The 144,179-nt window shown below is 43.9% G+C and overlaps 6 protein-coding genes across 8 annotated transcripts; 2 read left to right on the plus strand and 4 right to left on the minus strand.

Moving 5' to 3' along the window:
* Nucleotides 1-203: 203 nt before the first annotated feature.
* ttc17 (tetratricopeptide repeat domain 17) lies at nt 204-10,284 on the minus strand. The gene is made up of 19 exons (XM_068724371.1): nt 10,088-10,284; nt 9,419-9,508; nt 8,916-9,085; nt 8,698-8,809; nt 7,659-7,790; nt 7,430-7,539; nt 7,155-7,302; nt 5,708-5,847; nt 5,245-5,405; nt 5,009-5,121; nt 4,435-4,587; nt 4,210-4,325; nt 3,896-4,049; nt 3,555-3,626; nt 3,075-3,299; nt 2,059-2,278; nt 986-1,105; nt 600-898; nt 204-505 (listed from the first exon to the last, which is right to left on the minus strand). The coding sequence occupies exons 1-19, from the start codon at nt 10,256-10,258 to the stop codon at nt 281-283; spliced, it is 2,931 nt and encodes a 976-aa protein (XP_068580472.1). The 5' UTR covers nt 10,259-10,284; the 3' UTR covers nt 204-280.
* Nucleotides 10,285-10,464: 180 nt separating this feature from the next.
* Nucleotides 10,465-16,097, plus strand: traf6 (TNF receptor-associated factor 6). 3 transcript variants are annotated; one of them, XM_068724359.1, is made up of 9 exons: nt 10,465-10,544; nt 11,426-11,751; nt 11,849-11,999; nt 12,191-12,349; nt 12,447-12,518; nt 12,764-12,841; nt 12,949-13,293; nt 13,849-14,036; nt 14,070-16,097. In XM_068724359.1, the coding sequence occupies exons 2-9, from the start codon at nt 11,426-11,428 to the stop codon at nt 14,485-14,487; spliced, it is 1,737 nt and encodes a 578-aa protein (XP_068580460.1). In that variant the 5' UTR covers nt 10,465-10,544; the 3' UTR covers nt 14,488-16,097. The 3 variants fall into 3 exon arrangements, with proteins under 3 accessions (XP_068580460.1, XP_068580458.1, XP_068580459.1); XM_068724357.1 differs by having other exon boundaries at nt 13,849-16,097; XM_068724358.1 differs by lacking the exon at nt 10,465-10,544 and adding an exon at nt 10,553-10,648 and having other exon boundaries at nt 13,849-16,097.
* Nucleotides 16,098-16,503: 406 nt separating this feature from the next.
* trpm5 (transient receptor potential cation channel, subfamily M, member 5) lies at nt 16,504-38,436 on the minus strand. Its single transcript, XM_068724377.1, has 26 exons — nt 38,396-38,436; nt 36,193-36,260; nt 35,209-35,365; nt 34,922-35,102; nt 34,349-34,521; nt 34,067-34,244; nt 32,644-32,708; nt 32,025-32,210; nt 31,578-31,677; nt 31,183-31,301; nt 30,247-30,594; nt 29,237-29,380; nt 25,560-25,683; nt 25,238-25,383; nt 24,055-24,167; nt 23,816-23,917; nt 23,058-23,316; nt 20,061-20,179; nt 19,749-19,881; nt 18,864-19,038; nt 18,515-18,683; nt 18,231-18,409; nt 17,873-18,005; nt 17,074-17,146; nt 16,887-16,977; nt 16,504-16,763 (listed from the first exon to the last, which is right to left on the minus strand). Exons 1-26 carry the CDS (start codon nt 38,420-38,422, stop codon nt 16,633-16,635), a joined length of 3,693 nt encoding a protein of 1,230 aa, XP_068580478.1. The 5' UTR covers nt 38,423-38,436; the 3' UTR covers nt 16,504-16,632.
* A 1,339-nt stretch (nt 38,437-39,775) lies between these two features.
* Nucleotides 39,776-40,960, plus strand: cdkn1ca (cyclin dependent kinase inhibitor 1Ca). Its single transcript, XM_068724342.1, has 2 exons — nt 39,776-40,323; nt 40,434-40,960. The coding sequence occupies exons 1-2, from the start codon at nt 39,888-39,890 to the stop codon at nt 40,532-40,534; spliced, it is 537 nt and encodes a 178-aa protein (XP_068580443.1). The 5' UTR covers nt 39,776-39,887; the 3' UTR covers nt 40,535-40,960.
* Nucleotides 40,961-43,914: 2,954 nt separating this feature from the next.
* kcnq1.1 (potassium voltage-gated channel, KQT-like subfamily, member 1.1) lies at nt 43,915-83,667 on the minus strand. Its single transcript, XM_068724289.1, has 18 exons — nt 83,092-83,667; nt 76,740-76,830; nt 69,383-69,509; nt 68,779-68,857; nt 67,878-67,974; nt 62,828-62,968; nt 60,121-60,231; nt 59,354-59,449; nt 59,055-59,171; nt 57,173-57,311; nt 52,968-53,003; nt 52,595-52,651; nt 50,053-50,185; nt 48,220-48,295; nt 47,698-47,792; nt 46,896-46,942; nt 46,728-46,789; nt 43,915-45,913 (listed from the first exon to the last, which is right to left on the minus strand). The coding sequence occupies exons 1-18, from the start codon at nt 83,427-83,429 to the stop codon at nt 45,842-45,844; spliced, it is 1,914 nt and encodes a 637-aa protein (XP_068580390.1). The 5' UTR covers nt 83,430-83,667; the 3' UTR covers nt 43,915-45,841.
* A 40,046-nt stretch (nt 83,668-123,713) lies between these two features.
* Nucleotides 123,714-141,285, minus strand: lingo1b (leucine rich repeat and Ig domain containing 1b). The gene is made up of 2 exons (XM_068724391.1): nt 140,999-141,285; nt 123,714-127,244 (listed from the first exon to the last, which is right to left on the minus strand). The coding sequence occupies exons 1-2, from the start codon at nt 141,008-141,010 to the stop codon at nt 125,385-125,387; spliced, it is 1,872 nt and encodes a 623-aa protein (XP_068580492.1). The 5' UTR covers nt 141,011-141,285; the 3' UTR covers nt 123,714-125,384.
* Nucleotides 141,286-144,179: the final 2,894 nt, after the last annotated feature.

A 144,179-nucleotide genomic window follows, 5' to 3' on the forward strand; every position in this document is an offset into this window, starting at 1 on the left:
CAGGTGCTCGCCACGGTGGTGAGGTCCACCCTCCGCGTCCGCTGGCACTCCTCCGGTCCCGGCCAGCCCAAGACTCGAGTAGTCCCTCCAGCGGCCTGCACACACACACACACACACACACACACACACACACACACACACACACACACACACACACACACACACACACACACACACACACACACACACACACACACACACACACACACACACACACACACACACACACACACACACACACACACACACACACACACGCACGCACACACACACATCTCTCTCAGCGGTCCAGGGTGTTTCTGCGTTCATGCTGTTGTAAAAAGGACAAACAAACGCAGGTGTGTTTGGTACCTGCAGGGCCAGGCGATGGGATCGTCGGCCCGCTTATCTCCAACACAGAGTGTCCTCCGGGCAGCGACTCCCCGCTCTGGCCGTCGTCACCGATCGCGACGCTCTCCGTCCCGTCCACCTTCGTCTTCCTCACCCGCTTTACCTGGAAGGTGATCTGGGGGGGGAACGAAAGCCACTGGAGTTCAGCAGACCTCGCATGCTTCGGTGGTTCCACACTGTATATATAAAGGAGGGTCGTGCACACGCACCCACTCGGCTCCCTCGTCGTCCTCGCAGTTTCCGAAGCAGGGCCCGCCGCCGGCCCGGGCGCCCATGACGCGGTCGTTCTTTAGCACCCGGATGCCCCGCAGGTCGCCGCGCTTGCCCCCGACATCCAGCGCTCCCTCGAAAGCCCCCATCAGGTCCTCCTTCAGCTGCCACTCCTCCTCCCCTTCCGCTCCGCCGCTGCCGCCAAACGGCGTGGGCATCTGAGCCGCTCCGGAGGCAGAGGGAGAAGCCCGCTGCTGTCCGGCCGCTTCGCCCGACCCGTTGCTGTCCAAGACGACCTCTGAAGAGGGAACAACAAGGAGGTGTTATTCTCAGTGACAGCTAGTCGGTCGACTCAGGATGAGGATCCCGTTAACGGACGTCTTACTCTCAAAGAGCAGGGAGTCCTCCACGGCGGAAACGGCCGGTGCGTCCTGCTTCTCTTCGCTGGCCTCCCATTCCTCCAGCTGTATCCCGAGGTCCTTCTCGGCCGCGCAGCCGGCGCCCTCTGATCAACAGAAGTCCGGTTTAGACACAACTTGTTACATCCGAACAACGAGCGCGGTGGTAGGGCGCTCAAATCGCTGGGCAATGAAACCGATTAAGAAAGACGCGTGAAACAAAACAATGTGTTCTCGAACGCTGCTTCTATAGATCGGTTCTAGGAGAGGAATCGGTCCCAAATGATGAGAGTCGACACGTTTATGATACTGGAGCTAGCAGGTTAGCTCATCATCGAACTAATTGTTTAGCGAATGTATATTTTTAAAGATTTTTGTTATTGCTGCTCATCTGTTTCCACACAAGAATAATAAACTGATGGGTGTGTGTATGGGTGTGTGTGTGTGTGTGTGTGTGTGTGTGTGTGTGTGTTTGCGCTTATGTCGACCTCGTGTAGCCGCCGTGCTTTATGGGAGCAATATTTAGCTTTGTGGAGTAAAATATAGACCCTTCTAAATTTGGCATCGGCTATTTTCTGCGGTCTAAATTATTGAGTGGCAAAAAAAAAAAAAAAAAAAAAAAGTCTCCACTTCAAAGCACTTTTTCTCTTCACTCCCACTGATGTGAATAAAGAAGAAGAAGAAGAAGAGGGCGCGGCCTCTATTCACATTAGAAGTGCAACATACTACTTGCTACTCTTGCAGCTTCAAGGGACAGGTGTGTGTGTGTGTGTGTGTGTGTGTGTGTGTGTGTGTGTGTCCCACATGTTGAGCTCCTGGCTAATTCACAGCTCACTGTAGAGCTGGACACACAGCTAGTACTGCTCTGTCCCTGCATGTTTGTTGCAAAGAAGTCAGTGTTGAGAAACTCTCACAGTCTAATGATGCAATCGTTAGGCCTTTGGTTTAGCTCCCAAGAGCGTCTCCAAATCCCTAAATCTCAGCCAACGCTTTAGCTGCGATGCCCCCCCCCCCCCGGTAAGTAGTAAAGTTAAGGAAGTAGCATTGCGAGGGAACTTACGTGAGCAGGGCTGCCTCTGTGACAGATTGTAGAGGAAGGGGTAGAACTGCAGACAGCGCAGCAGAGGGAGGCCGCTGCGACACTGATCGCAGCCCGCGAACGAGGAGAAGGAGGCGGAGGAGGAGAGCGCCGTGGCCAGGGTGCGGCGGAACAAAGCCAGGGCGCCGGTGACGTTGCCCTGGGCCAAATGCACGCTCACCATGCTGAGCAGGGAGTGGGGCTGAGTGGGCGAAACAACAAACAAAAAACAAAAAAAACGTCAGCTGCTGGAGGGAACACACGTGAAAAGTCACATTCAGCTCGAGCGGATCGATGCATCTCCTATAACAGATGTAGGGGCAAAAGAAACGGACGCGCATGAAGGATTGTGCACTTCAGCAGCTCTGGTTCTCACATACATTCCACCTGCTGTCCCTGGACACTCGATCTACCGCTGCAAGTCCCTGTTCGGAAACGTTCTCCGTCGATGTTAGTTAACGCTGACTCAACGTTTCAGGCCGAACGGTTTAAATCTTCTTTTTTTTTTCTTGGGGGGGTTGAAACATGGAGATGTTCCTGGAACCGCCTTGTGGAAATGATGAGTGATTTGTGAAGTGACACAAAAAACTGTGAAAGTTTGGGCGTGACGTGGCAATAAAATGTTGCTCAACTGGTATTCAAGGCAGGGAATCTTCTGAGTACTGGTGTTGCTGCTGACGACTTTGGATTAAGTCCACTTTGTCTGATGATTGGAACATTTGAATAAAGACCTACGCGGCTTTACAGGAACAGCGTTTCTTAAGTTGCATCGTCTTCTCTCTCGATCACCAGCTGATGTGATCTTTCTAACCCGTTTCCACAGTTTGACATCCTGGACATATCCTTCAAACACATCCTGTAGACCCTTCTGTTTTTGTCAACACACACACGTGGACCTCATACGGTGACCAAAAGTGTAAATCAGATGTAACACAGTGCACGTGCGCGACTCTCAAGAGGCTCGGACCCAGCAGGCGGTGTAGCCGATGTGCCTTTACCTCCGTCGCGTTGACGGCCAGCGCCCGCTCCAGCAGCGTTTGCGCGTGGGTGGTCAAGCCGTGGTGCAGCAGCAGGTTGGCGGCGTTGGTGAGGGACAAGAGGCGGTGCGGGGGCGCGGCCGAGCTCAGCGCGCGGCGCAGGCACTGCAGGGCGCGGCTGGCGTTGCCTTTGGCCCGCCAGAACAGAGCCGCCTCGTTGTGGAGCAGCCAGCGGGGCACGGCGGCCTGCACAAAGGAAAAACGTCCGTTAAAGACGGTTCAGAGCGACTCGTGATCAAAGTCTCAGACGTGAGATTTAAAGGGTTCTTTTTCCTCAACGTGTAGCGTTGTCTCACGACCGGGCACAGATGTCCCGGGACGATCCTGAACACCGGTGTCGGGGCTGATCCCAGCATATATTAATAGACCGGTTGTGGGCTAAAATGAAGCGGATTAGAATCCTTTCTGCAGCCCGGCATTTTGAAAACTTGGCCCTCTTACTTGTTTAATAGCTTGAGCTATTCTGGAGCCGACCTGCTCCAACGTCCATCCTCCACTACGTATCTGCAGTACCTGTGATCACACACACACACACACACACACACACACACACACACACACACACACACACACACACAGTAATACCAATGATTGGATATTCTTCTGCACAGTCCCACATACGGAGGCCAGGCATAGTACTTCTGTTAACATTCTGCACATGATCTGACACTGACACACACACACACACACACACACACACACACACACACACACACACACACACACACACACACACACACACACACACACACACACACACACATAATGAGGCAGACAGAGACCTGGGAGGCAGAGGGATCTGGAAGCGTCTTTTCTTCCAGAGGCCAGTCCAGGGAGGCGGGCAGGAGGGCTGGATAAGGTTGGGGGACGGGACCGCAGTCTGGCAGAGCTGCCGTCAGAGGACTGCTGCTCCCGTAGAGGAGAGTCGCCACAGGGCTGAAGACACACGATTAGACAACTTGTTTAAGTTTAACTCCAGACGCACAAGCGGACTCTTTTCTCACTTGAATTCAACCTCAAGTGAAACGGAGCTATGCTGCTACTATGTACCCCCCCCCCCCCCCCCACCTCCCCCAATCCAGGACAGTGTACTGACCCAAGGCCCTGTGTCTCAGGGGGAAGGTAGTAGGTTGGCAGCAGGTGAGCAGGGGGGACACTCGGGTACTCGTGGGCACAGTCGGTCCTCTGAGGCCACAACCTCTTCTGCGTGTCCTAAAGTGAACGCACAGAAGTAACATCACACACACATGTAAAAATGTCCCCGCATGCCCTTCTGATCGGACATTGTGAAAAGCAAATCGCCGGAGTTCTCGGTCTTGACCTGCGTGTAATCCTGCTGGCGGCCCCAGAGAGCAGCAGCCGGGTCCTGGTCTCCGGACACGGAGGGGTGCAGCCGGGGGCCGGCCGCCGTCTGGTTCGGGTTGCGCTCCGACACGAGCGCCACGCTGGACGCCACCGACACCTCCTCCCCGAACTGAGGACAACGAGGGAGACACGGAGCTGAGCTGAGACGCGGACGCCGAGGTAATAGTCACGTTCGTTTGCTTTAAATTGATCTGTCAATTGGGGTGACCGTGGCTAAGTGGAGAGCAGGGTCGCCTTTCAATCAGAGGGTCGGCGGTTCGATTCCCAGCTCCTGCTCTACTTGTCTCACGTCAATGTGTCCTTGTGCAAGACACTTAACCCCAAAATGTCTCCCGTAGCTGCGTCTACGGTGTGTAGATAGATACTGAACTGTAAGTCGCTTTGGATAAAAGCGTCTGCTAAATGACTGTACTGTACTGTAATCAAATATCTGCTGAAACTGCTCTTTTAAGAAACGGAGCGGGATCTCAGGACAATAACGTGGGCTGACCATCCCTCAAAGCGCCACCGCGACACCTCAAGAGGCTCACCTGGACGTAGTGGACGTGCTCGAACAGATCTCCTCGGTGGTAGCGCACGGGCAGGTCGAAGGGGCAGTAGAGGCTGCGCTGCTGCTGACCCAGCCGACACATCTGGTGGTTCCCTGGAGCACACATATAGATATACATACATATACATATATATATATATATATATCCTTTCTTTTTTCATGTTAAATCACAGCCAATAATAAGACGCCTGTGAGTGTCCTCAGATGGCGTCTTACCGAGCTGGGCTTCCTTGGCCATCTGGGTCTCGTGGATAATGTTGCGCAGGATCTGCTCTTCCTGCAGCAGCTTGTGTTTGTCCAGCGCCTCCTGCTGGCGAAGGTAGTGGTCGTGCTGCTTCTGGTACTCCTTCAGTTCGTTCAGCGTCCGCTGCAGGGATCTGGAAATATCGGGAGAGAGAGAGAGAGAGAGACGATGAGGGGGGAGGCAAATACGGGACAGTACGGGACAATAATGTTATCATTTAAAAATCTCCTAAACTGACTGATGCTCTTACAATTTCATGAAATCCTAGACCAAAATATGCTTTAAAAAAAATGCTTCAAAGCCCATATTTATAAAGGATCCTTCTGGTGTGGAACACTGGGAGACAGAGCGTTTGTCCTCGTATCACCGCGAGTGTCTTTATCCGACACCGGAGCGCTTCAGAGAGAGAGACCGTACGAGCGGCTGCCTGCCTACCTGTGCTGGGCTTCCAGGCGCTGCTCCAGCTTTTGCTGACACAGCACCGAGTGCTTCCTCCTCAGGGCCTGCTCGAAGCCCGGCTGGGCCTGCAGCGCCTGCTCGTAACACAGCACCGAGTGGTTGTACTCCCCGAGCATCTGCTCACACGGCGGTGGAAGAGGGAGGGGAGACACGGACGTGGACACAGCAGAGGTCAAACACTTGTTTCATGGAGAAATCCCACTGTACTAAAACTAACACCAGACTAAATATATGAACACAAATATGAACATGTATATATGAACAAATCTTTAACAACACTTTAAACAAATCAGGTGCTTTTTAACTGCAGTATTCCTTTACACAGTAGTTATAATAGTTATAATGATTCTGATCATAGATATTCAGCCGGTGTTCACATCTTTATCTTCATGTGTGTAAAAGATGCAATTTGAAATATACACCTTGAAGACTGCAAACCTATCTACGTCATGTTATGCTTATTTTACATATTACAAACAAAAACAACTTTAAAAACTCTAAAAAAAAAAAAAAACTATAAATGAACCCTTTCTTTTTTGCTTTTTTTGGTATTTTGGTCAGACGCGTATGCAACGCTGATTACCGTAATACGTGTGGTATTTGTTCTAAATGAACGTTGGCACATGGAGGGTGATAAGAAGCTGTACATGGAGGGACTTAGGACCCAGGGGAATGTAGGTGAAGGACACAGGAAGAGAGTTAAAAATGAAAAGAGTTAAAAATGTCTATTGGTCTGACAATAACAAGCCTCTGGAGGTCTATGTTTATATGTTGGAGGGTTCTCTGGGCCAAGACTTCCTTTTCTGTCTCTGCTCATCGTTTACAGCCCCATCAGTCAGTTGGCAGTTTGGAGACGATGTGTGCGACATGATTACAAGATCATTTTAAACCAATCAAAAGCTAAATCGTCTTCACGCGTTCTGCCTCTTTTTCTCCACACCAACCGTTGACCTGCATTCAACCAAAGCCTGCTCCGACGTGATTGGTCGACACTCCTCAGACGACTAAAAATAAATAAATAAATAAGCGGAGACCAGAACGCTTTCCAATACCGAGATCTTGTCCCGTTGCCTCTAGATTCCACATATGAATGCAGAGTCTGTTTATAGAGGTTAATAAAGTATAAAAGTGTTGTTATTGATGGCAGTACGCTGTATCTTCTATATATACACTGACCAGGGAGAAAAGAATATGCTAACAGCAGAATTCTGTCTCATCGGTGTTATGGGATCCCTGGAACTCAACTACAGATGGTGAGATATCAAAAATCATTACCAATAAATTTGCCACCGTCTTCTTTCAAGGAACAGGAACGAAAGCTTCCCACAGTTTCACTGAGCCGAGCGTCAGTGACCTGCGGTGAACGCCGCAACCGAAACGGAGGACCGGACGCGCGTCACAGTGTCGTGTTTCTTTGACTCACGGCGTAAACGTTGCCCAAGGTGTAGTGGCTGGTGAACAGGTCCGACGTGAGGTCCAGGGCGGCGTGGGCGAGGATCGCGGCGTCTGCCGAGAAATGGGCGCGGTGCAGGATGTTGGCCATGTTGACCAGGGCTACGTCCTTGTGCTGCCTGCAAGAAGAACGCACAAGCATACACACACACACACGCACACACACACACACACACACACACACGGTGTGAGAACGTGAACACCTATGAGCAAGTCTCGCACCGTGAACAGGATGCTACTGCGTACCTCGGGGAGAAATGCAGAGCGCGCACCACGCAGTCCACCGCCCTCTGAGGCTCGTTCTTCATGCGCCAGTAAAACGACGCCATGTTGTACAGCACCCAGGACGATGAATTCTGCAACGCACGATCAGAGAGCACGCTATCTTAACCACTCGGGAAGGACTAGCGTAGAACAGTGGACCGTGGTCTTTTAATGTGGTGTGTGGTGAGGTAGCTGCACAGGCAGACCTTACCCTCAGTAGCTCTTGATGGATGCGATGGCCCACCTCGTCGACGCTGTGGCCCAGCTTGTGAGACAGCGAGCTGAAAATGGGATCCTCCTTAGAGAGCAGGGGGGAGGTCAGGTTGGCCCTCTCCTGCACACCCTGCGACACAACGGACGGTCAGATTTAAGGTGGAGTTTCAGCGCTTGGATCGATCGGTCGGTCGCATGAAAGGCTACATCCGTGTCGCGTGCAGAGCGTCGGTGACCTCGCCCGGCTAGGCGGGGCGAAACGGGAACCTCAAGTACTTTTTGCAAGTACATAAACAAAGAGTGAGGAGCTGTGTTCTGAATGACGGTTTGGGTTTTACCCAAAAGACTTGAACGCAACCTTCAGATACAGTCAACTTATGAATGCTAAAATGAAAGTCCCGATGAGAGATTCATATTTAAATATGACCACAAACAACCTTGTCGATAAACTGTAACACAAGCTTTGCTCACTGAAGCCAAACCAGCTTCCCCCTCTGAGCTCTTCTTCTTCTTCTTCTTCTTCTTCTTCTTCTTCAGCTCTGGATTGTTGGGATGTAACATATCAAAATGCAGCCGCCTCAGGCCTTTACAGCGTCACGCCGGACGCCCGAAAGAGTTGCGACACGCGGCGCTATGTCAACAGTTGCGCAAACAGTAACCCGGGCTGCTCGCACGCACGCACACACACACACACACACACACACACACACACACACACACACACACACACACACACACACACACACACACACACACACACACTTCTCCACACAGGTAAACAAGTGATTCTGCTGCTTTCTACAGAGCTAATCTCTGTCCGTCTGCTTGCTTGCGTGTGTGTGTGTGTGTGTGTGTGTGTGTGTGTGTGTGTGTGTGTGTGTGTGTGTTTGTGTGTGTGTGTGTGTGTGTGTGTGTATCTACCCGTCGCACGTACGATTCTCTCCTGTATGCGTCTTGTTCTTACGCGATTTAAATAATTGCCCAGCGAAACCGTAAGATGTCAGACCCACCGAGCTCACAGTTGAGCCCCGACTCACCCTGAGGTGCTGGAAAGCGTGGATGCTGTACGGCAGTTCAAACACTTTTGCACAGTCAGGCTTTTCTAGATCCGGGGGCAGAGCTGACCGGGAATCGACATAGTCTTCAGGGCTACGGGAGGAGAGACAATTTTCATCAGAAGCATACAAATTGCTCTTAAAAGCAAGCTTAACGATGCCGTAACCGCTTTACAAAAACATTGTCGAGGACGGCTTACCTGATGTCTTTGCTTTCCAGGGATATATAAGTGCCGTCATACAGGTCCAGGTCTCCCAGGGGGACCTTGGCCATGACGCAGTCTGCATCCTCTTTGTAGTGCCTCTGCTCCAGCCCCGTGTCTCGGTCCTCATTCTCCTCGATGTGGATCTTCTGCGCCACCAGCTGCTTCTGCTCAACAAACCACAGCCAATCAGTGAAGACCAAGAAACGGACAGTCGACAAAGAGTCGGTGTTCAATGGATGAAGTAGCGATTAAAAAAAGTGTATTTATGCTTCAAATGATGCTAGAGAGAACACTCTTCGCCCCCCCCCCCCCCCCCCCCCCCCCTCCCCAAACCACGGTATTGACAAACTGTTATCTCTTTTCTGCACAAATTAAACTGAAGGAAAGAAACTCATTAGCCAGAATGAGATCCCTAAGAGAAACACACTTTGACAACATCTTTGCTAAAGACACTGATTCAATTAAACACAGACACACACACACACACACACACACACCTCCAGCTTCTTGAGGTAGTTAACGCGAGTCTCTTGCCTCATGAAAATCACAACATCATGTGGATGCTTCAGATTCAAGGGCGAGTCAACCTGGGGGAAAAAAAAGACAAAAATATTCACGTCAATCCCAGAGAATGCGAATCAACCAGCTGAGTAATCTAAGTACATGACAATAGATTCAAATGATATATAGCTAGTCACGTTGGAGCCTATTACAACTATCACAACTTAACCTATTAGAGCCCCAAAGCATGTCACGTTAACGTTAACACCGTCTTTGTCTCTAGTAGTTTGATGGCAGCTGTCACCAACCGACACGTAACGTTCTCTCTAACGTTAGCGGACGTTAACATGGGCCTGTGACATAACGGTCATCTTGACCCTAAACACACCTTACCTATAACGTCAGATTTGGGGTGATGTTAGCATAGTGGAAGCTAACCGACTTAGCCAAAACAACAAATGACATTTTAACGCCACTTTCTCTCGCTGCGTGTGACGTCACCTAAAGCTGGCAGAAAGCAGTCTTGTTGAGATCCGAGTTAACGGCTACAGTTAACGTCGGCAAACCACATTAGACGTTACCGCTAACGAATATAGCTTCGCAAGCTTTAGCCACCTAACGTATACGCGTTAGCAGGTCAATGAGCTAGCGATAAACTGTCATACTTGTTGTTGGATTTTCCCGTCCTCTGTGACAACCCAGTGGGTCGTAGCTCCTCCGGAGTCCACTATAAGCACGCAGAGAAGGATGAAAAGCTTCCCCTGGAATGACGTTTTTCGCGAATAGTTGACGCGACAGGGCAAAGACTCAGGACAGATATTCCTGAGATCCGCCATTTTTTTCCTGTCTCATTTTTGCTCTCTGTGGCAACGAGTAAGCGCGGCCTCCGACCACACGGGGGCGCTAACCGTCCGCAAGTGGCCCCCCCAAGAAAAAAAACCTCTACAGGTTGCCGTTTTTTGCTCTGTGGCAACGGTTAAGTGCGGCCTCCGGCCACACGGGGGCGCTAACCGTTCGCAAGTGGCAAACTCTACAGGTTGCCGTTGATGACGTCTGGAAAAGAAAAACAGGAAATTCTGTAGAAACGAAGAAAAGCTTCCAGACATTTTCAAAGGCTAAAAGGTGGGTATTATATACGAATAGTATCTACTTTCACAGCTTATAGTCAGCACTTGAACGCCGTTGTTTGCTGAAGAGGATGCGTGTTTGCCGTCCCTGCTGTTTCGGTCAGTATCTTCTCCTCTTAATCGTTCTTTAGCAAACACCTAAAGTTAAGGTTCAAAGTTGCAGTTCCGCATCCAGGGGCATGACTGAACTCCTTAGATCAAGTGACAACACCGCCGACGCTATTCATTGTGTGTCATAAAGTAGCGTCTGCTAATGGAAACTACTGTCCCCAGTATGAGGCTGGGTGCCACTTTAGTTTTAGGACCTTTTTTTTTTTTTTTGTTTGAGTCATGCGTACTTGTGAAAAAGAATGACTTTACACGTTACTTCCTATTCTGGGCGTAACGTTATAGAGAGAGTAACGTTAGCTCATGAGTAGCAGCATGAGTGATGGATGATGGTTTCGATGTGACGTCACGTGGCCTCACCTCACTGAAACAAAAAATAGTCGATTATTCAGACTAAAATCTCGTTTGCTGGCAGCCGTGAAGCATTTTCACAATACGATTTTAAAGCAACCACGGTGCGTACGGTCTATCTCATGGTAGAGGATGGTGAAATAACACCTCTGCTGTTTTATAATTGAAGGGTAAAATTAGCTTTTGGTGTTGCTTAAATGGTGTTAATTTCAGCAACCCGATAACAGAGCAAACCTGTGATTGTTGATGCAGTTCTAAGCAACTTTGTCCAGCTGTTTTCTTGAGGCGTTGCCGTTCCTCACAGTTCTTGCGACGCTCTCGATGTCATCGCCACAGTCGCGTCAACACACCGACCTTTCCATCTGTCTTGAATAGAAAAAGTCTTTGCTGAGCTTTTGTTTGTCTTGCTCTCCACAGATGGCTTCCTTTGAAAGCAATAAGGGGAGTTTGCAGGAGGACAGCTATGAAGGAGCCGTCGGCGGCGAGCTGTCCGGCTGCCAGTTGGCGATGCTGGAAAAGGAACGGGAGTTCCTCCTCAGCCCGTTGGAGAGCCCCGGCGCCTTCGGCGGCGGCGCCTCCGCCGGCCTCCCGGCCCCCGCCCCGCTCCAGGGCTACGACGTGGAGTTTGACCCCCCCCTGGAGAGCAAATACGAGTGCCCCATCTGCCTCATGGCTTTGAGGAATGCCATTCAAACGCCCTGCGGTCACCGTTTCTGCAAGAACTGCATTGAGAAGTCCATCAGGTATGCTGCTTTGCGTGTCGAAACGAGATGCGACGTTTCGCTAACTTTCCTTCCCGCATTAACTTACCGCTTTGCTTACCTCCTCTTGCACAAACAGCAACACGGGACAGAGGTGCCCCGTGGACAACAAAAGGCTGTTAGAAGACCAGCTGTTTCCCGATAACTTTGCCAAGCGGGAGATTCTGTCGCTGACCGTTCGCTGTCCGAACTCCGGCTGCGCTGACAAAATGGAGCTGCGGCATTTAGAGGTACGGTCGATCCATCGTCGACGCAGACTCTCTTTCTCTTTTGATTCCGACACGTCCTGCCGCTCTGGGTCCTCGTTTTGGCGGTAAAAGAAACGGCAATCGTCCTCTGGCGCGGGCGATGAAACTGGACTGCTGCTGAATAATATTAACTGGCATTGTTTCGATTTGTCTCACTCCGCCCCCCCTTCCAGAATCATGTGACCCGGTGTCAGTTCGCCACCGAGCCTTGCTCACAGTGCCAGCAGTCGGTGAGGAAGAGCCACCTCAAGGAGCACAAAACCGTCGAGTGCCAACGGAGGCCCATGACCTGTCCGGATTGCGTGGCACCCTTTTGCTACGAGGAGAGAGAGGTAACGTGGACTCGCTTCTGAATACTTCTCACGGGGGGGGGGATCGGAGGGGGGGGGGTTAGTCTCCTGATACGGTCTGTTTCGGTTGCTCCTTCAGCTTCACGAGCAGCAGTGTCCCTTCGCCAGCGTGACGTGCCAGTACTGCGAGATGGATCTCATCAGAGACCAGGTGAGCTATAACAATGTCCGCCGTTATAGGTGTGTGTTGGAAATCATTTATGGTAACTTCTGTTAACAGGAATGGGGAACATGTTCATCCGCACGTTTCTGCAGCAAGTGTAAATTTTAAATAGCTTCCTAGCGTGAGACAGGAAGTTAGCTGTTTCCGACAGAGTTCCCTCTTTACATCCGTTTACGTCCTGATTTGACTTCCTCCATGTGATTGAAGCTAAGCTGATGATGTTTTTGTTTCAGATTGAATCTCATTGTGACACCGATTGCCCAAAAGCACCCATCGCCTGTAACTTCAGCACCTTCGGGTGTAAGGAAAGGGTAGGTGATCGGATCCAAATCCCCCGGCGCGGCGTCGGGGCAATAGACCGATCGTTGAGCGCTCCGTCTGTTTTGCACGCCCGTTAAAGCGCTTCGCCTCTTTGCAGATGCAGCGCCACAACCTGGCTCAGCACATGCAGGAGTTCACGCAGATGCACATGCGCTACATGGCCGAGTTCCTGCGCGGCCTCAGCCTCAACGGCGCCGCGCACAAGTCCCCGTGGACGCCGGGCGCTTCCGTTTCCCCCGAGGATCAGGGGGCGGCTGCGGCATCGGCATCGGCATCGGCATCGGCGGCGTCCTGTAGCGGGTCCAGAGGAGCCACGAGCGGCAACAGCAGCTGTGCGCCGAGTCAGCCCGCCGAGGAGAGCCAGAGGCTCCGGGAGATGGATGGACGGCTGGTGAGGCAGGACCACCAGCTGCGTGAGCTCATCATCCTAAAGGAAACGCAGGTAAAGGACGTCGTCACGGAGTCTGGGAGCACAGTTTGTGACGCAGCTTTCCCCGGCTGTCATGTCTTGGATCTCTCGTGTGTATTTGCAGAATATGAATATGAAGTCATAACGGATCGATGACTCTTAACTTCCCGTTCTTAGTCTGCTAATATCTGATTAGATTAATAGAATAGATCATTTGTAGTTTTTGGAAGGTAAAGACAAACCAAAGCCCGTTTCTCTCATGACGTACCCTGGTGACGAGGGCCGTTTTTAAATAGTCCTCTTATCGATTCTGCTTACCGGTTTGGTATCGATACTCTTATCGGTTCTTTTTGATTATTTAGCGAGATGAAAAAAAAGACTGAAAGAATCACACGGGTTTATTATTTTTGGATGTGAACAAATAGTCTTTGTTGAGCAGCGATACAAAAAGTTCCAACGTCTATAAAATACATTCGCAGCTAAGCTCCACAACACAGGTGGCCTACACTCAGTCCTGTGCCTGAACGCATCCTGTGTGGACACAGGCCTTTTTGGTCACGTTAACCTACCGTCCCGTCTCCTCTGCAGGCCGGCCAGCTGGCGGAGCTCAGGCGGCGGGTGTCGATGCTGGAGGAGACCGTGAAGGACCTGGAGTCGCAGCAGTATCACGGCATCTTCGTCTGGCGCCTCAGAGGTTTCTCCGCCCACCTGCGGAACCAGGAAGCGGGCCAGCCGGTGGTGGAGCACAGCCCCGGCTTCTACACGGGCCGCCCGGGCTACAAGCTGTGCCTGCGCTTGCACTTGCAGACCCACAAGCTGTGCCTGCGCTTGCACTTGCAGACCCCCAACGCCCTGCGCTGCTCCAACTTCATCTCCCTGTTTGTCCACACCATGCAAGGGGCGTTCGACGGGCAGGTGAGCTGGCCGTTCCAGGGCACCATCCGCCTCGCCATCCTGGACCAGGGCCTCGAGGCTCAGCACCACGTCGAGGTGATGGAGACCAAACCGGACCTGCAGGCCTTCCAGAAGCCCGTCGGCCAGCGCAACCCCAAAGGATTCGGCTACGTCACCTTTCTGCACCTGCACCAGCTGAGTCAGAGAGCCTTTGTTAAAGATGACACTCTGCTGATCCGCTGCGAGGTGACGCCGCGCTTCAACAACGTGCTTCACCGCGACGGACCCACTGTGCAGCCCAGAGGACCCGAGGCCTCGGTTTCGAGGGACTAAAGTCAAACTCGTATCTATAGCGTCACCATCGCCTCCCGGTGTTTAAATGCTGCTCAGTTCATTCTGACCGATGGACACCCGGAGGAGAGAAATTGATGTTCACACACATTTAAAAAAATGTGGACGCTGCAGGTATGTCAGTATTTATTTGTCCACGGACATTTTAATCTCTGTGATGTTTGTTTTAATAAATATAAACAGTACGATCCCTTTTTAAAAAAAATATATCTGACATGTACACAGTCACGCACATGGTACCGACATTTAGCGAGCCGCATAAATTCACTGTTTGTATGTCGCTATGTTTAATCAGCTCGACGTCGCCAGTTTAAGATGTGCACTTGCTTGCCTGAAGGCTGAAGATCTGGTTGTTGGTTTAGAACCAAAGGTGCTAAATCTGAAATTCAGCGCGTTTAATATAGCAACAGTCATATATTTATTATGGAAAGATGAAATGAAGCGAGTGAAGTCGCTCTCTCCCTCTCTGTGTGTGTGTTGTAATCTGAGCATGAGCACCGCTGTTAGCACCGCTACCTGCTAGCACCGCTACCTGCTAGCACCGCTTTCTGCTAGCACCGCTACCTGCTAACACCGCTACCTGCTATCACCGCTACCTGCTAGCATCGCGACCTGTTATCACTGCTACCTGCCAGCATCGCTACCTGTTAGCACCGCTACATGCTAGCACCGCTTCCTGCTATCACCGCTACCTGCTACATCGCTACCTGTTAGCACCGCTACCTGCTAGCCGCTGACTCAGCCGGCAGCATGTTGAGACCCACGCGGAGGCAAACCCTCCAATCATAGAAATGCACTGAATTTAAAATGTTGTCATGGCCGTAAAAGAACGAAGAGATGCCACAAACACAAATGACTTCGAAACGGTCCAACACAAATAACACATCTGGAAGAGCTCTAACATCTTTTTTTTCATGCCTGTTTTTTTCTGAGCAACTTTTTATTAGAATGGATATCGGGCGCTGTCTTAGAAGTCGGTATCCATTTGTTTTAATATTTCTATGGGGGACACAAGACGCCGAGAGGCGTTCCGTGAAGTCTGGTCACGTTCATCAAACGGGAGGAGGGCGACATGACGTCCCTCGGGTTTCGTGGCGTCACACTGGATGTTCTGCAGCGGTAACGTGGCGAGAAGCTCGGTAACGTTCAAGCGGAGGAGGAAGAACAAGACTACTGGTTGGCGTATTTGGAAACGATGCAAAATATTCAAAAGTCTGCTCCGCAAATGTATCATTTGTTACACCTCAGTGTATTTTTTTTATGCGTTTATGCAAAAAAAAAAATATCCACAGTGAACTTTTAAGCACGGTCATTTTAAGGAATATTCATGTGCATCATTGTGACATCATCAGTACAGATTTATGTTACCTGCAGATTTATACACATTACATTGCTGCCGTGCGTGTTGGTCACTAAAGTTTGCTTTGGACAGAATTCACGACGCCTTTCACACAACGTGACCTCGAACCGCAGCCGACATGAATCTGGCATCGTGGGCCGGTGTCTTCATTTTAAGCTGATATGCTGCCAGTTAAGCCTCTACATGATGTAATAAATGTTAAAAAAATAAAACGTTGTTTCTCCATCTGTAACGTTGCATTATGATGACATTCAAAGTGATATGACTGTGTAAAATGATTACTGTTAATGTTAATTAAATGAGATGTTTTATTATACAATCTAACATTAGATGTGTTCTACTGACTTGAACCGTAAATTAATTTCTTCATTTTTATTTTCCATTCCAAGGAACCAGAATGTTATACTTTCTCCTGTCTTAAAAAGGAACTTATTTCCTATAAGAAAGATACATTAATATAAGTCAATAATGATGCTGTATAACCATTAATAATGTGCCTTGAAAGCAAAATATATTTTCAAATAATATTTAGTAAGTCTTTTTAAAATCAAAATCTTAACTTGCAAAAGAAAAGAATGAGAGGGATTCAGTGAATTTGTTTATTAAGATGTATAACAAACGTCCCCACAACACCTGAGAAAACATTTTATTAATTTAAAGTCTATTAAAATCAATTTCCCCTCCCCCTATCATTATAGCTCAAAATATTCAAAAAAATCGTACATATAGTGTCATAAATAGCTGTCTGCGTGCTACCAGTTACCGTTTTATTCATCAATGTACGGGAATTTTTTGTTAGCTCCGTATCCCGAGTGACCTGGTCTGGCTTCATCCTCTTCTGGTTTGACGTCTCTCTCTAGTGGACTTTGAGGTGCGTCCCTGGTGCAGCTTAGAGACGCTGAAATGTCACATTGACGTTTAGTGAGGCCAAAATACACACGGCAGTGCAAGAGTATTAATCACAGTATATTACCGTTAGAAGAGAACAGTATTTATGTGATTATCAGATTGTCTGACTCACCTGGAGCTCTCGGAGCTTCTTTCCCGCACTTGAGTGTGCTTTGAGCAAAGCACTCCGCCATCCAGGACAACACCTCTCCGCAATATCGGACCTAGACACCGGCAGAAATGACCCGAGGGTTTATGAAATAGCAATAGGCATCTTCATTATGGCTCACACGGGGCTGTCACACTTTTCTCAGATTTACCTGAGCCTCCATGGATACCAGTCGCTTCTCTTGGTCCTTGAAGCCACCGACAATCCTCAGCAAGCTCTGAACCCTTGGTCACAAACGAGACATATTCAATGCTGCAATCATCTTCTTTTTCTTCTTTACAACTTAGGGGCAGAAGTTACATGCATGTGTTCAGGGGGAGGGGAGGGAAACCTCTGGATCTGAAAAGTGAAGCCAATGCTGAAGTGCCTTAAACCTGCATTCTCTCTACTGACCAGCAGGGGGCGACTCCGGATCGTCTGATCGTATAGAATGAGGAACATGACCCTACCTGTCACCTCAGTAAACATTGTGAACATGAGTTTATGGTCTCAATCTCTAGTTTCAAGTCTTCTTCAATACAGCATGATGTTCATTTAGTACATTATGGTCCATTTAGAGTCAAACAGACCATAAAGCAGGGGACGCTTTAGGGGCGGGGCTTACTGTGATTGACAGGTCACTAACACGGCATTGTCTGTTCTGGGAGTTGTCTGTGTTTTTGTTTTTGGAATCTAACCCTTTCATTGTGTGTGTTTTGTTGTCATTAAAGTTCATTTTTAAAGTTTGGGTTTTTAAATCTTTATTCAACAACCGGTCGTACTTTGCTCCAAGTAAGACGACGACGGCCCAAAAAAACTGGTCAAACCGATTGGGTGACGTCACGGTGACTACCTCCGCTCTTCACATACAGTCTGGTACAGTGTCCAGCGGTGTTATCAGAGCCCGTTTGCTAAGAGGAGCATCTCCTACCATATGAGAGTTTACAGATTTTTACAAAAACAACCGTTACTTCGAGGAGGTGCTCTTGAGTCTCTCTTCACTGCTCTCCCAATGCTGGCGCTCCAGTTTGGCCAGGTAGTTCTCTTTCTGCACCGTCTCCCATGTTATCAGCCTCTGGTCTAGCCCCGCCGGCAGCTCCCTCTCTAGCAAAACACACACACACACACACACACACACAGGCCGTCTAATAACCAATTAAGCAACAGGCAATATGCCCATGCATGGAGAATAGATAAACACACAGCTTGTTTTCCAGTATTTCTTTTCAGTTTTAATTTAGCCCGATAAGCCACAGTGAACCGGTTCTAAATCTCCTTGTAATGAAGTAGAATGGCTTCCTAATGGAAGTATAGATAGAACCTTCATACCGAGATGCTCCTGCTTGGACGCGGGCTGTTTGACCAGGCTGAGGAGGAGCTGGGAGAGGTGGCTGATGATGATGAAGGGCGGGGCCAGCGCCGGGCGGCTGTGGTACTCCACGATCAGGTTGTACCTCTGGAACTTCCAGAAGATGTCCGTGTTGCCCTGCACGACCTGGAATGTGTAGCTGCAAATGGCAAATGGCAATTTTACTTACAAAGAAGCAGCTAGCATGTGTCAACGCGTGTCGTCAAAACACGTGGAGGGTTTTTCTGGATTTCCCGCCTCTGACCTGAACATGGCAATGAGCAGGTTCAGCAGCAGGACGTTGGTGACGAGAAGGAAGATGACCAGCAGCAGGATGACCAGCCAGTTGGCGTAGATGTTGGGACACGGCGGACGCAGGCCCATGATGATCTCCTCCGAGTCATCGGTGCAGTTGATTTCAGGCATGCGAGCAGCTGTACTCCGTTAAATGAAGAAAATTAGATCAGAAGACAAAAATTGGGCCGACGGTAAGCATCGGCTGATCGCATAGATGATTACGAAAACACGAGAGTCACGCTGCGCATTCGTGGATGAACACCCGTTTAAAAAAAAGAAAGAAAAGTTGCAGAAATGAACGTCTGCTGTAAATTTACCGTCTATTTCCTCCAGGGGGATCTGGCCAAAAATGTGCAGGTAAGGGCGGTACAAGGCCCGGCGGAACACCCAGTCGATCCTCGGGTCGTTGGGGTGGAGAAGAGCCTGGGTGGCGACGCCGTACGCGATCATCCACACACTCAGGAAAAAAAGGAAGAAGAAAACGTCCTTCATCTGTTAAAAGAGAGAAAAACATGTTCTCAATGCACTACACAAGGTCTGCATTGACTACGTTTACATGTACATCCCGCCTTTTGTACTCTAATTAACGTGTTTGGTTGTGCGAACGCAGCCTTCGTCTTTCATTCCTTCACCCACCTTCTTGAAAAGGACGGCGTTGAGATATGCGAGCGTGTCTGAAAAACCTGTTTATATCCGAGTCCTTTACGACCAGAAATGTGGGCTTTTCTTTTGGACGTGCGTCTCAGCAAACTGTTGGTGTTGTTGGATAACTGTAAAAACGCACGGAGCTGACCGTAATGTCCAAATAATGTGGAAAAAAAATGATTATAAGCATATTCCACATGTCTTAATCGGAAAAGATTATTGCCATATAATAGTGGAATACAAGTGTACATGTAAACGTAGTCATTGTCTTCATCTATATACCCATGAGCAACACTTAAAAGGCCTCAGTTTTTGGGAAGGGGAATTTAAAGAGACAGGCGCTAAAACAGAGCGTTTCAGACGGAGGGTGAATGCAGACATGTTCAGACGAACAGTATGAGAAAAACTAAGTGTTTTTTTTAAACATTAAAGCGTGTAAACATGTCCTAGTAGAAATCCAAAATCCAAACATGAACCTGGAAACGAGCACGGCATGTCCCCTTTAAAATGTTCATAATTACAATGTTTGGGTGATACTGCTTTTGTTTTCCGCTCACCATTCTTTCCACAATGATGATCTTGGGGCCCAGCTGCTTATGAATAGCAAAGATGTGAATCAGACGGAGAGTGAACACCATGAAGTCGATCGCCAGCACCGTCCTTCCCGCCTCATACGTCTCCTTAACCATCCTGCGAAATGAGAACAAAAGATAACCGTTTGCTTTATTCCTTCTTCCCATTCAGTAATTCGTTCATGCAAGCGCTCCTTTGTTTCAACGCTCCGTTCTAAATCCATCACAACAACAAACCTAGAGTCGTGTCAGGTTGTATTTCTGCAGTGTCATCGTTGACACTTTAACGCCAGTTACCTGCATGAAACCCCGACGACGAAGAGCAAGATGGCGACCATGTCACACTTGTTCCAGTTGTCCTCTACGTACAGTTTGAACTTCTTCAAGATGCTCATCTCTTCGTCCGTGAAGAAGCTCTGTGTCAGAGAACGTACGATTACGATAATCATCGGTACATTTTTGAAAAATAAAAAGTCATTTTCCAGCAACTTTATATTTGGGAAAAGTGTGATGTGACATTTTTTTTTTTTTCCCCGTTGCAAGATTAAGTCTGGCTTTCATTTCTATGTTCTATTTCTTTCATCCAACATTCTGTGCAATATCCAATAAGTGTAATATCACTTTCTACCATAAGTCATTTGGTAGAAAGTGATATTATATTATCCATGATTTTTTTTTTTTTTAAATATTGGGACGGTAGTATAATATTTTGTGCCATGGGACTGAAATATAAATATAACTTAACAAAGATGTGTCTAAATGTAGGTTCTGTGGTCCTGTACATTTTCCCCTTCATATGCAAATATTTATTAATTCTTCTTTAAAGCACCAATATTTTTATTGGCGCTGGAGTCCTATTCAGACACGCCCTGCGGGGCCAAACAGGAGTTAGCAGGTACACCCGGTCCCGCTTCTTCAGAAGCACCTGCATGTGTCCCAAAATTGTCACTCCTGTAAAATGTCTCTTGCACTTAAGAGCGCGAGGTTGAGTCGTCTCCTGTGGTTTGAACAGGGGGGGGGGGGAACCTTGATGCACTTACAGGGGGGAACCTGTAAGTGCATCTAGAGCGGCTGCTCGGTCCCTCGATGGGGGCAGTTGTTCGGAGAACAAGCTGAAGGGAAGTACGCCGTGTTCATAAAGTGGTAGACTGCCGCGTAAGCCCCCGGCAGTACTACAATAAAGCCCGACACCATGATGACCGAACACTCAAAAGCACTGAGCGAGACACAGTCGTCCTAATCAGCGGCACGATCGCAACGGCTACACGGTTGCCGTGTAAAAGTGTTTACCCTCTTTGGTGTTTTTCCTATTTTGTTGCATCACAACCTGGACTTTAAATAGATTTGTATGTCGCTGTCATGTGACGGAGCGACACAAAATGGTCAAAACTGGTGAAGTGAAATTCAAAGAATTACTTTAAAATTGTAAAAGATAAAAAGAAACTGAAAAAGTGGTTTTGTTCTGAAGCCCCTAAATAAGATCTGATGCTACCAACCACCTTTATACAATTAGTTAAAGTCCACTGATCTAAGTGTGTACATGACCCCAGTCTATGCACACACACACACACACACACACACACACACACACACACACACACACACACACACACACACACACACACACACACACACACACACACACACACACACACACACACAGATATATCTGTATATACACACATACACAGATATATATATCTTATGTCTGGAGTTCACTCAAAGGCATGAGGGAGACTTCAAACATGTTTTATCGTTTCAATATTTAAGCGATGGCTTTCCTCTCATGGACAGATAGTCCAATGTCCTCCAGCTCCTTCAGGGTTATCTTCGGTCTTCTTTGTTGCCTCTCTGATTAATGTTCTCCTCGCCCGCCGAGAGTATTGCTCCTCCTTTGACAGGTTTTGTTACGGCGCAAAAAAAAGTCGGTCTATTTTGTAATAATGGATTTAGAGATGCTCTGTGGGAAGTTTCAGATACTTCTTTTTAATAATAAGCCCAACCCTTCACCAGAACTTTTGTCCCTGGCCTGTTTGGAGCGCTCCTTTTGTCTTTTAATAAGAACAGGTGTGTATATATAGACTGAGACCATGTGACACTCACACACAGCTGGACTTTATTTAACTAATTATGTGACTTCTGAAGGTAATTGGCAGCATTTAAGGACTAATTTCTATAAGTACAATGCATAACATCATTTAAATTCCAGGTTGTAATGCAACAAAATAGGACAAACACCACAAGGGGGTGAAAACTAGCTCTTTTCTGTTTCAGCGTGTTTAAGAGAAAAGAATTCCCCTCCAAGAATATTTTAATAAAAGCCGCAGGGGTGGGGTGGGGTGGGGTGGGGGGGGGGGGGGGGGGTCTGGACTCATTATTTGCTGATGATATCTGACCTTTTCACGGCATTAAATCATTTGCAAATAGAGCTGGAATGCTTCTTTGGCGTAGAGGTGCAGAGCTGGAGACTGAGGGCAAACTAATCAAATGTCATCAGATGAATTGGTGTTGGTTTAACATAAGGCAGTGATAAATCATGTGTGAATAACTATGAATCAGCCCTGATTATCTAAAATACCTCCCAGACCGACATTATACAAATCGTCTGGAACAATGCGCCTCAACCGGCACGTGATGTCTCCATACCTGCTATATATTTATCAACTGCTGCAACAACATATCGGTTTTTTTTTTACTACTTTGTGAGAGCGAGCCTTACAACCAGCCCATCTGTCACATTTAAAAAAAAACCTTAAAACATACAGTCTGTCACCTTCATGACAAGCATGGCGGGAAACAGAGGCCCCCTGTGCTATTGTCGTTCTTTGGGGAGAACCGTGCACCCCTTGGGCTCGGTAGCACGACAGGGCCCCCCCCGCGGCACCGCGGTTCTTTATTTTGGAAACCTGTGCCGTGGTTCTGTTCGGAAGGGAGCAGAGAGAACAAGGCCTGTCCCATCTGGGGCCTTTGAGCCACAAGGGAGGGAGAGAGGAAGGGAGGGAGGGAGGGAGGGAGGGCTCACAGGGAAGGGAGTCAGAGCGGAAAGGTGAAAGCCTCATGAATCCTTAAAACCCCCAGAGAGAATGAGCTTATTGTAGCGATTCACACTGACGTTCCAGGCCTGAATGCTGTCATGCAAGCAAATCTTCAAAAGCCGCAGTGGATAGATATCCTCAACAACAACAAAAATCCATCACAAAACAATGATCTGAGGACTCAAAATGTGTTCGAAAACCGGATTTTTTTTTTTTTTTTAAATTCGCCAGCGAGAATCGGTGGCTACGGCCCGGTCACCTGTCGGATTTCCTCCAGCACCAGCGTGAAGACCCAGAAGTAGAGCATTATCTCTTGGGGTCCGGGGCCGAGGGGCGGCGGCGGCCGGAAGTCCAGCAGGAGCACGTAGGTGAAGAGGAAGAGGAAGGCGAAGTACATGATGACGTTGCCGAGGAACACGGTGACGGCGGCGCTCCAGAAGCGGCGCCAGCGGCGGAGCAGGAAGCGCCACCACACCGAGGCACAGCTCTGGGCCGCCGGACCTCCGGGCGACGAGTCCCTTTTGGAAAACCGAGAGAGCAGAAGAAGACACAACAAATGTAACTTACAAGATATTGATTTAAACGTTGGACCATGGGAAGAGTTTTGATGGTGTTTTAACCATTGATGGAAGGAATCCCTCCGCTGCTCCCTAAGGTTCCTTCTCCCAGTTAAAGGTTTTTTTTGGGGGGTTTTTTGGGGGAGTTTTTCCTGTACAGATGTGAGGGTCCCGGGACAGAGAATGTTGAGCATGTGTACAGATTGTAAAGCCCTCTGAGGCAAATTTGTGATTTGTGATTTTGGGCTATACAAAAATAAATCAAACTGAATTGAATGATTGGGTTTGTTGAGTTTTTTTTTTACTCATTTCTATTAAATGTTTTACGTGTTTTATCATGTCTGTGTGTGTCTAAACTTGGCTTTCACTTGGGGACAATAAAGTTGAGCTTCACCATCAGTATACAATGCAGAAAGGAAGAAAAATGAGAAACTAGAGTGTTATTTAAGCGCGAACTCACAAAGGGTCATCGTCGTCGGTCAACAGCAAAGCCTTTTCCGTGTCCAGACTGTCCAGCTCCACGAACTGCTCGCGGCTGTTGCGGTTATCGAGTTCCTCGTCGCTGAGGAGCGCGTGACAGAGCGAGTCAGTGCGCGCGACGACGACGACAACAACAACAACAACAACAACAACAACAACAACAACAGAAAGATGCATTCCTACACGGCTGAGAAGAAGAATCACTTCAAAATGGATCACCTGAACTTAATGAGGTTGGTCCAGATGAGCGGCGGACAGAAGAAAGACGCCACGAGTTTGGAGATGGCCGTGTCCGTCGTCATCGCCCCCCACCAAATCTTCGTGAGGAGGGCCTGCCGTTAAAAAGTTCAGCTCCCAATCATTAAACATCAGACATGGGGGGGGGGGGGGGGGGGATAACTTAACATCTGAATGAAATTCACCACAAGAGGGAGTCAGCTGCCTTTGAGTATTTCTGCCTTTCAGTCTTGTGACTAAATCCATGGCAGCCTCAAACAGGGAGTTATCCCAGCTGGTTATCAGATGAAAAATGCTAATCCCCCCCCCCCCCCCCCCCCTCCTCCTCTATGAACCATCTCATAAGACGTGTGAACCGTTTCCATCTCTGCAGTTGTCTGGTTGCCGTCTGATGAGTCGCTTTCATGAAAAAGGGGACACCTGATGCTCAGTCTTTGTCCACCACCAGTAAAGATACACCTTCTCTTAAAACACTACGCTGCTTCCAAGTTTTTTTCTTTTTTACCAAATGTGAGCTTTACATAATAGTTGCCCGCACAGCGTCCTTTCCCTGCTGACATTGAATACCGATTAACTCTCAATGTTGACTTTGTAACGTCAAGGGCGTCTGTCTTTCTATAATTGTATAGATAATGGAGTCCAGCGACAGGACTGTGAAATAAGTATCTAATGTGATCTGAAGTGCGCGGCAACAAGGTGTTTCGATACATAAGGCGGCAAAAATGAAGGACGTAGTGAAATGCTCCGGGTGAAAGTTAAAGGGGACGTGTCGTTGTCAGTGCGTGCGCATAAAACTTTTAAACAAGACAATCCAGTCAGCTTTTTATGGGCTAGATCAGAAAACATGTTGTCAACAAGCCATGCAGATTTGGCTCCTCCCCCCCCCTTTACCTTAAACTACCTGCACCATGTTCTTTTCTTAAAGAGACAGGCACTAAACGGAGCGTTTCAGACAAAGAGTGAACACAGGTATATTCAGACAGACGGTATAAGAAAAATAAAGTGTTTTTTTTTAACATTAAAGCATGTAAACATGTTCAAGTAGAAACCCAGAATGCAGGTATGAACCTGAAAACGAACGCGACGCGTGTCCCCCTTTAAAATGCGTCACAATAATTAGTTCAATCGGAGCCAAATGAGCGTATTGGACGTGCGTCCTCGTTACCTGGACTCCATCGTGGGCGAAGAAGGCTTTGGCATCTGCCTCAGTGGCCAAGTTGAGGACCGTAGATTTGCTCCAGCAGTGTGTTCTTCTCACTAACAAAGCGTACGCCCTGTCTTCACTGTTGGAGTAGCACTCTCCAAAGACGTCTGCCGCAATTAGAACGGTAGACACACGGTGAGTGTCAAACCGCTTCCGGGCAACATTTGAAGAATTTGCAGATTCATGTTTCATTGCCTTCCTCTTTTTGTGTTGTTTGAGGTCAGGGAGTGTACCTTTCTTTTTTTTTTTTATCACACTGTCATGGAAAGGTTTATATACTCACCAAGGGCGAACTGCTCATACTTCGCCTCCTTCATACTGCGTGCAGACTCTGCCTCAGATTCCAGTCGTGCCATCTCTTTCAGAATCTTACAACCCGCCAGCGCTGCCGCAACCGCCTCAGGGCCCTGAAGGATTAAAAGAGAGCTGGATCCAAGAAATGGGTCTGAGAGCGGGATCTGAGGAACCTAGTCGAGAATTTTAGAAAAAGCTGCGCGTACCGGGCTGCAGTACTTGTACACACATATGGTGTATAATTCACGACTTGCATAAAATGTACGCATTCATTCCTGTGTCGCTCAAGTGGCCGTATTTGAAATTGTAGACCTCTTTTCACTGCATTTCAGCACTGATGTGAACAAACCTTTAACAGCAGTAGAGAACATTCTAAGCCTGTCTTCACCTGTCAATCAGCTTGAGTGTGAGAGCGGGTTCAAACCGTGTGCTTTGAAGTTTGTTCGTGGACTCGTCTCACCTTGGACAGGACTAAAGTGGTGTTGAGGTGAAGAAAAACTACGGCGACTAAAGGACTTTGCCAGTGTTTTCTTTCTCCCGTTTACTCTGATTCAAGCATACTTTACTTTTTCGACTCACTATTTCTCAAAGCAAACCATGGGTTTTTATGAGTTTTTTAATGTGTTTTATGCATCCTTCTTATTGCTCCCCTGTTTCTCTTTTCTGCTGACAGACAAACAGAGAAAAAGGCAAACCGTGCTGCAAACATAACTGTTGTTTGTGTTGACCTAAATGTTAGCAGATGTCATTTTGTTGTTGTTGTTGAAATATGATGACGACGGGTTGTTGGCAGGCTGTCCCCTCCCGGTGTTATGTTGAATACCGTCTCCCTCCAAAGGGAGCACTATCATTTCAACCAGGCGGCAACCTCCGGTTCTGCCGTAGTGAAGCCGACGCGGAAGTGTCTTAAAAAAAACATGCACGCTCTCTAATGGCCAGCAGGGGGCGACTCCTCTGGTTGTAAAAAAGAAGTCAGATTGTATAGAAGTCTATGAGAAAAATGACTTCTCACTTGATTCATTCCCTCAGTAAACATTGTAAACTTGAGTTTATGGTCAACCTCACATTCAATCTTTTCATGTGTGATGTAGAAAAAGAAATAGCAAATGATTCCTTTAAATGGTGGAAATGCCAAATAAGTCCCCCCCCCCCCCCCCCCCCCCCCCCCACAGCACTCGATATCAGACAGTCAGCTGCAGCAGAAGTTGAGGTTTGCCAGCAGAAAAACAGTTTTGGGAAAAGGCAGCGCGCGGTTCCCTCCAGCAAGGATTAAAAAACCCGCAGGTCTGTGCCGGGCACAAACACACTGACACTGGAGGAATTTGGAAGCAATTTCATAAGAAAAACTAGAGCGAAGACAATGGTGCATTCGCGTGCTCCTCGGATTGGTCCCGTTTCCCAAGCTGGGAAGTAATTCCTCCGAAATGGGTGGGTGCTACAACTAAGATGTGTTGTATTGTATTGCTCAGAGCGTTTAAACAACAGGTTAGCTGTTTTGCGAATTGTTGTTCTGACTTGAGGGGGCATCTCCTAGTTGGGAACAAATTCTGATTATTCCGACACCACATGAGTGCAGCACAAATGCCCTCGAAAGTTCTCTACACGACATTCAGAGCATTGCTATAGCACTGAAGCACTATATATATATATATATATATATATATATATATATGTAAAGATATAGTGAAGTAATGTTTAGAGAACGAGGTGAGCTTCAATAGCTAGCTCATGGCTGCCACTCTGCGTTAGCACCTTTAATGAAAGTGTTAATGTGTTTCAACGATGTCGGATCAATACTTTTTTCCCTTTTCTGCTGACAGACAAACTAAGGCTAACCGAGCTGCAAACATAACTGTTGTTTGTGTTGACCTAAATGTTCTGCCGTAGTGAAGCCGACGCGGAAGTGTCTTAAAAAATGTGCATGCTCTCTAATGGCCAGCAGAGGGCGACTCCTCTGGTTGCAAAAAAGAAGTCAGATTGTATAGAAGTCTATGAGAAAAATGACTTCAGTAAACATTGTAAACTTGAGTTTATGGTCTCGGTTGCTAGTTTCGAGTCTTCATTCAATACAGCATGATGTTCATTTAGTAAGCTAGCTGTCTCCTAGGTCCTAGGGTAACGCCAGGTTGGTTTCCAGGTCAGTCAAAAATGTGCATGAGGATAGAAAGAAGAGGGTGATAATCACTGTATTCTTTATCAGAATCAGTTCTTTCTGGTAACAATTGGCATTCTAGTAGATTATGTTTGTTGTATTGTGATTTTCAACAGGTGATACAAACCTTTAAATGGGACATATATAGAACAACTTACTTTTTCACTGCTTGTGCACATATATTTTGGTGTCTTGAGTTCCTACCAACCCACAAACTGTTGTGCTCATTTGAATGTACCAACCACAGTTTGAAAACTACCCTTCACATAAGGTGCCCCATATTTATCTCACAAACCAATCAGAGCAAACTGGGCTTTTTCAGGAAGCAGGGTTTTAAAGAGACAGGAGCTAAAACGGAGCGTTTCAGACAGAGAGTGAGATACAGGTATATTCAGACAGACGGTAAGAGATAAATAAAGTGTTTTTTTATACATTAAAGCATGTAAACATGTTCTAGTAGAAACCCAAATGACAAGTATGAATGTGAAAATGAGCATGATATGTCCCCTTTAATGGCCATATACCTTGAAGAAGAAACCTTTTTAGAGGACTAACGTGACATATAAATGAAGAGCAACATACTAAAACGGAGGGCTCTCCATTTGAAGCTACACTTAGCGGGGTGGACCTCAACCCTCTTTATTCAAATGATCAATATTCCTATGCATCGCGCCGTCAATGTTCCTCTTGGGTTCATTTATAAATGGGGGTATTTCGCTAGCATAAGCCAGCCTGCAAGGATACTTGTGATGTGGCTTTCACCACGAGAGATACTTCAAACAATGAAATTATGAATGCAAATGATGCAGTGTGAGTGTGTGTGTGTGTGTGGGGGGGATCTGCAGTGGGGGTTGTACACACACACACACACTCAATGCAATTACCATAATTTCAGATAATGTTTGAAATAAGACGCAGGAAAGGAGCACATGAGGGTGACCGCTTGTGAGATTACAATAATTGGTTCCCTCAGTTCGGGGAAGGGCAATAAGGAAATGAAAGGTGCCTTGAAGAGACGTTTAAAAACAAAGAGCAATTATCATTGATTGGTGTCTTTTAAACCACTCATAGTGCATCAATCCAATGTCAGGATATATTTCGCATTCGTCAGGACTTTAGATAGGCCGGCGCTGCCTCACAGCCCGTTGAATACGCTGCCTCATGAAGCAGCATGACCTTCATTTGACTAATGTTCCTGGAGATAAGATAGCTTTTTAGTTCACCTGGGTTCTTCATAAATATGCCGTTTGTAGTGCTCTTTTATCTGGGGTGGCATTTTCATACGGCAGGACTGACCTGCACCTGTGCTGCGTTGGCCCACATCACTCTTGCCCCCCCCCCCCCTGAATCTAGAATACAAACTAGCACAGCATCATTTAACTCGCTTCAATTTGGTTTGAAGAGTGTTTGCCAATGCCAGGCACATTTGGGGGCTTTCATCGATCGAACCACACAGAGCTGAGATTTGCATTAGCCGGGAGCTGAAGCGAATAAAGAAGCAAGACAAGACTGACCATAGCCCAAAAGTAGTTGGCCATCTGCTGTCGGTTCTGAAGGACGGCCCAGAGGAAGAGGTCTCTCCAAGGATGTTCGCAGCGCTCCTCGAACTCCGCCAGGTTCTTCTGGGTGTGGAACAGTCGGCCCTTCGCCGGCTTCTCCTAGAGCGAGCGCACACACTTTATTAAATATGTATAGCAAAACCGAGTAGCTGCACGCTGTTTACAGGAGCGTGCAGTTATTACATGAGTCATAAAATCTATTGCACATATCACGTCTATGGTCATTATTGCAAAACAAATGACTTCATCTGCCTGTCTACAAGAGATGTAGGTATTTAAAAAAAAATGAAACAGGCTGAGCGGACGGACCCTCTGCCAAGAAGCAATTTTATTTTAAGTCATGATCTGAGCTATAATTTCTTTTTAACAGCTTGATACAGTGCTAACAACATCCAGAGATGGGTAATTAACTGCGCATCCAGAGGGTAAATTTAGATGAGATTTCCTAGGGTGTGAAAGCAGGTTTGGTGTGCGATGATCCATTTCTTCCCGTTCTGCAATTACAGGACAGGAAACACAAAATCGTTCGGACATCATCTTCTAGTTTTTACTAGAATTACCTATGAATTGCGACAACTTTGTTGGTTAGACTATATGTCGTAACCCTACAGGATGAGGACAACATTAAAGATTTCCAGAAAGTCAAGTCCGTAGACTGTCGTGCATCTTTCAGGCATTTAACGGTTTCAAATGAAAACGTCTGAGAGGGTTCGAAGGGACAATCACTGTCCGCTCACAACTCATAGACGATCGCAAACTGTGACAAGATAGCAGAAATACCGTAGACATTGCTTCATTTTAAGATATCACAAGCCAAAAAAGGATACAATAAATACAAAGTGGACCTTCATCCATCAGTTGAAAGGATCTCTTATTCAGTGCAGTGTATATATATATATATATATATATATATATATATATATATATGATTTACTGGAACTTTCGAGACAGAGCGAATCACTCACTGTGGGAATCTTTTGGTAAAAGCCTTTGCAGGAGTCGTGGAGGAAGTCTTTCAGCACTTTGGCGACCTCGTAGAGGGTGAAGCGGGGTTTCCGCTCCCCTTGCTCGGGCGGATGGTGCCCAGGTGGACCGGGCGCCCTTCCAGCTCCGAGCAGAAGCTGCTTCTCCTCGTACTTTTTGAGGAGCAGGTTGTGGAAGAGGCTCTTCTCCGACACGGACCAGTAGAGCTCCTGCAGACGACCGTAGGTAAGGAACTCGCCCAGGTTCACGCCGTTGTCCACGAAGAGGCGCACAAAGTCGGGTTTGTCATTGATCAGCGCGTCCATCATCACCTCTTCAAGGTCGCATGCCTGTAAAGATCGAGCGTCTTTGTTACAAAGACTCGTGAAGCAACAGTCCTCTTTACTTCATGTGGAAAGGCCTTCATAATAGTGAGGCTGTTTTCTCCTTTACTGTAATGGACACTGGCTTACCACACATATTTGTGCACCATCTAATGAGTCACTGGTCAATAAGTCCCTACCATATTGATTGAATACAAATGTAAGCACGCCAGCTGCAAAGCTCAAGAGATGGAAATTAGTCAGTAGGTTGATCAGATTATCTGTTGATTGGTCCAGACAGAGCTATCTCAGAAACTATCGGGTGGGTTGTTCAGTTTTGTACAGGCATCCATGGTCCCCAGAGGATGAACCCGACTGAAATTTGATGATTGATTTGACTGAAATTTGATGATCTCCTGATTCTCTTGGGCCACCATCACGGTTGACATTTGTGTTCATCAAGCGGCAACCTACGTTGCTGCAAAATGAAGGCCAACATTAATGCCCACAACTGCAGTTCCTCAAATGGCCTCTTGAGGCTGGCTCCAAAAGCGAGTCAATCCCACTGAATATAAGACGAAGTTTGATTGCAAACCTCCTCTCAAAACGTCTCACCTTCCACTCCACATCCCCATTAAAGATGTCACTCTTGGCGATGTCCACGCGGTTCCAGGCCACAGCCAGCTTCAGCTCGTCAAGGAAGTCTTGGGCTTCCTGGCTTTGGCTCTTACAGGCTGATACACACACACACACACACACACACACACACACACACACACACACACACACACACACACACACACACACACATACACACACAGACACACAACATACATGATGTCAACAATCTATAAAGTGCTCGAAATGTCAAAGCTCTCTCTCTCTCTCTCTCTCTCTCTCTCTCTCTCTCTCTCCATGCAGCTTTTAAGTTAAGACACCTTTGGAGTAATTGTACAGCCCGAAAGAAATTGCAAGTTTCTCGACAACATATCTCTCACAAGGTACTTTACCCTTGACTAGAGCTTTGAGGATGACCGTGTCCAGCTCGGCGCTCTCCTGTTCAGGGTCGTGGACGGTTAGGAGATGCCCGTGATCAAGGATCTTCTGGATCTGATCGGCAGGTTGACAGAGTCGGTTATCACTAATACCTCGTTTGATAATGCATTGTTTATTCACAATTACAATCCCTTCATTGTCTACGTCAGCTTGAAAAAACAAACATCAATTATTATCCCCCCCCCCCCCCTCCCCCTCACCCCACCACCATCACATCCTAAATTAGGTCATCACAAACACATTTTGAAGATAAGGATGAAAATCCCACACCAGCTTCCCTCACAATCTTCCCCAGTGTGCCCCATTTTTCTGGCAACGCGAACGTGATGCATGTGTGTGTGTGTGTGTGTGTGTGTGTGTGTGTGCCTGCCTCCACGCTGCGCACTGCACATCGCTCTCACCAGCTTGACCCAGTTACTGATGTCTGTGCCGTGGTGGGCATTCGGAAAGGTGTCCAGCAGCAGCTCGTGAACACTGTCCACATCCCAGCAGCCCCTATTCATCAGCGTGACGAGCATGTCGGCCACGCCTCCCGAGCCTGCCAGGATCAGCCACGGTGTCGAATTGCCAATGCCTTTGTGCATCCTCTGCCGACAGAAACACAGTGTTCTGACTCTCGCTGGGTAAACTCGCAAAACACACCTCGTTTTTTTTTTTTTTGTTGCACCGAACAGCTTCTCCACCGAACACAAACAAAGAGTTGTATCGATCAGCTGCATTGCCGTAATCGTCGTTTGTGGCTCTGTTTATGCAAATTCGGTGGCGATGACAGGCTTTTCTAGCCCGAGAGATTAGTTTTGTGAAAACAGAATTGATTCCTCAGTCTGGCTTTGGCCCGCGACTTCAGGAGGTGGCACAACCAACCATTTGATTCAGTGCTTAATTCTCGAAGCCTAAGCCACTGTTTGATTGTGCACATTCACGTGACAAAGATGCTCTCAAAAAAAGGTCTCTTTTGTGGTCCCATCTTTGAAAGTTCTTGAGTAACTAACTAGTGGCATAATGAAATAAGAAACTCACCTTCAGGATCCTGGGCTCCCCGTGGACCAAGAGACACAGAACAGGGATCTCGAAACTGCCTGCGCCTGAACGCACCAAAGTAAAACACATCTATAATAACATCCTGTGCATCTCGAGAGTGTCTCAAAATTATCACCACATCCCGCTGTTGTGCAAATGGTTCATATAGGCAATCTGCTGTCAACCGCAAAGCAAGCTCAGTCAGGAACACCATCTTCCCCCTCAGCTGTCACTTTCCTAAACTCTGCAGCGCGGTGATGGCCCCCATTCGCGGTTCCCTCCCATATGGTGACAAATATCTTATTCACAGTTTCTCTTTGTCTCCTTGTTGTGAGCAGACTGATTATTCCTAATTGTTACATTTGAACCATTTGAAACTGTAGTTGGTTTTTTTGGGGGGTTTCTCACAGCTCCTCATATTTATCTTGAGGGGTCCCGACTCATTGGTTGGGAACTAATATATCAATATGTGCATGTGCTAAGACAGGGTTTCCCAGAAAAACAAACTTTATAACGCACTGGGTAGCCCAGCGCACAAGTGAACACGCGGTTAACGATGTGAATTCAACACAGCCGCTTCATTGGGTTCATGAAAAACAACATGGTTGGGCTTAAAATAAGTACATAAACTAAGTACAATTTACATTCCTGATGCTACTCCACTGACTCCAGTAGCAAAGGCAGAGAAGCCGAAGAAGAGCACACATTTATTTTACGTTTAAAAACTACATTATTCAAAAGAATGGCTTTACAAATGTTCGCTGACCTCAAGCGAACACGCAGTGTGTTTTAATGAGCGCAAACACAACTTTTCGTTTGCTTACAAGTAAAAAAAATCCACCTCGGATTACTGCTTAAATCTTGCAAAGCAGCACCAGTTATCTACCTGAGCTAATTTTGTGGTTGAAAGACAAAAAAAAAGATAAAAAAAAAAAAAAAGAAAGGAAAAAAAGAGTGGGAGTGCCGATGTTGGGGATTCTGCTCACGCGCTGTTCTTTGGGAGACAGTTTGTTTTTCGATCTTATGTATTTACTCCCTTTGGGCGGTAAAGAGTGCATACCCAACACACAGAATGTCAATTGCAGACGTATTGCAAAAAGTCAGCAGACGTGCCTTTACTGAACTTTATGATGTATTTCGAGGCTTATGATTTTACAGCGAGCCATATGAAAAAAGGTCATAAAATATGAAGCGGGCTTTATTTAACGGTATATGAAGCAGCCGCCTGTACTACGAACAGCTCGACGGAGAAATAATACTTAACGCATCTATAAATAAAATGAGTACTCCCACTTTTAATATTTGAGTGAATTTTACTGTTTGTATTGTTTATTTATAAAAGTAAATGCAGGACCTCAACATTCAATATTTTTAAATTCTGGTATTGTTATTGAGGATTCTCACGACTGAAAAAGGGCTTTACCTCCATAACCGGTGCGCTGAAGAGAGATGTGTTTGAGCAGCTTCACCCTCATCTCACTGGTGGCTCCTGGTCTGTTGGGATCCTCCTCCACCAGCACAAAGTGGGAATGGTGGCTGTCCAGGGAATACACCGACCCATGAGGCAAATCCTGCGGCTTGTACTCGGCAGGCTCGTCCGCCTTGACGGCGGGAACAAGCAGAAAGACGAGAGGACAGCATGAGCTCACTGCTGTGAGAGGTGTAAATATTTGTGTTTATGTATCGCCCGTGTACGAACAGAAACCTTGGGGTAGTTGCTGGTGAGCGCCTCTCGGTTGTGGATCATGTTCCAGGGTGCGATGCCAATGGCCACCACGCGGACTTTAGAGGAGGTGCTGGCCAACGAATGATCTCTCACCGCCTGGCCCAAGTGCTTGGTGATGCCAAAGCGAAGGCCATTAGTCAGAATCCACGCCCCTGAAGAACACATTAGCGGTTGTATTTTGTGTGTGCATGTGGTCAATTTTTGTGTGCACTTTGTAGTAGGAAGTAGAAGCGAGTTTCTTCAATGTAACCAGAGAGCTGTGTTCTGGATTCCTTATAAAGAGCTGGCCTATTAATTCTGCAGATTAGGTTACTGCCTAAATGGTTATAAATCAGTCTGTGCTAGTCCTGAAAGTCATTACAATATTTTACTCATCATGCAATTAAGAAACACATTGAAAAAATGTATTACGACTTCCCACATCTCAATAACAGATAGGATTTCCTCTTGGTGATTCTTCCACCAGCCAACAGAGGGCGACAGAGAGCACATTCGCCGTCATTGGCTGCCGATTTCAAAAGCCGAGGCCATGTTCGGCCCGCTGATGATCACCTGTGCTCTGCGCAGCCTTCACAAGTCCTTTTCTTAAAATGTCCCTGAGCCAGGGCTTCATCTGAGTCAGCTCATCGCCGCCCACCAGCGCCACCACCAGGTGCGGGGGAGCGAGGCCCCACTCCTCCGTCAACATCTGGTAGATCAGCACTGGGTCGGTGTCGCTGCGCACCCTCACGAACTGGAAATAGAGAGACGATTCGAAAGGTCAATATTCTCGTAAAAAGATCTATTCTGCAAACTCTCCCAATGCGGTTGTAGAACCTTCAGCTTTTGTTGGTTTTCACCTTTCCTCTCGTCTTTGTAGAGCCAACGAAGTCGATGTCGCCCACTCTTCCCGATGCCCAGTGGCTCTTCTCCTTCTTCATTCTGCTGGCAAGGCCTCTGGCTACGTTCTCCAGCGTCTCATCCACCGTGGAGCAGCAGGAACAGCCCAACAGGACACTGGGAGAAACACGCATTCAGTGGATGTGTGTATTGCACCACACAGTCCTTTCTACCAACACACAATAGCTGTAGCATGATCTCTGTGTGTGGTTTAATGCGAGCTTCTCTGGGCTTTGCTCACATCGCCGGGCCGGACACAAGAGCCTTTTAGTGCACTGGTCGCAGCCGATAACGACGTCCCGCGGAAACGTAGCGCGTCGTTTGTATAGTTAGCGCTGTTAGCACCGTTAGCTGCGAGCCGCCGGCTATTGGAGAGAATAGAAATGCTCTGGATTTTGTATTTACAGCTTCACGATAGAATATTAACGCAGATCCAGACGCAGAGGTGGATTAATATTCTACACACACAATCAGCCCGTTCGCGTCAAATACCGACGCTTTGTCCCGGCGTTTGATACCGAAGCGCCCTCTAGCGTCCGCATCAGGAGCGCCGGTGTCCTTCACGGTTCGGCTGCTTTGTCCGTAATCTGCTGTATCAAGAATGCAGCGCTTTGCTTCTTTTTTTTTCACGCTTAGTGTTCAACAGAAAGCATTTTATTCTACTCGTTAATAATTTAAACTGAAAACTATACTTGGAATTAGTTAAGGCTTCTTAGTCCGCCGCAAACGTTTGCTTCCTCGTAGCACCTCTTACATTTATGGCCTGATAGCTGCAAGTCTGATCTGATTGCTTGCAAATGATCTGATGGTGATGTCTTTATCTCGAACACTTAACAGCGCCGTAATTAATTCTGAGATAAGAGCTTCTGCCGGTTGTCAGGAATGTAATGGAACAGACTACTGCATCTGTTCGCGTTGTCTTCGACTTCCACGCCACCACACACCTGTGCTCCTCCGACCACTCCAGCGGGTCCCCACATCGCAGACATCGCGTCTGCGGCTGCAGCGTCCCCTGTAAACAAACAAATTCACAGACAGACTTTTCCCCTCTGAATCCATTATGACTCGCTCGCCACTCTTTTCACGGAGGGGAAAGGCTCTTAGAAATACTTGTGGTCAATGCAAAGTTGGCAGAATTTTCATCCTCGCTTCGTATGCAAAGCGCTTCCTGCGCGACGCTTGAACTAGAAATTCACAAAACACTGTCAGTCATAGACATGAAAACAAGAAAACTGGGCCACAATACTGTGGGCTTCTCACCAGAATCTCTAAATGGAAAGCGCCTCGGGTGTTTTGTCTAAATGACAATAACGTATTTAGGTTTTTATTTAGCACTCTGGAATCTGCTTTTGACATTATGACCTGGTTCGTATGTAGTTATTGTTTCACAATGAAAACAGCAACAGTCTGTTTATCTCTGAATGCGTATATTCGTATAATAACTGACACTGAGTTCAGAAAGGAAACTCATTCATTATTGATAAGATAATACGTTTGCCTGAGTGAACACAGACTTTTATCAGCCAGCCTTATTTGCGTGGGCTGTTTGTGGAAGATGATGAGAACAACAAAAAAAAAAAAAAATGCAGCACAAGCGCACATTTCTTTGACAAAGAGCCTCTCTGGGCAAGAACAGTGTCGAATTGCGGTGCAACGATTAACACGCACACACACACACACACCCACACACACACACACACACACACACACACACACGCACGCACGCACACACCGAGAGTCAATTTGTGTTGAGCCATCTGTTCTAATGTAAGTGAGCAGCTTGTTGCAGAGGCCTTTATTTGACTATAGGTCTGGATCTGGGAGGGAAAAGACTATTGGGTATGCAAACAGGACGATTTGCATGCAAAGGTACGGCCATAGACACCCTCACACACACACACATACATTCCTACATGACCAACAGTGGACCGTCAAACCACTACAGCCTGTGGACTTCAGTTTCTGGTCACTTCACCTTTTAAGGTCTTTTGACAGAGTATATCTGCAAATGTGTTTTCTTTTTTTTTTTTTTTTAAAAAAGAGATTGCCAAGAGGGGACTTGCATCCTAGTGACGTCTACCTATCAAAGAGGGGACCTCCACATACTGCAGTGGAACTGAAGGCACCCATTCTTTCACCTACTGGCCGTTCGTTTACCTCAAATACTCTTTTTTGTTTCTTTCGAAAATGGATAATTCTTACTTTAACGTTATAAATATGTAAACATTTTGCCGCGATACAAACGGAAATAATTATGGTCCCTTTAAATGAGAATGAACAACGTTTTACCCGCAAATCTGAAGTAACTTGGCTGCATGCACTAATATCACGGACACACACACACACACACACACACACACACACACACACACACTTTACATCTTGCTTGAAGTCGGACATAATGAACTTGTCTTTTCTGGAGCAGACAAGATGATGATCTGGGATGTCCTAATCGATTTACTGCAGTCACACAGCTACCGTGTGTGTGAGAGTATTTGTGTAGCTGTTGGGCCCAGCAAACCCCCTTCAGACTCATGTCGAAACCTCTATTAAATTTAATGTGTTCATGAGAGAAAAAGCAATACTCTGTTTCAAAATCAATATTTTGTTTTTGAATGTCAACATTTTACATCACTTGAAGTAATAGTATCGCGGGTAGAACAATGCATCTTTCACTTTAATAAACCAAAATAGAGCAGATATTGCACACAGAATGATGAGTGAAATAAGGATAGCTTAGGGGAGAAATATAACAAATACATTTTTTTTTTTTTATAATACTGTGGGTGCATAGCTGCATCTGTAGGTTGTTATGGCTCAGAAAACGATGCAACCCACAACTTCTGCTCCCATCTTCAAAGTCAAACCGTAATTACATCCTCAAGATATGAAATCATAAACTATTTTCCATTACACAACACACAAATCATAGAATGATTTCCCCATATTGCTTTATCACCCTTGACATACAATGTAGGCTGGATGTGAGCCCGTGTGTATCATTAACAGACACACTGTTTTGTGTGAAAAAACGTTGGCCACCGGGTACGAATATTACACCTTAACCATAAATAATCTTTTCATTGCCAAACGTAGACGTCCCCACGGTGATTAACAGAAGGAAAAGCCCACACTGTCCATACTCACCAGAGGTGTGCCTTGTCTGTCCTGCATGGCTCGAATGAATGTTCCTCTCCCGTCCTCCTGCTGAACCACACCTGTAAGAGGGCTGAGGGGGGTGGTGGGGTGGGGGGGGGGGTGGGGGTGGACTATACCTGGCCGATCAGGAAGCGGCGCAAAGGGTGTGGCTCTCCTTCCTTTTTTCGGGCCAATCCCAGACACTGCCGCGCAACCGTTGCTTTGCATGTCGGTCAGCCGCTGCAAATTGCTCTCATCAGCACCACATACTCCAAGCTTTTAATTCAATGACTTTACTGTGTCTATTTATTTTACGTACTGCTGGCGCGTTCATGGGTCCACATTTTAAAATGGCACAATGTGAAACAGATTAGCACTTTTTTGTTTTTCTTTAAAGTGTAACTCTCCCTATGAGCTCTAGCGTCGACCCGCATTCTGTCTATTTGACCGCTTTGCAATATTTAATACGAGCTGAATGGAGACAAATATGTGTAATATATGTCGACGTAATTGTCCGATGAATATCAGATTATCGCGCTCCATCATAGCGCGTCGGTTGAAGAAGTAGCTCTGTATGCTTTACGTTCTTTACTCAGCCATCATTACAGCAAATAAAGCTTATCAGGGTTGTGGCTCATGTTGCCAGCTATACATAGCTGGCAACATGAGCCACAACCCTGATAAGCTACTGCATAAAAAGACCTTGTGAAGGTGGTTAACTGTGTGAGTGAGAACATAGGCTTCCTCTGAGAAAATAAAAAAACTAACCATAACAGTTTAATCAAGCAGTCGTTATAATGTAATTAGCATATAGTAGCGGAATTGATTGTGTTTCTAAAGCAATTGTAAAAAAATCAGGACTACTCTAATCTGTGGGGGACACTCTTCTTTCACTGGGTAAAAACAAAAGCAATTAAAGCGAGGATTTAATTACTGTAATCTTGACCTACATGCAGCGTAAACTATAGCTCGTTTCAGACCTTATACGGGACTTTCTACCTCATTTTGACAAACACACTTTTGTCTCTATGGCCTCTAGGGAGAAGCGCCTGTAGTGGCCACTAATCACTGTTCCCTGGAGGCTGAAACTGCTGCATGTTTTCATTCATTAAAAAAAATCCATTATGTACATAAACAGAAGTGATATGACTGCAACTCCTGGGTTGTTTTGAGGATTGTGCTAATCGGCTTGTGGTCATTCGAATGGAAAAGTAGGACAGAACGACTTTATCACAACATTACACAAAGTATTCCACATGAAACGGGGGGGACTGTGATTGACGGTATCGGTGGTCTTCATCACACAATGGAGGAATTCCGCCCCTCTCCCCTTATGCAGCCAATCAGCAGCCTCCGCTCTTTGTGTACAAACAGGACATCGTGCGCCCTGCAGCCCTTAAATGGCCCCGACGGCAATGCGATCTCCAGAGCCTAGAACAGCAACAGCTGAAACTACACCCCAAAGCGACTTTTTCCCCCAAACCAAAACTCCACCAGAGGCATGCAGAGCATGGATCCCATCGGGCGCAGAGAGTCGGTCTGCAGGAGTCTGTTCGGCCCGGTGGACCACGATCAGCTGCGCCGGGACTTGACGCTGAAGCTGCGGGAGATCGCGGAGCAGGACGGCCGCCGCTGGAACTTTAACTTCCTGACGGAGACGCCGCAGTCCGGCGGGTTCCAGTGGGAGGAAATACCCGCAGACTGCGCCGCGGCCGTCTATCAGGAGTCCGCACAGTTCTGCTCTCCACGCGCCGGGGAGGAGGAAGAGGAGGAGGAGGACGGGCTGAGCGACCGCGAGGACAGCGTGGGGACCGACCAGGAGAACCGCTCCAGCGTCTCCAACACGCGCAAGTGTCCCGCCGCAGCGACGCCCGTCCGGAGGAAGAGGACGCTCTCAAAAGCGGCAGCAAAGCCCGGAAGCAACGCACGAATCACAGGTGAGGAACACAAGTCTTACAGATCCATGTTGAGTCTGTTAGTTGTTTTAAACAATTAAAAACAAATATATATGAAGTGAGTAAATATTTTCTTTTTCTTTTCTTGGCAGATTTTTTCGCAAAGAGAAGGAGGACGACAGAAACCAAGAGCATCCTGAATCCTTTCCACACAAGTTCCAGTGAAGGAGCTTCATGCAAAACAATACGGTGAACACGCTGCTGAAAATGGACTATTTACTCTATTATGGACTGGACCAAGGCCTCTTCACTGCACCAAAGGATTGTATTTTATGCTATTTTATTTTATCTCATTATTGCCAGTTTTAGCATTTGTCAACCGGGGGTTAAATTATACCATTATATGTTATTTATTCTATTTATGGACTTTAATTTAATTTAGTCTTTGCATTGCTTTCATTGATCATTTTTCCAAGTATATGTTTATTTATATATTTTTTTCTCTTTGATGACTGAACATGTTTGTTTCTGTATGTGTCATCTCTTTGTCAGCCTTGTCGGTGGACTTCTGTTAACTTCATAGAAAAGCACTGTCTCGTCCTGGTCATGTCTGCCTAAATGCACTGAGATTGTGAATGACTACAAATGTTGCAATTTTAATAAACCGTTTAATCTGTGACACTAATTCTACTTCTGATTGCGTGACTATTATATTTGCTGATGACTCCTCGGAGAATCGTTTCCCGTTTTCAGATATAGCACGTTGAAACACTTCATATAATCAGTAGTCCAAATGAATTTCCTTGATTTAATTTCTGCAACCACCAGCCATCAAAGTGGTTTATTCAGTCGTGATGGAACGTTAATAGCATCTTAATTTAGTTTCCTATCTTGTGGAAAATGAGACAAAATAGCTCAGAAAAAAAAAAGCTTCATCAGTTCTCCAAACAATGCCTCACAATTCTACGGTCCACGACTTTTACGTCTGAAGCTTCCAAGTGAGCTGTACCCTGCAGCACATACTGATAGGATGCAAACACACTGAGCCGCAATATACAGAACAAAGTGTTTATGTGCAAAACACAGACAAAACATCTCGTCAGCCTTGCCTTCATATGTTAAAGGTGCTATATATATATATACGAGATCGGGAGCATTTCTATTGTCTCCACACGGCTGTCAACGTGACGACCGCTGAGCCGGCGGCTTGCAGCTAACGGTGCTAACGGTGCTAACGGTGCTAACAGTGCTAGCAACGGCAAAAGTGCTACGCTTCTGCAACAACGCCGTCAACGCAGCTCTGAGAAGCTCTGATAACAACTCGCACCAGAGGGAAAGCAACTTCATCTCTGCTCATGGTAGACATTACGCTACTTTATCTTGACATATATACGATACTTGTTTTGCTGCTATATTACTGCTCTGGGTCCAGAATATTCCACCTTTAAACATGGCAACTGCTTCTTTTCCCCCCATAAATGTCGTTTTAAGTGCAATATCAGGTTTTAAAAGCAAAAGTCCTCATCGTGAGAGTGACCAGCACTTAATGAAAAAGCTGCTGTGATAAATTACTGGCATGAAAAAAAAAAAGCTGACCCTAGACTCATGCGACTGTGGATTTATGAAGAGAATTTGAAAGTATTACATTTTCAATATGAATTCGGTCTCATGAGCGAGCGCGTCTTTGGTTTTTGTGCTGAATTTGTGGCAGCCACGCATGAGTAAGCTAATAATAAGTGTGCCTCTGAAGTCGTAGAGAAATCAATTCAAGTTGCAAGTTTGGCAATCGAAAAGGAGAAAAAAGAAAAAGAAAAAAAAGGTTTTTTTTTGAGTAATTGCATTTTCTGGGTTGTATTATGAGATGTTTCATAATCACAATCATAAGGACTGTTCTGTCAGGCTTGAAATTATATCCGTTAATATGAGCTGTAACTGCCAAATTAGCCCATTAGAGAGGCCAAATCCCACAGAGGCGTATTCACTCCCACAGTGTTGAGGTTTTCAGCTCTAAAGGATTCCAAGAGGCCATCTGGCCGCAGAGCAGGACAATGGCCACAAAGCAAGAGTGTGCCGTCTATTTCACCTGCAAATCAGCCTTTGGAGCTCCCTCGACCCCCCCCCCAGGTCTTTTCCTCAACTTTTCTCTTTTCACTCCGTTCCCTTTTCAGAGTCAAAGCGGCTATTATCATTGACATGTGGCCAAACCAATCCCACCAATGTTTATTCTCACTTTGGCTCATGTTTACTTGTGTGCTACATGCAGCAAAGGGGCTGTGTTCAAGCATAAAAACAAGACAAGAGCAAACATCACATTTACATTTTTTTTTCAAAACCGCCTCAATGCCAAGGACAGCCAATGTTAAGTGTGTTGTTTCTGCATCGGGAACAGATGATCTAACATTCTGCTACAATGGATTTGTGTCTGTACCAGTCAAGAAATCAATAATCAAACCATCCCACGGGGTCCCAAAGATCCCGTGGGATCCTAATTTTTCCGCCCACCGCCTTAATTAAATTCTGTTAAAGATGTACACTACAAGCTGCTCAGTACATCGTCAGTAAATTACGTTTTCACGAGTGCAGCGATTGTGTCAATTAATACAGTGCTGGTGCTGAATGTATCAGATATGTACAGCGTCTATGTTGACAGTAAATTATAAACCTATGCTGTAATTTCTACTACTCAGGAATGGAAATTGCATTAATCTGCAGGATCTCTGCTTGTTCTGATCAGGTTTGTTTCAAATTAGAAGTAGCTCAATGACAAAACTGCAGGGGAGGCAGATGTTAGTCCAAAGCTTATCTTAATTAAAGATAATGCGTTTCCTTAATTTGATTAATTTGCCATTTTGGAAGTGTTAGTAGATTCAGAAATGCACTGGTTTGAAATACACCTAAAATCATGCAGAATTTATTTAAATTTGTAGCTTTGTGTATTTTATTCATGCTGATGATTCAGCAAATTAACCACCGTTATTTGAACAAAGCAGTTATTCACAAAGAAGACGATTTAGTTGTGTGTGTGTGTGGGGGGGGGCTTTTTAAAACCTCCACACCCTCCCTGTTGTGAAATTCTGCCCTCCCCCACCTCCTGGTCAGTACAAAGGCCGACCAACCTCAGCACACTTTAGGAGGGTGGTTTGGCCCTTTGTTGTGGACAACAGAGGCAGATGGTCACTTGGGTCCTTTCTCCACACGGCCACTTGTGTGAAGGAATGCCTGGACACCCCATGGACGGTCAGCGGGGAAAGGGTCACCATCTGCCGCCCAAAGGTCACCCGTGTAAGTAGCATGGTTTTAGCCATGCTTCTGGCTATTTCCCTCAGTCAGTGAGGACACGACAAAGCCCCACCCCCCACCCCCTTCCTCACTACAATAAAGAAAACTCTGCTGCATGCATGAGTGATACGCGGTTATTAAGGAAATCCATTTTGATTGATGACTGAGGCGAAAAGCAACTGTAAAAACATTCACTTTTTTAATGTAAAAATTTTAACTGTTTGCTTTTTTTCAAACCACCTCTGGCAAAAGCAGAAGCAAACTCCCAATATTTCACAAACTGAAATATTTAGCTCATTTGTTGTCGTTGGAGATTCCCCTTAAGGCACGAAACACAACACACAAGACACTTGGCAATAATTACCAAAATCTTTTATTGCAACAGAAGAATATTTCTAAACATTACAAAAGTGAAAAACAGTGAAAACACCATTTGATTAAATTGAAACTTTTTCAAGTGAAGTATTGAAAAAGTAAGGCCTCTTCCCTTAAATATGAATTAATTAAATGTGTTTCTTTCATGAGAATACAGCATATTGAATCACAGTACATGATGCCGTGGCAGTGGCAACATCTTTGGCTTTTAACCTCGATAGATTTCAAGTAATATTTAAAAAAAAGGCAACAAAGAATCCAACAGGAAATCATTTCAAAAAGACTTTAAACTTCAAGGTTATTAAACTAATGCCAATACAATATACTGAAAAAAACTATGTTGGAATTTTTATAATAATTCTCTTTCACATATAGATCTGAGGCGATGCTTGGCAGAGAGTAATAACAGGCAATGAGGTTGAAAAAGGGGTTTACATTTGTCTAAAAAAGATGAAATGCCTTCATTTTATGCATTTTTAAGCTGAGCCAGTGTGAGTGTAGTGGAATGTGAGTGGTGGCAAATTTGCGTGAGCAACTGAGTTGTCAGCAGGGCAGAAGGAAGTCAGTTCTGGGATACTGTAGAAACATGGCGGTCTGCTCTGTATGCACATATCAACGGCTCATTCTAAGCTAACAAAAACACAACGAATAAAGAAAAACATACGTATCAATCTCATATTACATTTCTGCCAATAAATCCCCCTAAATGTTACACGGTGTCCCTTTTAAAACTCAAGCACATGAACTCCACTAGAGTCAAAAGCTGAGATGACAGAAATAGAGGCTACTAAGCTAGTTATGCTAGCTTGAGCAGGATTTTAGCTAGCTGAGGAGTTTTTTCTCCTCGTGAATGGATTTAGCTTCTGCCTCATTTAGTTATTAAGTAGAACACACTGTGTGCCAAGCTGTTAGCCTCTCAAAAAGTATATATATTTTTAATTTACAGAAAACACCTCGAGACAAATCAAGTAAAGTAAATAGCTGTGCCCGTCTTACTAGCTAGCAACCTTTCACGTGTTATGGCTCTGTTGCTTAAGCGCTAATAGTTGTCTGTATCCCCCCCCCAAATAATAATAATGAATAGGTTAATAATAATCATCGGCCTCTGGATATTGTTCAATAATAACCCAGTATCAGCAGCACATGGAATCTACTTGAGTCAATAGCTGAGATAAAAGAAACAAAGGTCACGAAGCTAGTTAAGCTAGCTGAATGGATTTAGCTTTAGCTTTAGTTATGTGGTATAAAACACAGATATGCCAAGATATCAGTTGTTCAAAATTATATATTTTCAATTTACAGAAAACAAGGGAAAATCTAATTAAGTTGACTAGCTGCGTCCATCTCACTTGTTATGCCTCTGTTGCTTTAGCTTTATAGTATCTGTGCAGTTAGAGCTCAGTGATTACAAACACAGTTTAGTTGCAGCAGTTAAGCTTTGGTTTTTAGTGGTAGTTTATAGCTACTGCAAATGTAAAAAGCTAGTTTTACAGAAATTATACGTTGAATGTTTGATGGCATTTGTTAAACTGTAATATGTCAAAAAGTCAGAATTAGATATACAACTTGACGGGCCAGCCAGACGGAGAGAGATGGAGTAAAAAACTGGATACAATCAGAATACATTTCATGAATTATACTAAAAAGAGAAAAACTTTTGAGGATGTTTGGTTCCAGGTTTCAGCTGCTCTCATCCTGACTGCCTGCGGTGCCGCTGAGGGGATTCTTGGTGAAGGCCGCGGCGGTGCTGGCGGTTGTTGCTGGCGGTGTTGCTGGCGGTGTTGGAGGAGAAGGCCGAAGGTGATGAAGACAGCTGGTCGTAGCCTGGCATGCTGTACAGGCTGGGGCGGACATCGCTGGTCCGTCCAAGCCGTGGCCTCCGCCTGCCTCCACCTTCGCCATCACCTCACCGGCGTTCCTCTGATCCGGCAGAAAGGGACTCTGCGATGCGGTTCAGAGTGTGGTCCATGTGCGTTATCTATGACAGTGATGATGTGAGTTATGATTCTTTTTACTCAAAGAAGTACTTTGAAGAGTCATTTCAATGTTTATTAAATTATGTCCCTTGGCGCGTTTGACAACAAGCATTATAGCATTAACCTTCAACTTGTGCCAACTTATTTTACTGCTGAACAGTAAATAGTCTATAATGACCCATCGAACAAACAGCTGTAATGACAGATATTCATTATAAGTCAAAATGACACAATACGTTTAACTGTGAAAATTACAAGCCCCAACCACCTTATTATTTACTCTTTTCTCGAACAAAAAAAAATAAGATTTTTGTTTGTTAATTTCATACATGGTTGAATAGGCAGGAATACGAGGCACACTCGGGGAAGCATTTGGGGAAGGTTGTGATTCAACATTTTTGTTTTGACACATCTTGAAAAGAAGTGAAAGGAAAAACAACATCAAGGTTTCTCTTTTTACGCTGCAGAACTGGCACAAGCTGTTAAAAGTTTTTCGCATTTGATTTCGACAATAACAGGGCCACATGTCTTACGTGCGGATATTTCATATTAAAAAGGCAGTTCAACTTTTGTTGCATTATCCAAAACTATTCCCAATTTGAGTTTCTTTTGATAATCCAAATTGCCACCGTATGGTTAATAGAGAGGCTTTTTTTTTGTTTGTTACATGTTCACAAAAGTTTAAGCTATGAATAAGAAAAAAAACACCACCATGTAAATATTTGACTATTCTCTTTCACAAACAAAAGACATGATCTGAAACTGTAAAAAATGAATATTGTTCCAGTTTTCCATTGAAGTTGCACAAATTCCCACCTTGTCCTCAAGCCTGTTGAGCCTGGATCCAATAGAGTTGGTGCCTTTGTCTTTGGCTCTGTCTTCAGAGGGGAGTAAGTCATAAGACAGGAGGATTAGGACTGGGGCTTGTTCAATAGCCACTGTAATATCTCTTAACAATGAAGCGAGGGGGGGAGAATTCATTACCGGAGCCTGACTGGAACAACGTTATCTTCCCTATAGACTGGTCTAGCCTGAGGAAAACAATGGCAGTTTCAAGTCAGAGGAATATATATATATATATATATGCGTTTCAAAATAATTACCGGCTCTCTGTGCGTGATCCTTTATTACTTGGCTACTTGCTGAGGATATCAGAAATATCTACCACAAAATATCGATTTAAAAATGATTTTTATTGCGTCCTCTCGCTGTGTGCGGTGATCAGAACTGCGTCCATAGTAGCTATGCTGGAGCTTGCGCGCGTGCTTCGCGGCACACAAGGGCATTCATGCTCAACAAGCTGTTTATTAACGCACTATTCTCAGAAAAACGCCAAAGGGTGTACAATCAAAATGCGCCGTGAAGAATCAAAAACAGACAGCGAGTGTAAACGGCAGAAAGCCATAAAACCAACCTCACAATGCAGAGGAGGAATCGTAATTAACCGTAAACTCATATCTCATATTCGTGTACTACTCTTTTGCTTTTATACAGTATGCTTTAATACAAATTATTCAATGCATTATAATTACATTACAATTAATAGTCGAATATCCTGTCATCCGTTTGATTTGGCTGCAAAAATATTTACTCCAACATGGCAACAGCGCTTTTATCAGTGAACTACTTGTGACGGTCACGTCTGAAAAGCTCCGATTGCGCTCAAATTTCAGAGTTTGCACGGCTTCACATGCGGCACTACAGCCCGTAGAATGCGACAATCGACTAATCCGAAATCGAGCGTCCTACGAAGGCCGCATTCATATTTCACACGCAGCGGTTTTACCTTCTCTGCAGCTCCTTGATTCGCACCATGAGGCTGAGGTGACCCTGGGAGTACTGCTCGATCACGTCGCGCACGTCGTACGGTTTACGAGCTTGCTGCAACGGGGACAAACATGTTTAAAAAAAAAACAACAGTTCTTCACAAATGTTGTGTTGGGCAATTTAAGCTGTCAAAGCTATATGGCAACTTTCTTTTTTTTTTTTTCCCCCTGTCAGCTGCTGCTGATGTGCTAATTTGCTGTAAAAAACGCTGTTACACTCCGCCAAAAACACTCGCTGTTTCCACTGCTGCTGTCACCATCAGCCCAACCTCCATCCATCTGTACAGGTCTAACTCTACATGGGGCAAAGTTTACCATCACCACTCCACAATCTCTCTGCTGCTGAGCTTCCCAAATAATAACCGTACATACTGCGTACTTACTAAATTATACTTCAAATTCAGGTTCGCTGAAGTAACTAAAATGTTCATTTGAAAAAAAACAGCCTCGTGAGAAAAAGGTTTATCTGCTATCTTACATACCTGGAAGTTCCTCCTGGCCACAAGATAACGCATTCTCTGGATCACCCGGATGGCTTTTCGGTGCGAGTCCGTCAATCTGTGTGCAAGATGCGTTCATTTGAATCAGTTTGAATTTCTTCCAAAGAAAATGCAATGAAAGCGACTGTTTTTTGTTGTTGTTTTTACGAGAGAAAGCATGTAAAACTTCAACATCTAGATTGGTCTGCTTGGATTTCCTTTACACCACTGCTTTATACTCCTTTTTAAGGAACACATCACTGTGAAAGGATGGTCGTCGTGGCCTTAACACCCGAAACGTTCGGCACAGTTTCCTTATTACCGCTCAGCCGAAGCCTCTACCTTATGACTCGTCTTCCTTTGAATGGGAACAATGGGAGCTATCTGTGATTTGTGGGGGTCTGTGTCTTTCTCCGAAATGAATCATAAATAAAAAGCCCCAGAATAATTGCAGTGCATTTAGCCTCCATTATTATGTTGCGGGAAGTATTAAGGGGCTATTACTCATCTAGGTGCACGAGGAAAAGCGGTAAATGAGTATGGGAGGTGGGGGAGTAGCTCTTTGTCAAGTCCAGTAGAGGAACAAGGTCTGAATGTGTCTCGTAATGGATTTTTCACAGGCTACGCAATGGTCTGACATTCAAATGTAGCGAATGTATCGTAACATTTTGTCACATTAGAACAAAACTCGTGAAATGCAAAGTGCTCCGCGATCTATTATATGGTTCCATCTCCACCGCAAATGGCGGTGACATAACCAGAGGCTGACGGTGAGGCCAACAGGAGGACACTTCTTTTCAACTCTAATGACTCTAATGAATACTATACTGAAATTGCAGTTTGAATAGGGAGCGTTTTCTTATCTTTACCCCGGCATTAACGAACATGTGGGTAAAACTTCTGTCGCCATCGAAGGAAAAGTAGTCGACTGATTTTACACCTTGTGTTTTCTCCTTTGTCGTGGAAAGGAGCCAGTCGAGGTGGTTTCGGGCATCTGGTGAGGATGCCACCTGGGCGCCTCCCTTAGGGAGGTGTTCCAGGCACGACCGGCTGGGAGGAGACCCCTAGAGGGAGGCCCGGGACCAGGTGGAGGGACTATATCTCCAAACTGGTCCTGGGAGCGCCTCGGGATCCCCCCCCCCCCAGTCAGAGCTGGCTGATGTGGCACCGGGGAAAGGGAAGTTTTGGGGGTCCACCTGCTGGAGCTGTTGCCCCCCCGAGACCCGATCCCGGATAAGCGGTTGAAGATGAGATGAGAGTGTTTTCTCCTGCGATCTCTCCAGTTGCTTCATGAGATCGAAACAAACAGTACAACGCGAGAAACAGGCTGTAAACCTTTAAACCTCCGCCCACCTAACTGCTGCGATCCCAGCTTTTTTTGTTGTTGTTGTTGTTTCACTTTAAAGACCATGTCCGCCGCTGCGTGACTAGAGGTGTAAGTTCTGTTTGTTTGTGATAAATGTTGCGTTATAACTCTCAATACCTCTGTCTTCAATTTGCCGACACCGTGTGCGTCAACACCAGGGCATCCAGGATCCATACTGCATCTTAATTGAGCTTTTTTTTTTTTTTCCAAACTGCTGTACACAATATGGACACTTTGGAATTCAATCTGCAATGCAGCTCAAAAATACAACGCAAACCTGGGAAAAAGAAGCAACATCTTCTAGCTTCTTTTAAACGAGGTGTTCTCTCCATCGTGGATGAAACCAAGGGTTAATTACGAGGAGCAAAAAAAAAAAAAAGAAAAAAAACTGTTCTCCAGCATGCTCATTAAAACACACTGGCACGTAAAAAAAAAAACACAGCACACCAATTCAATTGCGTTGCGCTCACTGTGACACGGAGGTGACGGGAGCCAGCTCGCTGTAGCGCTCCGGCTCCAGGTCCAGGTCGTCTGCAAAGCTGCAGTTCCTCTGGAGGGGGCCGGGGGGGGAGTGGACGTCCAAGAGGCCCGGGCTTCTTTTCACTGCGCGTTCACACATAAGACAACACAATGCTTTTAGTTATCGATATATCTGGGGCATCCAGAACATTCAGAGACGCTGCTCGTTAGGCTTTGCCAGGGGCGTAAAATACGGGCTGGTGCACTGGGGGCCCACACGGAGAGCCGGCCTTCAACAACAGTACATTTTAATTGGTACCTTTTGAAAAACACCTGTGTGCAAGGAATTCATCTGGTGCCATTTGCTTTATATGCCCTCAAAAAGTCATGGTTCTTTTGTTGTTATAAAGTCAAAAAACAATACATTTATTATTATGTTTTGTTGTATTTTTTGTCATATATGCAATGATTATTGCTGGGTAATGTGTATGTTCATTCATTCATCTTCGTCCGCTTATCTGGGATCGGGTCGCGGGGGCAACAGCTCCAGCAGGTGGACCCCAAACTTCCCTTTCCCGGTGCCACATCAGCCAGCTCTGACTGGGGGGGATCCCGAGGCGCTCCCAGGCCAGTTTGGAGATATAGTCCCTCCACCTGGTCCTGGGCCTCCCTCTAGGGGTCTCCTCCCAGCCGGTCGTGCCTGGAACACCTCCCTAAGGGAGGCGCCCAGGTGGCATCCTCACCAGATGCCAGAAACCACCTCGACTGGCTCCGTTCCACGCAAAGAAGCAGCGGCTCTACTCCGAGTCCCTCACGGATGACCGAACTTCTCACCCTATCTCTGAGGGAGATGCCAGCCACCCTCCTGAGGAAACCCATTTCGGCCGCTTGTACCCGCGATCTGATTCCTTCGGTCATGACCCAGTCCACATGACCATAGGTGAGGGTAGGAACCAAGATCGCCCGGTAGATAGAGAGCTTTGCCTTGCGGCTCGGCTCTCTTTTCGTCACAACGGTGCGTAATGTGTATGTAGATATCTTTATCTCTGACTTCTCTACTTTCCCTGTTGAGTGCTGCAGGAATGAGTCCTAAAACCAGGAAATGAGTCAGCATTTCTGAACTTCAGGTTCCCTCGACTCAAAGTCAACGTTTTTTTTTTTTTTTTTTTTGGGTAGCTGCCTGAAATAAGGTCTGTGGTTAACACAAGCTTGGTAGATTTTAACATTTTTTTCTACAACATGGAATACGTCAGTAAATACATATTAATATATATAATTATATAATAATATAATATTAAAGGCGGTTGCCGACAAGTGGCTAAATGAGGCTAGCTTAGGGACCGCGGTGTAGTTTGTTTAAAGCCTAATGTTGGTGTTTTACTTTGTATTTTTGTAGGCCGACCCAGAAGTTTAAACATCGCAGTGTTTCCAAAATCCATGGGGGATTCTTTTTTTTCCTTTGGATTTTGGATTACTGCAGAAAATAAGGTCTGCGGCAAACACAAGTTAAACGCTAGCAAACTACCTGTTGGTTTTTCGCCGCTGTGCTGCCTCTTCATTCCATATATAACGTGGCAATTTGAAAAGCATTTTGTCCTCGTGAGAAACCTTACTGTGTGTACAGAAGAATTAATTTGCACAAACGGATAAAGGATATTGTTGAGATGAATACGCTGACGCCAGTTTGATTGATGTTCCCTCGAGTGCACAATAAAAATAAACATGATTTATGAAAATGAACAGAAATTGAGATATCTCATCAAAACAACACGACGCCAGTGTGATTGATAGTCCCTGAAGTGCAAAGAATAAATGAATACAGGAAAATAAATAGAAATCAAATATCTGTATTTGTAAATGAACTCGTATTCTCTTTCTCTTTGAGGATGTTCCTGACTCAGTGGCAGCCGCGATAAGAGCTGGACTCTGAATGCTTAGGAAAGGTGCTTCAATGCTTCCTTTTTTTTTTTATCTCCTTCAGCATAGGGTACACTGAGCCATCTTTTACCAAAGGAAAGGACACGGCGACGTCCCACAATCCCTTGCGGCAGCAACATTTAAAATGACTGTGACACAATCATTTAACATATTTCTTCGGAGGTTTTTTTTTTTTGGACAGGAATGTTTACTCCTCTACCTACTATCCTTTCAATGCGTTGTAAATAAAGTTGCTGGTCTTGTGAATTCTCCACCATATCTTTGCTTGACCTCATGACTAACAACTTTTTGCCCACAACTTTTTGACAAGAAGTCTACAGCAAATACGGCAGAATCGTTGCGGCGGACTGTGTGGAAACTCGTGCATCATTTTGAAACTGCACCAGCAAGAGAAGTGTGATACAACTGGTCTTTTTCGGTCGTGTTTCTTGGAGTAAATCTTCCATTATCTCTTTAAAAATTAAAAAAAAAAAAATGACATTATAGATGAACTCAACACATCCAGACCTCTCCGTCCCAGCACGCGAGACGCCAACGCTTCAAACTGTAGTTGAATCGACACGCGACCCATGCGAAACCCATGAAACACTCATATCGAAAAACCATGTTGTTTACCTGGAGGCAGCGAGCTGAACTGAAGGGAAGACAAAGACGTCCAGGACTGCTGGCAATCTGCAGGACGCATAGACGAGAAACACAAACATGATCAACGTTTACCGCGGGGCAACATAATAATAGTCACATACCAGGGTGATAACATGACATGCTAACATGGTGAAGCATGCAACTTTCCATTCATCACTCACGGGATCATGCGCGGATAAAAATAAGAATAAAAGAACAAAAGAGAGATGCTTTTAGAGTAACTGAGAAGATGCAAAAAGGAGGTTGTTAAAATGGACAGCAAGAGAGGACAGTGAGTGTGCTGAGGACGTGTGCAGGACGTGTGCAGGACGTGTGCAGGACGTGGACACTGACTGCAGCTCACCACATCTGTCCGAAGTGTGGGATCCTGCTGAACCAGCTACACGGACGAAACACACATCGAGAGAGGAACGAAAGACACAAGCAAGAAAAAGGGCAGTTCAATTGGATCAAATAAGCAGATTTGGAGACTATACACACACAGAATCACATATATATATATATATATATATATATATATATATATATATATATATATATATATGCATACTTAAATACACAGAGTTGTTTCTGTCATTCATCCTACCCTCATTGATATGAATGGGGTGGACAACAAGTATTAAGTGTCAGTGTAACGTAGTACCACAACCTGCATCCTCCAAAAACACCATGAGGTTGAATCAACACCTCTCAAAAACAGTTCCACCGAGACTGAACACTGTAGTCTTTGATGAGTGATTAGTGTCAGAACTGCTGTAGTACAGAGGTGTACCTAATAAAGTGGCATTACTGGATGTAAGCAGTAATATTTCCAGCACTGCTCAAAACCAGCATGAGATTGGTTGTATCCTCTCTAATAAAACTGCTAGTTAACTACAAGCTAAAATCTAAATAATCTCAACAATGTAAAGTATAAATCTCCCCCCCAAAAAATAAAAGAAATGACTGAATTACTGAACTGTAATTACTGAATTTGAACGGGATGTTTTCTGAATCCAGGCCACTAGCGTTAGCTGACTCTGTAAGCAGCCGAGCTCTTTGTGTATCTAGTCAATATGCGCACAACACCAGATGGCAACGTGGCAATTTAGCGAAATGATTCATAGTTAAAAGCAGCATGCAGTAGATGAAAGACGAGCAGCGCGACCTGTACAATCCCTTCAGCTTAGAATCAAAAGACACTGATTTTCATTGAACGCGGAGCGAACAGACACGCGCACGTCTTCACAACTGGGCAAATTAAATTCCGACTGTTGCGCTGAGAGCCGAGTGCAAAGCGGGAAACCGTTTGTGCGGGCTGCACGTTGGTGGCAGAGACGCATATCTAAGCGGCTTTTCGGAGGTTGCCAACTCGTGTAAGATTAAAAAGGATATATAACCAAGCACAACAATGAAAAACATCCAATTAGATGTTAGCGTAATGTCGGCACGCTCACTGTGTCCTCTCTAGGATCTCATTTTGTTCATCATTGAACAGAATGTCTGTTAATGCCCTCCATGCAGTCGGGCTGGGTATTGTTTCATAAAACGTTACGGTAACGGTACCAACACCAGCAGCCTTAAAGTGATACCGACGCCAATAGACTACTTCATTTGATGCCCTTTTTTCCCACCTCATTCGGTTGCCTAAAACGCCACCTCCAGCGCATTTATTTTCAATCGGACGCCACAGATGCGTATTAAAACCATAATATCGAAACATTTTCGGCGGCATCGTGGCACGCTGACCTGCAAATTCAAACCACAATCAATCTCAAGATTGGCTGCAAGAAAAAAAACATTCAAATAGATTTTCTTTCAAGATCTTGGGCAAAAAAAAAAAGGATCAAACGCAGGTGATCGTTTGACTGGAGAGGGTTCGATACTACTCGCTCAATACCTTCAAGGTTTGGAGTACCAGATCTTTACAGCACTGAGTGTAGTAATAACTACGCTGCACCCTACCACCAAGTCCAATGCTGAAGAACAGACCAACAAACCGAACCGAACGCACAACCTCCTTTGTTTAGGTAATGATTATTCTTTTACGTTGTTTAAATCTTTTCTGAAGGTAGGATTTACAAATACATGTAAAACACAAAAACGAGGAGAAAACATCAAGCGACGTGATGAAGGTTAAAACGAATGAACGTGGAAAATGAAATGAGTAAAAAAAGAAAAGAAAAAAGAAGGTAATTTCAAAGTGATAAATGATATTTAATTAGTGAGCGTTTGTTGCTCTGGGAATGTGTGTTTAGGTTTGATGAAAACATCTCAGTTACTTTGAGCCCATGTCTGTCAGAAGGTCACTGAGGATCACTTATGTTCTAACTCACATCATGCAACACAAGCGTAGTGCGCGTTCAGAACGGGCCGGATGCTTGGCCTTCCAGTGTCGTATACTTGCATCTTGTTTTCTTGAGGACCGAGCAATATGGCTGCCATGACATCGTTAGATCACGGTCAGAAAACCGAGTGAAATACACACTCTGCTTCACAGCAAAGAAAAAAAAAAAACACCAGGGGCAGATTCTAGTGTAATTAGGCAACCTGGGCCTGGGGCCCCACAACAAAATATAATAATGCATTATTATTCATTAAACTATTCAGCATTCTTTTCAAATCGAAAGCTCCACTTTGAACAGAACATTTAAGTACATTGTGCTGATAATGCCTCTTTTTGAAAAATTAGAATGCAGGACTTTTACTGTGCACTATTTATAGTTTTACAGTTAATAATTAATAGTTTTACTTCAGAAAAAGGTTTCTTCTTCCACCTCTGCCAATGCCAACATTTACAGTCAGAGAAAGGGTGAAAAGTAAAGCAAGATGGCCCCAAATCACAGAATCCGGAACCTGAAAAACACGCCCAGGTCGAGGTTACTCAGAAACATCAGTGAAATACATTTATCGGAGGTTATTTCCAAAATGGCCTAGTAGTCTGATCCCAGGCGGCAACCACCGGTTCTGCCGAGTGAAGCCGATGCGGAAGTGTCTTAAAACTTGCATTCTCTCTAGTGTCCATCAGGGGGCGACTCCTCTGGTTGTATAGAAGTCTAGTCTAAAATGACTCTACTTCTCTCTTGATTTATTCCCTCAGTAAACATTGTAAACATGAGTTCATGGTCTCAATCTCTAGTTTACAGTCTTCTTCAATACAGCATGATGTTCATTTAGTACATTATGCTCCATTTAGAGTCAAACAGACCATAAAGCAGGGGATGCTTTAGGGGCGGGGCTTACTGTGATTGACAGGTCGCTGCCGCTACCGGAGCCGTATACGGCGTCTCTACGTCACTCCTCCGCATTACAAATATGGTAACTTCCTGTTCACTGGCTGCAAAAAACAACATGGCGACGGCCGTAATCCAAGACGGCAAGGGCGGAATCGCTGACCTCGACGCTTCAAAACGTCGGTCTATAAACCGATGGGTGACGTCACGACGACGTCCACTTCTTCCTCTAAGGACAGCGAGGAAGGGATCACCAAAGTCCTGACACCCGGTCCCCATTTCTCTTTATCTCCCCTGCATATATATATATATATATATATATATATATATATATATATATATACGAGGCCCTGTCTCCCCAGTCATTTGCCAGACAGTCTGACGTAGACCCACTACACGGTCATGGTGGTCCTGCCCTTGTTTCTGCTTCCTTGCCAGCTTTTTTCGTTCCCGGGTTCCGGCCTGCCTGCCCCTCGCCCGCTAAGCTCGCCTTCGCTGACGGATTGCTTGCTCCCGAACTCGGCTTTGAACTTCCAACCAAGTAAACGATTCATCGCTTTGAACTACTCTGCCTGTGAGTCCTGCTCCACATCCCTGCGTGCTCAGAACCGTTAACCGCAAAAGGCATTTTGCAAAATGAAAGTCAACTGAGATTGCTGAACGTGTTTCACTTCCTGTCAACCGATACTCCTAATTGCAACCGCAACCGCAACCAATTTTGAATGTATCGACAGAGACGCAGTCTGCGCAACACACACAGGCTGCGCAGAATGACTTTGTAGCTGTGCAGGACATGATTTGAACTGCTTCCCTGATGTCACTCTCAGCTATCCACTACCGATCCAGCGGCACAGTATATGTTGCGCGGGGGATTTTTGTGAGTTCAGCAGTGCAGCACAGGAGTTCATGCTCGTCAATGCAACCTCGCCGTTTTTTTTTTTATTGCTGCAATGTGCTCATTCATCTTTAATGTCAGGACGTTGTCCTCTCCCCCCTTCTGAGGCTACGATGCTGCACAACTGGAGCTCAAATCGAACATTTTCCTTGCACTGCATCATCTCTGAATGTATTTTCTGCAGTAAGTCGCTTCTCGTCACGCTTATGCAGCATCTCGGGCGACGTTGCGAGAGCTCATTCGGATTTAAATGAAACCATGTAAGTGGCTCAGAAATCTCGTGAACTGCTTTAACATCTACCGCACGCGGAAAGACGGAATTTTTTTCCGTGCGTTCCTAAATATGTTCCGTTGCAAACAACGTTGTCGACGCACCGAATTTAAAGCGCACTGGAACGCAACCAGTGACGCATACTGTGCTGTCCGTGCCGTCTTGAGTACCTGTGCCCACGGTGCTGTAAGCGTCTGAACTCAGCTCCATCCCGCTGTCAAACACAGAGCTGTACGTGATGCTGGGGATCGTGGGAGAAGTTGGACTGTTGTCCTTGTCGCTGCTCTTCAACTTCCTCCTTATCTTCACCTGCCCAAACAAATGCAAACATCTCAGCTCACGTGTTTCTGTGGATATATGTGATTGTATAATGAATGCATGAACATTGATTGAGGGTCTGCAGTGCAGCAGCGCAGGAATCACTGTTGTATTTATATTTTCTATATTTAACATATTTTGTATTGCTGTCACCCAGACACATCACAGCTCTGAGGTCAGACCCCGTTACGTCTAGTGGGAACACCTTTGACACATCACCGACATCTTTTGAATGGAGTGATCAGCGTGGGCGTGGTCTGCAGAACCAAAGAATTGAATCATGAATAATAATAATATTAAACTTCCGCCGGCTGTCTTGGTTGCATATGATTTTATTTCCTGCCTTACTTTCTTGTATTCCCCCCCCCCAACACACACAGAGGTTTCACAACAACAGAGACATCCATCACAGCAATGATAATTCTTTAAAACTTAAATTTCAAGTTTCATCAACCAGCTTTTCATCCTTAATAATCCCCTGGAAGCCTCCATAGCAAAACCTAAAGGGGGTTGTCACTTGCAATTGTTTTTAAATGTCTTTTAAAAGCTCATTACAGCAGTATAAATTATTCAAGTTGCGAAATATGAATTCACAAAACGAATACAGAAAACAAATATGTGTGTGTTGTTTCTGGTAAGGTCTTATTCCATGGATGACGCTGTTTGCAAATGGTCCGCAATAGAAATGCTGTGTAGTTTATAAAACCCAGTACAACCTGAAAGGCAGTGGATCTTTTCATGGTAAGACCTTTGTGCATAACGTGAACAGTGTGTGTGTGTGTGTGTGTGTGTGTGTGTGTGTGTAGGTGTGTGTGTGTGTAGGTGTGTGTGTGTCGGGTTAGAGAAAGAAAGGTGTGTGTGTGCTGTGTGGATTCTGGGCGACTGTGGCTCAGAGCGGGTCCTCCTATAGCTCTGCTAGTCCATGTCGACGTGTCCTTGGGCAAGACACTTAACCCCAAATTGCTCCTGACTGCTGTGCATTATGGGTATGTTTGGGTATGAATGGTTAGATGGTCCTGATTGGCAGCTGGCATGGTAGCCTCTGCCGTCAGTGTGTGAATGGGTGAATGAACACGTGGTGTAAAAAAGAGCTTTGAGTGATCGGGAGACTAGAAAAGCTCTGGACAGGAGGGGAGGTGGACGGGTCTAACACCCAGGAGACTGTTGTTTGTGCCTTGTGTCGAACCAGAAATGTATTTGTCACTTAAGTAACGTCACTTTATTATTATCGTTATTTTAACCCAAAACCACAATCTTTTCCTAAAATAGTTTCACCCTCAATCCCTTGATCCTTTCGCAAAGGAAAACGCAATAAAAAACGAGGACTAACTTCCTCATAAGATATCATACGAACAATTGCACAATGAGACGTTGGTGCAAAAGCCCAGTTCATTGCCTTGGCTTGCATCCATGAAATATCGAAGGATATAGAGCCTTCAATATTTCTAGATATCGAAGGCTCAATCGAGTCTATTGTGTCTTGAGTCTGGGTAAGACTTCAGCATAATACTGGAGCGCTAGGTAAAGGGGATCCCCCCGAATTGCCAGCAGGTATTTTTGCATGAATCAACACCTCTCAAAAAAACAGCTTCCACAAACTGACCGCTATTACCTTCTTGAAAGCAGGATTCGCAGTATTGCAGGGCTGTTGCTTCATATTGCATTAGTTTTGCCTTGGTGTACCTACTAAACTGGAAACCCAGTTACAGTGAAATCTATCAAATGGTTACTAACCGATTTCTTGGGCTTGGGGGTGGACAGAGAGGAGGCGGGGATGTTGGATTTCTTCCTCACAAACATCTTGAATGTGGCAGAATCAAAGCTCTCCACTGCAAAACATCTCCACGATGTCTGAAAGGGCATGGGGAAAAAAAAAGAAGCAATGTATTGGTTGGACGGGACTAATTTCATGCCAATGCGAGAAAGAAAGAAAGAGACATGAAAGGATGGTCTCAATAATAAGGCCGGGGCTCGGAGACGCCTCACTCCGCCGGCTGCATCGCGGTTCTGTCTCAGTGTTCTCGGTCAAATACCTGAATGAGACAGGCGGCTGCAGGGATCTGTCTGTTGAAGTGTTTTTGTCTCTGCTTCTGCTGCACCTTCAGGGCGAAGCCTGAGCCCAAGATTCCCTGTGAACAGCGGCACAGCAGATAGCGCTCATTAATTCAGTTTTAATGACACACTTACAGGCAGCCGCAGCATGACTCAAACGACGGAAATAAACACAAAGTTAAACAAAAATGAAGGAATAATGGGGCTGCCGAAACATTTGAGTCTATTATTCACTTTGTTCATTAATAGAAATTAACAGATTTCAAATAGTCAACCAAAGATGCACTGTATTGTTTATTGGTTACAGCTTCTTAAATGTGATGGGTTCCTTGCTTTTCTAAACATCGCAACACAATCCTAATTCTTCACTATTTCTTTCCTGAGCTGGTGAGATGGTGCAAGGGGACGAGCCTCACTCGGCATTAACACTACACCGAAAATATTTAAAATACAATTGAAACTAACCAGCAATCAGTGGCGAAAATGGAGAAACAAAAATCTGAAGCAAGAGAATTATAGTTTCAAAGTTAAGCCGTCAAGTCAAGGTCCTTCCGGCACTTAAGTCACAATATTATGACAGTGTGTATGTTAAGTTCTCAACGGCCTTTAACTGTAGTGGCCGGTTCACACATGAATCATAGCTACACTTAAACCAAAAGTAGGCACTCTCTGTTTTTGTAATCTGAAAGGAAATAGTGCGATTGTGCAAGAATGAAGCCCTGGTTCAGCAATGCCTCTCTCCACTCACTGCAGGCAGAGCAAAGAAGGAAATGGCAAAGACTGAGAAACAGGATGCAATGGTCTTTCCAATCCAGGTTTGTGGCACTTTGTCTCCATATCCAATGGTCGTCACTGTCACCTTTGAGAATAGAAACAAACAAACATAAGGAATTAATACCAAAAGCTTGACTTGACTTCCTGAAGGCTTTACTTTTGGTTTCGAAGCCCCTGAGTTTGGCATTCTGGCCGTCGCCATCTTGTCCTTTTGCAACCAGAAGTGTCCCAAGTGGGTGGAGCTAAGTACAACCAAATGCTGAACGAGACATTTTTTAGAAAACCAAAATGTTATACTTAACTTTCATGAACTAAAGACACACTGTGAAGGGGTTTAAAGTTCTAAGACACACAGTCTACCAGACTGGACAACGTTGTGGCAGCGACCTGTCAATCACCGTGTAGCCCCGCCTTAAATCATCCCCTGCTTTATGGTCTGTTTGACTCTAAATGGACCATAATGTACTAAATGAACATCAAGCTGTATTGAAGAAGACTTGAAACTATATTGAGACCATAAACTCATAATTATCTCATTAACTTCTACACAATCAAACCTCTCTTCACAACGAGATGATGGCTTTTAGAAGGAACGCAGGTTTTAAGCATTGGCTTCACTTTTCAGAATCATAGGTTGCCACCTGGAAGAGTCAAGAAATTGCCCAAAGTTATTACAATTCAACCTGAGTGAAGCTTGAATGTCGATGCCAAAATTTCATAGCAATCCATCCAAGAGTTGTTGAAACTTTTCACTCCATACCACAAATGTAAACCATGGTGCTTCTGGAAGAATTAGGGATCGTCAAAGACAGTAGGCTTCACTTTTGGGCGACCGTGAATATGTGTGTGTGTACAAAATTTCATGGCAGATCCATTGAACAGTTATTTCAGTCGAGACCAAAGTGGACCGACTGATCAACCAACATTGCCATTCCTAGAGCCACGTTGCTAGCATTGCCAATAAGAAGCACTGAACGGACTTTTTTTTCAACTTTTTAACTATAAAAACAGTTCTAGGATTAAAGGATAATTATTGTCATCATGCAACATAGGCTTGCACAACGAAATGCACATTTGCGACACATGACAAAACCAAAAAAAGTAATGCATTCCTGTAGTGCTTTTTTTAAATCAGATGGATTGAAACAGCAACAACAGAACACTTCTGTCTGGGCCGATGATATGGCCGGCACTGGCCATCACAGTCCGACTGCGTCTGAGCACCAAGTCAACACAGAGTCCTAGCGCGGCTTCATAAATTCTTCATTTTACTGCTTGACATGTAAATGATTTGTGACTTGACCCAACCCCCCCCCCCAATCTCTAATGGTTGTGATCAATCTACTCACAGTGTTTGCTGAAGCGCAATGAGGTCCATGTTTTCCCTGACCCTCCGACCACAGATCTGCCCAAATCAAACTTACTTACATCTTTATGCACAGAGAGTATTCAACACTGACTGTGAACGTGTGGTGTATAAAGAGTATATATTGCAAATATGAGAGAAGTGGTTATGACTCTGCTGTGTGTGTGTGTGTGTGTGTACGTTTTTTAATATCAGAGTCCCTGAAGTTTCTCAGAAAAGCAGAGTGGGTGGTGACTTATTGTCTGAAAATAAATTTCCACCCTGTATTCTCTGCACTACTTGTTTTGCTGCTCGTATTAGCGGCCCACTGGATGTGCCCAAGGGTTTTCACACAACTCCTACTGTAACAACAGTAGTACGGATAAAAACAGTTTGTGTTCAACCTTTCACTTGCCCAAATACTGTTTTAAAACAATTCAATGTGTTCTGCAAAAAAAGAAATCTTACTTCTGGCAAGACGGGAACATGACAAAAACAATATTTAGAAGTCAATTCAACTTTCTCTCTCGAAACAAAATACAATTCATGTCAATGTTAACGTTCTGAGGAGTCCGATCAAAATGTGTTGATGTGTGACGATGTATGTAAAATCAATTAAACGACTTTAACACATAATGGAAATAAGAAAAAATGTATTTACTCAACAAAGTTGACTTAATTAACTGATTGTGTCAATCTGTTGATTATGACGTTGCAGTCAGCAGGTGGTTAGCTTAGCTTAGCATAAAGAGGTGAGCAGCTAAACGGCCAATAGGCAGAATAAATTCTCTTATAAAGTGTTGTTTTCACACTTTCTGCCGTTGTACAGAGCCAGGCCAGCTGTTTCCTGCTTCTAGTCTTTACAAGCTAAAAGCTAAAAGTGATTCAAACATCATCATATCCTTCATATATCAGACAATAGTATACAATAATGGCTGGACCAGGACCAGGTCTGATGTAGATGTCTAACAGACATTTTCATCCCATCCCGGCTGACATTTGGTCAGCACCCTTGGCATCACTTTCTAACGCACTAAAGTAGCCCAGAGCGTCAAACTACAGTCGCAGTCGTAAACACCGGGTCAACGGCGTGAACTCAAACAAAAAGCACTTGCTTAAGGTCGGGCAACAAAAAACCACCTAGTTAGGTTTTTGGGAAAATAGGTTCCCGCCAAGAGGCGTGACAACCTGGGAATGAGAATGGGCTCGAAAAACTCACTTTTGACTTTCGATTAAGCCCGTCGCAACCATCTCACACACACACACACACACACACACACACACACACACACACACACACACACACACACACACACACACACACACAGATTCTTACCACTCCCCACCACAGGGCATCAGCATAGTTTGCAATTTCGGTGGAGCCGCTGCCGTCGACTGCGTCTTTCTCTGCCAGGTAGACAAAGTACGAGGAGAAGATCAGACTCAGGAAGCCAATGTATAACGTAGTGATCAGCTCCTGAAATACACACACGCACAAACATATGACATCTCAAAGTCAGTGAACAACAAAGGGATCATTTCAGAGAACACCATTAAATAATACATCGGTGAATTGTATGTACTTTCTTACACAGCCCCTCCTGACTGCCACATTTTATACCATTTTACCGGTCTGGAGTGGCTGTGTTTGCTATTAATATGACATATGGATGTGAATATTCATGCCAATGTGCTGTGAATGTGTTGATTAAATTTCATTTTCTGAGCATTCTGCTGTCTCGGCTGGCTTGGTGCTGAACTAAAAGTGGATTTACACTTCAAGCTGCAGTAGCTACATATCAGTTTGGTAATGATGTTGTACTTTAAGGAAAAGGTTGGTATTAGATGAGGTTTTTTTTTTTTTCCTTTAGTCTACAAATCCCATGAAAAGACCAAAACCAACAATGCATAAGTCCATTTGTCAACACTGTGGCTCTCAGCCTAAAGCCCATTTGCTCTTTCAGAAGACATAAATCTGTAAAAATGGGTCATTATATATATATATATATATATATATATATATATATATATATATATATATATAAAAAAGCAGCTGGGCATTGTAGATTTTCGCAAATGTTTCTCAAACAAGAGTACAATAAGGTCCATTTATTAGCTTTTATTAACTATATTTAGCCACGGGATTAATACATAAGTACGGTGCTAGTAAGCATCTATGTCAGCAGGATGGTGCATGTGGGATTGGCTCAAAACAAACTACCGTGGCTGTGTTCATTGTGATGAAGACACATGTCACCCACTGCACCAGTGTGGCTCATCGATGTGTCTTTACGTTTTTGGACAACAATGGAGCATGAAGTAAGTTAAATCAGGCTTCGGTTAGCCAGACAAAACTCGCTAGTGATCAATTCAGGGTGGATTTTGGTCTTTCCATGGGATTTGTTGACGTGCCATTCATACTAAAGCCTGCATAAAATAGTGGCTACACACATTTAACAGGTTGATTTTGAATGGTTCCATGTCTGCTGAATGTAGTCTATTTGGTAGTGTACAGAATAGTGAAATAACTTGAATATAATATGAATAAATCACAGTCTATAACATAGTCTAGTACAACAATACAACTGCGGCCTAAATTAGCTTAATAGTGCTAAATCAGCACCTCTGTTACAGTCAGCGAGGTCACCCTTTGTTTTGACCCTTTACTAAGCCCCGCCCCCAGCTTTCAGAGCTACCATGGAGCCCACACTGTCACTAACTGCAACCCCTGAATAAATATGAGCTAATATTTTGTGAAAAAAAACGAATTAGAGACAAGAGTGTCTACAAGAGAGTCTGCTCCACAGACTCTCATGCAGTCCTTTCAGATTTTCTTGATATTTGGGGCTGCTTTTGTGGATTTGGAGCTATAGTCACGGTTAAACGTTGTGTAATACTCGTTACCCGGAGAGGTTGAAAGGAGACATATGTATCTAAAACGTTACGTTTTGCGTAAAAACCTGCGGAGCTAACATTAGCAGAGTACGTTAGCACATCATTAACTAGCATTAGCACGTCTGTGCTACGCTAGCTACTGAAGGTATAGTGAGTTTACACATGCTGCTTTTAGTTTTTAATTGTTGGAACAGTGAAAAAAAGACCTGCTTTACGGGAACAGCGTTGTCCCTTAAATTCATTGTCCTCCGCCTCCATCAGGTGACGTGGTGGTTCACTTTTACACTTTTATCAATACACTTTAGCTTCTATCTTTATCTGTTTTCACTGCTGAATCAATTCGACATCTTGGATATTTCCTTCAAACACATTTACAATATTTATTCCGGGTAAGCAGTTAGTGACAGTGTGGTCGCCACGGTAACAGAGCTCTGACAGCTTGACGGAGCAGGAGCCGGAGGGCGGGGCTTAGCGAAGGGTCAATTAGTGTCTATTGTAAAGAGCATATGTTCCGTTCACCCGGAGACCTCGTTTGTTGGATGGTGTTTGTTAAATATTAATATGCAAGTCAGAACACGTTTCATGCCTGGATGTTCTGCTTCAATTAACAACATCAGACCAGACATCCTCCCTGCAAAGCTGCATTCTTAATAATTTTGTGGCTGATTTTCAGTGCCAGTTGTTTAAGTCTGAAATCAATTGGATGACTTTTTTTTTTTGGATTGCAGATTAAAATGCTCATTGTTGGTCTCGATTTAAATTGTTCACGTCATGTTTGTCAACCAATCTTTTGATGACTAAATGTCAGTAAATGTGGGGACCAAAATGCCCAGAGCTAAAAAGGATGAAATTGACTAAATATGACTTTTGAACTCTGGACTAAAAACAACTAAATCATAATCTAAAAGCTGTCAAAATTGGACAAAATTCCAATTACATTAGTTATGTATTCATTGATTGTCTTGCAACTGATGTCAAAGTGCCACATAAGTACCAAAAGAGAAAATGTATTAAGCTTTATGGAGAAACAAAGTTTATGAAGCATGTTCAGTAATAATACCTGGAGGGGTATATTGATTGAATTCAGATGGGCACTAAATCATTATACTTTTTTTTTTAAAAATCCAGACCGCTGATCTCTCCCGGTGTATTTAAAATATCTATGAAGCATCTTATTGCGGATTCAATAAGGAGCTATCTGTGATTTGCTCAGGAGGTCTAATTGGGCTTAGCTCTTATCCTGTCTGACTGTAATTGGACTACTGCTTTCTGAAAGAGCTCTTTAAGTGAACGTTCTCTCTGCGCTCACCTACTACGTAATTTAAACTGTGTTTAACCACTCGGAGTGCCGGAGCACTCACTGCATTAAATCGGCCCAGAATTCATGATGAGTGAAATTCGTATTTGTGTCTCGGCCCAAAACTGTCACTTTCGGATTTTTTCTTCCAGGAGCTGCAGCATTATTGCAAAGACCTGGGTAATGGCTGTGTTTGCCTCCTTCGAAATAGCATAAACCTATCCTTGCATTACACTTCACAAATTGTGTTACGGTCCATTGGTACTCAGCTATTTCTTCATATGACTACACTTATTATTTTGGACATTTTGGCCATCAAACCTTTGTCAGTGGAAATGAGAGCCTGTAAGAATTGCTGCTTGCAACTTAAATGCGTGATTCTTGGGAAAATAACAGCTTTAAATCCAGTCAAGTACATCTTAGTCACTACCAGCGGTTTAGTAGATACGTGGCTGCTGCTGTGACCTGGCGAACACATCCAGGAAACATGTGCTTCCAATCTGCCAGCGTGCGTTCGAAGAGCAACTGTGCAAATTGTGTTTACAAGCCACAAGCGCTAGACTGCTACTCGGCGTGTATTTAAATGCTGTGATACACGAAGACTGGATGCTGATTGAAGTGGCTGAAACTCCATTGACTCTAAAAACTCCAGCTGTTAACGCGAAGAGGCTGAAGTTCCGCGCGTTGAGGTAAGAGACCGGCAGAACAACATGTTCAGGTGTCGTGTTGAGAGAGAAGCTTCCTTTACTTAAAATGTCTGATGCATTTAAAACCCAATCAGGACTAATTATAAGCACGTCTCTGCCAACGGGAATCTCAATCTGGCCACACTTACACCTCCAATTTTGAAGACAAATTATATTCGTCATTCTTAAATCGTGTACCGTTTTTGGTGAAAGCTAAAAACATTTTTGGACCCTTATCTTGGTTTAAGCTACGTGATACAACAGGATTAAGGATCATTTGAGCACTGAATGTACTTTCCCTAACAGTCTGCTGGTTGGTTCTAAGTCTGTCCTCTCTTTTATGTCAATTTTTTTTTACGATTTTGTGCTGTATTTAAGTTTTTGCTGTTTTCTTTTCTGTGTTTCTCATGTACGTTGTCATCTTGACGAGGACTCCCTTACAAAAGAGATTCAAAAACTCAATGAGATTATCCTGGACGAATGAAGTTTTCATAAAATCATAATCAAATATGTGTACCAGATGCACCGTATTTAAGTCCATCCCAAATCAGCTAGTCTGGAGTAGTCGCCGGCAGCTTCAACCCTCAGAAGTCTACACCAACGCTTACTTGTTCTCCTTCACTACCCTGAATGAATGGAAAATGCTAGTGTGGATACTAGAGGGAACTTCATTTGAATTACAAATATTTGCAATTATATTTTGGTCATGAGCGTTTCCTGAACCACAGGTTCTCCACCTGGGGCTCAATAAATCTGAAGGGTTCACAAGATGATTCAAGGAATAAGAACAAAAATACATTTCTGCATTTCTTTCTCTGTCTTTTTCTCTCAGTTTCGCCTGGAATATTGGAGAGTGTCTCCTCTTTTTAGGCTTTTAAAAAAAGTAATGGAAAATGAAGGAAATGCACACAACACAAGGCCTTAGGTTGTGAAGACGTCTTCCACGATGGGTTCAATATCGCAGAATGTTCAGTCAATCGTAAAAAAAAAAAAAAAAAAAAAGTATCCGTGACATCTAGATTTATGTCTTATGTTGCATTCACAGGAAATCAGGCAAATGGTTCACAGCAAACCGTAAATCATTTTAGGGTACGAGAGCAGATTAGTAAAACGATGCGACGCCGGCAGAGAATACCGGCAACGGTAACGGTCGATGGCGTTGCCTTCCACGGTTAAAATATTTCAGCTATTTGAGACAGTTGGACTGTTCGGTTCGTTTTTTCCTGTGCCGCCGAGAACTCTGTCTGCCTGATTCCATGCGAATGCAGCATTACACCCATCTGCACCTTTCAATCAGGTAATAAAGAATGGGCCATCTATTTTATTGTGAATGGCGATTGCTTGCGGAACGTTATCCATTTGCAGGCAAACGCCGCAAAGAAATAGCTTAACCGTCTATAGGGGTCTATCGGTGTCCACGGTGACAGATGTTTCCTGTTGTGACAGAAATCACCCCAGAGTTCCAGAGTTCCCCTGCTGTCTTACACCCTCAATCAAAGCTCGAGTACCTGCCGATGGATGAAGACGACGGAGCCGAGGAGACGCCAGGTCCCTCCCTGCCGGTCCACGTGGAGCATTCGCAGGATCTGCAGGAAGCGAATCCCTCTGGAAAATAACAAAAGGTGTTTAAATGCCGACATAAAATATGTATGTACACACACATTTTGCGACCAGAAGTATGTGGAGTCGTCCCAAAGTCTAAACTATTGCCACAAAGACAACACCACATGCTCTCATCAAAAGCTCTTTAAACATCACTTTAATTTGTACTGCTATAGTAACATAGATTAAATTAGATTGTGTTGCACCAAACTCCAATTTAAGATGGGACGCAGTATTTACTTTAAAACCTACACTTGAGGAGGTTCAACTGTCAACAGCAAAATAATCAAGTTTCTCAAAGAAAGTTTGCAAGTTCAGCAAGTTATGGATCTGAACAGGAAGATTGACTCTCGTTTGTGAAAAAAAAAATTGTCATTTTTTTGCTTATCTTCTATTATTTGGCAATATTGCTCCATTAAATTTGCTACCAGGTTGTTCTCGGTCGAGCCATCATGACAAAACGTCTAACTACCAGACTTTTTAGCAAGCTAGCTAGCTAGCTAGCAAACATTTTGTTGGAATACAGAGCAGCAGTCACTAACAGCATGCAAATCTATATATATATATATATTTATCTATTTATTTCAGTTTGTGTTAGCAAGCATCTCCATATTGAGTTAAGCATTTGGTTTTGGTTTAAACTTGGATTTACTAAACAACGTTTTTAATTGTCCAACAGAGTTCTGCTTGATTTTGAATTTTCAAACCTAGTTTTATGAAACTTTGATTAAAACTATTCTGAGATTATATTAATCCTCGTTGATGCAACCGAGCCAGAGACCTTTGACTGCATACGCTGTCTCTTACCTTACAGCGGAGGTGGCAAAGACCTGTCCTTTGGAGCCCACTGACAGCACAATTATTGAGGCGACAACCACGATCAGATCTGTCATGACAGAGAATGAGGGGCAATGAGTATAGATATGGACTAAACGTGCAGATGTTCAATATACAGAGGTTCAGCATAACAAGAGCAACCGTTGTCCTCCATGTGAGGTTTGAAAAAGTAAAAAAAAAAAAAAAAAGAATAATTCCTTTATTAGGAAATAATCATTGGTTTTCATTATGAAAAATGATTCTCAGTTGAGGTGAGAGGGGTTGCAAATAATGGTAATGCTAATAGTCATTGCTGCATATTTAAAAAAAAAAAATCACCTGGAGGGTCCAATTTTAAGAATAAAAAGATGAAGGTAGAAAAAAATATTGCAGTGACAGTTTTAATTTCATGCTGAATTTGTCTGAGGTATCTCATTTTGGGATGCAGCTCAGGATTTATTACAGATATTGTTTAAATAGCGAGTGTGGGTGAGGAGCGACACGTCTGCTTGTGCGCGCGGTGTGTATGGATATGTGTGTGTGTGTGTGTGTGTGTGTGTGTGTGTGTGTGTGTGTACGGGGGTTGTGTTCCCACCTATAATAGATATTGGCTTCCTGGCAAAGCGCAGCCGGCCACAGATGCCAACGTATTTACTGCGGCAGCCGGCTGACCAGAGGCGGACAAAATATTCCACACCGAAGAACACCACAAGGACGATCTCCTGCCAGAGGAATGAGGGAGAGACAAATGAGCTAGAAGGACACCGGGTGTTGTTGCAAGATATTCAATGCAACACCTGAACAGCTGCTCAGACCTCAGGAAAAGTGTACTTTGAAAAACTGATATTGTAGATGCGATGGTCCTCTTGACTTCCTCCTCTTTTTTATTTCAAGTGCAGCTCCTCCGTCTAATTCATTAAGGATTATGGATTCTCTATCAGCAGCTGCACCATTTGTCACCGTTTAATTTGTACCACGCCATTGATTTCATTCTCTATTTACACCGGTAAACGTGCTCGGACCTGAAAGAGAAAAAGTGATTTTGTCACCTTGACAACTAGATTGATAATATGTATCTATACTTGTTAAATCCAACATGTTTACTTCGAGGAGTAGTTACAAAAATGTGGGCGAAAGACTTTAAACCTTGTTGAAACAGCCATATAGAGCAAGATATTATGAGACTATATTATCTTAGATTTTGGATATTATGGCATAAGTCTTTTCCTGCTTTTAAAAGCTGCGTTATAGTTCTGTTATTTGCATTTATCCACTTCTTCGTCATTCTATCCACATTACTGATGATTATTTATCAAACATCTCATCGTGTAAATATTTTTGAGATGGCACCAATAGTCAATCCTACAATAATCATCGCAGTTGTTCAAAAATATCTTTGATATTTGATTCTCCCCATAACCCATCCCTACATACACACACATGCTAGAGTTTCACCTCTGCATTTAACCCGCCCTCAGTGTTGTAGGATGCTGTGAACCCCCTGGGAGACACAACTTGTCTCGCTGAGGGACTCTTCTTATTGATCCGCCAACCTTGTGTTTGAAAGACAACCCGCTGTTCCCACTGAGCCACCGCTTCAGGTTAGAAGTTAAAGGAAAGGACACCGTAGATACCTCTCTCATATCTTGACGGTAAATAGGAAGCTACCACCACCAAGCTAGTCATTTTAGCTTAACACAAGGGGCTTGAAACGAGCGGGCTCTGCCCAAAAGGCACCTAGCAGCAGCTCCAAAGCTAATTTACCTTTGTCTTATTTGTGTCAGTTTCCACTCGTTGCATGCACAATGTCTTTTCAAAATAAACTTTCGTCTTCAAAGGAAGTTAGGTTTAGGCAACAAAACCACTTAGTTAGGTTTAGGAAAAGAGCGGGATTGACTTCAGCATTACTGATTAACACTTTCAAGTGACTGGCGACTTATGTGAGTCACATGACCAACAGCTGACTAAATGTCAACATATACTTTTAGTTGGCACGGGACACGATCGGCGTTCTCCTGGGCGAAAGTCCTCTGTTTGACCGTACCACCGTGTGCTGTCTCGTTCTCCACACTATGTCATTTAAAAGTGTAATAGTGACGCCGCTGGGTTTACATTGGCGTTCGCGCATCGGTATCAGACACCGAGGGGCCCTGACCAAGCATCGGCAAGACTCAAGGAAATAACCACAACCTCCCAAAACCAGAACATTTTTACACTTCAGTTTTTGCACAGATTTTGTAAAAAGTGACTTTCAGAGGTGCTGATAGGCTGATTTTTTTTCCACATTTAGACAGAGCCATTAGCTATTTCCCCCTGTTCCTAGTCTTTGTGCTAAGCTAAGCTAAGCTAATGGGCTGATGGCGGTGTTCACATTCACCGTACCACATCTGAATTACTTCCTTCTTTTCTTCTCGTTCTTATTCTCATTACTTTTAATTTGTGTGACAATAAAACGCAAACAAGCCATAACAGCATGTGTCCAAGGCTAAACATGAAGCTCGTACAATTAAGGCTTCTCAATTAAAGCTGCTCCATTTCAATTCCTCCAGTGCCCCTCGAGGACAAATGGATTAGAAGAAAATCAATTACAGCACACAATTACACCAACACATGGAAATTAATGAACTGCAGTGTGAATGCTAATGAAATTACCTCCACCGTCTCTTAATCATTGACAAGAATTTGGAAATGAAGCTGTTTGAAAGTGACTCAACGCCCTTTCATAGATTTTTAGTGGCGACATGAACACTTTGCGATGAAGGACGGGACAAACTCGGGGATTCGTGCAGAGGATGTCTTTCATGTTGCACAGCAGGTGACGTTTTCATCTTGGAATTATTGGAGGTGTCTTTCTTCATCAGAGCCAAAGATCAAAACTTCAGTGAATATGAAATAGAAGTCTGGTAAAAAATAAATAATGCATTCATAGTTTGATAAATTGTGTTTTTGAAAGAGAAAAATATAAAATGTTGTATTCCTTCATTAGTTCTCAGATGATTTCTACTTCAAGGTTGAAAAACAAATGGTCCATTCAAAAAAGAGCAATACATCAACAAACAGGAGGCGCACAGAAACAGGCATAGAGAATCAAAATAAAAGTGTTTTTATTAGAGCTGGACCTTAGAAACAGAAGTTGACTTTTGAGTCCACTTACTGGCTTGTTACAGAGACTTGACTGTTTAACACAAATTGTCTGTGTTTGCTTAAAAATGTAAACACGACAAGTAATTCTTCACCAAAGAAACAGAAGGCCTTGTGGTCCAAAACACTCCAGAACAATCTGGAAAAAAAGAAAGTGAACCTGCAGTTGAGATTGTGTTGTCAACAGCTGTTTCTACAATCTGGATCTGTCAAACTCAACGTTTAAGCCAACATGAAAGAGTAATCCTAAAAGGACTCAGAATAATGAAGAGTCTAAACACCTACAGCACGACTAGTGAGGAAATACCATCTGTCCGCCGATGAAGAGCGTCCTCACGGATCCACTCGGTTCTGAGAAAATGAGACCCGACCGGGGACCCAAATGGGACCTGGTCCAAACTATACTCTGCTAATGGTGCCATGCCATTGTTCCAACGGCCTATTATTCTGAAACCCCAATAATCAGAAAAATGTCACATTGGAACGAAAGCCTATTTGTCTCAAAATACACACTCTCCGTGCAACAAACAGAAGCCCATGGCTAATTATTGTGCAAAATGACGTCATCTACCTTGGGGAAAGAGTGACACAGACTATTCTGTCTCTGATATTCTTAACCCATACTTAACTAATCTCACTACTCATGCCTAAACCTAACCAACCCAACCAACAAAGGGAACAAGTAACACAAGGCGGAGTGGTGTGTCCATAGAAATGATACAGGAGTAGAACTGACATTTCCAATCAAATCAACGTAGCAGGACGGTCGGAGCGGCGGCCATTTTCTTTTTGTGTACCCTTGCCATTGCGACCGTTGTAGCGAGCAAACTTCCGTAAACAACTGAACAGACTTACAGCAAGTCGAAGACTTACTTAGTTGAGGTTTAGCAGTAACACGTTAAACAAGCAGTGGAGTAGTAATGTTATTTGTGAAGTGTAGAGTAAAAATTAGTAAAATTTAACAACTTAACGCTTCATCCAGACACGTCACAGTGTAGGAAAGCTAATTGCTATCAACAATGAGTGACAACTTTATTCAGCTCATTTTCTGTAACCAGTGTAGCATTAACGCATGGCAGAATTAACTAGCTGGCTCGCTAACTAGCAACTGGCTAGTTAGCTAGCTTGCAAATTCCACCAAGCTTGCTAACTAGCGACTGGCTAGTTAGCTAGCTTGCAAATTCCACCCCAGCTCGCTAACTAGCGACTGGCTAGTTAGCTAGCTTGCAAATTCCACCATGAGGTGGCTGGTTGCTGGATCACTATTACTATGATAGTAAGGATCTTTTCTAATCGTGGCTGTTTGTTAATTGATAATGCGTCATGCGGCAGCAGGTGTTCTCTCTCTGTGAGGCTCAGTTCGGGTTTACGGTTTACAGTTATGTTGCTCCTGGTTAGAGGTTTATAAAATAATTAAAAATCATATAGGTTGAGAAACAAACACCAACTCCATTCAAATCCTTCTACCTCTACCTAACCTCTTCTCTTTCATATCTCTAGGTTGTCAAATCCCTCAGCCCTTAAATCCTTCCTCACATTCATTACAGAAGGGGACAATCAAACTACGATACCTCATCTAGTCATTATCTCCACAATGAGTCGACCCAAACCCACCATCGATCCCCATTCGACCCTCATTTCATCCCTCCCTTCATTCTCGACCCTTGTCATTCCTCCGTCCACAACCTTCATTCATCCTCCCTGACCAATAAAGCAAGACTTAATGGTCTTTTTTTTTAACTAAAACAGGCTGAGTTGCCAGGATTTGTTTCCAGAAATAAAATAAAAAGTTTACACAAATTTTTTTGGATCCAAAAAAAACTAAACAAACAAGACCTTTTGGGAAATGTGGATCTTTTGGGCAAAGCGCCAAGCATCTGGCCAAACACACAGCTACAAACACTGTCAGCCGGCGCTGCATCTCCAAGTAAAGAACAGCGTGGTCTCTGTTAACCTTGAGTGTGCAGGAAGAAAGCAGCAAGACAAAGAAGATGCTTCTGTGGTGGGGGAGGAGAGAATGAAAGAGTGGCAGGGTCACAGCAAATCTCTAGAACTAGAAAGCACAAAGTACAAAAACAGCCCCTTTGGGACGGAGGATGGAAAAGATGAACGTTTGAGATTTTGGTAGGTTTAGGAGCATGGCAAATATTAATTATTCATTATCTGTGTTGAAGAGAAGAATGAGGAGATTAAATATCTCCTGGGTGAATTTAAGGCAGAACAACATTGTGCCATAAAATTCCAGATTTAGTGGTGTTTACCAACAAGTATCACACTTTTCCTTATAATTACAGGTCTGGTTCATACGCCGCAGCCTCTTAGAATCCAACAATGGACTTGTAGGATTTGAGACTGCTGATGTGCCGCCTCATGAAACACCATGACCATTTCATCCCATTATCCTCAGGCCAAGGTGAACTTGTCACATACGGCACGCTCCGAGCCTCTTATAAGAAAATCTTCGAGTCCTTTTAATCCTTTTCTTGAGGTTTTCTTTTGTCGGAGCTCGAATGACTCACCCATCACCCAAATAGTTCCTGCGCTCAGCATCTGGTGTCTCGGGGTTAAGTTTCCCCCATTTACTATTGACTTGAGAGGAGGGGCCGTTGCCCTCTCAGGCCAGCGGGACCCCCCCCCCCCCCCCCCGAAATTGTTTGCAGGGTAAAAAATAGTCGATGTAGACCTGCGTGTGCCTGAATTGTTTACTCTGTCAGGCAGTGGTTAGGTCAATCAACACATGAAATTGCTTTTCAAACAACAAAAAGTGAAGTGTGATACTTGTTGTTTTAGCACACCGTCCTCACAATCCTGGTGTTGATTGTTGCAGCTTTTGACAGAAATTGTGATTCATTTAACACCTCTGTTTACTCTTTAACTTATCCTGTGCTTAAGGTTAACCAGCATATTTGTCCTTTCAAAGAACTTCATAATGACTCAACGCCTATCGACCGCACTGTTTCAGGAACGTCGTTATCATTTTTTGATTCGTCAATGAAGATGCAACATGGCAATTGGGAACAAAACGATCAGAAGATCAGAATCGGGCCTGTTTGCAGATGCCAGCCAACAGAAACAGAAGAAGAAAGAAAAAAAGCAGAAGTGTTGAGCAGATGGTGGAAGTCAAAGCAAAGATTGCCGCGGGGGGGGGGGGGGACAAAAGACGACAGGCTGTATCTAACGCAAACAGTGCTTTTACAAGGAAACATTTGGATTAGATAGAGATTTAGATTCTTTCAAGTCACAATCACTCTCCTAGTACAGTATCTGTCAGACGCATGTGCTTCATGCGCCACTGAACTGGATCATTAAACACACACCGAGGAGTCTTCCTGCAAACGAACGACGCCGTTTGTTTACGCCCAGTGTTTCTTTGCCCAAACACATCCTGAAGGTCTAACAAAAAAACAAAAAAAAACGTGGGATGCATGCAACCTCGTAAAATATCTATAAAGCTGATCGGTTCATTTCTTTTAATGTTCTGAAAGCTGCATTATTAACAGGGCCGGCTCTCGTCTTTTTTCTCCTCTTTTACTGGTCGCACCGCTGTACCTTCCTGCGGAGCATCGCCGCCATCGACAGTAAAAACCCGTTATCATCACTTCCATTTGTTAGATGTGAGCGGATTTATGTCATGCGCCACAAAGTGAGGCAGTTTAACATGCAGGGACACAAGTTGTTGTGTCCATCTAAGTGCTGCGCTAATCCATTTAATCTTTATGGGGAGTAAACCACAAGTCTCAGAGCTGGTGTTGAAGCACTTTTTTTTCTCTTAACTCTCTGTAGTTATTGCAAGGATTACATACAGATTTCAGTCTTTGATTGCTTCACACTACAGGACTTCAAACCGATTTATTGGAATATATCTTGCTGATCTTTTATCACAGTCACTCCATCTAACTTTATATAACTCCCGGTCTGCTGGAGTAGAAACTGCCCCACAACGGAGATGCAGCATGGATCTGCAGACTGCAGTTGTGAGAGCAGCAGCGGCATACAAATACGTCTCTGGAATGAAGCAAACTAATTGTCCTGTTTGTTTGGGACCAGGCGAGCTATAGACCCCATCAATAATCACCGCATCGCCAAGCGTGTCAGCACCACCTAATTAATTTCACAAAGACACTTTCTGGTCTGATCGAGGCTTTAAAGTCTCTCGTTTTGAGCGCATAGACTGTGTATAAGAAGTGGACATAATCGCTGTGAGGTTTGGTTTGTGGACTACGGTTTTGAAGCCTCACATTCAGCATTTGGGCTGTCGCCATCTTGTTTTTTTTTTTTTGCAACCAGATGTGACACGAGAGGGTGGCGATGACCGAATGCTGAAAAAGACATCGTTAGTCGACCAAAACTGTCGCAATTAACTTTCATGAACTGAAACACAATGTAAAGAAGACTTGAAACTAGAGATTGAGAACATAAATCAAGTGAGAAGTAGGCTCAAGTTTTGTCATTGACTTTCATACAATCAGGCTTATTTTTGCAACCAGAGGAGTCGCCCCCTGATGGACATTAGAAAGAATGCAGGTTTACGGGCACTTCTGAATTGGCGTCACTTTTCAGACCTGGATGTTGCCGCCTGGTTTTGAGCCCACATTACCTACAGCAAAAGCTGGACCCATTTGACCCCAAACGCTGCTGTCCACTGAGAGGGTTCGGACGGTCTAGTTGGGATTCAATGAATCTTTAGCTTTTAATTAAAACCTCTGCTAGAGGTAGATCCAATCTCACAATCAGACAAACTAGAGACAAAACAATGTTTTAATGGTCAACCCCAGGAGTTACTTTTCAGTTTAATCAAATTCAACACTCACCACCCAGAAGAGTGTCGTGTGAGCCAGGGCCTGGTACTGCTCGATGGTAGACAGAACGCTGAGCATGAGGCAGGCCAGAACTATGAGAAACCTGTAGGAAACAAAATAAATTAGTCTTCATTTTGTATTGATTTCGGTGTTCCCTGTGGACAAGAGCGGTAGTGTTTCCGAGCACCATAGTCCCTTGAGAAAACCCTCGTATTTCCCGGTCCTGGTCCTCTCTTCCCTGCAGCGGGCCCAGCATTACGGCCTCCATCAGTGCGGTGTTGGCTTCCAGCGGGGAGAGCAGCGAGGAGAAGCCGTGCTCCTGGCCGGAGGCGGAGACTCTTCTGCCGGGAGCTGAGCTCTCCCCCTCCCGCCGGAAACCCCCCCGACCGCTGGTCGAAGCCGGAGGCCCCGCTGGAGTCTTGTAGTAACTTTAACTGTCATTAAGTGTCATAAATGTGAGTTTTATGTTGTTCATAGCTCACATTTCCTTTGTTCATAATCGTATACAATCCAATTATGGATAATATCCAACCGGCTCTTGTTTAACTCCATATTCGTCAAACCACAGCTTTACATAACTTGTCATCAGTCGAGCCAAGCAAACACAAAATCTCCTCGATACACTTTCAACCCAATATTCATGTCAACATCGCCCCCTTTGATTTAAACAGCAAAACTTCAGTCAACGTCGGTGTCTGACTCGAGTCTGAACTCCTAAACAACTTGGAGGAAAAAAAAAAAACCAAAACATTACTTTATATTTTTGTCATGAAAAGTATCTGACTGAATTTGAGCAAACATTCAAGTACAGCTCTCTGGAGGAAACACTGTGAACCTTTTGAACTCCACCATATTAATGCAAAGCGCATGATAAACTTGTCAAATAATGAGCGCACTGGTTCGCGCGCACACACACACACACACACACACACACACACACACACACACACATGCAGTCAACAAACACTGAATTGCTCCTTAACATTCTCCCTATTCCCCTCAAGGTCACATGTGTTTCTACTGCTGCAACAATGAGGCGTCTGTAACTCCTCAACCTACTAAAGAGAAAGATATTTAATTTCTTTCAGATCAGGCTTGGAGCTGCTGTGACACTTTGCCCAAAAGCATAACTAACACTTTGTTGCGTGGCCTTGAGTTATTGAGTCTTGAATTCCTCGCCAGAAACCTTTCAGGAATCGGTTTCTTTAAAGAGCAGCTTATCCAACAAAGAGCTACGTATAGTGCCTTTGTAACACCAAATAAACTCCGGTGGTTATTTTTCACTGCTGTTCATAAAAGTCAGACACGGGGATCCTGTTTAATTTGACGGTAGTGGAGGGCGATGGGAAAGCAGGGCCGACTGCAACACAGGCGACGAGCACTTCTCAAGCTCATGACCTCGTTCACACTGGATTCGGCTGTCCGAGGTCAAAGTCGGGGTCGTGTTTCACCCCGTTTCGTTACGTTCGTCCGTCAGCGCGATATCTTGGAAAATGAATCACGAATGTGCGTTAGACGTTGTGAGACGGTTCGGCGTTGTGGCAAGGGCAAACTGATTAACTTTCCACTTCCGTTGGCGGGAGATGTGGCGACGAAACTTCTGAAGGGATTCACCTGACACCACTGTGCTGCCAGTGTTTAATTAAAAACTTGGTGCATGTGACAGAACAAGAATCAAGCTGATTGATTTGATTACTATAATGTGTTCCATTCATCTGCCTTGTATGCATATATAAACATGAATTGACAGGCATTTGTTTTTCATATATATATATAAGGTAAAGATCAATGAGAAATGTCTGGGCTTGAAAACTGGCTGGAATGCTTGAAATCCGCAAAAAAAAAAAAATGTTGGTTTATTTCTGAGGTTGTGTTAAAAAGGACACAGTAGAGAGGTGACAGGAAGTGGGGGGGGGGGAAGAGACACACCAAGGACAGTTACAATGGCAAGTGTTACTGTGCAACAAATCCTCACGCAACGGATATCAACATGATATCTTACGAAAAGTTATTCCTCATTTTTTGTGTGTACAGCAACACAATTTCCGCTTGTTACATACGGTCTTTTCAAAAAGAAATGTCCGTCTTAACAGGAAACAACTTAAGTTAGGTTCAGGCAACAAAACCGCTTAGTTAGGTTTTGTAAAAGATCACAAGTTTTGAGTTGAAATATGGAAAAGTTTGGCTACTTAATTACGGAAGTTACGTGCCAAATAAAGGCCGGTGTTTTTCTCCATGTTGGGAGTTTGTCGCTCTTTTTTTACTCCCTTGTTCGCGTGGATCACACACACACGAATTGACACTGTGGGATGTAACAATGTCATTACTTTACAAACAGTGTAAGAGAACAGCCTGTACTGGAGCAAGGAAGACGCCCAATATAGAACTGGCATATCTTGAGAGTACCGCACAGTGTTGTTCGAAGTATTTGCTCTACTGTCATCTCGATAATGTTTCAAACTATTGTACAGCAAAAAAAAAAAAAAAAAAAAAAAAAAAAACAGGCCCTGAAGAACCACGGTCTTATTCCTATATGAGCAACACTTGATGGAAACTATGTGTAGAGGGAGTTTCCAGTCAATGTTTGCACCACGGAGGCTCTTATCACCCCATGCTACAGCTTGAGTTTATTGAAGACTGGCCAGGAATCCAAATAACCCACTTTAAAGTAACACACACACACACACACACAGAGGCTCGACCGTGCACGCCACACGTCAACACAGATAAAAGACAGCAGAGAGACCTGCTCGGGGAAGATGAACCGGTGTGTGACACAGCTAACAATGCGGCTGGTTCTGTCTGTGAGACACAGAAGAAGAAGTGCACAATGCAAACAACAACTAAACGGGAGCAAATTTGCCCATTACGGAGAGCAGGGGAACATTGGGCCTGAGCAAAATTGCTCACATCGTTAGGACGCGTGGGGCAATTTACACGATCTTATGTTCAATACGTGACAGAGGCGGCTGGAAAAGAGGATCAAAAGAAACACAAATGAACATCAAACTTTTGCCGAGCCAAACACTCCGATATGCTAATGGCTGTAATTTGTCGGCGAAGCTCTGCTTAAATTATTTTTCGGAGCGTTTGAAATGCCGGCGAACACACACACACACACACACACACACACACACACACACACACACACACACGCGCGCTCAGCATGCCGGGCACACACTTCCGCCCCGCTTTTGGATCCGTCTGAGACGATCGGACTCGTCAGTCCTCCTCTATGCTAACTGCGCCGTCGTATTCCACTTCCTTTTCCTCCAGCGGGCTTGATGGAGCAACAGACGAAGTAATGCACTGGCTCGGCAACGTACAGGCACCGCTGAACTCTAAACAAAAAAGCTCAAAGCATTGCTCCCATCCATTATTGATGGAAAGATTCACTCGCGGTCTGTTGTGCAGCGAGAGTAGAGAGACAAAGCAGAGTGGGGGGGGGGGGGCAGAACTACGAGGGCTAGCAGAGATGACCGTGTCACCGGCTGTTACCGTCAAATATCCTATTCGGACCGTCAATCACAGTTTGTTTGCGTCACAAAACCAACCAAAAGCAATGCAACACAAAACCGAGGATTAGACGAACGCACAGTGATAAAAGACGAGCATTTAATAATAAGGCCTTGTTTGTAATCTGGACAGAAGACTTTGGGCTCGTATGAGGCAGCTGAGCGGTCAAAGTGACCTTGCCGATGTGATCCATTAGGAATCCAAGCTCCTTTGTTTAAGAGAAGAAAAGAAAAGATGCTTTTTTTTCTTTTCCCCCCAGTTCCTAAATTATAGGATGGAATACAAACAGCTCAAGTAAAAATAACCTCAATCCTCAAATTGAAAGGAACAACACATGAACTCTGAGCCGGTTTGTTAAACCATTAAAAAATAGGGTCAGAGTTGTCTTCCTTCAACTTGATGCTGTTTGACAGAAATCTGGTTCAGTTTAATGGAGCCGAGTCTGGACAAAAAAAAAAACAACAACACTGTTTTCTCTTAACTCTCCTGATCGACTCATCTGTAACCAGCATGAGGGATGATCCATGCTGCTCCAAACTAAAATAAAAATAAAAATGCTGCATTTACAGTTAGACTGCAGACAGACATATCCCAGCGGGAGCATATGGGGATATGCTTTATTAATTGCTTCAAGCTACATACAGTATACACCATGTTCACTTCCAGTGATATGAACTGAAACAGACCCAGAGTCCCTGCCAGCACACTGTATCACTACACACACATAAACTGATATATGCAAACACGCGCACACACACACACACACACACACACTGTGATAAGGATTGGGGTCGCTCTGACGTTGGAGTTGTGGGTCAGTGATATGGACGCGCTTGTTCTTAACTGCTTTTCTCCCACTAAACTCTAAAACAAGGCAACGAACCGACCCCCCCCCCCCCCCCCCAAAAAAAAAAACCTGCTGGAGGGTTTAACACCCCGACAACAGACCCCTGCTTTGTATTATAGAACTGAGAGAGACGTCTAAAACGACTCTACGAGTGTGAGCTGAAGGAGTTTCTGGTGAACCCGCGTGATCTTTTTGTCAGATTCCGTGAGGAATCAGATAACAAGCAGCAGAGCCTTGATTACGCCTTCCGACAAGGACGTTTCGCACAAACGCGAGCTGACGTGACATCACGACGTGGAAACGTTTGGATCTTTTTTTTTACGCTCCGTGCCGGTTTCTTATCTTGACAAACCCGACATTCTCAAAGCTCCACAAAGTTTTCAATTTTCTCTGCCATCTTGCGCCTCAGTAGTGAGAACATGTTGGACGTGCACTGGTCTCGTTCACTAGGTATACTATAAGAGGCATCAGTGTTGAATTGAGACTGTTTCACAACCAGTTCAAAAGTTCCTCAAAGCAAACATTTAATTAGAGTGCAGATTTCCGAGAGTTATGTGTTTTTGCGGCCTGGATTTCATCAAACTGATCAATAGTTATTATTAGTCCCATCATACGCGGGGGCAGTTTTGTTCAACGGTGCGAAACCAGAAGTTTCAAAGGTCTGGCTGAGAGTTGTAAAAAACATTATAGATTTTGTATTTCAAGCAGCACTTTGTGGCGTTTCCTGTCATTTTGAGCAGCCTGAGCCGGTACAGGAAGGTCAAGGCACCTCGTCTTTGCTGGTTTGCACCTCAGTCTAGCAGTAACAATATCTGTTGATGCGCGAACAAACGGATTTCCCCGCGATCGCAGCAGCCACTAGCTTCCCTTCTATTGTGCATTGTGCTTTGTTATTCCTGGTAGTGCCCCCGATGTGTTTGAGTTGCACCGTGTCGGGCTTCTGCTCCCTCTGAGTCACCGAGACTCTAACCTGCTCCGACAGGCGCCCGCGTTCGCACGCGCGCGTCCCCCTTTCCCGACACTGCGGGGTCAAGAGGGTGGCAGCGTCCCGGGGAACAGGGACCGCAATACCTCACCCGCAGAACACACAACGCGCGCGCTTGCCAAGTTTAGCTGCCTGCTATCAGTGCAGGGACAGACGGCACACACGTGGGAGTGAGCCGGGAGGATAATGTCCCACATTCCTAAACCTCTGCCTGAACGCTCCGGTCTGGATCTACTGGACCGGTCAGTTTCCCGGATGTGGGGTGATACCAGGAAAAGAAAAAAAAAACACAGTGAAATGTACCCTTTTTTACATTTCATCACTGGCGCACGAGCAGTCGTTCATCATGAGTGACACTTCATTTTTTAAGCTACCTGACAAAAGCTGCCACATCAGTTATTTTGGGCGGTGAACCATAATGTGACATCTTCATGATGTTGCAGCTTTTTAGCGGATACAATCCATCCCGCTCTGGATTACACCCAGGATCTATGTTCATCATAGCTGTAATATTTATATTTCATTTTTCATTAAACCAGGTAGGCTCACATACCTGTCATGCTGTCAGGGAGGAAAACAAATGCTAAAACGTCCCCTGTCAGGTTGAAAAGCCTCACTGAAAGCAATCCCCCCCCCCCCACTGTGTTGTGCACTCAAAGTGTTCAGTAGTCTCCCAAATGAAAGATCTTCATAATAATCCTTTAGTACTCCTATAAGGACGTATTTTCTGTCGCCTGTGATGAATTATATGGTGTGCTTTTTTTTTAATATGCTAGACTTATTCATATAATATTCCTAGAGGGATTCCAGTCCTTCTGTCATATCCGTGCAGCAATCTTTCCCAAATTCACAGGATTAACAATTCTTTGTATCAAGGGCTTCCAAAGAGTACATGCGCAATTAACTCCCTGTTTAATTAGGATCTTAGAGTTGCAATTACACCCTTGAATACCCCACGGAAATGGATGATTATGGAAATAAAATGTAAAAAAAACAAAAAAAACACACACACTCACACTGTGAAGTGATACACGAAGCATTTCCAGCCAGACGGCCTTTCCAGAAAGTTATACACGCGTCCTTGGATGTAGGCGCGGGTGATGACCGGACGGATCCCGGTGCTGTACACCGACATCCGCACAGACATCCGGGGATGAGATAAGTACGGGTGGAGGTGAACGGTCGGTACTTCTGCGGGAGTGTCACCGTCCTCTGGCATTTTGTCTCTCCCAGAAAACGTGTCGTTGCCCACGGGGGTTCCTGGTTCAGACGCGCGTAACGTGGTTTCCGACAGCTCCAAATCCGGTGGTCTCTTCCCTCGTGCCACACCAGAAGACCTCCGCGAGTTAGACATTGTAGCTCTCCCGCTATTCCTCTGGCGCTGGGTTAACTTTTTGTTCCACAGTTATTTTTATCGGTCACTAACTCAAACGCACAAATGTTCGCCCATGTGCGCTTACCTTCTGCTGTGCGCCTGATCTCCCCAGGGCGCATAAAGCTGGGAGATAAACGGGGTTATTAATGCTCTAGATCACCAGGACGGAGTTTTCTTTAATTTAACTTAACAGCTCTCTTGGTTGTTGGAGGTTATGGCGAGGCTCAGCCCTGAATGAATATCCCCTACCTCTTTCAGAGCACTTATCAGCCTGGGGGAGCTGTGGGCGCCAGGCGGTGCGCCATGAGTCACCAGCTGCTCAGAGCTTTTTTATTGTTTTTTGCAAAACTGCTCAAAAGCAATCTGCAGCTGATGAACTCCATCATCAGATCCATGTGAAATACACACCGCACCGCTAAACTGTCTTTCCTCTGTCTTTTCCATAATTACTTTTCACACAAAATGCAAACTCTGAAACACTTATTTTGACAATAACATTTTGACACACCTGACATGCCTTTGGTGCTCAATTCATAATGAATACAAGTCTTACTAGGCAAATGGATGTTTTGATGTGAGATCCTGTCACTCTCACACGTCTGTTGAAGTGAAGGTTTAGATGCGCAACACCAACTGAGTAGCAAACACAGCTTCCATGTTCACCTCAAGATTACCATATCTTGAGGCGTTGCAATACTGTATGCATCCCACTCAGGTAATCGTACACTTAAAGTAACTAAAGGCACAGGCCTAACCCCAAATGTTAACAAAAAGGATGACCCCCCCCGACACCAACGTTCAAAACACAAGATTGGAACCGGCTACCGTTCCTAAATTGACAAGCAAGGTTTTTAAATATCAATAAAAAAAATTTAAAAAAATGTCTCTGTTAGCTCAATTGTTTTATTTGTTAGTCAAGTTCTATCCAATAATGCATGTGGGCAGCCTTTCATAAGCGACCAAACGACTGAATATATATATTTTTTTAATATGAGAAATAACTTTTCATAATACGTTCTATAAAAACAGCGATAGACAATGAGTGTATAACCGCTATGGCAACAAGTAAGAGAAGATTAACTCAAGGTTGATTCAAGGCCTTCAGTATGCAGTATGTATTGTTACACACACACACACACACACACACACACATATCCTCATATACCTGACTTAATGCATTTGTAACAAGTCTTTACTTTTCATTTTTCTACGCTAACGGTTGTGAATTTATTCATCATTTAAGAGGAATCTGAAGAAAAGGCGTTAATTGGAGTTAATTTGCGCAGGAGTGTACATAACGGCCTCCCGCTGTTTGAGGCGACGTACAGACCGAGTTCTTTCCTCATTAAACTGTCAGTTGGAAGGAAGTGACGCTCATATTGTGAGAGAGAGCCTCGGGCAAGTTTGGGAGCTCTATCAAGTTCTCCTCTACACATTTGTCACCACTGGTAGACCGGTAATAAAGTGCCTTCTTGGGTGCTCTTCCAGTGGAGAAAACATGATGAAGAGCCTCGTAGAGTTCAGGGGGAAAACGTGATGAAATACTATCTAGTTTTCCCTTCCAGTGAGGAAAACGTGATGCAGTGCCCTCTAGGGCAGAGTCTTGCATTGGGTCGGGTACATCTGGGTACTGCCCTGGACCTCAGAGAGTCTGTGTCCGGCGGGTTTTATAAATGGGCCTTCAGTGCTGTCCTACTACAGCTGAGCCACCTCCTAATGACCCCATTATGCGCGTTACGAATCAAACGATACGTTTTGAGTAATGCTGTTGCATTTGGAAAATGCAGAAGCTTAAATTGTGGGAAATATAATGTTCTCTCGGCGGCTCAACCTGGCAACCCACCCAGCGTAACGGACAACGCGCTGCCTGACGCTACGCTAAACTAGCTTAGCAGGGAAAACCAAAACAGCAGCACACGCGCTACAAACTCTCCCCGCAGCGGAGTAAACGGGGCTAAAGCAATCGCCACACAATCCCCCATTTCTCCAGACCGTAATTCCTGCTTTGTAAAAGAGAAGAAAAAGCCCAAACAGAGAACCAAATGTCCGACCTTTAACCCCTACAGGTTATGATTCGTTTCGCGCAAAAAAAAAAATGAAGCTCAACACCGACAAATCCAAATCCAGCAACACCGCGGCGCTAAAAAAGAAGAAGAAGAAAAAGTAGAAAAAGAAACATAAATAATAGATGTATAGATAATATTACATACCTGATCTGGAGCAATGCACAAGCGTGCCTCTACCCTGACATGTGATTTATTACAGTTTGTAAAGTTCGTTCGTCAACGCTGGTGTCGGTGTAATCACGGGACCTCCGGGGACACATGCAGCTTAGTTTGAAGGTTACCCTGGAGATATTCTTTTTTGTTGTGCAGTGACCTTGAACATGAGGAGGAAGCAGCTTTGCCGCAGCGGGTTTTTTAATAGGAGTCGAGTAGCATCCATGTGACGACAGGATCTGTTGCCAGGTTGACATTAAACACAACTCTTACTGGTCCACATTTGAGTTTCTGTTTTTGAAATACAGAACGGGCAGTTATCTTGAAGGTCACCCCCTTTATCTGATTGTGTGACGGAAATAAAAATATCTAATATAATTCAATATTTAATAAGCGAGCGGCTTGATAATTGATAATCTCCAGAATACCAACATTTCATTGTCAAAGAGACTGTTTTCATTGTTTGTGACAATGCATTTTACAGCTAATCCAATGTTTATTAAGTTGTTTCTTTAGTTTAAGAAGTGTGGAAAAACTCCAAAATCCTCAACTTTAGGAAATTTTCTTCAATTTCATTGCCCAAAGGATTAATTGATTAATCAACAAAAACGTGTATCTGATGTAACGGCACATTTGTACTAACAGTTCTGCAACAGCCACCGCTACAGATGTTTTATTTTTTCCTCTTTTTTTTTTGTTGTCAGAGAAATATGATCTGAGAATTTCAACAAATGTGACAAAAAGGTCCCTTGAACACATCAACCACCCCAGCTTAAAGAGATTATTTTGCCCCCCAAGCCCCAGCTGACGCAGCAGCAACTTGTTAGCGAGGGGAAACAAACAATAACATTCCATAGTAATTAATTGAAGATCTCAAATAAAAGAGAATGAAAGCCAGAGAGAGAGAGAGAGAGAGAGAAAGAAAGAACAGTGAGAAGGAGAGACGTTACACAGATAGCATCCTAAACAGTTGCCTTGTCATAAATGCTTTGAAGTCATACTCGGTTACATAAGGTTGAAATGCTTCTGTATGGGAGCACAGACAGCCTTTCCAGACCGGCTCTGTCCAAGCATTCAGGGCAGTCAGTAGGAATTAGTCATGGGATCTCTTACTGTATTGTCCCTCCTTGTTTGCGAGTAATAAAAACACAGAAAGGAACGGCGGGGAGCTTTTCCCCTCGACGGCCGTTCAAACAAATGGCCGACGACTATAGCCTATTCACGTGAACGCGTGGCCGATGACGTGTGCAGATGGGCGAGGTTTTTTTTTTTTTTTTGCATTTTGTGGCATAACCCAATTAATAATGATGAAGAGTCTCCTGCATGAGTTGACTGTGGCCCAATTCAATGGGCGGCGTCCTTTGAAGTCTCCAGTTTCTAGACCGAATATGACAAGGCCGTCCCCGTCCAAAGGCTCCTCTATATGCAGCCTGAGAAGTCGGTCCCGCTTTTGCTTGAACTTGAAGGACACATTTGGTGAATCCTGTGTGACCCTCGTTCTGCGTGCCGATACTCGAGGCTAAAACACACAGTAGGCTGCGAAACACTCTTGCTATACATAACTTTGTCTTGCTCTGGCTGGAGAATGCATCCCTTTATTTTTTTTCTTCTTTTTGTGTTATGTTGCAGTCATATGACTGAATTGTTTCCAAATCACTGAATGAACACCCACATCTCTGATTTGTCCGGCAGTAGGTCTGGTTTTTGTGGCCATTAATGGATGTTCGGAAGAACAATTGGACCAATCAGAGCTTTGTGCGTGGTGAGAATAGGAGCATCATTGTCCTTCATGCAAAGCTATTTTTTGATGGAACAGCTACATTTTACTTAGATTACAAAGGGGAAAACTCACCTCCCTAGCCAGTCAGTATCCTCCGGTTTTGGAAAATAAAGCCAATGCTGAAGTGCCTTACACTTGCATTATGTCTAATGGCCATCGGGGGGCGACTCCTTTGGTTAGTAAAAAGTCAGATTGCATAGAAGTCTATGGGACAATGACCCTACTTCTCACTTGATTTATTACCTCAGTAAACAAATCGCTACTTTCAAGTGTTCTTCAATACAGCATGATGTTTATTTAGTACATGATGGTCCCATTTAGAGTAAATTAGACCATAAAGCAGAGTATGCTTTAGGGGCGGGGCTAGTTATCCGTGTTTTCGTCTTATAACTTTAACCCTTTCACTGTGTGTTTTCAGTTCATGAAAGTTAATTGTGATACCTTGGTCGCCTTAAATGTCTCACTCAACGCCCAAAATGCTGAAATCAAGGTTTCAAAACAGGAGTTTACAAACCAATGGGTGACATCATGGTGACTACGATCACTTCTTATATACAGTGTATTGAGGCTAACATAAACTCCAGGTCAGGGTGAATTAATTGAAATATTTTCCACTGCTGTGGTCTGCAGATTGTCCATCATCTTAACGTGAAACATTATTGCTCCTCACGCCCTTTGATTTATGGCCGACGCTCCAACAAAGAGCCGTGGATATCGCACGGAAATCCTGCTCCGTCGTGACATGAAGGCATCATCGTGTTCCCTGCAGTTTCTTCAATCTGTTGTAACTCTCCAAGGCCCCGAAGGTTTTCTGTCGGGTTGAAATCCAGCAACTGTGGAGGCCATCGGAGTACGCGTAAGTCACTGTCATGCTGCATTTTCTTCACAGAAGTATTCGTTTGGAAAAGGGTAAAAGTGTGTCCACGAGGGGAGGCTCCAGGTTAGCAAGAAATGGTAAATTTCTGTTGTTTGTATTCAGGACATGCAGCACCGGAAAAGAAAACATTTACCGTCGTCACTCAGCATTTGTCTGTAGATTATCGTTTCATCCGGCCAAACCAAGGTCTGTCCCTGTGATCACTTTACACTGTTATAGTTTTTAGCATTGTTTCTCCTCCTCTTTATGAAAACAACATGTACACCTCCTCTGAATCAAAGTTCAATTTCAGGATTGGAAAACATGAGCAAACCACAGTTTTTATGTTATGTAACCAGAAGAAACAACATAATGACCCACGATAAATCCAAAAAACATGGTTGCGCAACCCTTCGTCTGCTCTACCTCCGGTTAAATACAGAAAACACGGCGACAAAAACCCCCAAAAAACAACACTCTTTTTTTCTTATGAGAACCGCTAACAGAAACAGAATTAGTGTGTAATATATGATTGAGACACAGCAGAGGAGAGGAGTACCAGCTGTGCAGGAAGTCAGGCTCAAGGGGGAAAAAACAGTGAGGGAGGCTGGTGGACAGGTGGGAAATGTCAGCATCTGAAAAAAAGAGATGTAAACACACACACACACACACACACAAACACACACAAAGGGAGGTAGTGGGATGCGACTGAGCGTTGTGGGAACTAAAGAGATTATTGCAACCTCGGGCAATATGTGCACGGATAAACATTTGGCTTGTCTGCATGTATTGTCAGGCGGTTTTTGACATTTGTTTTTCTGTTTTTTTTTTTACGCCAGTGCTTTGGTGCATCTGTGTGGTTTGGAACAGCTGGGAAGCAGGCAGGTGGCATCGCCGCAGACCCTTCACACCCTGGATGAACGGTGAATAGACCTGTAATTGTAGAGTGCTTTTTGAGCCTTTTTTCGACCACTCGCTGGCGCTTTTACACTAAATGTCACTTTTACACTATAATTCTGAGCTGCTGTACATACCGAATATACTGTAAACTGTACACATCCACCGTCGCACTACTGGATTATTCTGAACAATTTACAGAAACAGTCCGACCGAAACATAATGCATGTTGTTGTCCATTGTTGCACTGTTTCTATATGTGTAGCTCTCAACACCAATGCCTCAAATACAGCAGATCGGTCGGTGCTCCTACTCTAAACTATGATGCTCTACGTTCCTCTCTAGAGTCAGATTTGGACTTGTCAGTGATGGCGTGTTAATATTAGCTTGTTGCATAGAGGCTGTTTCAAAATCAGTGAGCAACTAATGACTCACGTCACAAAGACCGATGTGACAACATGTTCACTTTAAGTAATGTTCGGTTTTGTTGTCCTTCATTTTAGCTGTATTTCTGCGTGCGCGAATAGACCAACAAAGCTTAAGTGGAATCTCAGTATGTGAACTCACACCTGACCAATACAGCCGATCCTAAATATTTCACCTCATTTCAATACTTTGAAATTACATATTTATCTTCTTTAAACGGTTTCCATTTAAAAGTCAAGGACATTTTAGGCAAATTGCAGTGCTTGTTTATGTGCGGCTCCAGGCAATATGTTTTAGTTGCATCACCTTCCTGTGCAGCACTTTTGCATGTTTTGCATTATGCAAACTTTAAATGCGCGGCCAATTCACCACAAAGTAGATCCTAGTCTCTAGAGACAGACTATCCCAGTGAAATAGAGCTTTCATAAAACTTACTTTTAATATTTATAGCTCTCACAAAGTTTGTGTGCATGTTTTTTTGGTCATTAGTACATCTAGATGTACACATACACCTGCAAAGTGACACGTATTTGTAACATCGGATGCACAGCACACACACAGCTTTCTCTGGCTAACGTATAAATATGTGTTGTAAGGGCAGGAACTTGCTGCACAGGGACAATAAATATTGATTTACCGGCCTTTCACTCAATTATACGAATATTTTCAGTCCCTAAATAGCCATTTTGGAAACTAATGATGCATTTGTTTCCTTTAAATGTACCTTTAAGGGTCTAGAAATGTATGAGCACTTAACATGTCAATAAAGAACACAACCATTTATGCAATCCAGGACTCTACCCAGAGCCCATCCACCTGATTTAGCTGTGGAGAGGGAAATTCATGATTTAAACATTCCTCCCATGAAATCGGAGCTGAAGAACTGCCTGTATCCATTCCCCAGCTGGAGACTTGGTGGTGGTAAACCCATAGTCCACGCTGATACGTTGTCTCATCTAGTTAGCATGCTGTGTCTCAGAAAGCAGATTACTGTATGTCTCCGGCCCTCTGAAACACACAAAGGGAAGCCGTTTCTGTTCAAAATAGTAACTCAACTTGCTTGTTTGTGTTTGCCCAGCTCCCTGATAGCCCCCTCAGGCAAAGATTTTTTTAGCACTTAACACTACTCGGTGCTACAGGTTATTTCAGAATCAGTTGCCTTGTCACTCAAATGCCAAGAGTTAAGTGTAATTGTTGCTGTTTTGTCCTCGGGGTGCTTCTGCTCCCCGTGCCTCCCGTTGCTCTGTGGCCTGGAGAGAGGCAGCGAGGGCAGCCTGCATTTATGATACTGTCAGCAGAGAGACAGAAGCTGTGGAAGCGTATTGTTACAGCTGATTTCATTTGGTGTTGGGATTGCACGTATCGAACCTGACGCGTGGTATAAGAATACAGTCGCCAGGCAGCGGCAATCTTGGTCATCTCACAGGGTAAATTTCTAAATTTGTCTTGTTGCCTACAAATGGCAACGATAAAACCATTTTATAACTATTTCCTGTGTACAGCGTAGTTCTCCGTCTCCATAAAAAACAAACTATGAAAAACACCTTAATGAGCCACGTTGTTGCACTGGAGGCCATGTTCCTTCATTATGATAAACATGAGCACTTTAGTTCATCTTGACTCATGGGTCACCCTGCTGCTGTAAATACACACATTTTTAGATCCAGGGTCCCCTCACACGGGGAAACATTTTCCACGGACCTACTCACAACCGTAACTCCAATCGACAATATGCTTTCTACCATTTGTGCCTCCTAGATGCCATTGGAACTATGTGTATTCTATGTTCAACCATAACATTACTTACTGACCTGTTAGATAGTGATAAACAGAAACACATTTCAATTTGAATCATGTTAATACCTCTTTGTTTTGCCCTGATATTCCAGTCAAATGTTGCCGTTAGCCTGGCTAGCTTCATGGCTGCGTTCGCTAGCACCTGAAGACACATTACACATTTTGGTCTGCCGTCGCTGTTGTCGATAGAACCAAAATTCAAACTGTCATAGTTCCTCAATTTAGGTAGTTTGGGCTTTGCGTCGCCTGACGATGTGGACGGACCCAAAATACTTTTCCATGCTCGCTAGCTAGCTAACTAGCTGGCTAGCTAACTAGCTAGCTAGTGACTTAGCTTGGCTATTAGCCAGCCAGCTAGCTAGCTAATAGCCAAGCTAAGTCGCGCAGGAACAGTTCGTTAATATGAAACGCAATATGTTTGTGTTATTGGTGCAAAGGGTCCCCATCTATAGATGTGTACTTTACTAATGACAAAGCACAATTTTGTCATTTATAGCTAATTATTTCGCGGATCCCTTGGCAGAGCGCCACGGACCCCAGTTTGAGAACCACTGCACTCGAGCGCCGCAGCGGAGCTCACAGGGACACGCTCAGTCTGGGCACCAGTGTTTGTCGCTCGTTTCCCACCGGTGTGTCGGCCAGAACACCACTCAAGGCCAAACCTCCAGAGTACGAAATAAAAAAAGCTGAGAGACGCTGGATATGCTGTGTACTTCCTTCACTCGCAGTAACACATACAGGTATTCCAGTAGACATATGCAACAACGGCTGGCTGTATCTTTAAATAGAAATAATAACAAACAGTATGAAGGATAACATATGTGTACATTTGTTCAAACCAATGTGCATCATATTGTCAAACGTAATACAAACAATAACCAGGAGTGATGCGGATATGACACACACACACACACACACACACACACACACACACACACACACACACACACACACACACACAGGCAATATATATCAAACAACTAGTACTTTGTTGCTGATATTTTCCCTCAGCTTTAACTACATTCTCTCATTACTTCCCATGTAAATATTTTTGCAATACATCTATATATATATATATATATATATATATATATATATATATATATATATATATATATATATATATATATATATTCAGGAAAAACAGAGTTTTTGCAATATATAATATATATGGAGCTTGAATGCAGCTTGAATTTCTCATCTGTTGTTACTGATCGACTGTATTGTAAAAGTGGCACCCTGCGGTAATGATGATACCACACAACTGCAGAAGAGAATACTGTCATTGCCTCCTTTTTTTCTCAAAACAAGTTCTATATTTAGCTTAGGCCTTGTGTTCTGAAATACAGTTTCATGCAATCTGAACCTCATAGAAATATTGGAGAAGAAAACATGAAGGGGGAAATACAAAAAGGGTTTTATGGCAGCACTTAGCTTTAGAGAACATTATGTTTACGCTGTAGGTATCAAATCACAAGGGAGAAAGTGGTCCCATTTACCACTGGTTTTCATTGTTGTTATCAGGACCTAGTCCACCTGACTATCCCACTATCCAGTGGCTTTTGTATTACATGTTGTGTCTATTGTATTTATCCAGAAAACAAAAAAAAGGTTGTGCACAAGCTCATGCTCAGAAGTAGAGAAAAAAAAGAAACCGTATGAAAGATATAAGAGCCACATCGGTTCAAGCATTACGAGTGATCAGTCAAATATAAAAAATCTAATCTAAACCTAACAAGCAGTTATTATCAGTAATATTACCAGGGTTGCATTACCTACTTACTGGGGAACAGTCAGGATTAATCAGATCAAAATGACATAAAAGCATTAGTCTGTGTCTTTAAAAGACACAAACTAATCTAATCATTGCCAGTTTTCCGGGATGATAGAGTGATCTGCATCTGAATTAGTCTTTCAATGTGTTGGCCAGTGTGCGTGAAGTTGAATCTGCAAAAAAAAAATAAAAAATCACACAAAAATATGGATTTTTGCACGACACTATGCACAGGCTAACCTTGGCTCTGCAGCATTATTTATATTTGGGGAATTGAAAAGATTTCACGCTCGTTTTGTGTGATGTGCAAAATAATGACTATACATCCTCTTGGGATGACAAACGTCCGTTCATGGAAAATAGTTGTGGAGTGAAAATCACTCTGGATGAAGGGTCCTGGACTGAGATGGATGTCCGGACCGCTTAAAAGGAGCATAATTGGGAGCATTTCGATTGCCTCTCCACGGCTCGTTAGCACGGCGACGCATGAGCCGCGCGGCTCCTGGCTAACGGCGCTAACGGTGCAAACTACGCCTACGGAGCTAACAGTGTTTACCTGAAGGAGAACCGGAGGGTGAGTGCTACCGAGTCTGAGAAGACGCCGTCCGTATGTGAGCGGTGCGGAGGTGGCGGCCGTGAGCCAGCCGGAGGGGCACGCTCACGTGCGCTAACGGGCGCTGAAACCACACGTGGACGGTCAACAAAAGCTAGGAGAAACTCTGATAACGGCACACGCTGAAGTAGATAGACGTCAGTCTCTGCTCAGGCAGACATTACTCCACTCTATCTTTACATAGATGATAGTTGTTTGCTGCTATATAAATGCTCTGAATGTTGTATATTGCTCCTTTAACGTTGCCATTCCTGATGCAATGACACTAGAATGGTAACAAACAAAAAAAGACAGAATAAATATCAGTGTGTTGCATCTGTGACCACACCCACAAGTGATGTCACTGTGCACTGACACCCTGAAGTACACTTCTAAATCTCCGCAGCAAGGTGAGAACTTAAAGGGACAGTCAACCCAAAATCAAAAATACATGTTTTTTTCCCTCTTTCATGTAGTGCTGTTTATCAGTCTAGTGTTGCCTGGAGATATCGTCCGTAGAGACGTCTGCCTAACAATATGACACTCGGGCTTGTAGTGCTAAAAAAAACCCCCACCTCAACAGCAATGTCTCTTTCCAGACCTGAGTACTCTCAATAATCCACAGACCGTGTTGCGAGCTGTTACATGTAGGAACTAGTTCAGACTAGCCTTCCACCTCAGGCGACATTAAAGTCCCAATATATTGACAATAAGGCCAACACCTCCACAGCCAATATCTCCAAAACTAGGCAACTCATAAATATCTCTACCGTTAAGGGTGAACCGTACCTTTTTAAACTACTGGAGGTCAATCAAGATGACTTGAGATCCAGACTTGCATCCGCTCTGCAATAATGTAATAATATCTAATTACTCTTTTAATTCGGCCTTGATGCAAATCCTAGCCTGGTCAGAGAAGCAGAAGAAAATAGGGCAGTGACTGAAACAAGAGCGTTTGTCCAGGACATTGCAATGAGAGCGGCGCTCCTAGCTTGGATCTGGAAAACATCGCCTGAGTTTCCAGCGCTTGTCAGTGGTCAGAATGATTAAGACAATGTACTTTTAGCTTGCAATTATATGTAATTACCTTGCAGTGACGCGTTGTGTATCCACTTGAATTTGCTTCCCAAAAATACTGAGGTCAACTGAAGGTATCAGGTCGATATTCTCTAGATGTAAGAGACGCAAGACGTTGCCATAAGAATTAAGATATTTCTCGTAGAAAGCATGTTTTGCGGGCGTCATGTCCGCTCTCAGAGCGACATGGATTTCATTTTACTGAGGCTGTTTTGCAGCACTGAAAATGAGGGGAACAATGCCTCAATTGCTTGGCAGAGAAATTTGTAAGACTCTGGGCCTCAGCCCTGTGTAAGCCCCGTCAACACGCTCAGCACTCTGAGATGTGCATTGTGTGTTGTTGTTTTTTTTTTTGTCTTGTCTTGTGCCGTGGAGCAGAAGTAGTCCCTTCCTTTTTTTTCTTTTTTTTTTTTCTGCCATCACACGGCATTGTCCTGTCTGGGACGGGAGATGAGCCACTGCGGGGAGAAAAGTGAGAGCCCGAGAGAAGGGGAGCAGGATGACAACAAAGAAATGCGGCAGCGATGTATAATGAATAACGCAAAAAAAAAAAAAATATTTTTGAAATAAAAAAACGGAACACAAAAAATTGAACCGAGGATTTTCTAAAGAGGGGAGACAGGGAGGAACGCAAGAGTGGCGATTGTTCGTATGAGATGGCTACGGGGAGAAATAGCGGTAACTGCTACAGCTCCTAACGCTGAGATGTGGACTCACAAGCAGGGCACAGAGGCAGGGCGGTAGAAAGCAATCAATGCGTTGAGTCGGTAGGAGTTCAAAGCAGAGAGGCAACAGGTAATCAGTCGGTGAGGGCAAACTTAGCAGGCAGGTGAAAGTGGAAACGGGTTGGGGTCAAGAACGTGGCAGGCAGGAAACAAGAGTGAAGAGTGGGAAGCCACGACTTGGAAAAAGGTTAGACGATCGTGCAAATGCTGGGGTGAAAGGGCTGGTATAGATTCAGGGGAGATAATTAAGGGTAGGGGGAGAGGTGACTGGGAATGGTTGGAACACATTGAGGGCAACTACAGTGCAGCTGTAAAATGTCAAGATATCTAATGATGGTAATTTCTGGGAAAAGAGCAAAAAAATGTGAAAGAAATGACTAAGTAGCCGTTGTGGCAGGAACAGAACGAGGGACTGAGTGAAGTGACTCATTGTGTTTTCATAGAGATCACTTATTCCAGACCGCTAAACCGACTGGATCAAGTCTATAAGTGGATCGCGAGGCAAAATCTTCGTGAAATCTCAGATAATCCGAGGTGCTGCTGTGACTTGTCTTGAATATATTTTCAATCCAAATGTTCAATGCCTGTGCCGTTCATTCCCCCATCACAACGGTGTTTGGTTTCGAAGGCTGCCTTTAAACGTCACCGACAACCTGAAAAACAATTCTGAGGATGTGATGCAATTAAGTAAAGAGGTGGGGAGGGACGATGGGGACTCGTTTACTTTGGTTTTTTAATGGATGTCGGAGAAGTGCCAGCTCTATATTTATGTTTTGAAAGTAGAGTTGTTTATCTTTTACTTATTGAAACCAAGCAAATGGCAAGCGGGGGATAAGCGAAAGGGAAACATGGTTTTGAGACGGTTCGGAGGGAGTGGAAGTGGAGGCTTCAAACAAACACAGGACTTTCAACCAGGAGACCAGTGTCTGTGTCACAATGTGTTGTTGAGTCATTTTGAAGTTAATCTGTCAAAATCTGTTACATTTTACTGGGTTTACGTACTTATTTTAAGCCAAACCACAATGTTTTTTCCCAAACCTAACAAAGTGGTTTTGGGGGCTAAACCTGAGCAAGTGAGGCTCCCAGAACCAGGGAACTCGACTCTATGGTTACAAATACAGGGGGGGAACGAAACAACACCGGCACAATATCATGCAATCAGTAGCCACTTTCAGGCAGCCTGTTCCAGGTGTGAACGTTGTGCCGTTATTCCGCCTATTCGTTTGGTATAAAAAGGTACGGGCACGGATCGGATGGGAAGAGTTTTTTTTACGGCGCTCTCCCACAGAGGAGCTAATCACAGAGCTGATCAGACACGATCGAACATGTGCAACCCGCCTTGTGTTTCCTCGGGTTTGTACAAATATTAACATGTAACGTCTTTTGTGTCCACTTCCTGTTGTAAATAATAAAATAGGTGCTTCTATTCTACCGCCTAAATAAAGGATAACAGCAAAAAAAAAAATCCACATAAGACGTCATTTCATAATTTGCGCTCTTGATTTAACAAGGCACACACTATTCAGTAAGTGTGCACTCTCAATTAAATATCAAATTATATATTTTGCTTTTCTTTTTGAGGGAAGCGAAAACCTTTTGGTGCGTTCAAATCAGCCGCTAAGTTTGAAGAAGATGAGGGAGAAGACTTTCATTAGGCGCTCCGCAACCCTGAAGCTCTTCAACAAAAAAAAAGGATGACATCTGCACTGTCGAGCTTTAAGGTTGTCGAAGATAGCGCAGGCGTTGTGTTAATGCTTAAAATATAACTAAGAATAATGGTATAACGCTAAATAAAGAGCATGGCTTCTCCCTGGCTCTGTGGAACACACATGACAACGTGAACGCATTTAAGGATGTGCTTTAAGGGGCTCTTACATATCACCAAAATCCTCTTCACTGACTCTATATTTGAAACTACTCTTGCACCACTGACTACATAAAAATGTCCTCAATTTGCAGACTCATAGTGCCCTTAAAAAAAAAAAAAAAAAAACATGCCATTGTGTCCACATAATGAGGGGTCACGAGTTGACATTTCCATAACCCACTATGCAGGATTCTGTGAGGATTAAAAGGCAGTCATTTCTTTTGTCAGCTGTCACCGGCTATTTAGGAAACCTATTCACTGTTCCTTTTGGTAGCGGCTTTGCTTTTTGGACTTGCAAAAGGTCAGTCAATGTAAATTTACATTCGTGCTCAAATTTGTTTCGGGTAAAGGCGTATTAGTTCTTGCATCTTCGCGACTGACGTTAACGTCTTCGGCGTTCATTTGCACTCGTTGTGCTTCAGCGCGTTCACGTTTTGTTCATGGATTAGTACAGTAACAAATCAACAGACAGTAGAGATGTAGTCGATGAAATGCCTTTTACCATTAAAGTCTCGATCCTGTTCTTTCAAGGCTTTTTTTTATTCTTTTTGTTCACATTTCCTCGTCGTGTTGTCTGGGAGTTATTAGGAAATCCACAGTATTCCTCTGCTTACAAATGTAGCAGACATGTGCCTCATGAATGGTGGAGGCAGACAAAGAGATTCCATTTGAATAAATTAAGATGCGAGGCTTCTCATCACTTAAGAAGGGACAAGTACAAAATACTACAAATAATGTGCTACATAACTTGGAAAAATGATTGTCTGTATTATGGAACTTTATATAAATATTAAAAAACATACTCTATAATGTGAGTGTTTGGCTCTTGGAACTTATAAAGTCGTTGCTCTAAATTGAGCCACTCCAGTAGGCGTATTGTTCATTTATTTTACCGAAGCCTTATTATTATTATTATTATTATTATTATTATTATTATTATTAGTGTAATTATTGTACGTAAAATATGGACATTCTGTAAACCACATAGTAAGACATAAATCAAAGCTCCAGCAGATTTGCTGATGTAAAGTTTAACTTGTATTCTAACTGTTTTGGAGTGGTTTTGGTCAATTTAATTGTCATGTTGTAGGCTGTAATTTAAACTGTGTTGTGTTATACCTAGAGGGATGTCTGCCCTGATTCATATACATAGAATGGGATTGACCTCTCTTTATTTATATATTCATTTCTTTAGCGTATCAAAAATAAGTGACAAGCAGGGGTTTGCAAAGCCACATTATACGCATACAGTATTGTGTCACTGTGATTGCATTATTAACTAGAGATTCAATGTTCTTGCTCTTCAAGATTACTGCTAGCTGTACAGTTTTGAAGTAGAATAAATCTATATTGATGGATTTGGAGCTCAGCCGATGTACACATTGCGACGCGAATTAAACAGACACGCAACTTTAATTGTTTGCTGAAATCACGAGGTCAGTAAACGCCATACAATTCAACGGAAATGACCAAGAAAGTTGAAACACCACCACTCTGAAGCGGTTTAAATTACACCTGTGGGACTACATTTACTACCTCCACGAAGGTAACCTACACATTAGTTTGACATTGAACGCACCTTTGCCCGATAAGCCCTGACTTCTTCCCGTCCCGTCTCTCGCTTTCACGCAGCGGTCAGCAGCGATCGGCTGCGCCCGCAAAGGTCAGCGCGCACCCGGGTCAGAACACCTGCTGCGGTGTTCTGACCCGGGTGGACGAATCAGCCGCGTAGCTCCGGAATGGAAGGGTGTGCAACAACACAACACCGGGCTCCTGTTATTTTCAATTTTCAGGTGAAGTTTACCTGCCAAGTGCTTTGTAAATGTTGTCTTCATCCTGTGCTGAGATGCTGGGAGTCCCCTGCTCCACTACATTTACTTTATAGCATGCACAGTGTATTTTGAGTGTATGTCTTGGCTCTCTGTGTGTGTGTGTGTGTGTGTGTGTGTGTGTGTGTGTATGCAGTTTTAGCTGCTACTGCTGCTGTTTTAATGCATTACAATGCTAATTCTGGCTGCTAATTAACCTGCTGTTCTGCTAGCTCTGCAGTGGCATTAATTGGGAATTCATGCTTTGGTTTTGTGTGTGTGTGTGTGTGTGTGTGTGTGTGTGTGTGTGTGTGTGTGTGTGTGTGTGTGTTTTGGCACAGAAGCTCTCATTGTGTTCATTCATGTTGTGGTAAAATATTGGCCCTAAGGATATAATTGTTGTCCTGCACAGAGCCTTTTTTTTTTTTTTTTTTCCTCGTCTGTAATATTGTCTTTTGTCTCACACACACACACACACACACACACACACACACACACACACACACACACACACACACTAGATATTCAGCTTCAGTTTAAAGGAAATGTTTAAGCTGAAAAGCGATGCTTTTATGTGACAGCTTGCTTTTTTTACTGTTCCCCCTATCATAATTACATCTACACCGCTGAGCCTCTTGCTCTTCGCTCAGCTGCACCCTTTTGTCAACCTGAAGCTTATACCCGTGTACTGATGGTCATCTGCTGCTTATCAAACAACACCCTAACGTTTCACGTGAAGGGTTTTTTTTTTTACGCTCAAGTGAATAATTATCCGCCGCTGAGCCGGTGTGTCTCGGCCTGCCGCATATATCAGGTGGATTTATCCGCCTCACTTCACCAGAGAGTGTAGTATATATATGTGTGTGTGTGTGTTCCCAGCGACGGTTGGACGTGGCTGGTTTTATTATCGCCGCTTCCCAGTCGCTCGGCGTTTTGGCTGGTGGGTAGCGACGACGTCGGACTAGATGCCAAACATCACCCTACTTGCTTTGCGTTCACACAAATCCGTTCTGTGACTCGGCTGACTGAACTGAAGCCAAGCCATGGTTGTGTTCAGTTTTTTTTTTTAACGGCGTCAAAACTTCTAAATATTCAGTTTTATGCACACTTATAGTGACTGCAGTCAGTGTTCAGAAACAGAATCAGCGCTCCGATGATGACGACGGAGAGTTCAAACGAGAAGTTCGTACGTGTTCATAATAATTCATAATTAAAGAGTGAAGAATCGGTAACGATAGTGAGAGCTGCAATGGTGCTTTCTTGTGAACAAAACAACAAACATGAGTTTGGAATTGGTCGGCCATGTTGGATCATTGCGACATATTCCGTCTTGAATTGGGGATTTGTGAGGAGAATAAATGGATGAATGAATGAACAGGCCGGATATATATATTGTTATCGAGATATGAAATGACCAGGTGTTACAACCCGGCTCAAAATACATGAGAGACCAGATAATAATTTGGCCGATTTCTCCTTCGCCATCTTGGATTATGGCCGCCGCCATTTTATTTTTTATTTTTTTGGAGCCAATTAACGAAATCTACCACATTTGGAATGCATGACGTAGAGACACTCTGGTAGCGGCAGCGACCTGTCCATCACAGTAGCCCCGCCCCTAAATCATCCCCTGCTTTATGGTCTGTTTGACTCTAAATGGACCATAATGTACTAAATGAACATCATGCTGTATTGAAGAAGACTTGAAACTAGAGGTTGAGACCATAAACTCATGTTTACAATGTTTACTGAGGGAATAAATCAAGAGAGAAGTAGAGTCAGCTTCCCTGCTGGAACCACACCAGCATCAGGTGTGGCTCATCAGCTCACAGTCAACATCCTGAAAGACACAGAAGAGCCAGCAAACACAGACGGACAGCATATCGCTCAGCCTACCGACACGCATGAATACTCAGAAAAAAGAGGAAAAAAAATGACCAAGGCAATTCGTTCTCTAGAGACACTAATCTGACTAGCTGTGTTGTGCTTGTTCCGCTGCTAAATCTGATGTGACAACGTCATATGACCGTCTCTACGTCGGAGAATTTCCCCGCACACTTGAGGATCGCTGCTGCTGCTGCTGCTGCTTTCAGTCGACTTCAGTTTTTCCGAGTGCCATGAAATGAGATGATGTGCCGCGTGAGATGAAACCCCTGACAGGTACGGGGGGGACAGGGCCGATGTAGCCGAAGACGCCTGACAGCCCCGGCGGTGGCACGAGTGTGGCTGGAAATACAGTAGAGCCTACTTTATTTTCAGCGGGCGAAGGCTCGTATGCTGCCAAGTCCCCGTATATTTCTTCACCTGGAAATCATTGAAACCACAGCAACTCCAGCAGCAGCGATGCTTCCTGAGTGCTGAGTGTTGTGTTGCAGAGAAATCACGGAGGTGGCATCGACACTATTAAGTTATTAACAAGAATCTGAGTGAATTTATTGTAAGAAAAGGATTGTAAAAGCTGTCTCATGTCATATAGATGTATGTCTATATATATATATATATATATATACATATATATATATATATACATATGTGTGTCTATATATATGTGTATATATATATATGTATATATACATATATATATGTATATATATATATATATATATATATGTATATATATATATATATACATATATATGTATACACTTTATTTACCAGTATGCTTTTACGGGTACATACTGGTACACACTTTTTTACATACTGGTACATACTTTTACATACTGGTACATACTGGTACACACTTTTACATACTGGTACATACTGGTACATACTTTTACATACTGGTACATACTGGTACACACTTTTACTTACTGGTACATACTGGTACATACTTTTACATACTGGTACATACTTTTACATACTGGTACATACTGGTACATACTTTTATATACTGGTACATACTGGTACATACTTTTATATACTGGTACATACTTTTACATACTGGTACATACTGGTACATACTTTTACATGCTGGTACATACTTTTACATACTGGTACACACTTTTACATACTGGTACATACTTTTACATAGTGGTACATACTTTTACATACTGGTACATACTTTTACATACTGGTACACACTTTTACATAGTGGTACATACTGGTACATACTTTTACATACTGGTACACACTTTAACATAGTGGTACACACTGGTACATACTGGTACACGCTGGTACACACTGGTACATACTGGTACACACTGGTACATACTGGTACACACTGGTACATACTGGTACACACTGGTACATACTGGTACATACTGGTCCCTCTAAACCACAGTCGCTACATGTGGACAGCAGATACATGGGACCCTTTTAGATGATGCGCGGTTTAAAAAAATGAATGGATTGATGTCAATAACAAGTCAGAGGAAGTGTTAAAGAGAGTAGTGTTTGATCATTTCAAGGTTTTCAATTATTGTGTGTATAGTTTGAAGTAAAGGGCTGAATTCTTGTCTGCTTGTTTCTAAACCCCCCCCCCCCCCCCCCCCCTTCTCTTTTTTTTTTTAATGCCGGCTTACATGGTTTGTTTCTGAATCGGGGCCTCAGAGACCATGTTTACGACGCGCCTGTCAGCTGAACATGGCGTCTGTCGCCGTGGGGATTGTGTCGTACCTGTGTCGAGCTCTCCACGTGTCAGGAATCCAAAACGGTCTGTTTTAAAACATGAAACTAGTTAAACCCGCCGTGAGTTTTTAAAGATCTTCAGTCGGAAACCAATTAGTGGTGGGAGCCACAGACAGGAAGTCAGAGACGTTGGATTTGTTGAGGCGCACTAACGTGTACGAAAGATGCTATACAAATAAAGTTTGATTGATTGATTGATGTGAATGTTTTCTAATGGGGCAACACAGAATACGTACATTTCACCTTGGGCTTTTTATGACTTTTTGTAAATCAATCAGCAACAGATTGATCATAATCTAAATAGATATCAGTTGCGGCCCTGCATTAAAGCACTGTGTACATTAAAATCATTTCTGAAAGGACTCTTCAGGCAGAAGAAGCTCTTTCTAATACAGTGAAATGACAGCAGGCTGAGATATTTCAATTACATCTACCCGCCGCATCGCCGTATCGTCTAAATGAGCAGCTGTGGCTTAAGTGGACGAGACTTGAGATCCCGCAAGAAGCGCAGAACGTCGATAGAGACGGTGTAAGCGATCCTCTCGTACGTGTAAGAGAGTTGATCCAAGGAACGCAATCCATGCAGTGGCAGAATGTACTTTTAAAAGAAAAATCTCTATTCCGTGTTTGAGATTACAGGATAACAATTCACAAGCACAAAGACAGTAACAACAGCTCTTCTAAACACAAGGATCACGTAGAAAATATCTATCTATATACGTCGCTTTTAGTGATTTTCAAAAATGCTTTTTTTTTAGGGGCTGAAAGTGGAGCTCATAGAAATGATGCCACATAAATGGTAAAATATTGATTTCTCTTTGCCATCAATCTACGTTATCGTCTCTCTCTCTCTCTCTCTCTCTCTCTCTCTCTCTCTCTCTCTCTTCCCGTCTCCCTGCATGTGTAGGCGATATATAGCTCATCTACATGTTGTGCAGTCAAGTGTAACATCTCACACCGCCGCTCCCTCTGACAGATTGTGATCTGCCGTTATGCCGTGATGAGAAGAGCAATGCTTGGATTTCAACTTGACGACACGCCGGAGGGCTTTACACAGTGGCTGTTTGGCATTGTCGTCCCCCCCCCCCCCTGTCGTTGGTGATTCCTCTTTTATCTCCGCAGAAACAGGACAGGTTTTTTTTTTTTTGTTCTTTTTCTTTTCAGAAACGGGACAAATTCATTAGGGCTGTTGCCTGTACTGTACGCTGAGAGGGTTCTCCATGAGCAGCTAATGAGTGTGAACAGAAGAAGTGTAATGGGACCGTAAGGACCGAGGCGGCGTGGCCTGAGGCTGCTTCTAGAGGAAAAGGTCACGCGGCGCTGGGATCCTTTCCCTCGTCATAAATAGGCCTCAAGGAGGAGGCGTGTTCACTGTCGTCGGTGTGAATAAGCAAACGACACACAACTATCTAAGAAATGTTTGATAGTGAGCATACGATCAGTTGCCGGGTTATTAGGCAAGGCACGTTTATTTGTACGGCGCATTTCAGCAATTCAAAGCTCTTCACATCAGAAGACAAAAGGGCAAAAGAATCACATTGTGAAAGGTCATGAAAATACAGTAAACAAAACAAAAAAAAAAGAGCAAAGGGAATACAAAATATAAACAAACTGAAATGGAATAAGACAGGTGTAAAACAACACTGTCATGTAGTCATGAGCTTAAACTAATGCTGTCCAATAGATCCTACCTTCACATTATATTGTACGGGTTAATTGAAACATTTTAAGGGAGGTGTTGATTACCAGCCTGTATAATTTTAACCTTGTGAGTCTGCGTGTGTCTTTATGACAAAAGGTGGTGCTGCCCCCCCCCCACACACACGCACACACACACACTTTACGCCACTTGGTAGAATTGGCGGCTGAGACGACCCGGATCAATCCCCATAGACCCCCGTATTAAACTGAGCAGCTTACAGTCTGGTACAGAAAAAGGTTTCGTTCTCTATAGCATCTTAGAATCGGGACATTTCCACATCAATTCTTCCCTCCAATTGTCTTTCTCCGCTTTTTACCCTCCTTTCATCATTCTGTTCTTGCGTCTTAATTTTTGCACTCATTGAATTTAAGATTTCCAGAAGGTCATAAACGAGAAACATCACAAAAAATCTAAAATTCTCTGAGCAACACTGAGCAAGCTTTTGACCAATTTGCTCCCCATCTATAGAGGACATTTCAAATTTTTCGTCTCAAGCGCATATTTAAGCAGACGCTCTGGTGCTACTTGATTGGGTGTTAGTGGTGCAACGGGTCATAAAACTCACGGTTTCGGATTATATCACGGATCAGAGTCACGGATCGGATCAGCACAAAATAAAAAAAAGGGAGCAAATACAACTTTTAGAGGTTTCTGCCGCCCATACTAATTGTCGATCATTGATGGTCCATGTTGGCAGATACAGATCCCTTTGTCGTCTGATGATAGCAGCTGGTCTAAAGGCTCCAAACATTACATTTTTTTGCCAACCATCCCGAAATATTATTTCAACCTCTCTGAAGTCAGTTTATCAAACCATAAAATATTCAAAATGTTCTTTTTGCTTTGTTATAGTCATCTGTGGTGCGTTTGTTTCTTCATAAAACACATTAGGAAATAAAAGATTCTATTTTTATGGATTAAAACAAACATTAGTAGTTTTAATCATCTGCTATTAGAGGTATTATAAACAGCTCATAGTTCATCTCTAATATCTATTTATGTTGCAGGCGTCCTGATCGCATATTTTGCGGATAACGATCGGCAGTAAAACTTTATTTCACACTGTGATGGTTAACGTTGAACTGTGTAATTAATCCGCGGTTCACATGTGTGCCGAACCTTTAGGGGATGGGGTGAGGGTAGGGGGGGGGTGGGTCACGGATGAACGGACTGTCCGTTACACCACTATTGGGCATAAACTACACCTGACTAGGACTGGGATATTGCCTCCGCGATTGCCTGAATTCAAGTAAACATTTTTTGAAAATGAGTTTTCGATTGAGTTCCTGCAGATCTGTTTGCGTGGCATTCAAGCTGCAAATACATTCCTCCTGGAATATATCACACAGCCTGGACATTTCACACATAGGCACGGTTTCCTGAGTTCAACTCACCATATGAAATTTGTTATGTCATATCTCCTTGCTCTTGTCTGTCAGGAGTGGAACTCAGCCGCTGTAGGCAAAGTCCAATGAGTCGCGCGTGCAAAGATGTCCTTCTGCACACAATTGGGGAAAAAAATAGACGCCGTATCGCAGGAAAGAAACCCGAGAGGTTGAAGGTTCAGAGGTTGAAGGTTCAGCGGCTGAAAGCAGGCGGCGCCACGAATGAAAAAGAGAGCTTACATCGTCTCGATCTCTTCACAGCGAATGTCCGTATTGTGTGATTGATTCCGTGATTTGCTGCATGGAAGAGCCGCCATGGAATTAATAATTATTATTAAGTATGCCTAATCAAGAAACCCGCAGCGTGCTCTTCTGCTGTTCTTGATTGAGCCAAAAGGAGTGTGAGCGTTATGGAGATCAGGAAGGATCCAGAGCTGCCTCCACACACACACACACACACACACACACACACACACACACACACACGTCGGTGAAGGCAGTGAGGGTTTCAGAGCTCGGGATAATTGGAGACTTTGTCCATAAAGGTGAGCCTGACATGTATGTGACATCTTTTGAGGGGCGACAGCGGCAGCAGCAGCAGCAGCCCTGAGCCGAGACGAACCACAGTGCTACTGTTAGCACACAGCAAAGAGACTTGTTGTCTAAGCAACCAGCCGGCTACCAGAGTTTGACAAAAGCATCTCAGTAGAGCTGCGCCTACAGATTTTCCTTCACTATTGATTAGTCTGCCACTTATTTTCTTGATCGTTTTTATCTGTAAATGTCAAAGAATAATATCTTTAATGTCAACATTTTTTTTTTAAAGCCAAAGGTGACGTTTTGTCTGACAAACATTCCACAACAAAGAGACGCTCCAACCGGATCTCATGGGAAGGCGCATGGATAGAATAACATTTTATGGTCATTCTGAGAAACAGCCGCAGTTATTTTTAGGCAACAAAACCACTTGTTTCGAAAAAGCATCATGGTTGGGATTACAATAACTCTACATCAACTAAATAAATGTTAAACGATGTAACATAAGTACAGAAATTGCATCACAAACAGGCGGCAACCTCTGGTTCTGAAATGTGCCTTAAAGCTGCATTCTCTCTAGTGTCCACCAGGGGGCGACTCCTCTGGTTGTATAGAAGTCTAGTCTAAAATGACTCTACTTCTCTCTTGATTTATTCCCTCAGTAAATATTGTAAACATGAGTTTATGGTCTCAATCTCTAGTTTACAGTCTTCTTCAATGCAGCATGATGTTCATTTAGTACATTATGCTCCATTTAGAGTCAAACAGACCATAAAGCAGGGGATGCTTTAGGGGCGGGACTACACAGTGATTGACAGGTCGCTACCAGTGCCGTATACTCAGACACCAAATACGGTAACTTCCATTCACTGGTTGCAAAAAAACAAGATGGCGACGGCCAAAATCGGCAAATTCGAGGCTTCAAAACCACTGTCCTCAAACCAATGGGTGACGTCACGATGACTACGCTCTTCTCATATACAGTCTATGGTCACAAACATCACTAATGCGATTTTAAAAGAACCCAGCAACACTTCCTGTCCTGTGTTTGTTGACTAATTGATTAAACGAGCGCTACATCGAACCGACATGACGTTTCTCTCTTGATGAGTTCAGAGATGTCTCTTTTTTTTCACACAGTAAAACGCTTTGAATCTCCCGTTACAATCCAGTTAACATATTCATTTTAGTATTTATGTGGCCTTTAGCAGAAGTTCACCTAATGCATTAAATATTATAGCTGAAGAGGGTGTGAAAGCAATGGAAGGTCATTATTCCTCATTCGACGTAGTTATTGTTAAGTGCACTATCATACATTAACGGCGCTGTGCCCGATTAAATATCTGATTTCCCAATGCGACGGACCTTCAGTATCAATAATAATGGCTAATAAGTTACTCTTTCCATTCAAGCCGAGGGACGACGGTGAGCTTTTTACTCACTCTTTTAATGAAAAGAAAAGTCATGGAAATGGTACGGCTTCTTTAATAACGCACAACCTTCACTACGCGGGGCCATCAAAGAGCTTCCATTGGCCATTGGAGCGCGTCTCAGCGACTATATGACGAGCGCTTTGTTCAGCAGTCCTTTCAAATGCATGCGGTGACCTAACGCGCACTCTTGAGCTCAAAGATTCATCGCGTGATGCACGGCCACGCCGCCGCTACTCATATCCGATGCGTTCTCTTGACCAGAGGGCTCCTCCACCGCTGCCCCGGTTCTCACGTTCTTTCAGACTAAGATGTTTTTTTGCACAAAAGGAAATGTTTGAAGCATTCCACTAAACCTTAACACAACAGGCCTATACGTTTGTGTCAAAGTCAAAATTGTTCCACTTGTTTAAAGCTCTAGTCTGATTCCGATACTTGAATTTTGGATATCTGCCGATACCCATATGATTCCGATATCAGGGCTCTTTTTGCATACATTTTGCATTGCATTGCAATTTTCTATTAAATTAAAATGTATTCAAAAGCAAAGGTTTTGGAGCTGTTGGTTAAGTAGATTTTACCCAGAAACATAGAGTGCAAATTGCCATGGCAACTCCTTTAATGTCTCCTTTAATGTAACTTGAACAAATCCAGCGCACGGCAATATTCAGCTACTAGTAGAACTCTAAGGTGGTCTCAACGAGTGCTACGACAAACCCACAACTCCTCCATAAACGTTTTCAGAGTGAATATTTGAAATAGCAGAAAATAAATATGTGCACGATCAAAAAGAACTGTCAAATAAGCAACAATGTGCTTCTTCAATCTGCTTCGTGACCAGAGGCTGTTTTACACACAAATTCAGTTTGATCGAGTAATAGACGTTGAGGCCGGAGGTCTTTTTTGGGGGGGGGTTGGACGTTTGATTGACAAACGAGAATATTAATACGAGCACCGCGAGTGACTCTCACCGTCTGTTTAAAGAGCCGGAAGGCCGTCGCTGTGGTAAAACCAACAGCAGGCCGGCCATGTTTGATGATAAAATATACAAGAAAACGATGGTAATTGTTTTTTTCCTTGTTCTGCGCTTGGACCCCACCACTCCACCTTCGTGCTAAAGAGGCTAGCGTAGCTAACCAGCTTCTTGACATAACGTCAACACTGTAGTGGGACGATGGCATTTTCACGCACTAATGTTAAAACACAAGTGAGACCATCTTTAGGTTCTGCACTGCGACGTATTTCACAGTGAAATGGAATAGTTGAGCGGTGTACAGCTACAAGAAAGATTTAAATCAATGTCAAAGTTTGAACTAGGAATGCATTTGACTCCAGCCACATTGTTTTGTAAATGGAAACATTTTTTGCCCAAAGGCGGTTTTCAATGACATTCATTTGATTGGATTATTTTTTGTAAATGTCATCAAACATTTTGAACCGTAATGGAAGTTATAGTCGCTCAATTTCCATGTGATTGCTGAGACACAAGGATTCTGCGGTTTGGAGTTAAACTGGGAATTTGATCCCATTTAAACCTGAACGTCTCGGTCGTGTGACCAGCTGTGTTGGTTTTTCAGTTGCACTACAAGTTGCGGTACGATTGTTTGAACGAACAATCATACTGAAGAGTAAAATTGCATTAGTACTTGAAGGAATAATGGCCAAAGCGACGGCATTTTCCTGTAAGTGCGGCTCTGACTGTAGAGAGATGATCGGGGAGATAATCTGAGGCCATATAAGCGCAACCCGATTGTGAGTTTATAGCTATTGGAAAACAACTCCTCTGAAATTGGAAAGCTGGCTATCAACCGGAGCTTTGGGGACATTAAATCTTTGCCAAACAGTCGTGTTTGCAGAGCGTGCGCATGTTCGTGTGAGGAGAAATCTTTTTGGAGAGCAATATTCTTTCATCCCGTACCCTAGGTGCTCATAATACAAACAGAATCTATTTCCATGAAAATAGAAACTGAAAAGTGAACCTGAGTTGTTACTCAGGGAAAAAAAAAAACCCCTCTGTCAGTCATCATTAATTTCTTCACTGCAGAGTCTTGTCTTGTTGAAGTTATAATGGTAATACCGCTGAATAAATCCTTTGCTTGTATTGTCTGCAAGTAAGAATTCAGAAGCACGAGTGCAGATTTATTTTGTTGACTCTTTTGCTCTCAGCGGTATTTCTCGCTGGCAGTTACAGCTTTCCACCGCAGCCAGGCTCCGTCTAGAAATCTGGAGGTTAGGGATAGACCATTAATTCAATGAATTTGCTTAATTAGCCTTCTGCCTCGTGCCAAAACCTTAATAAAATGCCCTGGGACTTATAGTCAGAGGTTGCAAATAACTTTCCAATATAGCCTCGCTCTGCTACAAAGCAGGTTCTTGTTTTTTTTTTTTTTTGTGGTATTTTTTTACAGCAGGGTATATTGAGCTGTTGCCGGGGTTTGTCTCATTTCGAGAAGGATCAGTGTTAGGGCAGTTTGACAGATGCTCTCACTAAAAGAAGAGGTTATGTCAGGCTGAGTCCACATTCAATACTGTGTGTTCTTGGACTAGAATTCTTCCTACTGTATCATGCTATAAAACCTTGATTAGGGATGCACAGTGGGATAACCACCGGGTCTGATACTTTGCTCGTGTACTTGTACGTATATACTGCACATAAGAAGTGGACGTAGTCGTCGTGATGTCACCCAGACTGCCGTTTTGAAGCCATGTTGTTTTTTTTGGCTTCTAATAAACAGAAGTTACATGTTAAAGTGTCAGCAACATGTTGGATATTTCATTTGTTCCAGTTAGAAAGTGAGGAACATCTGATCCAATGTCATCGTTAGAACTATAATAGTATTATCAAGTACTCACATTGGTACTCCGTATTGGCAAGTACTCAAATTTAAGCACTAGCACTGGTCTGACAAACCGTGGGTTTCGCTGCATCCCAAACCTTGATCCAGGACAAGCATCTGGCTATGCAGACTGACGATCGTAAAAACATCACATTTCCTGTGGATATTGTACCTTCTTGTATCACTTCTCACCTTCTGTGTGTGTGTTTCTGTGTTGGAGGGGAGATGGTTTAAAAACAGAGCACTTAACTTCAACCTTCAAAAACACCGACTGCCAGCCTGACATGAAGAGGAGTGTTTTAATTGAAAGAAAGAAAGAAAAAGTTTCAGGGACATAGTAGACAACCAGTTACGAGTTACTCCAGAGGCGAGCGCTATGGCTGAAGGGGAAATGCCACGTTTCTCTAACGTTACCGCCAAAAAATGACATTGAACAAAATGGGAAAACCCATTTTGAAGTATTTATTTACTTGAGCTGATGCGTCGTGGTGGAGATTTCAAAAATTATTATTCCATTAAGTAAGACATCATTCAATGTCTTGTAATATGTTATATTTCTTATAACAAAAAGACCAACAATAACTCCAGTGTTTTCCCTATAATAACACAGGCCTGGTGCGCCGCCATTACAAATACTCAGCCGGCTGTTTGGCAATAACGTTTTTATTGCCAAATTTCATGCCAAATGAAGCTCTAGCGTAAGTTCAGACAGGAAGACCATACTCGTGCATGCCTAAGCCCATAGCTATTTACCATACTTCTGCCATCACTCCTCATGCGGGCACACTCATTATTTCCTTGCTGTTATTGTTTGGGGCTGTCAATCATATCAGCTGTCTAGATCAGCTAGTCTCTCTAGCCAATAGGATAACAACGCAAGGAGATGGTTAGCCTATCATCTTGCTGCTGTCTCTGTTAAATATGATTGTCTCTCTACCTTCAGTACGTTCATGCTGCTGTTACGCAACCCTCTACCTCCCCATCTCCGCCCAGTCTTCACAGATTCATCAGCTTCATCAAACTCATCATTCTATCAACCTCATCAGCCGCCATCACCACCAGTGTCTGGACTCCACGGGGGGATTTATATTGTTGGGCAATCACATCTCGATCACAAATCTCCTCGTTGAGTTCAAGCACCAAAGAATTTCTGTGTAACTCACTAACGCAGCATCTGTCATAATAAATGTTAACTACTAATCATTCACTTCTCTCCTGATTGAAATATGCATATACTCCAGTGTTTCCTCTGTACAGCGGGGCAAGCACGAGGCAAGTGTCTGTGGTTAGTTCACATGTCTGTGGATAGTTCACATGTCTGTGGTTAGTTCACATGTCTGTGGATAGTTCACATGTCTGTGGTTAGTTCACATGACTGTGGTTAGTTCACACGTCTGTGGTTAGTTCACATGTCTGTGGTTAGTTCACATGTCTGTGGATAGTTCACATGTCTGTGGTTAGTTCACATGTCTGTGGATAGTTCACATGTCTGTGGATAGTTCACATGTCTGTGGTTAGTTCACATGACTGTGGTTAGTTCACATGACTGTGGTTAGTTCACATGACTGTGGATAGTTCACATGTCTGTGGTTAGTTCACATGACTGTGGTTAGTTCACATGTCTGTGGTTAGTTCACATGACTGTGGATAGTTCACATGTCTGTGGTTAGTTCACATGTCTGTGGATAGTTCACATGTCTGTGGTTAGTTCACATGTCTGTGGATAGTTCACACGTCTGTGGTTAGTTCACATGTCTGTGGATAGTTCACATGTCTGTGGTTAGTTCACATGTCTGTGGTTAGTTCACATGTCTGTGGATAGTTCACATGTCTGTGGTTAGTTCACATGGCTGTGGATAGTTCACACGCCTGTGGTTAGTTCACATGTCTGTGGTTAGTTCACATGTCTGTGGATAGTTCACACGTCTGTGGTTAGTTCACACGTCTGTGGATAGTTCACATGTCTGTGGATAGTTCACATGTCTGTGGTTAGTTCACATGTCTGTGGATAGTTCACATGTCTGTGGTTAGTTCACATGACTGTGGTTAGTTCACACGTCTGTGGTTAGTTCACACGTCTGTGGATAGTTCACATGTCTGTGGTTAGTTCACATGACTGTGGATAGTTCACATGACTGTGGTTAGTTCACATGACTGTGGTTAGTTCACATGTCTGTGGATAGTTCACATGTCTGTGGTTAGTTCACATGACTGTGGATAGTTCACATGACTGTGGATAGTTCACATGACTGTGGTTAGTTCACATGTCTGTGGATAGTTCACATGTCTGTGGTTAGTTCACATGACTGTGGATAGTTCACATGACTGTGGTTAGTTCACATGACTGTGGATAGTTCACATGTCTGTGGATAGTTCACATGACTGTGGTTAGTTCACATGACTGTGGTTAGTTCACATGTCTGTGGTTAGTTCACATGACTGTGGTTAGTTCACATGACTGTGGTTAGTTCACATGTCTGTGGTTAGTTCACGTCTGTGGCGACAGCAGGACAGTTGAGTGTCGGCACCGGTTCTGAACTGGCTCGACAGGTTCAGAGGGCCGTTTGGCCCTCGTTGTTTGTGACTTCCGTGAAGTTTGCTGGAAGTGATGAGCCCCAGCGGGTTTTCCGCTTGTCAAAAAGGCCACACAACCGCTCGTATAACTTGGGAGGCAATTTGGCCCTGTGCTCCGGCATGCCGTTAACACACCACTCATAATTTTGCTTTAATGGAAACTCTACTCCTGACATTTTGCTCCTGGTGTTCTTCACCATAGAAGACGGAAATTAACGAGCGTTACAGGCCAACCAGCCATAAAACTGACATGTTTTCGTTTTGATTAAGTGCTTTGGGGTCTAGCTGATTTATGCCAACGTGAGGAGTTATCTCCAAAAGTGACTGGTAAAAAAGAATCTTAAATATTTAAAGAAACGTTAAAGAAACTTTAAAGTGTTACTTTTGAGACTTTGGAATTTGGTGTGTGCAGTAATGGTGTAAGCGCACCCCCAAATGGTCCCCAACAAATGCAGTCTTTTGCTCCTTGAGGAATGTTTACTAACTAAAGTAGCCAGCTGTTTGAGTAAATTATTCAGCCTTTCTTTTTAAAAGGGACCCTGCCAGATGCCTTGTTTGTGTTCTCATTTTGGAATAGGACACACACTCACTCCCGTAGTCCGAATAAATAAATGGAGCTCAGGTACAAAGCAGACTCCCCTGTGACCTTGACTTGCCTATTTCTACTATTAAATATCTGTTTGCAATTGTCAACCAGTTGTAATGAAGCTCAGTGTTGATGATTAAGGGATGACCATCGGATCAAGTCAAGATATTTCTTTGTGATTAACTGCCAGAGCACGAAAACAGAAGTGGTTTTCTTTTTTCTTTTTCTTCCCAGTGAAGCATTTTTTGAGTCACTGGTAGATGAACAACCATGTCAAACCCCTGCAGCTCTATTATAGTCATAAGGCAGAAATTGCCGTGTTTTTTGGTGTTTTTTTTTTTTAAACCGCAATCTAGTGCTACCTTCCTGTAGTTGTCTCAAATACCACCATTGTCTTCCACACAGCATTTGTCTGTGGAACCCTCACTTTCGTCTTAAATGCCGCTCCGTGACTCTGAAAACTCAGGGGAACATTTTGAACCGCCGTCTCTTTTTGATGGCCGAGGTTCTGCAGCAGCACGGCAACCCAGAATGCATTGTAGTGACTTATTGTTTCCTTTACACAAAATGCACAACAGAATGTCAAGTGACATTGTAACACACTCGCAGGATTTGCACATAAAGAACAAAAAAAAAAAAAGTCATTTGAAAAGCATTATTCTCACTTGAATGTGTGAGTTGTATAATTTCTTATCATTGTCAATTATGAGGCACGCTTCAGGGCGACTTGGTTCCATTTTAAAATCCTCCGCTCCCTCTTGCACCCTGCTCTACTGCTCTGAAATTGGCCTTTCGCATTTCCGAAATTGTGCTACATATTACCATGTGCCAAGGGGAAGTGAAGGATGGCCTGTTGAAACAGCACAGAGGTGGGTCTGACGGGGACGAGACACGTTAGAGACGAGCGAAACCCGAAAACCCAATAACACCATTTTACTCCTTTTTGGCAGATCTATATTATTTGTACAACCCAATAATCCATGTGTGAAAGCACTATAGCCGAGCGGCACAGTTTAACAGGCCTCACAGCGGGAATATTGGGTGTGGGTCAGATGCCCGCAGGCTGCTAATGATTAATGAATTCCATCACTGTCAGACCGGGACTATGGTCTGTCAGCCCGTTCATCTCGCTGCAGAATTAGCTTGAAATACGCTCGAAGGTTCCATGCAGAAATAACAAAGCAAAGGAAAGGAAATGCTTGATGTCGTCGAATTGAAGAACATCACTAATTACTGGGCTAAAAATAAATTGAAGCAGCGTACATCTCACGCCAGTGCTTTGATTGAACTACTGCTGGGAATTAGAATTGTATTATTTGGTCCCATTGGGGAATACAAATCAGATTTAGTATAGGTCATGCTCGTCATTATCCAAGTCATATAAACATTTAGTTGTTGTCATTCTGCCTGTTCATACCGGCTATGAAGTGATCCCTTACCCAATCACTTCCAGTAAGCCTTCCAAAGGCAGTGTGAGGCTTCAGCAGTCTGAGTTATTCAAACCAAATGGGAATCTTCCAGATGTAGACTTACTAAAACATTACGGAGTTCTGGAACTATCCCTCCACTGTACTAGGACACCATCTGGGGAAAAAAAAAAAGAAGGATATTTTGATCCCCTTGATTTTACTCCGAATGCTTAAGCTTCATACTAACCCTCACATAAACTTCAGGGTACAAGTTATTATTATTAGGAAGGAATAAGTACTGCATGCCAAACCTGTTTCCACGCTCATGCTGTGCACCGGTCTATTGTTGAACCGTGAAAAGTGTGACCCTATATGGAAAGGTATAGGGGGAAACCTTTGCATACATAGGGACAGATAGGCCGATGTCAAGTCTGCCACGAGGTGTAATGCAACCATTGGTGCTAATGCTATTAAAGTGTCAATAAAACACCAGCAGATTCTTGAGCTTAGTGTGAAACGTCCATGAAAGCCACTCAAATGTGTGCTGTGTAATCTCACAAAAGCGGAAAAAAGAATATCAGGTTTTTGCCAGTGTGCCATGCTGATTCTTTTCATTACTTCTATTGTTTCATTGAAAAAAACAAACATACAGTCCTGTAAACCCCTTTTTGTTACATTGATAACAACACAGTTCAGTCTCAGAGAGCAACCCCTGCTAGAGGTATAAAACTGTGTTTGGAGATCTGAAACACGGTAAAGTATCAGTGCCCTACACAAATGTCAGACACGGTTCTAAGGCCACCGCCACACTGTGGTTGAATGCTAATTTAGGTGGTGATCTGATGCGTTTTAGATTTGTCCTTGGATAGCAAGAAATGCTCACTGCTGAACACGAAAACTCACATCAGTGATCAAACCCCCGATATGTCAGAATATTTAAGAACTTTCCGGTTGATATGTTATCTGATGTGTTTTCTGATGCCCGTTCATTCATCACTTTTAAAACAAGCTAGCGTTTTCTTTTGCGGTATTTAGGCTCTGTGATTAAAACGAAACCGTCGTTGACGATTGCGTAGCTTTTTAGCGGCGTGGCTCCGGCGTACGTTAGTGCTCTCGAACCCTGGTGCTGTCAGTGTGTCGCTCTCACCGCCGAGAGATGCACCGATGGCAAATTTTCTTGGCTCATTTAGATTTTTGAAGTATCTTAACTGCTGATCTGTGACTTTTGCTGATGCAGATTTTCTTTCTGAGAAAAATGTTATTGACAGCCAGGCTCAGGACGGACGTTTTTCATCCGCTGTATGAATATTGCCCACCGCCCTGAAGTCAGTGTAAACTGTCATGAATTCTAAATGCTGTCTTTTACTTTGTAATTGTCATCTATAACAGTGATTAGCATAAAAACACATAATTCAAGTAATATATACAGTTATATTTTTGTTTAAAACCTTTTATATTTTAATTTGTTAAAGCTTCTCGTCAAAACTACATGATTACATTTGATGACCACCTGACAGTATTGTAACTTACCTTCCCTCATTTCTCAGTTTTACTGAATAGAGCTTGAACGCATCACAAGCTGTGTTTCAAATTGGATAAATGTTTAGAAAGAAAAAAAAAAGATTGCAAACACGTCTCTCAATGCACCCTGTGTGATCATTTAATAAAGCAAATAAATAAAAGACTTTGCTTCATAATGAATCAACAGCTCAGTCGCAGGTCTGTTAATGAGGACGAAGGCGATAAACATAAACAAAGACTGTAGTGGACTCTGTGGTGCTTAAAGTAGTCCCGCACTCAAAGAGCAAGAATGGTCTTGTCACATTCGGTTTATTTTGTTGCAAGGAGCAATTAACTTAAACCGCTTTGCCAAAATGTATGCACGTAAATAGATGCACATCTCAGCCGCCAACCGTAAAGCGTCGAAAAATCGTACCGCTATGCCAAAAATACTCAACCGGAGAAAAGTGTGAGAGGGAAGTAACCAGATATGGTCGTTCCCTTGTCATGACAGATTAGTCCACCCACAACCCAACCTCCTCAAACACCCACGCACACCGCGCTGCGCTCACATCTCATTTTTATCCCCCGGTTGTTGTTTTTTTTTTATATATATCCAGTGGATTTGTGCGATGGGAATATTTATCTTTTTAAGCAAACAACGCAGCAGTGCTAAAACCTGAACCCGACGAATCCATTTAAGAAGATTCAGTCTTCCCGAAAATTGATGATTTGACCAGGTCAAAGCTGTTTTGGCATGTCTTTTTGTTTCCACCCACCAACAAAGAAGAGGGTTACATTTTCACCTCTGCGTTCGAGGTAAACACATTTGGAGGAAAATTGGAGGTCAGCCAGAGCTGCATTCAAAATCTGATGGCAAAGTCCCAAATTATATTATCTACACTCTAATGTACACTCCGTTTTAAACTCACGGTGCTTATAGGTGAGGATGAGTAAAAACACATTTCAGTTGAGGATATAATTAAGTGTGTTGATTTCATACAAGGTAGAAATATTTAAAATATATATATTTTTCTTTTACAAGTTGTACTTAATGTATGGCTAAACCTATGGCCCACTGATGGAAGCGCTTGCGTTTGTAGCATTACAAACTGTGTCCCTGTGTCTATAGTCCTGGGAGCATCACAAGCGGTGCACAGTTAGAAAGCATAGACTGTATATAAGAAGCCACCGTGATGTCACTCATTAGTTTGTGGACTATAGCTTCGAGTTCAGCTTTTCGGCCGTCGCCATCTTGGTTCCCTGCAACCAGAAGTGACACGAGAGGGTGGAGCTAAGTACAACCGAATTGAGACCATAAACTCATGTTTACAATGTTTACTGAGGGAATAAATCAAAGAGAGAAGTAGAGTCATTTTAGACTAGACTTCTATACAACCAGAGGAGTCGCCCCCTGATGGCCACTAGAGAGAATGCAGGTTGTGTCGCCTGTTGGGAAGTGAGATCCACAATCACACCTGCAATTACAGCTTATCGCCATAGGTGCCGCCAGAGAGATTAAAACGGAGATCTTTGAGATTGTAACTTTAAGTTGGTCAGACATTTATTTCAGCTGTTTGTTTTGCCAAGACCTGCTTGTATGAAAATGAATTCAAGCGCACGCATTTTCACGTCATCGAAAAATCCAGGCATCAGTCTATGCCCGACGCTAGTCCGCTCCGTCTCACGCTGCCAACAAATTGCCATGAACATGTTGTTAAGCGGTAAGGAGCTGTTAGCAGGCAACTCTGCTGCACAGCGTGGTCGAACTAACTGCACCGTCTTACATTATCTGCACATCCACTTACTCTGTCGAGTGAAATAGGTGTCTATTTATGGAAGCAACAGAAGGCCCTCGCTGAGTGCAATGAAATGCCACTTCTTCAGTCGCCCTTTAGAAACTGTAGCACGACAAAAAAAAAAAAGGTCAGAAAGAGACGATTCTCTCGTCGTAGGACGTACATATTATCAATATTCCACGCCTTATGGCGACGCTTCCCAAAAACCTCACGAATGCTTTCATGTCTCAAAGGAACTTGAAATTACTGTCATCACTTTGCTTTGTTGTATGACCTAATTCTGTCACAAACATTCCACCAAAGACAGAGAGTTATAGATAGTAATGACGGTTACTTTAAAAGCGGTAGAAAAACAAAAGCTGTTTCCCTGAAGATGACGCACACTGTGCTTTATTTCTGAGTATGTATGACGAAATACAATATGCAAATATAAAAAAAACACTATATGTGTAGATAAATCCCATGACTGCAACTAGGAACAATTCGAGACGGATTGGTGTCCGAGGTGGTTTGAGAGGCAAATATCTCTCCGTTCTTTGCTCCACACGGTTGTAACTTCATCAGCGCGTGGCCTGTGGAAGTGACACTTCTCGAGCCATGGCCCTTGTAATAATTACAAGTGATAATGAAATTATGGTAAAGACTAGAAATCATTTGCATGACTAATTTCAATATGACAGGGAGAGTGTGTAGGTGCAGCTGTGCGTGGCGTTCATCTGCTTCCTGAGCAGTTGGTCAGAGAGACCAACACATCGTTTGTCTCCCTCGTAGTCGTCTCCTCATGTGTGTTGGTTGTTAGCCGGCTAACTGAACTTTTATATCGGAGGAATTGGGCACGAAATCACTCGCGACATCTCCAGTTGTTGGAGAAACAGTCTTCCAGTCCTCCGTGTTTGGGCCCATTTTGGAGCAGCTCGGGGTTCAGTGTCTTTGACGAGCCGGGGAATCGAACTGTCCAACCTTGTGCTTACAAGGACGACCCACTCTGAGTCACAGCCGCCCCCCCCGCCAATACATAAATAGATTTTAAAAAAATAGATTTCTCATCTGACTAATAGAGACATGTGCCGAGGTGTAAATCAAATCAATTAAATGTAGAACTTTTTTTTACATTTGTTATATATGTTTGAACTCCCTTTACATGCCGACAGCAATCAGTAAATCAAATGCTCTGAGAAACAATAAATCTGGCATCTGTCGCTGGACCGGAATAATCCATACCTGCGTGTCTACCTGCACGCACTCCACTCGTGCACGCATTGCACGCCACCGGAGTTCTCCACAAGCTGCTGGCTTGACAGCTTCATGTTCATAATGATCATTTTGGGGGGGGGGGGGGGGGGCTGGCTATGGAGGGAGGCCTAAAGTTTTGACAACTTTCTCGCTAGATTTGGTGACTTTTGGAGTTAGCGCTGCCAGCTGCTTTCATTGGAAAAGAGTTGTCAACGCTGGTCTGGATCACTTTTGAAAAAAAGCTAGCTTACTCTCGCTAGTTCCTCAAATGCTACCGACCCAAGCTTTTGAGTCTTACACAGGCTTGATCTGGATTTCAGACACATTGATGGATGGATTTGTTTGTTAATATCCAGCACATTCTTACACCGACGTGTCAAACAGACCGCATCTCTGTCAGTGGCTATCATGAAGCCGTCAACGTACGCATCGTGTCAACGTAGGTCTCCACAGGGAAGTTAAGTTTCGGCTAAAAAAGGTTTAGGAAAAGACCGTAACTTCACTGACAAGCGAGTCATGTGACTAGCAACCGTATACTTGTCTTTTAGTTTTGCACCGGACATGAACAGTGGGCTCCATAACAAAAAGGTCCTGGGTTTGTTTGGCCCACAGGACACCGTCCTGTGTGAGCCGTCTCGTGAGTTGCTCCTGTAACGCAGCGGGGGCGGTGCTACTATAAATATGCGTCGCTGTCAGACGCAGAGGAGCCCTGACTAAGCTGTGTAATTTGATGCGTCGGGAGTAGGAAACGGGTTGTAACATCGGTATCGTGTTTCACATGCTCTTGCATTCTTATAATACTTTCATGTCAACTTTGAAATCTTCCAGTCAGCCTTTACGAGCTTGTAGATCGTCATGCCGCTGACAATGACCTGAATGTTCCTCTTTGTTTGTATGCTGGAGAGGCGCGGGGGGGGGGGGGGGGGGGGATTCTCTGGTCAAACAGACCTCATGTAGGAGTTCATTGTATGAGACCTCGCTGGCCCGATGCTGTGACAGTCTTATGGTCTCCTACTTCTGTATGGCTCGAACCCCATGAAGGGACGGAGTCTACTTTTATATGGGCCTTAAATGTGATGCAGGGGCGATCCTTTGTCTACGTCGTTCCTGTGCCAATATATATCGCCATTCAAATGAAATCAACTTATGGCCCGTTGACTGATTCCTTCTTCATCTGATGAGCATCAATTACATCCTCGTAGAGATCTAATTGATCAAAATATGAGATTTTTGAATGTCTATTTTAGCAGTCTTTTTAGGCTCTATATCGCCGATGCATTCTTTCAAATTGATTTTAAATTGTTGACAGCGCATAATATCCCCCAGATGTAGCTCCCATCTCACCTGTCAAAGAGAAAATATGAAGTCCTTGGGCGTGTATATTTCTCCCGCTTCATTATTTACTGGTGAAGTGCCTTTTACTTTCTTTTTTTTCTTCTCCCCTTTGGTTATTTCTGTGCTGTGTCATAAATCATAATCGCCTCTCCTAAAAGCCATGGTGAGAACAGTCAACATTTGTCTTTCATGTAACTGCAGCCCTTCTTGATGGTTCCAACACATTTGTCAACAAATTGGTTTTGCAGCCCCAAAGTTGTACGTCACGTTGGTCCAAATGGATTCAAAATGTTACGACTCAAATTTAAAACCGGAGCGTTAATTAATCAAACGTGGAATATTCAATAGATGTAGCTGACAGCTTTTTATTTTTTTTTATTTTTTAATGATTTGCTGTTTTGGCCTCAACAAGCTGTGGCTCAGCTCCAGTTTGTCTGTATTTTGTGCTTGGCAATAAGTTGCTTATTTTTTTATATGGAATAAACACGCTTCATTCATCCATATCAGCCTCTTTCTTCTCGGCTTCTCAACGCCGGTTTCCTTACAGAACCGATTATAAAGTTTCAGTGATTACTTGGCTCGGTAACGTCTTGCTGCTTGTCTCTTCATGAGCCCAGACTGCAGCTGTAATTCTACAAAGTGTAACCTGCAAGTTTCTCTCGTTAAAAACTGAGGTATGAATAAAATCCCATCCTTTTAAAAAAAAAAAAAAATCCTTCAATCTAGCTCCTGCACTGGAGAACCCCCAGCAGCAGTCATGTTTCTAGTGCGGCTTTCAATGAGGCGTGGAAATGAAATGGAAACTTTCATCAATCAACATAGGTGGCCAGTTATGGTGTCAGCGCATTAGGAATAAGAAAATGGGTTTCTTTATAGTGTTCAACAGTCACACACGGAAAATCCCATCATAGACGAAAGAGTGAGGGATCGTTCTCTAGTTTCAAGAAGGCAAGAAGTGTCCTTGTTGTTGCCGTGTCTTGCTGTTGTCAATCCTGCTTTCTTGCTTTTTACGGCCGTTATAGTTATTATTATCTCCGCCAGGAGATCATGCGATCGCTTGTGCGAGCGCATCCGTGAGTGATTGTGCCCCTCTGTGTCTGTCCACGACAAATCTTGCATTCTGCTGCGACAAACTGGACTATATTTTGGGGTGGCCACTTTCTCAAAACACCTTTTTGTTGCCTGTTTTATGCTGCCAGTCTTAACCCTAACCCCGAGCAGTAGGAGCTGCTAGTGATAACGCAGTGCATGTAGATAGTAGTACTTAGTAGATCCTTTAATTAGCACCCCTCTGTACTGAATTGAGAATCGAATTTGAATTGGAAATCGTTAAATCAATAATGGTTTTTGAATTGAATCATGACCTCATGAATCAAAATGTAACTGTGAATACATCCCTGGACCTGAGACACAGTAATTCCGTTCCTTTTTATTTGTACAAACATAGACGTGTATTTGTCGAAAAAAATAGACTTGAACTAAATAATGGCTTCATGTCGCGGTCACGCCCATGAGACGGATCTGAGACGCACGCCTCCACAGACATCTGTGGAGATTAAAATTAGAGCGAATGTGAGAGTGTGAAATGTGCGAGTGATAAAAACCCGTTGACACACTTGTGGTCTAGGCGGGGGGGGGGGGGGGGTACACCTCAGAGACACCTGGCGGAGATCAGCGCTCTACTGGGTGCACCTTCCTAGTTTGAGCTGGATTTAGTCTCTGCCTCGTGTGTGTGGTTATTGCATTTCCTTGTGTTTCATTTCTATTTAGACTGTAGCTGGTGTGCCGTCTTTGGCCGGGTCTCCTTCAGAAACAGAATACTATCTCAGGGGACTTCCTGGTTGAATAAAAGTATAGAAAGAAGCTACATTGATCCTTATGGCTTCGTTAGCCTAATTAAGATGACAGAGATAAAGAGCATTTTATTTGGCAGTCAGTACAAAGCTATGTCTGAATTTTTACTCCATTTCTTTGTTCAGTCTTTAGCAGTTTTATCATGGACTCATGTATGTTTGGTGTTTCGACAGGATATGACTTCTGCTTACTCTAACATCGCCTATTACTCTTGTCTTGCGGTGTCGCATGGTGTTTATGTTTATTTCATGTAATAAAAATAGTTTTCTTCTTTTTTTTTTTACGAACCCTTCTACAAGCAAACAAATTACTCTCTGATGCACTTGCGATTTTGATCAGACTGACGAGACGTGGCAATAGTAACATGACACCGTGATCTCACTTTTTACACGACGTTTTGGTTTTACGGTGCACAAATACAGTAGATCCCAGGTGAATTTGGACAAAGCGTATCAGGTTGTCTAACCAGGTCCTGAATGACCACATTGGCGAGAGCCAACATTAAAAGAAGTTAAAAGTAAAGCAATGAGCTCTGTGGACTTTACTTTACTTTCAGCACAGTAGATCACCTCTCAAAAATGTGTCCTCGCATTCATTTTTTTTTTAATAGTAGATTAGCATAAAATAAGCACCCCCGTAGTATAAAATGTTATTTATTTTAATAGAATTTCCATCTGCCCATCCCATTTAAACAAGTACTTTAAGAGTTAATGAACACATTATCTTCAGAGCAGACCTTGACTGTGAAATTAATTAGACAACATAAAATCCCTATGGCATAAAACTCCATTTAACGCATAAATATTGGGTAGTGCTCAGCTGAAAGCTGGAAAATGGGTTACTTAAGGCAAAAAATGATTAATGTCAGCATTTTTTAGAAGCACCGGTGACAATATAACCTCAGGACTTGGACAGAGTGCTCGCACTTATTGAGCTGCCAAATGGGTAAACAAATTATTTTTGTTACACTCGATGACAAATTGTTAATCTGATGACTTTTAAGAGCACTCTGAAACGCTGTAACACTCTCTTTTGGTTTAGCCACATCAAAAAAAACAGCAACTTAATCTGCTCTTTAGATTGTATTGTGTTCAAAACTCACAGTCATTAAAAGCGTCACTATTGTGCCATAGCATAATGTACAAGGAAAGAATAGAATACAGAAAAATATGTATAGCTGAACATGTTAATACATTTAATGACAAACTTCCTTTGTTGGCAGAAAGGAGCACATACTGTAGGACTGGCTTTTTTTTTTTTTTTTTTTTCACTCAGTGTGTTAACATGCACAGATTTTCAATTTGACTGTGACCAGATCATGAAATACTCCAGTTATTACAAGTGATATGTAGTAAAGTTGAAGCCCAGCTGACAAAGTTGCTTATCAATGACAAGTAATGGAGATACGGGCTACTCTGCTGATTTTATTGGACATGTTTTCTTCGCAGGGTAAAACATCAAGGCCTCTGTTCCAACTGGTTCTTAATAAAAAAAAAATATATGACAAAATCAATTTCAGAGAATCAAAATCCAAAATTTTTCTAAAAACATGACATTTTCTTATAATAATACAACTTCTTTCTCTAAATGTTAAGATCTTTTCCACAAAACTATTACTTAAGTCTTATAATACTGTTATTTTCCTCTCTCAATGGTTTGTAATTGAATGACTTATTTCTTGAAACTACATCTTTACTTTCTTAAAATATGACTATATTCTCTATTTTCTTTATCTAATACCACCCCTAATGCGTCATACTCGTCAATTACTTGATGGGACTTTTAACTTTTCAACAAGCATTTCAAGCAACAGAACTTTGTGGTTATTGTGCTTTTGTACACCAATCAAAGCAAAAGACAGCGTCAAAATCCCAACAACAACATATTCCTCTCGAGTTGTGCTAATAGAAAGATTGTACCTGCAGACTGATCTCCACATCTGTCCAGACAGTGTCCCGCCCATCATGTTTATTTTTGGAAATTCAGCAGCTGTGATCCATGTGCTTTAGTTTAACCTTTACCTTAATTTGGTTAAACACAGTAATCGGGTTGTTGAGTGCATGTTAACATACTGATTTAGTATTGCCAGTACAAATTTACAGAAATTTGAATATTTTAAATTCAACATTTGCTTTTTAAAGATTCAGTCCCTGAAGTAAAAAAAAAAAAAAGAAGTCGAGGGTATAGTGTCAAAATGCGTTTGCTGCTGTGCAATTTCTATCGCTCATAAACTTGAGTACATATTTGAAGCGAAGATAGTATGCATCCCGACTGCAGTTTGTAAGATTACATGGCCTCCATTCGAAGTTCACATGATTTTCATGTTGAATTGTATGGGTGCCTCAGTTGGACTGGCCTCCTCTGGTTCCTCTTTACGGGGCACATACTCAACCTCTATACTTGACTTCGTGTTGTGTTTCCCTCGACTCCAGAGGAACAATATCACAAGACAGAAGAGGACCACTCCGAGGAAAGAGATAAATCCCATGGTGGTTGCGATGATGAGGGTCTTTACGTCAAACGGGAATGGAACCGAGGCCCGGGTCACATTTGCACCTTCGTCGCTGGGTTGGTTTGAAATGAAGGCAAATGTCTTGTTTGGCTGGTGTGGCCAATTGGGGGAGTAGCTATGCACAAAAAGGTGAGCGGCTTTGGTGTCGTTGCCCGCTGCATTGCTTGCAATGCACAGGTAGGTGCCGTTGTCTTGGATTTGGGCGTAACGCACCTCCAATGTGCCTTCAGTAGACACAGAAAGTCTTGACCCCGCAGTTTTGGTAGTGATGTAGTCCTTCTTAGGGGAAAGCCACATTATCACAGGGACCGGATCGCCCTCAGCTTGGCAAGTGAAATGAACCGTAGTTCCCTCATCTACATGGCTCTCTTGGACCTTGTAATCCATGATCTTTGATTTCTGGCAGATGAAATAGTCAGAAGGGAGAATGTCTGGGAAGTCCTTGAACTCTTTTCCTTGAACAACCTCTGGAGAAGCGCACATGGGCTGCTGTCTGTTAAAGTTGAGCCTCCACCGCCGGCGGAAGACCCAGAGCAAGCGACAGTCGCAGGCCAACGGGTTTTCATACAACGCCAGAGTCTCCAGGTTCCCCACTGAGTGGAAGACAGACTCCTCTATGGTGCTCAGGCTATTGCTGGATACATTGAGTACACGGAGGTGGTTGAGTCCTCGGAAAGAGTAGGGCTCAATGGCAGCTAATCTTCCACCAGCCAAATGAAAAGCCTGAAGCTTCTGGAGATTGAACAGTTTGTTCCCTTCCACCGTGTGAACGGGATTGAAAGACAGATTCAAAAAGCGGAGATATCTGAGGTGACTGATGGCTTGGTAGGGGATGACGGTGAGATTACAGTTTGTGATGGACAGTGATGTGAGGTTGAGCCCAAACAAGCATTTTCCGGTCATGGTATCCAGGGCAGGCATTTGGGAAATCTCCAGCACTCTGAGCCGATACAGCCTCTTAAAGGAGTAATCCCTCATGACAGTGACGTTGAGATAGCGCAATCGAAGTGACAGCAGGTTATGCAGATGGCTCAGGGCATCAGTGGGCACTGAGGCCAGATTGCATCCCTCGATGTTGAGGCTTTCAAGGTTGCTGAGGCCATGAAATGATCGGGGGGAGATGAACACTAGGTCGTTGTCACCGACCTCCAGCGCCCTCAGGTTGTACAGCTCCTGGAACATATAGTCGAGGAGAATGACAATTTTGTTCTCGCTGATATCCAGCTGGGTGAGGTTGGTCAGGCCTGTGAACACCCCCAGCTGAATGAGCTTGAGCTGGTTGTTGCGCAAACCTAGAGTCCGAAGGTTCATGAGGTTGCCAAAAGCCCCGGGCTCAATGGACGCAATCGTGTTCTCGTTAAGCTGCAGCTCCTCCAGCTGAGGGTAATTAATGAACTCCTCGGTCCCCAGAGTTTTCAGGCGGTTCTTGCTCAGGTCCAGCAGCTTTGTTTCGGTGGGTATGCCCTCGGGAAGAGCTGCCAGTCTCCGTCGGTGGCACACGACGGAGCGCTCCTGACCGTTGCAGTCGCATCGGGAGGGGCAACCGGTGGTGGATCCGGAAAGGACGGTGCCCAGCATGAGGATCAGGATGGGCTGCCAGCATGCCACCAAGTAGCTGTGCCCTCCTGCCTCCCCCGACACCATCCTACTGCTTACCTGTGGAGACATGGAGAGAGAGGAGGAGTGGTGGTAAACAAATGGCAATGACAATTATTGAACAACTCCGCGTCGTCTCTTATTAACAGATGGAGAACATAACCTTTATGCCCTTAGTTCCTAAGATTAGAAAATTGCACCAAATCAGGCACCATGATGCCGTTATGTTTTTTGTTAAATGTGTGAATAACTACCGTGTGTCCTTGATTCTAACTGAACACACTCCTGACAGCTTTCAGGAGGCAAAAGCTAAATGGAAACCATGTCGGTGAATATATTTACATAGCTACCTGGATATGTCTGCCCGAATATATACAAATAACAAAGGGTGTCTTGAATTTTTTTTGTCTAATGATTCATTTACTGAAATGCTTTCCTTACATTTCATTAAAAAAAAACATAGAAATGCCTGAAGAAAGGAGTTTAATAACATACCAAAGCAGTTTTGATGAACTATTGCTTTACAATTACAATTTCCGTGACAATGAACCATTGTCTGATACTAATGAGTCCTCCCGTGCTACAGGCACCATTTAGCCTATTTTCTTAACGTAACCTACAGCATGAGCTCAATGCATTTCTTACATCAGAACTGTTGCAGAGTCAGTGAAAAACACAATTTTGCTTTTATCCGCACACCTTTTTAAAAAGCCCATCAGCCTTGCCTTGCATAACATTTCATTATGGTGATTTTCCTCACAAGTAATGAAATCAGCCAATCAATGAAAGGACTTGGTCACACAATATAACCACCCTGCTGCGCGTCTGACTTCTGAGCGTGCTGAAAACAATTACTGCCAATATCAGTGACACATTGTCTCCGCTCACACAGACTGTTTTTTTTTTTTTTTTTTTTAATTAGCGGGCCAAGAAAATGCCGTGCTATATCTTTAAATGGCTCCCTGAAATATTTGCAAACTTAACACATCCCATGCCACCGCTGAGCGCCTGACCTTGCGGTGACATAAAACAGAGATTGCTGCCAAGCGGTGATAAATGGAGAGAGGGCGATTGTCAGAGGACTTTAAACCCCTATTTGATTTTGACTCGGGGGAACTTTAACCTGCTAAAACCTTCAAGCTCTGCTTCTCCCATCAATCACGGTTTCAGTCGAAAGCTCTATCGGGTGGGACACACTCTGAGAGCAGCCTCATGCAAAGTAAGAGAAATCCGGCTGTGATTTGATTCCATTTTTTGCCATTTTTTTTTTTTTATCTGAACAAAAACAGGTGAACACTGAAGCAAAACATGATAGACAAGTGGTATATTGCTTTACAACGGGGGAAATAATTAAATTCCACGTTATCGTGATATCATTAACGAATAATCAGTGATGTACAGAATTGTGTCTTTTAGATTTCAAAGAGGAAATTTCACTATGAGAGGATAACACAGTCTCTGTCAGAATATTTATCATGCGTGGGCGCTGAATAGGCACTGCGCACTCAGTCTGCAACTCACTTGCAAAAAGTGCTTCGGTGGGAGTGCTTCAAATTATCGGCGTAGTGCCTTTTAGAAACCTCTTTGGCTGTCTACCGTGCTTTTGCAGCTTTAAAACGTATATTAAACTTGATAGCGTAGCTTAGAACGATTCCGCTTTTATTGCACAAACACAAATTAAACATCGCCCTCTCGGTGAATTGAAACCGTGGGACCGGAGCAGGTTCGGATTGTGGTCTGAGTAGTTCCAATGGAAACGATAATTGCAGCTTCCGCTTTCACTTCCTCCAGAGCTGTTCATTTATGTTGGCTGTATATGTCAGAGGCGTCGGGGGTGTCAGTCCGGTGTGTGTGTGTGTGTGTGTGTGTGTGTGTGTGTGTGTATAATAGAGCATAATACAACAAAAAAAAGCAGACTGTCAGAATGAAAGCTTAAGTGTCCATCGGTGGCTCCTTCGCGAACTCCCACTCCAGGCTGTCTCGCACTAATTACATGAATTTGCAGATGGTTGGCGCGGCGAAATATCTTCTAAAACAAGACAAGCACTCATTCAACTTTGATCCGTTGTGACGGACGCTAAACATTTTGAGTGAAATGGAAAAATTATACCGAAAGCGGAAAACGTGTGACGGTTGTGTTTTATCTGTTGAGTGCGATTTTCATTTTTCCGGGGCCACAATGAATCAAGACGCGCGCGGCTCGCACGATAATCGGAAAAAAAGAAACGAGCAAAAAGCGAATGCGGTGGCGATTTTCTCACCGGAGTGCCATGCATGATTCATGATTCATAGTGTCGTGAGGGCAGGGGGACTATCAGTGTAGATCAGATCTGCTCGCTGTATATCGCCACTTTGTTTTGACCTCGAGCTGCAAGTTGTGAAAAAGATAGAGCCGGCAAATGACCTCTCAATTACTCCCTTATATACACAGATTTTAGTCTTTTATGTGTTTACATTTGGGTTTGAAGTCTTTGAATTGAAATAAGAAATCCATTTTAGCCCTTGATCCGTCGCTCCGCGTGGTCTTTTGTCCCCACCCCCCCCGATTCTTTCTGCGATGGTTTTGTGCAGTGAAGGACTATTTTCTCTCTTCCGTCCTCGTTTGACCGCTTGCATTTTCTCCGCGGACCTCTCGCCCCTTTCCGTAGTCTTCTCTCAAAAAGCATGTCTCGGCTCACCATTAGTCTCCATATAGCATTTCAACCCGTTCTCAGTCCCGGTGCTCCTCGCCCGTCTGACACGACGCTACAGGTTCTGCCACATTGTCCCCGTCAGTCGTCAGTCACGTGATTCACACGAGGTCACGTGACCCGTTTGTCTCGCGTTAAGTCATAAGCCAGTGAAGGCAACATCAACCGAGCTCTTTTTCCCCCAAAACCCAACTTAAGTGGTTTTCATAATTAATTTCCTGATAATGCTTTCATAAGAGAGAAAAAAAAAAGTTTTTAAAATACAAATGAAATGGTTTCCTGGGATGAAAAAAAGAAAAGAAAAGTGATTCTGCTTGCCTGCTTGGGTTTTCTCCGCGGAGCTCTCACCCTGTCACAGTCTTCTCTCAAAAGCATGTCTCAGCTCGCCATGAGTCTCGTGCTGCCTTGAATCCCTGCTTCTCCTCTCACATGGCCTCGTGGTTTGATTCGTGGGCAAACCGAAGAGAGGTGTGCGCCGCTAACGGTTCAACGGATTTCTGCAGGCAGAATGCAGACACATGAGCCACAGGCATCGGTGCATTCATGCCCTTTGGTTGTTTTTAAGCACGCCGGTTGTGCTGCACAACCGGGTTATTTACATTATGAGGAAGTGGAAACTGTACTGTATTTGTCTACCAGTGTCCCTGTCGGATAGTTCCAACTTGTGACAGCTGTCTTGAATCATCAATGCAGCTCTGAGTTCTGGGAGTATTTCCCTTGATATATTGAATTATTTAGCATTTTGTTTTGCTTGATGTGCATGCAGTTTGGGGCGCGAATGATTTGTGATTTCTATTTCTGTTTTTCTTTTCATAGCTGACAAATGCTGCTTATTGCCATTCAAAAAAAATGTCCCAATTCTAATAGCACTGTTTGTAATTAAATTACAATTGTATTCAATTCAATTAAATCAGAGTTGAGGTCCTTTTTCACAGTGCTGGGCCATAATTCAATATGATGATTTATTGTGTTTAAGTGGAATCTCATGATTGAAATCATATATCTCAATTCTGGCAACCAAATTAATAACAAGCACATAACTCAAATTTCTCTGGAAATGTCATAATGTTGCTGTGAAGTTCTTAATTAAATGAAGAAATACTCTTACATACATTTTTCAAATATTTAATGAACAGAAATATACAAAAATACACGTGATATATATATATATATATATATATATATATATATATATATATATATATATATATAGTTTTAAGATATTAATCTCATAGGGATAGAAAGTTTTGGTCATATATTTTCATGAAGGTCTTCCTTTGTCACAACCCTTAGCCTCAACATGAGAGCATTGTCTTTTGGGAAACACCATTTAGTGACGTTACACCTCACACATGGTTCAGTCTGTGATGCTTTCCTGAACCCCCCCCCCCGGGATCAATAATGGCTCATCATATCAACAGGGGTTAAAACTTAGCCCCATCACGTTTGTTTGCCGATCGACAGGATCGCGAATCGTCGATGAGGCAATACAGAAAAAAACCCTGTGAAACCCCTTTAAGTCCTTCAAAAAACTGAAAGTTTCTTGCCGAAAGCTAAATTTGAGAAGATTACATTTGAACACATCATGACGTCATTATAACCTTTGCCCAATACTCATTTTAACTGCATCAAATCGCGGATCAACTGCGGTCCGTTAGTCCACCGCCTATCGATCAAGGTTAAGCTCATCTTTAATCTCGATCGACTGCGCTCTCTGATTCTAGCGTCCATCTTCTTCAGTACTGTCTCGGACAACGTGCTCATCAGCACCTCTCTCACGCTTGTCGTTGGCAAACAATTCCCAAACAACTTTTCATTATTGTTCAGAGAGTAGACGATGAAACAAACAAGGAAAAAAAGGGAAGCTACAGCAGCAAGTAACAAGTAAAAAGGATTTAAAAAGATTGCCTCATATCACATGTTTGTGCTCAACTGACAAATTAAAGGCAAACATTTTAAAAGTCCAGAAGCAAACAAACAAGAAAACCTTGTGGGCTGCATAAAAGTGACAGTCTCTTTAAGTAGACTGTACTGCAGTATGTGATGTCTAAACTGCAGATGGGACACAGATCTCCCGCATGTGCAGATCTGGACACGCGACAGCATCACATACCAAACAGCTGTGATATTACAAAAACCCAACGACCCGCAATAATGATTGAAAACTCGCAGGGTGAATATAGACACTTAAGAACCGCACTGCCAGCTAATCTGCATTCTCCAGAGGAGCGAGCGGCGAGGTATGAGAAATCCCATGAAAACAAATCCTCCATGCAAGCGTTAGATAAAGGTAACAGCCCCTGCAAGCGCCCCCCCCCCCCCCCAAAAAAAAAAAAGAAGCGGCGCGGCCTGACGCGCCACCATGCCAGGATCAAATGATTGGGGAAGGCGTGCGCGGGAACGACTCCCGTTGAGATGCAGAAACACACCCGCATGGGGTCAGCAAACTCCCGCTCTCTTTCTCTCTTCTTGTTTTGACAGCAGTATCCTCTCTCTAGCAGGGCTGGAGAAACACACACTTTTACCTCTCGAGTTACCGCACACAGCACACCTAGACTGCAGGAGATGGCGTCAACAGAGATCATAGGAGTCCGGAATCGTTCTACAGCGAATGCACAGAAGCTTCTTTTTTTTTTTTGCAGGAACGATTCATGCAAACGTTTAAATTAGTTAAGACTACTGTTGGAATACCTGCGTCAGTTTGTATGTATGCATGACCGCACGGTAAATTATTGTATCATTAGCACCGGTGGCAAACATGCCACCCATCTTTTTTTTCTGCATTGAATAATTTGGAATGACAGAATAAAGCACATTTGAGATATGACAAAAAAAAAAAAAAGGTATCCCGGAGTGCACCTGCAAAGCTCTGCGCCGCTGTGTTAACAATCATGATCAAAGAATCATAAAATTGTTCATAACATTATATTAGAACAGCGGGAGGGCAGGGAGAGGAGTCGAGGAGACCGATTTAACTGGGAATCTACTGCTCGGTCATAAAAAACTATCATCAGTGCGATATCTTAAAAGGAGCAGTTCACCTCAGTCAAAAATATGTATTTGTCCTCTTACCTTTAGGGCTATTCATCAGTCTGGACTGCTTTAGTGTGTGTGTAGCGTAGTTTGTAGTGTTGGGAGATGTCTGCCTTCTCTCCATGTTAATGGAACTACATCGGCTTGCGGTGCTCAAAAGCGCCAACGAAATACATTTGTAAAACTCAAGAGCAATGTCTCTTTCCAGAAATCATGACCCATTTACTCCAGAGAATCCCCAATATCAAACCAAAGCTGATCAGTTGCACTATGGATTTATATGTATTTTTTCTGGGGGGGGGGGGGGTTGGGGTGAACTGTCCCTTAAAGGTCCGTGAGTGGGAAAATAAAAACCTTAACCTAAAGGCTGCTTATCCTATTATCCAAATCCATGCGGGTATTGGAGCGTTTGGCATTCTCTGCGGGTGGTTTTCAGTTTGACAGGTGACACTGAAGATTAATGTTTGCTGAGACGCCCGGGGACACCGGAGCATTTGATCACAGGAGCCTTGTTCTCCACCTAAACCATCACTGTGGTTAATGGAACTGAAAAACAACGGGTCTCCATTAGGCTGTCCATTTGACTCCGTCTGTCTTAAAAGTATCTTTACTGCGCTCTGACCAACACTGCATTCATCCAGCTGACGAGGAAACGTTGGCCCGGTAATGGTGGATGCTGGGTCCAAAAAAAAAAAAAAAAAAAAACCATCAGTGTCATCGTGTGAAAAGCTTTTGATTTTCTAAATTGCACTAATACATTCTCTGTATTGCACTTCTCGCGCAATAAAGCAATAATTAACGTGAGCTTCAAACACCCGTCTCTCTGCTGCGGTATGTAGTCCTTCGCTCGTGTTCAGACTGCAGACTGTGCAGCACACACCTCCACAGGACCAGCTCTATGTTCAAAGGCATCCCAACGGGGGGCCGGCCAATAGCAAAGTCAGTAAGAATTGCATCCTCCTCGCGTGTTCATCCTCCACACTAGTGACCTGGAAATAAGCAGCATCGAGATCAGAAGGCCCCTCTCATCTCCTGTGCGGTCAGTGGACGAGACTAATCGTCTTACATCCTCCATCGTTTGTAGTGCACCTTTTTTTTTGTTGTTGTTGTTGTTGTTGTCTTTCTTACCATATCGTGACCCGATAAGCGGGTAGTTCATCGTTGGAGGCCACAGCATTTTCTTAAAAAGCGCTCAGGTCAGCCGGCTCTAGCAAATTCAATAATCAGGTCTTTTGTCACAGCAGGGGGTAACGTGATAACAATGGCTGAATTCAATTTAGCTGCTCCACTTTCAGGGTCCTGGTATGAGTAACAACAGCTTTTCCTGCTGCGACGAATCAAAATGTCTGCTCTGGAATAAAGAGCCCCTCATGAATCCCTGGAATTACAAGTCTAGATAGAAGAACTGTGGTGTATCACGGCAACAGGAGACCCCCCCCAGTAACACACTTGGTTCTAAAGGCCACAACAAAAGTTAAACACGCAATTCTTCTCAGTGTCGGGCTTTATTAAGATCACCTAATGTTGTCGGATAGCCTGCCTTCATCGCGGTGGTGTGACGTGTTCATTCTCAGACAAACTTCAACAGAGCGCATGTGCCTGAACCCTCTGCCGTGCAGACAAAGACTCTCAATCCATGATTTCTAAAATGTCTAATCCTTACGGTCTTTGTCTTTTGAGAACAATCAATAAAGTGTGTTAGCATCTCAGAAATGAACAACTGGAGCGCTGTCAAAACATTGTGTTTTTAAAAAAGGAAAAAAATCATTATAAAACATCTCACTCAGCAAACAAAAGTTGCCGTTTGGAGTCGATGGCTCGAGGCGCGTAAGAAACACAAAGGGAAAACCAAAGCACTCAAGAGTTCTGAGCCGACACCTACGTATCACGCCCTGAAGATGACTCCTGCCGAAACGCGTGGGTGTCAGCCGCGCTTGAATAAAAAACATTTTACTACAATCACAACTCTGTAGCTCCAGTGGGTTCATTGTATGTTGAGTGGATGTCAATGTAATGATAATCTGACACAAAACATTGTTTTGTGGGACTTTCGGAAAAGGTTTTTGATGGCTTGTTCCTGTACATAAACAATTCCAAAAAAAAAATTATTTACAAGATGCTGAACTGTAAGGGAACTTTAATTAATAGGCTCATCCTGATTGGCTGGGGTTAAACCATTCCACCTTAAGCTTCCCCGCCCATTTATTCACTTTCAGTCGAAAAGCAATTGTGTTCCTTCTTGCGGTTTAGAGCTAGGGGCGCTGCAAACAATTCATGATATTTGGGAGCATTCAGCAGCTACACTGCGGCGATCGGAGGGCTTCACAGAACCACATCCATCAGCCACCGGGAGGACGACATGTGACAATGGCCTGAAATCCCATATGAGAGTGTTTCTTATTACTTTGCAGTGTCTCTTGGTGTAGATGGCTTTGCTATGAGGAACTACAAAAGTACTGAAACATGAACATCTAGAGAGCGTCTCGTCTATCTGGCTATGTATCTGGCTTTCGCCAAAATTGGTTGGTTCTTGATTGAGTTTATTTGTATTCCATGGTTAACCATGCAGTTTGGACCTGTTTGGACCCCTTCTGGCATTGAGAGTAATTACAAAAACACTGTTGTCATGTGCTTTTTGGACTGTCTCAAACAGCCAGCAGCTCGAAAAACGTTGAACGTGAATTTCCGAAGAGGCATTTCTGGATAAACTGATCACACATATATTGGGAATCTTAATAGGCTACTTTGCTGGCCTGAATAATTATTTATTTTAATAACAGCTTTAAACATAGCTTAAAAACGTTGTTATTTTTGACAATAAATGGCGAGGGTAAGCAAAGTGATCACACTTACGCTCTAAAAACGACGCGATGCTGAAGCGCCCTAGTGCAGGCAGAGGGAATAATGTCAATAGAGCTTCATCCGAAAGCTCCAACTGGGTTCATAGATGTCTGGTTATAATGTGTAACCTCACTTAGAATTTCTGTAGTTGGCTCAGAATAAATATGAATTGTAGGTTTAGCGTGACGTATCGTATTGTGTTGTATTTTATCCTACCCTATCGTACTATAGATTGTTGATAAATCAATTGTTGGTAATTTAGTTTGGATTTGTTGAATTTAAATGTGTTTGATCAAACTTCAGTGTTGATTCTCAATACAGTGAGATTAGGAGAATCAGGATTTTTATGATACCGCCACCAATGGAGATCCACAAAATGAACTGTAAAACAAAGCCACAGCCGTTAAGCTCGGTGGTGTTCTCGTGACTACCGTGTTGGACTTTAATTCTTCAGGGCAGTTCGTTCGGCCATGTGAGCGATGTTCCAGTAATCACATTAATTTAAGCCAATATTGGGTCTTACAAAAAAAAAAAAAGAAACGTCTCTTTGGGTTCCTAGATGTTCGACGGTCTTTGCCAGGCACTCGACTCTCTGAAAGACTACTTCTACTCTACTTTTTTTTCACACTGGGCTGGTGGCATACAATCAGTGTGTGGGAGCTTTTGAGCTAGAAGCTTTTGAGCTGGGAGCAGCTGCCCACGGTTTTACATTGGGAGGTCAGTGAGAGCCAGAGGGACCCAACCAGTCGGGCTTTGGTGAACCAAAACAATAAACTGGATGAGGCTGAAAGCTGCTCAGAGCTGCAGACTGGGCTATTCATTCAGCAGTATTTATAACCCTTTTTACGGCATCATTTGAGTCGGTGTGGATACAGAAAACACTGCTTATTGGAGTTTTAATTTGCCGTCCAAAGGCGTTTTCTTTCGCCTTACATTATATATCAATATATCGAGATCTAATTAAAGATGCTGATGAACTCTTCAACAGGATCGGCTCCATGACAGCGATGTTCAAACGGCTTAATTCTCCCTGATCCTCATTAAAATATTGGAAGAACAGGGCCTGGAATCAACCTGGCAGTGTATTTGACCTGTTATACAGTCTTACCATGCAGATCTGTTTCTTGGTTCATTGACAAAGTCTTCTCAGTGATACTACAAAAGAGGCTCCTGTCTTCATTAACACCCATTCCTCTTTAAAGTCGAGTAGGATCAGCTGGAAATTACACAAACCTTTATTCCCTACTCGCCATCGGGGATTAGAAAATGTTTTTTGGACTGAGAATTGAGAAGAGAGGGCTAAATGCCGTGCTAAAGACAATTCCACGTCAAACAAGCCTCTCACGGCCCTCCATAGAGAGCTCAATTGGAGATTTTTTGAGAGGTTTTCACACCAAATCACTCAGCCGATAATCGCCGGCTACAGTACAAATTTGAAGTGCCTCGGCATTTTTTTTTTTTTACAGATACAAGGAAACGAAACCATTCATTTCAATAGTGTGCTCAAATTGCTTTCTTCAACTTGTTTGCCTCGGTTTCTTTAAAAGGAATGCTTCAGCCCGGGTGTCGATAAAGAACCAAACGTGGCATAAAGATTCCAAAGGCCTAATTACGTACTGCCGAATTCCTTACACTTTTGAGAATTCAGAAAGACGGAGCAATAAACACCGCCAACATACCTGCCAAACAAAATTGACGAGATGAAAAGACGAATGGGAAGAGAAGGGACTCTTTGCAAGATTTCCTCTGTGATTAGTTTGGTGTCATAAAGGCTCTGCTGTGCTGGAGCTCGACTCCAGCCGGGAGCACAAACAAGAGGCAACCTCAGTCCTCCGTCCTACCAGCCTCCTCACTGCCTCATATTTTGCATAAAGCTGTTATTATTAAATTTAAATGAGGAAGGCTGCCTGCTGCCGAGCGGCAGGACTGTGACCTTCTGAATACATTTCTAGAACGCAAATTTTGAGGATCCTGTGATGGATCTGAATCCGTCTGTCACCTCGCCGTCCAGCAGACACGGCGTGGTAACGCGTGGTCCACTCTCACCGTTTTCCCTTCTCCGGGCGGCCGATGTTACCCGTTATGTGGCAGCATCTGGACTCCAGATGGACCTTGCTTCAGAGAACGCTCTAATGGTAACACCCTGGATGTTCTCTGGCCACTTTTGTCCACCGCTCCTTTCTGGGGCATCGCAAATGAACTGTTATGTGCAGGAGTGCCCTAATTGTCGCTGTAAATAACAGCCTCTATTATTACAGCCCAGAATCAAACAGCAGACAAATAAGACCGTGAGAGACCCTACAAAGGCTTCAGACGGAGGTGATTAGTCATTCTGGATCTTTAGCCGTGTTGTCATTGAAATATATATATATATATATATATATATATATATATATATATATATATATATATATATATATATATGTGCATTTTGAAGTATCGCATTAGAAAAGCATAATGAAACTTCCCCAATGGCAGAAAAAATGGCGAAAACATTGTTGAAGCACTAAATTGATTAACCTTTTGGACCCTAGACCGATTTTTAGGGTTAGCCGAAACCCCTTTAGGGAAACCCCCTTGCCGAATAAATTCTGACGTAGCGAACATTTAAGTCACATGACTGATCAGCTGGATATTCCCATAAAGTGCGAAGGCTCGTCTTCTTCTCTAGACGGCGCGAAACATGGCCATTAGTAGCTGACACAAAAGAACAATTAAAACTTGCCCGATTGAAGGAAATTCCTGAAGATCTCTCTCGATGTTTCTATCGTATATGAGTCAAATGGCCAAACCGACTTGTTTTTGTTTCTGCTTCGCAACCTGTACTCCTCCTACTGCCGGATTACAGGCATTAGCCGCCTACAGCGCCAACTTCTGATGAAACCAAGTTTATTCGCTACAAACCAGTTGATGGAAACACAGCTACTGCTACCCACCATTGATCACATATAGCGAACTCTGGAACGAAACATTCGGCTTTCTTGTTAACGCACCTACTGCGTTCGTCTCCCATACAAATGCTGCTGATTATAACGTCCTCCAACATCTGATTTGTTCACTTGACTATTTATTCCATTTGAACCGGCAGTGAAACTGGAATCCTTCTGTAAACACATTACCTTGGCTTTGATGATCCCCATTTGATCTCGCTGTGAGAAAATTGTCCGGCGTTGTATAGAGCGGTGTGTCACAGAACATAAAGCGTGTGACAGCATGTGACAAAGCATGGTGGAAGCAAACAAAATGAACATCAGCACTGCTTTTGAGTCCAGCTGTTTAGTTCAGTCTGTACTGGAATCGACTGGAGTGTAGGCTCCACAGTGCTGCGTGTGTCCTAATCATTTTACTAGCATTAATAGTTTTAAATGAATTGTTAATAAAAGGGATTATCCACATTTTATCGGTTGCTGCATTTGAATAGAGTTGAGATGTATCAGCAGAACCCTTTGAGCTCATTTTCCCCTGAGATGTCGGTGAGTTCATACTCCAGGGTGCTTATTATTTCTCAAGTATGCACTATCTGAGGAGGAGCGTATAGTTAGGAACCTCTCCGGATCCTATATATTCCGCACGCTCACTTTGCTTCAACGTCTGTAGACAATTTAAATACATCAGCATGGACTAGCGCGCACCCACACACACACACATACACACACACACACACACACACAACTTCTTATTATTCTAATTCTGTTAGCAACAGAGCAGCCTCAGACTGTGAGGAGGGGGGGTTGTGCTTTCATACAGGTATTTAAACAACAGGCATTTGAAGCATGTTTGCCATTTTACCCATTGGGCTACCCCCCTATGTGCAGCTGTCACGTACGTCCGAAATGTATAAATACGAGTCCAGTTGTATCCGCTGATTGTGTCGGAGTTGTGTTTTGTTCGTTTGTTTAGATCCTCATTAGATAACTGCAAAGAAATGGAATATATGCGGTAACTCAAACATATTTTACCGCAACACACATTTACAACTTTACGTTTTATCATATATATATATATATATATATATATTGTCCAGTCTTGTCATACAGACGTAATATGTGCATACGTGTTGCACAATGCAAACAAACTCATCCCGGCAGCGTGTGGACAAACAGTTAGCTGAAGTCAAGCCTTTGTTCACCAAGATGTAAGAGCCATAAAACATGCTCGTTTCGGTCCGTCGCAAAAATCGTGCTTTTGAGCGGCAGACGTGCTCAGACAGTGACAGGCGTTCATAACTACCAATACGGTTCCAATCAGCTGTCACAACCTGATTTTCAGGGCCCCAATTAAGGGCATCGTCTGGCTCATAAAGCCTCCGACGTGAAGAGCAAGACCCTTCACTCACTCGGGAGAGCGTCAGGGCTCTGTGGCTTTCGCCGAGGTTGTTAAGTGTTCCGTTGAAGCCGGGGAGGAAGAGTCGACTCATCGCTGTCCTCCCCGATGAGGCTGTTTGCAGCCACGGTCGCCAAAACTCGAGCATTACAAATATCAAACTGTGGGAGATTATTTATTCAGCCTTGCATGCATGATCACCGGGCATCATTCCCCCCCAAACAACCCACCCTTCCCACCACCACTAACACCCATCCATCTAACCTGTGGCAAATCCCAAAACACCTGCATCGGATCCCTCATAGCCAGAGCCAACAAGAGAAATACATAATAATAAAAAGCCTGCTGAGAATGAATAAGTGTGAGTCGAGATGAGTTTACTGGCGATTTGAAGGAACATGAATGTTAATGAGGGCAGATTAGGGAAGCAACGACAACCACCCTGGCACTCAGGGAGAAACCAATAACACACACACACACACACACACACACACACACACACACACACACTCTGCTGCTCAGCCTCACACCTTCAGCTGGGATACGTACAACAACAAATAAAACAAACAAGGCAGGTGTGTTCGCAAGCATCCACGCACACAAATGTAATATGCACACACACCTAAACTACACACTGTGCATTCAGACGTCAAGGGGGCACTCATCATCAACCCCGGATCGCACGGCACAGAAATGAAACCCATCTGGATGACAAAGCACAAATAAGAACCCGGAGAACCTCCTCGGTGAATAACTGCCCCCCCCCCCCCCCCCCCTTTCCGTCCCGTCCAGCTGCCCACGATACACAATTTCATTTCCCGACGTTAATTTTCTCCCTGGCGATCCCCCCGGCGCCACCACTGCACCATAATAAATCTGATCCAACGCCTCAGCGCTCCGAGCCCACCATAGAGACGGAGCACTTACCAGGACTGTCATGCAGAGAATTCTAATTCAGGCAGCTCCATGTTGCCAAGGAAATTCAAAATGCCTCCGAAAGCATGGAGACAGGGATGCGGGACTCAACGCAGGCTGGATTCAAGCAAGGAGGGTGGGGGGGTGGGGGTGGGGGGGAGGTGGAAGAGGGACGTGTGCGAGCGGCGAGAATCCCTCGTCCGTGGGGCATTTGAGAAATGCCTCCGTCCTCTCCAGATGCTCTAAATCCGGCAGCACTGATAGGCTGACATGTAAACACACAGGCGGCTTCTGCTGGCTCACACGCGCTCACATACATGCTGCACCTAGCGGAGACAGAGAGAGAGAGAGAGAGAGAGAGAGAGAGAGAGAGAGAGAGGGGGAGAGAGAGAGGGGGAGAGAGAGGGGGGGGGGGGGAGAGAGACAGGGAGGGAGGGATGGCTGATGAGCGAGGTGGGAGGAGGAGCTGCAGTGTACCGGGAGAACGGGAGGCTGAGAAGAAATAGAAATGTTGTCTGATCGCACCGGAAGCATCCTCCTCTGATTTTTTTGTTTACTAGTTTTCCTTCTTCTTTCTTCTATTTATGGAGGCACTGGGATGATCGGGTTAACTGGGATGCAGGCAGGGAAAACAATTAGTGTGTGTGTGTGTGTGTGTGTGTGTGTGTGTGTGTGTGTGTGTGTGTGTGTGTGTGTGTGTGTGTGTGTGTGTGTGGTGTCGGATGAAAAGGAGGTTAGAGAGGGGGGGGGGGGGGGGGGGGGGGAGTAGAAACGCGCAAATAAAGCAGGGGAATGAAGATGAGCAAAGAAAAAAATAAGAAGAAGAAGAAGAAGTGGAGTGAGGTTATGGAGGAGATGGAGGAGGAGGAGGAGGAGGAGGAGGAGGAGGAGGAGGAGGGAGCGATGCAAACTACAAGGATGTATGGAGCAAAAAATGAAATTCAATTTCTGCAGCATGCAAACCTTTGCCGGTGATGACAAGCAATTTAGGATCGGGATGGATAAGTAGGGGTTCTGTACTGAAGGTTTCTTGCCAGATTGAGGATTAACGCCCATCTCAAAAACTCACCTTTGCCGTGAGGAGGGGTGGGGGTGAGAAGCTGAGGCTTAACGGTGCTAATGGGGATGTGGGGCTGGCACATGCATGCTGGCAATGCCAAGGAAGCTCCACAGTCAGGGAGTGTTTATGGGAGATTAGGGGGGGGGGGGGGGGGGTTGAGGATTTAGTGGAGTGGTGGTGGACATGAAGGGCTCCTGGCCACAGAATGAACTCCGTGACAAATGTTGTGAGGCTTCGAAAAAAAAAAGGGGGGGTGTGTGTGTGTGTGGGGGGGGGGGGGGGGGGGGCATCTACATTTCAATTTTAACGCATTTGATTCCTTATTTCTCTATATCAAAGAGATTTATATTTTTTGGGGATTTCATTTTGAATTTAATCTCAGACCACGTGCACCTTTCCTACAAGTGTGTTTTTGTACTAAATCTGCAGGACAAACAGCCACACACAAGAGCTGAAGACGTCTCTGCTGTACAATAAAGCACAGAGGGGGGGGGACTTATTCAGGCTGTTGGGGGGGGGGGGGGGGGCACTCCACACCAATACGACGTAAAAGATATTTATGGCTCATTTCGCCAACTAGAAGCTAATCTAAAGGAGATGAGTTACGCCTCGGTGTGAGATATAAAACCAGATGAAATGTGAGTGAGTGAAATTTGAATGGATGACGCTGTAGACGATAAGGACCGCGCGACACGCAGCAGGATGAATTCATCTCTCTCTCTCTCTCTCTCTCTCTCTCTCTTTTTCTAGTTTTCGTTAACGTTGTGACCGGCACCGTGCCCACTACGGCCACTTAGAACAGATTGGACAGCTGATTCATGACATTTTCATTTTACATTCAGTGGCGCTATGAATTTTTCCGATTTCTGTGTCAGCGGATGGGGGGAAAACCATGTGACCCCCCCCCCCCCTTCAGCCTTTGAATAATTTGTCCCTGAGTTTAGCATTGTGATGTGACATAACTCAATACCGAACGACATAGACGTTTGATCATAGAGGGGAGGGCTCTCTTCATTGAAATGCAAGCGCTCCATTCCCATTATTGATATCCACACACGTGCAATAACTTTCTACTGAGATGCAGATTTTTTTGAATTTGCAACTAGGGGGGGGGGGGCACGTGAGTTACTGTCTCGCGGTGAGACGATCTCGTGAGTTGGCAGCCCCATTCATCCTTTTAAAAGCTTCTCCAGCCAAAAAAAAAAAAAAAAAGTGATGCCGCTGCAACGTGCATTAGTGCGTCTGTCTGTGGCTCTGCTCGGCCCGACTGTTCGCCCACATCAATTAATCCAAAGTGATGCCTTCGTGCGGCTTTGGATGGACTGTAAAATACACGCTTCTCCTAATGGCTCAAAGTTTTTGCTCCCGAGTTAAAGTCACCTGTCAACCGTTTCCTTCATATGCAAATTACATGTCGGAGTCAACGCTCAATGTCTTCTTTTTTGTTTTGTTTTTTAAGCTGGCAACCGTCAATTTTGCTGTTCAGAATGACTCTCAATGGCAGATTTGATCAGCTGCGGCTAACTAGCTAATTAACCAAACTTTTTCAATATTTTATATATATATAAGAATTGTGTTAAAGGGTCTTGCATATGCACTTAAAGCTGGGGGAAGGGAGTGTGTGTTTTTGGCAACATTGAGCAAAAACAAATCCTTTCAGCATCTTGTAGAGACTAAAGTAGAGTTCGGCGCCTCCTCTTGGCTCAGACGGGACACCTTGACCATTCGCACCTGGTTTCAGATAGAGGGCGCTCCTTATTGGCTGTTCTACCGATACAGTTTCGCGCACTAGCCTGATTCAGCTGCTATTCCAGCGTAATATTTTAGCTCAGCTCTGCTCACAGTATTCCATCTCAAAGGGCTTGAGAGGGTTTGCAAAGAAAAGCGGACGGTATCTCTCGTAGAGTATCCGCAATGACAGCGTTGGGGATCGTGGTCGAAGGTCCGGAGGACGTATGAAACGAGTGACTGCATGGGGAGGGTGATGCGTCCTCACCAGCTGACGATGCATGTAGACGTTTTAAACTATATGTTGACCACGGGCCCACCACGGGCAAAGGCCCGGATTTGGTTTACAATTTACAGCGCGCTGCACCTTTAACACTTGGCTCAAACCAACTACGCTCACAGCAG

Source organism: Cebidichthys violaceus, unplaced genomic scaffold (assembly GCF_023349555.1).
Source record: "Cebidichthys violaceus isolate CVI_PGR_0920_01 unplaced genomic scaffold, fCebVio1.0.p SCAF_30, whole genome shotgun sequence".
Taxonomy (NCBI): domain Eukaryota; kingdom Metazoa; phylum Chordata; class Actinopteri; order Perciformes; family Stichaeidae; genus Cebidichthys; species Cebidichthys violaceus.

Coding starts and splice junctions, on each gene's coding strand:
- kcnq1.1 (XM_068724289.1), bottom strand. CDS start 83,429: ATGTCTAACTCGCGGAGGTCTTCTGGTGTGGCACGAGGGAAGAGACCA. Junction 53,004..57,172: donor TTACAGCACCGTGGGCACAG/GTACTCAAGACG, acceptor TCGTCCGTGTAG/CTGGTTCAGCAGGATCCCAC. Junction 46,943..47,697: donor ATCAAGGAGCTGCAGAGAAG/GTAAAACCGCTG, acceptor TGTTTTCCTCAG/GCTAGACCAGTCTATAGGGA.
- traf6 (XM_068724357.1), top strand. CDS start 11,426: ATGGCTTCCTTTGAAAGCAATAAGGGGAGTTTGCAGGAGGACAGCTAT. Junction 12,000..12,190: donor TGGAGCTGCGGCATTTAGAG/GTACGGTCGATC, acceptor CCCCCCTTCCAG/AATCATGTGACCCGGTGTCA. Junction 12,350..12,446: donor TTTGCTACGAGGAGAGAGAG/GTAACGTGGACT, acceptor TTGCTCCTTCAG/CTTCACGAGCAGCAGTGTCC.
- cdkn1ca (XM_068724342.1), top strand. CDS start 39,888: ATGCAGAGCATGGATCCCATCGGGCGCAGAGAGTCGGTCTGCAGGAGT. Junction 40,324..40,433: donor AAGCAACGCACGAATCACAG/GTGAGGAACACA, acceptor TTTTCTTGGCAG/ATTTTTTCGCAAAGAGAAGG.
- trpm5 (XM_068724377.1), bottom strand. CDS start 38,422: ATGCAGGACAGACAAGGCACACCTCTG. Junction 23,317..23,815: donor ACCGACGACGATGACCCTTT/GTGAGTTCGCGC, acceptor GTTTTCCAAAAG/GGACTCGTCGCCCGGAGGTC. Junction 17,147..17,872: donor CTCAAGAGCACCTCCTCGAA/GTAACGGTTGTT, acceptor TTTGTGACCAAG/GGTTCAGAGCTTGCTGAGGA.
- ttc17 (XM_068724371.1), bottom strand. CDS start 10,258: ATGGCGGATCTCAGGAATATCTGTCCTGAGTCTTTGCCCTGTCGCGTC. Junction 5,406..5,707: donor CGCCTGGAAGCCCAGCACAG/GTAGGCAGGCAG, acceptor CGATATTTCCAG/ATCCCTGCAGCGGACGCTGA. Junction 506..599: donor ACGACGAGGGAGCCGAGTGG/GTGCGTGTGCAC, acceptor TTCCCCCCCCAG/ATCACCTTCCAGGTAAAGCG.